Source organism: Notechis scutatus, chromosome 1, assembly GCF_049901735.1.
Source record: "Notechis scutatus isolate UNSWTSFEM ecotype Mainland chromosome 1, rNotScu1.2, whole genome shotgun sequence".
Lineage (NCBI taxonomy): Eukaryota > Metazoa > Chordata > Lepidosauria > Squamata > Elapidae > Notechis > Notechis scutatus.
Window position 1 is genome coordinate 228120292 of NC_142009.1, and position 128435 is coordinate 228248726.

At 38.0% G+C, this 128435-nt stretch overlaps 11 protein-coding genes and 2 pseudogenes across 11 annotated transcripts; 5 read left to right on the top strand and 8 right to left on the bottom strand.

The window, feature by feature from the left end:
* Positions 1 to 8694: 8694 nt before the first annotated feature.
* Positions 8695 to 9640, bottom strand: LOC113424755 (olfactory receptor 5AR1-like). The gene is given in 3 exon segments (XM_026686608.2): positions 8695 to 9275; positions 9278 to 9460; positions 9463 to 9640. Coding segments are annotated over 3 exon segments (942 nt in total).
* A 6924-nt stretch (positions 9641 to 16564) lies between these two features.
* LOC113424754 (olfactory receptor 5AR1-like) lies at positions 16565 to 18923 on the top strand. Its single transcript, XM_087953805.1, has 2 exons — positions 16565 to 17452; positions 18906 to 18923. The coding sequence occupies exons 1-2, from the start codon at positions 16565 to 16567 to the stop codon at positions 18921 to 18923; spliced, it is 906 nt and encodes a 301-aa protein (XP_087809931.1).
* A 10602-nt stretch (positions 18924 to 29525) lies between these two features.
* Positions 29526 to 41152, bottom strand: LOC113424771 (olfactory receptor 8H1-like). Its single transcript, XM_026686627.2, has 2 exons — positions 41016 to 41152; positions 29526 to 30480 (listed from the first exon to the last, which is right to left on the bottom strand). Exons 1-2 carry the CDS (start codon positions 41150 to 41152, stop codon positions 29526 to 29528), a joined length of 1092 nt encoding a protein of 363 aa, XP_026542412.2.
* Positions 41153 to 47250: 6098 nt separating this feature from the next.
* Positions 47251 to 51364, top strand: LOC148133219 (olfactory receptor 5V1-like). Its single transcript, XM_087970661.1, has 3 exons — positions 47251 to 48160; positions 48456 to 48556; positions 51317 to 51364. Exons 1-3 carry the CDS (start codon positions 47251 to 47253, stop codon positions 51362 to 51364), a joined length of 1059 nt encoding a protein of 352 aa, XP_087826787.1.
* A 1738-nt stretch (positions 51365 to 53102) lies between these two features.
* On the top strand, positions 53103 to 54038 carry LOC113430722 (olfactory receptor 5V1-like). Its single transcript, XM_026693144.2, has one exon. The coding sequence runs from the start codon at positions 53103 to 53105 to the stop codon at positions 54036 to 54038; it is 936 nt and encodes a 311-aa protein (XP_026548929.2).
* Positions 54039 to 54213: 175 nt separating this feature from the next.
* Positions 54214 to 59018, top strand: LOC113430723 (olfactory receptor 5V1-like; annotated as a pseudogene).
* A 29-nt stretch (positions 59019 to 59047) lies between these two features.
* Positions 59048 to 59974, top strand: LOC113424762 (olfactory receptor 5V1-like). The gene has a single exon (XM_026686618.2). It carries the CDS (start codon positions 59066 to 59068, stop codon positions 59972 to 59974), a length of 909 nt encoding a protein of 302 aa, XP_026542403.2. The 5' UTR covers positions 59048 to 59065.
* A 3551-nt stretch (positions 59975 to 63525) lies between these two features.
* Positions 63526 to 64467, bottom strand: LOC113424773 (olfactory receptor 5M5-like). The gene has a single exon (XM_026686628.2). The coding sequence runs from the start codon at positions 64465 to 64467 to the stop codon at positions 63526 to 63528; it is 942 nt and encodes a 313-aa protein (XP_026542413.2).
* A 7560-nt stretch (positions 64468 to 72027) lies between these two features.
* Positions 72028 to 75687, bottom strand: LOC113424774 (olfactory receptor 5T7-like; annotated as a pseudogene).
* An 18155-nt stretch (positions 75688 to 93842) lies between these two features.
* LOC113424764 (olfactory receptor 5AR1-like) lies at positions 93843 to 94790 on the bottom strand. Its single transcript, XM_026686620.1, has one exon. It carries the CDS (start codon positions 94776 to 94778, stop codon positions 93843 to 93845), a length of 936 nt encoding a protein of 311 aa, XP_026542405.1. The 5' UTR covers positions 94779 to 94790.
* An 8751-nt stretch (positions 94791 to 103541) lies between these two features.
* LOC113424759 (olfactory receptor 5AP2-like) lies at positions 103542 to 104489 on the bottom strand. The gene has a single exon (XM_026686614.2). The coding sequence runs from the start codon at positions 104475 to 104477 to the stop codon at positions 103542 to 103544; it is 936 nt and encodes a 311-aa protein (XP_026542399.2). The 5' UTR covers positions 104478 to 104489.
* Positions 104490 to 115567: 11078 nt separating this feature from the next.
* Positions 115568 to 116512, bottom strand: LOC113424775 (olfactory receptor 10K1-like). The gene has a single exon (XM_026686629.2). The coding sequence runs from the start codon at positions 116510 to 116512 to the stop codon at positions 115568 to 115570; it is 945 nt and encodes a 314-aa protein (XP_026542414.1).
* A 5352-nt stretch (positions 116513 to 121864) lies between these two features.
* Positions 121865 to 122788, bottom strand: LOC113424763 (olfactory receptor 5J3-like). Its single transcript, XM_026686619.2, has one exon. It carries the CDS (start codon positions 122786 to 122788, stop codon positions 121865 to 121867), a length of 924 nt encoding a protein of 307 aa, XP_026542404.2.
* Positions 122789 to 128435: the final 5647 nt, after the last annotated feature.

Consider the following 128435-nt stretch of genomic DNA (forward strand, 5'->3'; position numbering starts at 1 on the left):
AATACTCATGTACTGGTCATATGCTATGAAAGCCAGCAGGGTGAATTTGGTACCTCCAAGAGACAGGGAAATGAACAACTGCACAACACAACTACCAAAGGAGATGGTCTTGTCATTTGCCAAGAGGTTGTACAACATTTGAGGGATGATTATGGGATACAGCACATGTCCAGGAAACAGGTGGCTCAGGAAATAATACATTGGGGTGTGAAATGTAGAGAAATGCAGTTTTGTGTTGATGTGCATTAAGAATTATTAGCAAATGGAAAGACTGGGAATCTGGCAGAGTTCTGAATGTCACATGTTTTTTGAATGCTTCATTATATCACATGTAATGAAAAAGATCTTAGCTGGGGAAGAGTGGGCAGATTCTAATTCAGTGATAGGCAATTTATGAACAATACAGAATCTCTTTGATCACTACACTTCATTCTTCCTTCCCTTGTTCTCCCATAGTACCTGTGTTTCCTTGCTAAAATCTAATCAAATCAAATTATAAATTGCTGTATTTCACGAACTATGACCTTGTCTCTGCATTTATAAATTATGATTTATATCTTAGTGTATTGTGTAAATTCATTCTCATTAATGAAATAAACCATAATTAAGGAAGCCCTGTGTCCCTGCGTTGTGTGAATCTAGACAAATTGAGAATTAAATCCTTATTTGGATAGTATTTTGACAGGATTATTTCATGCAGTGAATATATGACTACTTAAGGACCTTCAGATGGACCATTAATTATAATCACTTAGTTTGGTTATATTTTCTGGTTTTGCAATTAAATAAGCTGTTTTTGAAATCACATAAAATATATGTGTAAAATTTTGGAGAGATTATAAAATCCTAATAATAAAATAATAAGCTTGCTAATTAGAAAAGAATTAAAGAAGCATGCAAAAGCAAGATTCATGTATACAGAGTTCTATTAATTTTGGCAAAGTAAAGAACACTCTTCAAAATATATTAATAGATAATATAGTTGTAAATTGAATATTATTTGTTTAATTCTTTGAGAATGTAACTTAATTGAAATATTTGATATGTCTTTAGGTAAGTTAAAAAAATTAATATATAATTTTAAAAAGAAATGATGTACAAATTTTGAGACGGGTGTTAAGCCTGGATTCCCCAACGGGTGTTAAGGAAAACAAACTAAACAGAACGCGCAGCGAAGTCAGATAGGAAGACAGGTAAATGTGTGAGATAAGTTTTTTAGTTAACACGCAGTAAAAATACAGATACGCTTGTGCTATCAAAAATATTGTTTATTCCATTTAAGAATTATAGCATAGTCAAATAAACGGTCCATTAGTCATTTATCCATTTCAGTCAAGTCTTGTCGGGGATACTCTATTTGCAAAGTCCGTGTTGAATAGCCAATGTCAGTACACTTACAATAAATCAGTCCAATATTTATCTTCTCTCCGTTGAGAAAATAAACACTCCTTTATCTCTCCCCTCGCTCCAGCAAGAACGCAGTCATCAATCCATTCAGTAATTAGGGATCAGTAAGCCAGAGAGAACGGGCTGGAATTGCCTCGCTTCTTATATAGTGCTTTTACAACCACACCCTTAATTACATTCTTGCAGTTAAAGTTACACACACTTTAACTAACAAACCATGATACCTTATTTATTATTTTTACCCAAACCAGTTAGGGTAAACAATGTTATCCCTAACATTCTCCCCTTTTGGGTAATAATAATAATATTACAATAATATAACCATTTACACCTTTAAATCATAATTGTTACAACTCTCTTTAAATTTTGCAACACCTTGAGCTTTTGTAAACTGGTCTGCAATATTTTCTTCCGTCATGCAGTACTCAAGTTTAATTAGACCATTTTTCACAGATTCTATAACATTTAAGTATCTTAGATCAGTATGCTTTGATCTAGTCTTTACAGCAATATTAGTGGCTAATTGTATAGCTGCCTGGTTGTCCTCGTACACAATAATAGAATCTTTAACAGTTATACCCATGTCTAATAATAACTGTTTGTACAGAATTAAGTCAGTGCATAGTAATGACAGACATGAAAATTCTGCTTCCATAGTTGACAAGCTAATATGCTGTTGTCTGATTGACCTCCACCCTATTAGTGTCTTACCAAATAATATAACCATCCCAGATGTTGATTTTCTAGTGTTTATGTCAGTTGCAAAATTTGCATCTGCATAGTCACTAAGATTCAAATCACCTTTTGGCTCTAGATACAATGCATGATGCATTGTTCCTTTAAGATATCTTAAAATTCTCTTTAATGCTTGCCAATGACATTGATGTGGATCATTATTAAATCGTGCCAGCTGATTAATACTATAAGTTATATCTGGCCTTGACCAATTGCTTATATATGATAAGCTTCCAATCAAAGATTGATATATGGTCTTATCAAATTTGGGACTTTGAGCATCAATTTTGCAAATTTCCTGACTCATTGGAGTCTTTGCAGGCTTACAAAGTTCCATTTTATACAATTTAATTAATTGGCAAATTTTATCCTCTTGAGATATCTTAAATCCTTTTGTGGTTTTATTAATTGTCAATCCTAGATACTTTTTAATTTCACCTAAATGCTTTAATTTTATCCTTTTGGCTAATAATGAAATAATCTCAGTAGCTTCATTATTGGTCTTAGTAATCAAAGCAATATCATCTGTAAATAATAACAATAATGACACCGTTCCATTATTTTCTCTTTTAAACATACATGGATCTGCTAAACCAGATTTAAACCCTATAATGTTTACTTCTTTCACAATATATTGGTTCCATTCATAGCCAGATTGTTTTAATCCATATAAACTCTTCTTGAGTTTCCAACAATCATTGCTATTTACTTTATTATCATTTATACCAACCGTTTTTTTCAAATATATTGTATGCTGCAATGGTGCATACAGATATGCAGTTTCTACGTCTAAATGGTTAACTATATAATTATTCTTAGCTGCCCATACTAAAGCTGCTCTTAAAGTTGTAGCCTTAAGATTTGGTGCAAATACCTCATCATAATCATATACATTTTGGTTAAATCCTTGTGCTACTAATCTAGCCTTATAAGTTACTTTCCCATTATTTCCAGTCTTTACTTTAAATATCCATTTGCACCCAATGGATTTTTCTCCTGGAGGTAATTTGGTTTCTTCATAAACCTTCATTTCCTTTAATGAATTTAACTCTTTTCCATTGCCTTTTGCCAATTCTCCTGTTCCTTAGCAGGATACATCTTAAGTTCATCTATGCTAGTAGGAACTTTATTTACTTGGCAAACAATACTCGCCTGATATCTTTCAGGTGGTTTAGTTATACGCGTTGTGCGTCTAGGTATAACAAGACTTACAGGTGGACTTTCCTTTATTTCCTGTTCTTGACTATCTATCTCTTCTTGATCAATTATTTCCTCTTGATCTGGTTCTATTTGCTCTTCGTGGACTTCTTCTTTAATTGGACTTTTCTTATAACTAGTCTTTTCTTTCTGCCTCTTATAGGGTTCTATAATAATATCATTATCTGAATCCTGCTCTAATCTATTCCATCCTATATGTTCTAGGAATTGTGCACTAGCACTGCAGTATACTCTAGATGTACCTGGTTCCCAGAATCTATAAGATCTATGGTTTGCTTGATATCCAACAAAAATTAATCTTTTAGCTCTACGTTGTCCTTTTTGCCTGAGTTGTGTAGGGATATGCACCCATGCTGGTGCACCAAATGTGTGAATATAACTCAAATCAGGTTTCCTACCATGCCACAGAGTGAATGGTAATTCATCTGTTGTTGAATTAACAACATTGTTTAATATGTGATTCCCACATTATAGCTTCTCCCCACAAATTGTCAGGTAATCCAGAATCAGATAACATTGTCCTTCCCATTAATTGCAGTGTTTGGCCTCGTCTCTCTATAAATGCATTATGTTGAGTCCTATATGGTGCAGACTTTTTATGTTGAATACCTGCCATTCTAAGTCTACTCTGGAATTTATTATTTGTAAATTCCGTACCATTATCTGTTATAAGAGTTACTAATTTCTTTTTAGTTTTCCTCTCTGCAAATTTTAACCAATTAAAGAAATTTGTATACGTTTCAGTTTTTCTCTTCATTAAAAAACAGAAACCATACCTAGAATAGTGGTCCATTATGCTTAATATGTATCTAGCACCACCTACACTTGGCTTTTTAGGACTATTATATCGGCAAATATTACCTCTAAAGGCTCTTTGGTAGTAAATCCATCAACTCTATTTGCCGGTAAAACTTTGCTTTTGTTTTGATTACAAGCAGAACATTGCAAATACTTATTACAAGGTTTTAAACTTATTCCTTTAGATAGTTGAACAGTTCTCTTAATCATTTTAAAATTTAAATGACCTAGCCGTCGGTGTAACAAGTGAATACATTCATTATGAGGTTTCTTATTATCATAAATTGTGTTAGCCACCTCTAAACCATTATCATTTAACACATATAAGTCACCTCTTAAAGATGCAGTAATTTTCTTACCTTCTTTTTCAATTAAACAAGTATCTCCCTTAAAGGTAACTATGTATCCTAATCTAACCAACATTCTTACTGAAAGCAAATTAAATTTAAATTGAGGTACATATAACATTTTTATGTTCTCATTTATACTAGAACAATGAGCTATACCTTCACCTTTTTCCTTCATTTTCCATCCGTTTGCCAATGAGATATGCTGTGAACTCATGGACATTTTTACAATTTTTTTGTTATCATTTGTAATACAGTGGGACGCACCACTGTCAATCACCCATAAATTATTTTTTACAACTCCATTACTATACATTGCTAACTCATAATTCTTATTTCTTCTTTGATGGCTTACAGCATTCTGGCTTGCATTCTGGCACTTTGGTTTCTTACAAAATCTTGCCAAATGTTCTCTCCCTCCACAATTAAAACACTTTTTAATTGCGTATGCAGTTGGAGATTCATTATTTTCCTTTTGAGGTTGCTCCCTCCTTAACTGATCTCTTTCAAGCCTTCTTCTGGCCTCTTCAATCAATCTGCCAGTGATATCAGTTAAAGTTAGGCTTTCTTTAGGCAATATTTCAAGAAAAGTTACGTAGTCATCAAAACTTTCGTGGAGGCTTCCGGTTTGTCGGCTTCGCGGCGGCAGGGATTCGCGAGCTGCGCGATCCCTGCTGCGCTAGCCGCTTTTGGGGCTCCGATCCGGACGGGTGCGGAGCTAGGCTGCCCTGCAGGGGCAGCTGAAGGTAGGGGATCCGGAGAGGGGTTTGGGGTGTTGCAGACCCCTCCCGGCCGGCAGAACCCCTTTTCCCAAGACGGTGCAGCGGCGGTCCGTAATGGCCGCCACAAAGAAGCTGGCAGCCGGGTAAGAATGCGCAGGAGGAAGTGGAGAAAGTTTTGAAAGGAGAAAGTTTTTCTTGGTTCCTAGGACTCTAAGACATATTTAACAAAATTCCTGAAAAGTATGACTTTCTGAATGATACCTTCTAGAAGAGAAAAAAAAGCGGCAGTTTGGTGGTGCTGAAAGGAAAGCTTACCCTCTTTTCCTACGGAATAAATAAGTGGATATTAAGAAACCTATTTTTAGGTGAAAACTGGCTTTAAGCGATGAGTGGGAAGAGAGAGACTAAAAAAAAATATTTGTATGCTAAGACTTTGTTGGAGGAGATGCCTTAAGGATTTGAAGACTAAAATATATTGCAATAAGATTTTAAGAAACAGATTTGGACTTTCTTTCTCCCTGATTGATACTACCCCAGGAGGAGAAAGTGAGAACTCTGCCTTGGTTTGGACTGATTGATAACTTTGGGACTGTTTTATTTTTTCTTTGGAATATCCTGGTTGTTGTAAGAAGAAAGAAGGGGAAAAGAAAAGAAAAGATTTATAATGGCTCTTTTTATTGAGGAACTGAGAAAAGATTATGAACAAGCAAAAAAAAATGGTAAAGCTGGTTTGAAAGAAGCCTTCCTTTTTTTTAGAAATGGCGCTTATTAACTATCAACAAACATTACAACAGATGAAGACAGCAGAAGAAGAAGAAGGAGAGGAAGCCATTTTTAATAAATTTCAGAACTCGACCAAGAAAGAAGGAAGAGGGAAAAGAAGAGAAATAAAGGACTTAAGATTTAAAAAAACACTTAAGAAAGGGAAAAATAAGGTGCAAAATCAATATAATGATAGTAAACAAAAGGGAAAAGGAACATGACAGAGAAGGGAAGCCAGTAAGGCAGAGGCTAGAAGAAGGGGGGTAGAAAGGTTTGTTGGGAGAAGAAAGAAAGGGAAAAAGTGGAGAAAAGCTACAAAGTTTTGAAATTAAATGGGAAAAAGGAATCTTTTTAGGGATAAAGGATAAAGTATAATTTCTTCAAAAAGATTTTGCAAGGTACATAAGATGATATTGTAGTATTATACTAGAAATAGAAAACTTAAATGGTTTAAGAGTTGATAAGAGATTAAAATGTTGAAATGTTTAATAATGATTGGTTTTAAAATTTAATAATATGAGGGGAGGTTTAGAATATTGAGTTTTAATTAAAGAGTTTAATAAGATTATGGTATTGATGTTATTATAAAATTTCTATTATAGTATTTGTTTTTAATATTTAGATCTATTGTTTAACTATGTATTTAATTATTCTGGATGTACTATTTAGATAGAATGTACCAAGCAAAATCGGATTGGGTATTGGGCGTTATTTTAAAGGTTAATTTGATTAATTTAGGGGAGATAGAAAGGCATCATACTCTGATTAGTGATTTCAGGAGAAACTTCTTTTTTTTTTTATAAGGAACGAGACAAAGGGACAATAAAGAATGGACAAAAGATACAAATATAATGACTCAAATTAAGATGATTAATTAAGATAGAATTAAGAAGAGTGAAATATGTGGAGAAGTTAATATAGAAGACTTAGAATGGTAAATAAAATAAGTAATGATATGTAAGATGAGCATGAATATAATTGAAGTCCATGAAGAGAGAGATACCTGGGTCCAAGTTACTTTCCAAAAAGATTTTTTTATGTTTTGTGTGTTGTGTGTATATGTTTTTTTTTTGGGAGAATTAATAAAACCTTGCAGAAATATAGAATGAGAATAATGGTAACTAAGTCAGAAAGAAATAGATGAAATAATAATAATGAAATTGAATAAGAGTAAAGAGAAGTAAAGAGAAATTGAATAAGAGGTTTTTGTATGTTTATATGGAAATGGTTTAAAATAGAATTATAATTTATCTGACTTGTTAAATTTATAATGGAAAAAGGTTTAAACGTGTAATGGATAATGATGATTTGTGTGTTTTGAAAATTAATAAAACTTGTTTTTAAAAAAAAACAAAAAAAAAACTTTCGTCTAATGAAGATAGAATTATGTAGACCTGGTGTAGTTCAGAGAAAATTAACTCCTTCTCATGAAGTTCTTGAAAAATGCTTTTCATAGTATTCAAATGACTCAGCATATCTCCATTCTTTTGGAGATACGTGCGGAAAAGCTTCCGTGTTAGATTTATGTGAGCACCAACGTTATCTCGAACATAAATCCTCCTCAGTTTTTGCCAACACCCAACAGCTGTTTGCTCTCCGCGTATATGAACAAGTTGCTGATCAGTTAATGTTAGTCCTATGATGCAAAGTGCTTGTTCATTTTTCTGTTTAAAGTCTGCTATCTTTTGACTATCTTCCTCATCTTCAGGATCCCATTCTTCTACGTTTGGTGGATTTTCAATTATGTTCCACAGACCTTCTCTTCGTAGAAGTAGACTACATTTCATAGACCATGAAACATAGTTTGTGCCATCCAGCTTGGATATAAGGGACAAACTTTGTAGACTGACTTGTGCCATGTTTCACTATATGGATATAAAACTATAATTGATAAAACACAGCTGTCTGTTTACTGTAACGTGTAACAATACAAAAATCTCACTTTTTACATAAACCTGTTTTTATCCTAGTTAAACTGACTTTGCAGTCTCTCTGGGCCCATAACCAGTGTTAAGCCTGGATTCCACAACGGGTGTTAAGGAAAACAAACTAAACAGAACGTGCAGCGAAGTCAGATAGGAAGACAGGTAAATGTGTGAGATAAGTTTTTTAGTTAACACGCAGTAAAAAATACAGATACGCTTGTGCTATCAAAAATATTGTTTATTCCATTTAAGAATTATAGCATAGTCAAATAAACGGTCCATTAGTCATTTATCAATTTCAGTCAAGTCTTGTCAGGGATACTCTATTTGCAAAGTCCGTGTTGAATAGCCAATGTCAGTACACTTACAATAAATCAGTCCAATATTTATCTTCTCTCCGTTGAGAAAATAAACACTCCTTTATCTCTCCCCGTTCCAGCAAGAACGCAGTCATCAATCCATTCAGTAATTAGGGATCAGTAAGCCAGAGAGAGCGGGCTGGAATTGCCTCGCTTCTTATATAGTGCTTTTACAACCACACCCTTAATTACATTCTTGCAGTTAAAGTTACACACACTTTAACTAACAAACCATGATACCTTATTTATCATTTTTACCCAAACCAGTTAGGGTAAACAATGTTATCCCTAACAACGGGCTCCCATTTCTTTGTTCTCTTTGGTCACCTGCCACTAGTGGTGTATCATCTGTAACATACCGTGGGATATCTAGCTCAACCTTTTGTATATCATTTTCCTCAATGGACACACTTTCCAGTTATTATAAAACAATATTTCTTCCTTTCCATATCCATATACGGCCAAGTGATTTTGACACTGCGTCTTTCATCTCCTTGTTCCTCAGGCTGTAGATCAGAGGGTTGAGCATGGGGATCACAACTGTGTAGAACAACGAGGTCCATTTGTCTTGGTCCATGGAATAGCTGGAGCTGGGCCGAAAGTACATGAAGAGTATAGTCCCATGGTATATCCCAACAGCTGTCAGGTGAGAAGCACAGGTGGAAAATGCTTTATACCTACCCTCAGCAGAGTGCATTCTCAGGACTGTACCCAAAGTATAAGCATAGGATACAAGAATCATTCCAATGCTGATTCCTTCAATGCAGCCAAAGGCAAGTATCACTATCTCACTGATGTAGGTATCAGAACAGGAGAGAATGAGCAGTGGAAGTTCATCACAGAAGAAATGATTGATAATATTAGATCTGCAGAATGACAGTCGAAATGTACAGGAAGTATTTATCATTGCATTTACTAACCCTATCAAATACACAACAGTCACCAGTTCTTGACAGGTCCTTTTGGACATAATGATTGAATAGAGAAGTGGATTGCAGATGGCCTATCATAGGCCATTAAAGTCAACAAAAGACACTCAACATTTGCAAACAAGGCAAATACAAGCAGTTGCATCATGCAACCATTGTATGAAATCTTTTTAGTTTCAGCATAGAAATCAACCAGCATTTTAGGAGCAATGGCTGAGGAGTTACAGAGATCAGCAAATGAGAGGTTACCCAGGAAAAATACATGGGGTTGTGAAGCTGGGGTTCAGCACAGATTAACAAAATCATCCCAAGATTCCCTATTACTGTAACAATATAAACCAAGAAGAAGATGATAAAAAGAGTGAACTGCATTTTAGGATTATCTGTGAATCCCATAAAAATGAATTCTGTTATGACAGACTGATTTCCTTTACACATGATCTTTCATAATCGATGCTGGATCCAGGATGAGACATGAATCCAGAATTCCCTTCTGTTTATATCCTGGGAAAGAAAGCAGCATGTTTAAAGTATTTTATCAATATAGCTTTTATTTGAAAACAATTCTGAAACTGAAATATTGTTACTATAAATACTGTACTAGCTATTCTAATGCCAATCAATAAGATTTCATCAATGAAAGTTATTCAGTAAGGTTCTGCCTGTACAGTTTACAATATTCAAACACAAAATTAAATCTTTAAAATGATTACTATATGCAGGAAAATTTATTCTCATAACAATGTTATTTAAGTTTGAACATCTAAAAAAATCAAACTGAGGATAAGATAAGTTTTCTTTTCACTGAGATGGAAAGCAAGAGTTCTTGACATTAAAGTTGTGTATGTTGTTAGGTCAATTACATTTGCTGTGAAAGTTGTATCATGCAATTATACAGTATGTAAGTGTGGAATTAAGACCCAATAAATATTTAAATATTTAAGTATTATGAATGAATCTGACTTTGGCAAGCCTCAGTTGCAAATTGGCGTATAGTCAAAGCATTCAAAGTTATCTTTTAGTGTCAAATTCTTATACAAATTCAATACAAAAAGTCCTACATGATGGTAAAACATGTAAAATCCATGTTTTAACTTTAGTTTGTATTGTTATTAATAGATAACTTACCAGGAATATTGCAAGTGTTTCTTTCCTTACTTTCAGATTCTACAAGTAGAAGAAGAAAATTTAAATGCTATTTGATGCCATCTGGGATATTATCCCCTGATATTATCAGCTACCAACTTCTTGGGGATTGTTGTAACTGCTAATAAATGTGTGTGTGTGTGTGTGTGTGTGTGTGTGATTTGAAGAAATGAAATAAGAAGTAGAAAAGAAAATCTAGTTTACACCAATATCATCCATTGCACGTCTGCATACCTTTCTTTCCCTGAAAATCATTCTTATTTCCACCATATGATTCCTCCATTTCATTTATTATATTTTGTTTTTTACATTTATCTTCTCCCTGTTTTGAGGATTGTATCAACTCCATCTAATGATGATTATCTTAGTCTTCCTCTCATTCCTAGCCATTTCATTCTTTCTTTTATATTTGTTTTGCAATCTGACACTTATTCATTTTTTTCTAGAGGACCAGACCACCCCATTTATGTCTTTTATACTGGTCACTGACTTATGTGTTCAGGTCATATTATTCAGTACTCATTTATTTTTGACAGTTGCTTCTTGTTTTACCACCTCCTTTAGTATCCCATTCTCATTGCATTCAACTTCCTTCTATGTCTCTCCCGAGGCACCCAACTCTCACTTCCAAATTAAAAAAAAAATGGGCAAAAGCACATCATGCACTCATCCACTAACATATCTTTCAATGAATATTCATTCCTTGTAACAGACCATATGTCACCTACTATCTTTCTACTATCATTTTCATATCCATCCACTTTCTCTTGTTTGGTAAAGGGGCTTCCAATTTATTTCCCATAAATTCATCTGTTTGCTTGAGGTTTTCACCATGTATACATAATGCGCCATCAATCACTCCTTTTACCCAAATATGCACAAATGTTTTTTTAATATTGCTCATTGTATCGTGCAGTTTGCTGCAATAATTAATTCCCTCAGTCAGCAGTATGGCATCATCTGCATGCACACACATTTATGACCCTATGTCAAATATATCATAGAAGCATTGCTTATACATTTATGTACAAATACATTAAACAAGTAAGAGAACACCACATATTTTTCTCCTAGTTTCTATTCTTCCTAGTATTTTCTTGCAAGTGCATGGTTGTTTATTATTATTATTAGGATCAACCAAGTGTTGATTCATTGATTGTGACAGGAATTGATTGACCAGCTTCTCACCCAAGCCTGACTTTGTGGGCTATAAAAAAAGGTGATCGGCCCAAGGTCATCCACTCAGCTTTCCTGCCTAGGTCTATTAAATCATCTATTAAGATATTTATTTATCTTATTCTAACTTATCTTTTTCTAACTTATTCGAAAGATTGCTGACTTCCTATTCCCATATTCAGGAAAACTGCCATAAATCAAGCTTCATCATAAACTTTCTCTAAATTGATACATTTCTCAATGTTCTGCTGAAGAGCAAAAATCTGGTTTGCTCATCCCCTGCCTGGTATGAAATATTCTACTTCTCAAATGTTGCTCATTGTCACCTTGAGTATTCTTTCAGTCAAAATTTTGGCAAACAGTTACAGCATCACCTGGGTAAAGGTACGCCTTACAGCACAAATATCTTCTGTGTCGAGCCTGCCTAATGCATATCTCTGAAAATGTCAAGGATATGTGCCCCTTCCCAGGATGAAGGATCATTTCATGTCCCCGTCAGAGTCTGAATCTGCAGGGGAAGATGAGCTGGAACTTTCCTCTGTTATTCTCTGGTTCCTTACAGATATATCATCCTCTTTTTCATATGGCAACTGAGAACATTTGAAGTTAAGGAGTTCCCAATCAAGAAGAAAAAAAATACAAATGCAGACTGTCTCACTATACCATGTTTCTCACATAATAAGGCCGGGCCTTATTTTTTTTGACCCCCGAAAAACAGCTAGGCCGTCTTTTCAGGGGTAACTTAATTCCCCCCCCCCTTGCATCCTCGGGTGGGCGGGCGGTGCCAGCTTGGATGTTCGGGAGACCTTCCGCCACCGTTGCTTTCCCTTCTCCCTTGCTGCCGCGGCGTTAGAGCAATGCCGCAGCGTTTGGCGCAGCCAAGTGCAGCCAGTCAGGGCTCCTCCCTGCAACCGGAGCCCTGAGGAGACACTTGGCTTCAGGCGCTCCTGTCGTCACCTTCCCTTTGCCTTCGAAGGTAAAGCGAATTATTTTAAAAACCTCCGCTCATCCCACCAGGGCCGCGCTGGAACCGTGCGGGCTGGGCAGAGCCGGGAAAGCGAGCCGTGGGTGTTTCCTGGCTCTGCCCAGCCTGCACGGCTCTGGCGCGGCCCTGGCGGGATGAGCGGAGGGCCCAGCGGGGTGCCACTCGCTGCCTTGGTGAGAGCTCTGCCACCGGGAAGGAGGGCCCGCCTGTCAGCTGCGCTGGTAGAACTCATGGCCAACCTGTATTAAATACATGGAGACTACAGGTGATATCATCCTGTGCAATTTCACTTCACTGCTGTTTTCATTCAGTTATTTGTAATTTAGTTATAATGCAACAGCAGGTTTCCAGTTGTTTGGAAAAAGATGAACTAGCTTTTCCAACATCAGTGTTGAAAGACAGGAACATCAACAACTTGTATTAAGTTGATGAGATTGCTCTGATAGCTGAAGTTGCAAATTTTAGTCTGCAAGTTAACTTATTAACTGCAAGTTAATAAAAGTTAAGAAGCACTGTGAAAAAAAATGGAACTAAGATTAAAGATAAAGAACAAACTAATGATATTGGATACAGTAAAACTTAGGCTTGACAATAAAGATATTGAATTGATTGATAGCTTCTGTCTTTTAGGATTTACCATCAATAATAAAAGAACCAGCAATTGAGAAATATGTCACAAACTAGCACTATGTAGGTAGCAAGGAAGGCCTTAGAAAAGTTCTTCGGTATGTTTATACCTACAAAGATCAGAATCATGCATTTAATATTTTTGTGACACTTTATGGAGATGAAGATTGGACTTTGAACAAGTAGCATACAAGGAATGTTTCTTCTTTTGAATTTTGGTTTTGGAGAAGATTCCTAAGAATACTATAGATAAATAAGAAAACGAACAAATGGATAGTGAAACAAATCAATCCAGAGGTTTGGGAAACATGTAAGGAAAGGAAAGAAAGAAATGAGCCAAGTAGGTTGATTTGATTACACTGGTGATAGATATACTACTGGAAAACCTAAACCTAAAAACTAAGTCTGGACAGATCATCCTGGAGAAGGTCTACCTATGGTAAGAGCTGACACTGACACATAATCAAACAATCAATCAATGAGCAGCAAATGCAAATGAAGTCTTTAAAGCATTTATGGATGTTATCTCTGTAGATCTATTACTGTAAACTTAATAGACAACACCCCCACATGCATACACACACACACAGAGGATCACAAGCAACCACAATTACTGTTTCTTTGAAAATTAATTTAGCAACAGTAGCATATTACCCTTGATAATAAACTTAAGAAAATAGTTGAGGGTTACCACCAGGGAATCAATTGTTTGGATTATAAGGATCTTCTACATGAAGAATATCTCAATGACACACTAAACTAATCTAACTATGCAAGATCTTTGTTACATATCAGAATATTTCTACATTATTTGGTTTGGACAAGAATAGCTGTCTCCAGATAATTTCAGCAAACAGTTTAATCATATGTTCAGGTATCTGAAAATGCTTTTAATCTTTTCAATTCCTTGCTTGTAAATCAGAATATCATGGGATGTTTTGCCATTTTTTTGTTGAAATCATGCTATATCTACTACACAATTTGCCAAAAAAGTTACTAGTTCAAAATGGATACATTAGAATAGACTTGTTCTTGATCAATCCATGTTGACTTGTATTTATTACCGCATTATTTTTAAGACACTTGCATATCTTTGAATGGTCTAATCTCAATCTGCCTAGATTCACTTGTGCTTTGATCATAGGATCTTCATTTCTAAATGGATCCACTTTCAAAGGTTTGCTATACATAGGTCTGTTTCATCGTTGTGTCTCTAGGAAGCCACACTACAAGTAGAAGCAAAATGGATTGTACAATATATTGATGAAGTGTAAAAACTCTCCTATCTAAAAGATCTTGCCCAAAATTCTATAGAAAAGAATGCATGCATAGGACTGCTAAAGAAGAGCTGGACATCAGTTGCTATAAACTCAGTACCAATAGTGTACTTCTGATTATCAATTGCTATTGTCCTCATAACCTGAGTATCTCACGGGTATCTGCTTGACTACTGTAAAAACAGAATGATATGTTAAATAGGTTTTAAACACTCCTTCAGCAAAGAGGTTTTTTTTTTTGACGTTCATTGCTGCCTTAATACAGAAATGAAAATTTAGAAAAATTGTATAGATATGTACATGAGTTAAGACTGAGATGCTGCTAAATGACTTCCTATGTCAAAATTATTCTGTCATTAAATATTACCATGCTGTCCAGTTAAAATGCTGTCTGCTAGACTTTGAACCCTCACTGCTCCCAATTTTGCCTCTGTACATACTGTTTTGGGTTGCCACTAAAAAATGGTGTCTTCAATTTTATGCAACAATAGTTAAAGAAATGGACTGCTGGATTCCCCTGGCTTTATTTCCTATCCTTCCTGCCAAGCACCATGAATCATAATCTTTACAAAGGCTAAGGCTGTACTGGGGAGTAATTGAGGTTTGATAGATAGCTTGAATGGCAGGTTTAACCATCTGTCAAAATTCACTTTGGCATGCAAGTGTTTTGAGTTGGTGCATTGGAAATGAGTTTGGCTAACTGCTGAGCAATTATCTCCCATTGCTGCTGTCAGTTAGCTATTATTTATTTTGTTTATTTTGAAGCTAAGGTAGGTTATGTGCCACAGAGCATTAAATGTGTGCTCAAAATAAACCTGTTTCACAGCAGATCATGGCTGTGGATGACTAAGCAGAAACAAAGCTGGTTTCACTTCTCAGGCTTCTCCCTATGATGAACCCTCTTTCAAAGCCAAGACTTCTGGTTCAGTTTGGGGAGAGTGCAGTTTGAAAAAATCACACAATTCTTCTTCCACAATCAAAAAGTCCTTGGAGAATAGTATCCAGGGACTGGCAGGAGAATAGTATGAGCGTATCAACCTAGAATGATCAAAAGATGCTTAGGAACTTCACCTGCCAAGTGTAGATCCATCTTCTAGGAGTTACTTGGCCTCACTACCCTTTGAATGACCAATGAAGTGTCTTAGCTTGTATCTGCAGTAAAATTATCATGTTTCCTGCTGCAGAGGAAAATAATATTTTAAGAGCAGAAAAGCTAAGTCTGAGTTAATGCTTCCTGTGGTGATGGGTTGGAGATAAGATAAAAACAGCATCATGGGAGAGGGCGGAGTAAAGACTTGAAATACCTGATTGTAAATGTATTAACAGCGGCTAGGATTGCATTTGCTAAAAACTGGAAAAATGAGAACACACCATCACAGGAGGAAATCATTAAGAAAATATTGGAATGTGCTGAAATGAGTAGATTGACATTTGAAATTAGAGAACAAGAGGATAAACTATTTTATAAAATTTGGGATCTTTTCTATCAATGGTTAGACAATAAAATACAGTAATGAAATGTGTAGACTTTTAGAAAATAATAAATATATAAAGATGTACTTCTTTCTTATTATATCTACAAAATGATTTTAGGATAGATTTGGGATGATAATATGAACTGTTATAAAATAAACTAAGTAAATTATGATTATCTTGTAAAACATGAATGAATAAAAGTTTAGTCAAATGGTTGATTAATAATGATACTAAGGTATTTAATTTTTGATTGAAAATATGAGATTATATGCAATGTAATTGTAATTGAAGACTATGAAATGGAAGCACAAAACAATTTGTAAACCAACCGGTACACTGTATGTACACATATGGAAGATAGCTTGATGTTTTTATGTTTTGTTTGTTTATATTTGTTTTTAAAAACCTATAAAAACAAAACAAAACAGCATCATGGGGATATATCAGAAAAAGGATTGTTGAGGAATATTTCTTCGTGATTAAATTTAAAGGTCTTTGTTTTGATTTATTGCACATCCTGATGTTTTGCATTATCAGTGGCAGCTAAGCTTCATCTGCAAAGCCTTGGAGAAGATACAGATCCTTATAAAACATCCTTTTTTATATATTACAGATCTGATGCCATTGAAGAGACTAGACATTTGTCTTTCAACAGTTTTTAATTACTGAAGAGAAATGATTGAAGAAAACCACACAAAGATGACTGAATTTATTTTGGTAGGTTTAGTGGATAGTCCAAAGATGGAGCTGCTGTTTTTTATTGTGATACTAATTATCTATTTAATTACACTGACTGGCAATCTGGGGATGATCATATTAATCAGAATAAGCTCTCAGCTTCAGAGCCCTATGTATTTCTTCCTCAGTCATTTGTCTTTCTTAGATTTTGGGTATTCTTCAGCCATTGCCCCAAAAATGTTAGCAAACATACTGGCAGACGAGAAAAGCATTTCATATGCTAATTGTGCTGCACAGATGTATTTTTTCATTTTCTGTGCAAGTACTGAGTGTATCCTCCTGGCAGTGATGGCGTATGATCGTTACGTGGCTATCTGTAATCCTCTCCTCTATGTGGTTACCATGTCCCCCAAAGTGTGTACTGTGATGGTGGCTGGATCTTACCTCATTGGCTTGGTGAATGCAGTGACACAAACAGCTTCTACCTTTCAGCTCTCTTTTTGTGACTCCCATGTCATCAACCATTTTTTCTGTGATGTTCCCCCTTTGCTGTCTCTTTCTTGTACTGACACAAGCATCAACGAAATGGTGCTCTTTGTTTTTGCAACAATCCTGGGAATATTTACTTCAACAGAAATTATGGTGTCGTATGCATTCATCTTGACAGCAATCCTACGGATTAATTCATCTGAGGGGAAACAAAAGGCTTTTTCAACATGCGCCTCCCACCTGGCAGCTGTAATCATCTTCTATGGAACAACGGTCTTTATGTACCTGCGCCCAAGTTCCAACTATGTTCTGGATCAGGATAAATGGGCCTCCGTCTTCTATACCATAATGATTCCAATGCTGAATCCTTTGATCTATAGCCTGAGGAACAAGGAAGTCAAAAATGCCTTGAGAAGGAGGCAGGCAGTGGAGATGGCTTTCTTAAAGGGCATGAGATGTTTATGAAAGCAGACAAACTGAAGCGTTTTATCTAAATGTATGATCTAATGTGCCACTCTGTTTAAAATTGGAAGGAAGAGAATTTATCTATATGGAAGGTATTCCTCAAAGCAGGAAACGAACCTGAGCAGCCTTTTTATTTTAATCAAAAAATAAAAATAAAAATTGAGGAAGTAAGGGGAAAAGATGTAGCCTTTTCTAGCTCTACATTCTACCAGTATAACCATATAACCAAGAATGTATGCATCTAGACAGAGGGGCAAAGGCAGGAAAAAAAGACTCAGAGATTATCAACCTCATAAACAAAAAGCAGAGAGAATAAAAGTCAAGTTCAGAACAAATCCCTAACTAACTATACCCCATCTCCTGCCTTTCATAGTTTCCTATGCTGATTCACAACTCCCATAATCTCTTGAAGAACACACTGTCAATCTGTAGGCAAAAGCTTCTTCTATGTAGCTTTTCTTCTATGGGTAGTATCTGTTTAACAAATCCCTTTTCTTAAAGCATCTATCACATAGTCATACTTAATGTAGGTGCATTTAACTTAGGTTTAGTATTCTCATTCAGGAGATTTGATTAGTCATTGATGGATCTCAAACAAGAGTGTTGGGTTTGGCTCTTCTTTCCCATACTTATTGAGAGGCAATCTCTGCTTTTTGCTCGTCCAGTTCATTGCTCTACTTCGAGGTAGGCACAGCTGTCTACAAGTAGAATGACATCTTTTGCTCAGTCTATCTCAGGGGTCAGCAACCCGCGGCTCTGGAGCCACATGTGGCTCTTTCATCCCTTTGCTGGAGCTCCCTGTCTCTCAAAATATGCATCACAACTGTCAATGTGTGACACCCACTGGCATGCTAATTATTGAGCTTTTCGACCCCCAGTAGCTTAACCATGGATAAAACCAAGAAAAGAAAAGTTTCAGAAGAAAACAAAATCTTTAATTCAACTATATATGCTAGTTTTACAGATAACAGATAATCAGAATTGGAAGGGACGTTGTAGGTCATCTAGTCCAACCCCCTGCCCAAGTAGGAGACCCACACCATTTCTGACAGATGGGAGTCCAATCTCTTCTTGAAAGTCTCAAGTGATGACATTCCCACAACTTCTGAGGACAAGCTGTTCCGAGGGCAAGCTGTTGGTTGATTGTTCTCACTGTCAGAAAGTTTCTCCTTATTGCCAGGTTGAATCTGTCCTTGTTCAGTTTCCATCCATTATTCCTTGTCTGGCCTTCAGATGCTTTGGAAAATAGCTTGACCCCTCCCTCTCTGTGGCAGCCCCTCAAATATTGAAACACTGCTATCATGTCTTTTGTGGCTGCTCAGGAAATAGTCAGGCATGGGAAAGGTTTTGTGGCTCCCGGTGCTTTCTTTTCTGTGGGAAACAGGTCCAAATGGCGTTTTGAGTGTTTAAGGTCTCCAACCCCTGGTCTATCCCCATGTAGTCAAGAAATGAATACTTATATTTCTGAAAAGAAAAGCAGAACGATGTAGCTCTGAAGTTAGCAAGCAGAATGAAAGGAAAGAGGAAACCCTCAACTTTCTATCTATGTCTCACTACTCCCTATAGGCAGCTTCTCAATTCCATTGAAATCACATTTACAAGACTTAATTAATTGTAAATTGAAATGAAATGATATTAAATGAATTTGCTTGAATTTGAAGCTGCACCAAAACCATATGACTGAATAAATTAGGCTGTTTTTTATTATATATTAGAGAGTGGAAAAAGTTATGATTTTGTTTTGAAACCACCTCTTTCCAAAATCTGTCCTTATGCAGAATGGGGAAAAAGATAGTTATTTTGCATATTCTGTTTAATGGATTGAATTTAGTTTCTTGAATGGAGACTTCATTGGCAAATAAGATTATAATACGTATTAACTTCCTTCACTGCCCAGATTCATTTTTGGTGAGATGGGCAGCTATACACATTTGATAAACAAACAAATAAATAAATCTTTGTGCTAGAATTAAAAAAATAATTGGCTAGTAATCATATTCACTTACTAATGGAGAACTATATCTCAACTTCATGGTTTTAATAATGGGACAATAGAACATATTGGGTGGAATATTATCTATTACTCTGGATTTGATGAACTCTGAACAGGAACCTATTTAAGGAACAGCGATGTTCTTTTTCTTGTTCTCAGTGAAGTCTAAAGTGTTTCTCAAAAACGGGGTTTTCAGAGGTCAGGATGGTGGAATTTGATTCATGTTGGGGGTATTTCAGAGAAATTATCAACTCCTTTAGCTCAATTATAAACCTATTTCCATTAATTAAGGGCACTGTTTGATTCAAGCTTACATCTTTTGTTACAAAGAACAATATGGTAATGTTCATCCATTGCAGCAGAAGACATATGCAAAGATGTATGTTTCATAGGAAAAATGACAAGTTACCATTGTAAAATGCAGTTGTTAGAATTAGAATTAATTAGAATTAAAATGCAGCTGTTAGAATTAGCTGTTAAAGATATATTCAGCTTTTTAAAAAAAGCTTCCCTTCTAAGACATATTAAATTTTAAGTGGCTAAGAATTAAGTTATAAATAATTCTGTGATGCCAAAATTGCCTTTCCTTCTTCTTTTACTGAAACCCAAGTCTACTACAGAACAAAGCAAGCAATTTTATAATCAATTTTATTATTATTTAAAGAAGCTGGCATAAAATATACACGAATCGTTAATCACACAAGCTCAAGATAATGGTAAAAATGATTGTTTACCCATCTATCAAAGCAAACAGGTGAGAGAATTAAGGACCAAGTCTGAAATGGAGTTCAAGATGTTGAGGGGTGGGGTGGCTGGTGGTTATGATTGTTTATATTCATCCAGTAATTTACATTTCTTGTTTGGTGGTCAATGTAGCAAAATATTAAAATATTCACAATTTTAATTCTTGATAATATTTCCAGAATATCAAAAGTCCAGTGTTACAGCTGATTTTTCTGAGAATCTTACTCTTTTGACAAATATGTCACTTCATCCATACGATTGGTTCTATTTACTATTTCCCAAAACAAATTATGTTTCTTTGTGGAATTCTTGCTTGTCATTCTTTCTTGGAATGTTGTTATGATTTTAGTTATGAATGTGTCTCAACCTTGTCCATTTTAAGATGCATAAATTTCAACTCCCAAAACTTTGCAGCTGAAACATTGGGTCACTACAGGGGCAAAAATATCCTCATCTCCTAAAGAGATTAGAAGAGAGGAATTCCTATTCTGTACCAATCAGAGAGAATATTTGTAGCTCAGGCTTGAATTGTAGAATCCTTGGTGCCCTCTGGTTGTTTTCTTGTAGATGTTTCATTACCCATTTAGGTAATATAAAAATTCCATAATCCTATTCTGTGTTTAAAAGAATGGGAGAACATTTATTTCTTAGTCATTTCATTTGAGCTACTGGAAAGGAACAAAAAGCCATCAAGCTATCATAGAAAGCAGAAGACCAAAAGATCTGCCCAATAAGGAAATGGAGAAGAAAGAAAGAAAGAATGAAAGAAAGAAAGAAAGAAAGAAAGAAAGAAAGAAAGAAAGAAAGAAAGAAAGAAAGAAAAACTTTGCAGCAATTTCAATAATAAGCCTACACTTATGTATGCATATAAGTATGGATGATAAGACACAGACCCTTTTAATTCCTGGGAGGGGACATAGGCCCACAGGCCAAGACCCCATTCTAGACTGATGTCATCACACTCTTACAAGCGCCAACATGTCAGAGCATATTTAATATTGTTGAGATACCTAAGTTTCATTCAGAATGTGCCCCAATTCTCCATACCATACTAAACATGACTAAAACTTCATTTCTATGGGTTTTGGATACTATTTGAGTTAATTACTTTTAGTTTGGAGTTACATGCTATGCAGTGGTGGGATTCAACTGTTTTTATCACCGGTTCTGTGGGCGTGGCTTGGTGGGCGTGTGCAGAAGGTTTGATACTGACCTCCTGCTATCCTGCACTTTCCCTGTCTCTTCAACAGCTGACACATGGCAATCTGCTGTGCCATGCGAAGCAGCTGAGCTTCAAAAGCAGGAAATAAAGGTCAGTATACAGCAAGGGTGGGTAGGAGGCCCCAGCAGTTGATCATCAGAGCGAACCAGTTTGATCACAGATGATCCTTGGAGCTACCAGTTTGCTGAACCCAGCCAAACCAATAGGATACTGATGCTATGTTTTCTTGTTGGTTAGTGTGACTTAGAGTTGAAAATGGTTTGATGTTTCATTTTTGAGCTACCTAAAATTTATTGTGAGTCACTTGCACATATTCATTTACAGACTCACTTGTACACCCTGCCAATAAACATACTGACCATTCTCTATCCATCTGCTGAATCATACCAGAACACCTGCATTCCTTTCCCACATGTCAGCAGAAGCAGATTAAAAAAAATCAGGATGAGATGGGTTAAATGGTAGCTCCACTGGAAAGAGAAGGCTACAGGTGAGGGGAATAAAGGATAAATTTGTAGTGAAACAGCCTCTCCAACTATTTCAACTCCTTCCCTCAAAACGACGCTATAGAGCACTGCACACCAGAACAACTAGACACAAGAACAGTTTTTCCCCGAAAGCCATCACTCTGCTAAACAAATAATTCCCTCAACACTGTTCAACTATTTACAAAGTGTGCACTACTATTACTGTTAATCTTCTCACCACTCTTTATCACCCATCCCCTCCCACTTGACTGTTTCCTAGTATGATTTGATTGTTGATTGTACCCTATGACTATCATTAAGTGTTGTACATTATGATTCTTGATTCTTAATGAATGTACCTTTTATTTATGTATACTGAGAGTATTTACACCAAGACAAATTCCTTGTGTGTCCAATCACACTTGGCCAATAAAGTATTCTATTCTATTCTATTCTATTCTATTCTATTCTATTCTATTCTATTCTATTCTATTCTATTCTATTCTATTCTATTCTATTCTATTCTATTCTACTCTACTCTACTCTACTCTACTCTACTCTACTCTACTCTACTCTCTCTACTCTATTCTCTCCCAAACAACAGATTAATCTTCAGGCTGACTTTCAAAGAAACCCAGCCCTTTGCCCCTCCTGCCTATGCAGTAAGTAATTCCTATGTTTTCTTTTTTTTAAAAAAAAAACAAACAAGTTTTATTAATTTCAAAAACAAACAAATCATCATCAACCATTACATATTTGAACCTTTTTCCATTATAAATTTTACAAGTCAGAATAAACCCTTAGTCGTATACAATACAAGTTCTAGTTTTAGACCATTTCAGTCTTGGCTAAATGAACAGTAGAGGAGAACATCTCTTGTCCTCTATTTCTTTTGCTAATCGATTGATTATCGGTTCCGACTATACTGTTTTCGAGTATTTCTAAAATGTTTTCACCAAAAGTTACTGTAAATATAAACAGACACAAACATTAGGTAACAACTAATCTTTTTAGCTAAGTAGTTGCGTGGGCCTAGCACTTATATCTTTAAGGTGAGTATTCAAGGTCCTTTACAGATTGAGTCATCAACAAGATCTTACTATTCAGCTTGTATTTTATTTTCTGATTTTTTTGCCAATATGTACCGCTTGCCATTTGTTTGACCACTCTTACACATTTCATCTTTTCATATTTCTATCTTATACATCATCCATCTTAATTGCCTTGTAATCATTCTATTTTATCATCTTTTCCCATTACTCTCTCATTATTAGAGAAAAAAACCTTATCCTTTATTATCACTCTATCTCATTCCTTATAATGAAAAAAAAAAGAATTTCTCCTGAAATCTCTAATCAGAGTATGATGCCTTTCTATCCTCTCCCTAAATATTAGATTAACATTTAAAATGACACCTAATATCCAATCTGATTCTGCTTGGTACATTCTATCTATTAATTTTTACTTTTAATAACAATAAAAACAGAGTAATAAATCAGAAATGTTTAAATACATAGTATCCTCCTAAATACGTAGTTAAATAATAAATCTAAATAATAAATCTTATAACACTCATTGCCTTTCCCTTCAATATTTTATTACATTTTAAAAATCAATCATTATTAAACATTTCAACGTTTTAATTTCTTATTAACTCTTAAGCCATTCTAATTTTCTATTTCTAATACAAATATTACAATACCGTCTTATGTACCTTGCAAAATCTTTTTAAGAAAATTTATACTTTACCCTTTATCCCTGAAAAAGATTCCTCTTTTCCCATCCAATTTTAAAACTTTGTGGCTTTTCTCCGCCTTTCCCTTTCTTTCTTCCCCCACCGATCTTCCTACCCCCTTCTTCTAACCTCTGTCTTGCTGGCATCCCTTCTCTGTTGTATTCCCTTTTTCTCTTGTTTGCTATCATTATATTTATTTTGCATCATATTTTCTCTTTCTTAAATGTTTTTTAGATCTTAAGTCCTTCATTTTCCTCGCTTTCTTCCTTCCTTCTTCCTTAGGTAAATTTTGGGATTCATTAAAGATGGTGTCTTCGTCTTCATCTTGTTGTTGTTCCATCTGTCGCATTGTCTGTTCATAGTTAACCAACGCCATTTCTAAAAATAGAAAAGCTTTTTCCATACCATCTTTACAGGCTGCTTTTGTTTGCTCATATTCATCCCTCAGTTCCTCAAGGAGAAAGCCATTATAAATCTTTTCTTTTCTTTTTCCCTCTTTCTTCTTACTCCAACCAAAATATTCCAAAAGAAAAGTAAGACAATCCCAAAGTCCACAATCCTCAATCAATCCAAGCCAAGCCAAAATTCCCACTTTCTCTTCCAGGGGTAGTATCAGACAAAGGAAAAAAGAAAATCCAAATCTGTGTTTTGAAGCCTTATTAAAATTTTATTTCTGTCTCCAAATCCTTAAGGCATCTCCTCCAACAAAATCCAGCCAGATAAATATATTTTTGTCCTCTCCTTCCGACTTATCCCATAAAGCTAGTTTTACCTGAAAAAAAACAGGTTTCTCAATATCCATTTGTTAATTCCGTCGGGAGGAGAGTAAACTTTCCTTTCAGCACCTCAGAATTGCCGCTTACTTTCTCTTGTGGAAAGAATCATCGAAAAAGCCATCACTTCCAGGAATTAAATTAAATATATCTCAGAGTCCTGGATCGACCAAGAAAACTTTCACTTTTAAAAACTTTCTTCTCTTCCTCCTGCGCATACTTGCCCAGCTGCCGGCTTCTTTGTGGCGGCCATTACGGACCGCCGCTACGCCGTCTTGGTAAAGGAGATTCTGCCGGCCAGGGAGGGGGTCTGCAACACCCCAAACCCTTTTCCGGATCCCCCTACCTTCAGCTGCCCCTGCAGTGGCCTTGCTCCGCACCCTTTCGGATCGGAGCCCCAAAAGCGGCTAGCACGGCAGGGATCGCGCAGCTTGCGAATCCCTACCGCTCGCAAAGCCGACAAACCGGAAATCCCCAGTAATTCCTATGTTTTCAACAGCTTGTGTTCTTATCAGCTAATAGAAGATTCCATTAACAAGTAATTATTAGGAGAAAATTAAACCTCTTATGGAAAATAGGTAAGAGATGAAATATTTCCATGTTACTTTAGATCCATTTAGATTTGAAAAGACTTGAAAAGCAGGAGAGGTCTGCTGCAGATTTTTTTTCTGCTAAGGAATTTCATTTTGTGGGATCCAGAAGTTGTGCTTTTTCTTCTGTGGCTCTACCTATTCTACCACATCATTCTCTCCAAGGTGAGATTGGCTGCATCCTTGTTAGCCTTCCAAAAATGCTTCACACAAGAAGCTTGCAAGGTGGTTGAACGCTATTAAGTGACTGTTATTCTCCTGGGATTTTGGCTTTTTTATGTTTTTGTTTTGATCATTTTATTTTGGTGTTTTAAATTGGTTACGTTGTTGTAATTGTTGCTGCGTCTGGATGCTATGAAGACTCCATATAAATTTAAATAAACAAATAAAATTGTTAACTCGAAATGGAAGGGGGAACATCCTCCTCTCCCCCTTTCTTATATTTACACACTGCCAAACCTAAGCAGACATTGGTAATTTATAGACTAATAATTAAATCACCCACAAATTAATAAAATATATTCAGGAAGATAAGTATAAAAAAAGCATTCACAGTAAAACACACCCATGAAAATAAGAATTATCAATTATCAATTAATATCCCCACTGACACTCTGATACAACCACTATGACATTACCATAGTGATATTACCTAAATTGCTCTTTGTTAATATTACTTCCAGCACATTGTGGTTACATTATTCATAAAGCAAGGGGGAATGTGTGACTATTTTTTAAAAAGTAGTAAAAATGCAACATTCTGAATGAATGTTTTTTTCCCCTTCAGGCAGGCACGCACAATTCACCTGTTTATGGATTACAACTGGCATCCATGGTCACCATTACTCCAAAGCAAAGTACCCCCAATTTAAAGAGAAAGGCAATTTATTCCTGGGGAAACTTAGGCCCTCTCATGAAGTTCATAGAGAATTTTTGGCTCAGATTTCTTCTCATAGCCTTCCTTGTAGAGTTGTTATCGCAAGGATGAAATGGGGGTGAGCATGAAACATGATCGGAATAGGACTGAGGTATTTATGAACTGCTTGTGGACTCCCTAGAGATCTGTAATAGTGTGGGAGCTAAGAGTGGTAGACTTGTAAGTTGATCTTTAGGTACTCTTGTCTTCTTAACGCAGTAAGCTTCTTCATAGTTGTGTGAGCATCTTGTTCAAAAGATGTGGCATAAATACACTAAACAAAAAAAAGCAAAAGACAGCCATTGATATGGTGTTTTATGAATAAAAAACTTATGATCCCATCTGATTGATTAATGTAGATATTAAAATCTTATCTGCTGTTTTAACTAATAGGGTCTACAAAGTGTCTTCTTCCATGGTTAAGAATAAAGAAATTGACTATTTTATAACTAGGCATGGATCAGATAATATTTGACTTGTGGAAGTATTGATTTATTTAAGACAAAAGCAAAAAATGAAATCCTGCTGGCTGAAAAACTGTCATTTGATATGGAAAATTGATTGTGATGAAATTTCTTTCTTCCCCCAAATTTTACAAATTTCCTTTGTTAAATGTCACATATTTATAAATTAATTCAATATAAAAACTCAAAAGACAAAATGGAAAAAGGAATTGTCCATTTTGTCTAAACAATGGGAGGTTGTATTATCTTCCATATGAAAAAGGCTTTTTTACACCCTAGATTGCAGCTTATTGCAAAATGTATCATTTTTGATTTATTGTACCACATTATGGTTGGAAAAGAATGAATACATTACTGTTTTGTAGAAAATGAAATAAAAATAATGCTTCATTCAGACATATTTTTGTGATGTCCTTATATTATTGAAAGATGTTCTTTCATATACTGACTTTGAAACAGTTTTCAATATTATGTCCATATTCTCCTGAATCGCATATCTATGCATAATAAATGACAGCTGCACAATGGATTTTGTATGCTATTTTTATTGACAAGAGTCTGTTCAATACCACAGACAATACTGCTGTTCAATACCACAGACAATACTGCTACCCTTCAAAAAGATCTTGACTATGTATCAGAATGGTCAAACAAATGGCAACTTCAAATCTCAACAAATAAATGCTCTATCTCAGTGATCCCCAACCTTTTTTATGCGCGGCCCGGTACCGGCATCAGCTGGGCGCTGCGGCCCGGTTCCGGCATCAGCTGGGTGCCGCCATCTTTTTTGATGAAAAAGTGCTTCCGGTGAGCTTTCTACCCAGAAAAGCTCACGGAGCGCTAGCGCCGCCATCTTTTTGATGAAAAAGTTCTTCCGGTGAGCTTTCTACCCGGAAAAGCTCACGGAAGCACTTTCATCAAAAGATGGCGGTGCTAGCAACCAGCGGCCCGGTAGGACTTGTTCCAGCGGACGGTGCCGGTCCGCGGACCGGTGGTTGGGACCCCTGCTCTATCTTACATATTGGCAAAAAAAAATCAGAAAACAAAATACAAGCTGAATAGTCAAGACCTTGTTGATGATCCAAGCTCTGTCAAGGACCTTGGAATACTCATCTCTAATGATCTAAGTGCTAGAACCCACTGTAACTACATAGCCAAAAAGGCATTAAGGCATTGTTAACCTAATCCTATGTAGCTTTTTCTCTGGTAATATCACACTATTAACTAGAGCATACAAAATATTTGCTAGACCAATATTCGAATACAGCTCATCAGTGTGGAACCCACATTAACTATCTGATATTAGCACAGTTGAGAAAGTCCAGAAATATTTCACAAGAAGAGTTCTCCACTCCTCTACTTGTTGCAGAATACCTTATGCCACCTGACTTGAAATTCTAGACCTAGAAAACGTTGAATTACGCCGTCTTCGGTCTGATCTAAGTATGGTATATAAAATCATACATTGCAATGACTTACCTGTCAATGAATACTTCAACTTCAACCATAACAACACAAGAGCACACAATAGATACAAACTCAAGGTTAACTGCACCAAACTTGATTGAAGGAAATATGACTTCAGCAACAGAGTGGTCAATGTCTGAAATACTCTACCTGACTCTGTGGTTTTTTCCCAAACCCCCAAAACTGTAACCTTAGACTGTCTACTATTGACCTCACCCCTTTCCTAAGAGGTTGTAGGGCGTGCATAAGCGCAACAACGTGCCTGCCATCCCTGTCCTATTGTTTCTTTTATTTTTCTTATATGTACCCATTTCATGTATTCATAACTATGTATATACTTATACCTATTATCTTGTAAGTGATTGACAAGTCAAAATAAATAAAAAAATAAAGAGTCATGTTCTTTAGTATTGGAAAGAGCAATTTATGGTCTCAATTGCTCAATGAACTTAACACTTGATATTACTTACCATTTATGAATAAGATTAGATATTAATCATTATAATGAAATACAAATTAAGGAGAAACAGTGAGGACAATTAACCAGTGGAACAGGTTGCCTTCAGAAGTTGTAGATGCTTCATCCCTGGAAGTTTTTAAGAAAAGACTGGACATTCACCTATCTGAAATGGTATAGGGGGAACTTGGACTAGAAGACTTCCAAAGTCCCTTCCAGCTCTATTCTGACTGATTGAACTATTTCTTTAAATCTAAACTTTGTGTAAATTATATATACACAATATCAATATGCATGATATGTATTTTCCCTTTTTTTGGTTATATCAAATAAAGGACATTTTTAAAACATGCAAGAAAACTATTTGAGATCTGTAGGATAATTTAGAAGTTAAAGAAATAAAAACACACTTGATTATTTGGTAGGATTACTGATTTTAGAGATTTCTAGGCCATACTCTCATGAGATAATCTACCATCAGTGGTATTCAGCAGGTTCTGACCAGTTCTGGAGAACTGGTAGCAGAAATTTTGAGTAGTTTGGAGAACCGGCAAATACCATCTTTGACTGGAGATTTTACAGTATCCTTCCCTTGTCACGCCCACAAAGCCATGCCCACAGAACTGGTAGTAAAAATTTTTGAATCCCACCACTGTCTGGCATGTATTAAACAAAACATGGATGCACAATTTTAGTCTGTTATTTTTAATCTGGTCGTCATAAAGGCCACAGCAGTGATTAGGGTAGGAATTTCTGGTCCATTTTAAATTTGGAGACAGTTAAGTAAGACATATGCATGTACTAACTCTCAAATTAAAAAAACACACAGGAGAACATTATCCTCCTGAAAATTCTACTATGAAAAATAATCCTGCTGCTGACAAACTTTGAAGTACTTTGGGAACTGGAGGCTTCCATGGTTTATGGCTTACTCAGCTCTTCAAATTATAGTTAACAAGAAAAATTTACAACATTAAAGATGGTTCAATGGTTTTGCAATGCCAGGTTAATGGTTATCTTTTAAACAAATGAGATACCTGTGTGAGAATTGGAAACAATGCTCACCAGATAACAACATAAGGAAAATAATATTTTAAATTCTCTTGTCATTTCATTTTTGTATTGCAATTATTTGAATTTTTGTAATTTGCCATTATCATTGAAGTAGTACTACATTCATCCTGAACCCCATTTTATTCCAACTGATTTCTTGAAAGCCTCTTTCACCTCCTTGTTCCTGAGAGAGTAGATCATAGGGTTCAGCATAGGCACCACCACAGTGTAGAAGACAGAGGCCACCTGATCTTGGCCCAATGAGTAGCTGGTATTTGGGCGAAGGTAGGTAAATATCAGAGTCCCATAGAAGACTGAGACAGCTGTCAGGTGAGATGTGCAAGTAGAAAAGGCCTTACGCCTGCCTTGAGCAGAACGGATCTTTAGGATGGTGGCCAGAATTAAGATATAAGATAAGAGAATGATGAGCAAGGATGCAAGGGTGGTATACCCAGCCAGAAGTGATATGGTCATTTCAGTGACATAGTGATCGGAGGCGAGTGCTATTAAGGGAGGAGTGTCACAGAAGAAATGCCTGATAATGTTAGAATCACAAAAATGTAAACTACTTAAAAAGCATACTGTTAGCATGGCATTTGTCAAGCCAAGAAAACCCGAACCAGCAACCAATGTGACACAGATATTTTGGGACATAATTGTAGGATAGAGCAAGGGATTACAGATGGCTACATAACGATCATAGGCCATTGTGGCCAGCAGGAAACATTCAGTGCACACCAAGGCAACAAAAAAGTAGAGCTGAGCAAAGCATGCATCAAAGGAAATTGATTTGTAACCGGTTAGAAAACTCGTTAGCATACGAGGGGTGATAACTGATGAATAACAGATGTCAGCCATAGACAAATTGCATAGGAAAAAGTACATGGGGGTATGAAGCTGAGCACTGATCCTGATTAATATAATCATTCCCAGATTCCCTATCAGGGTGATGGTGTATATTGTGAGGAAGATAGCAAACAATGGAGGGTCCTGCTCTGGAGATTCTGAGAAACCCAAGAGAATGAATTCTTCCACCAGAGTACAGTTTCCATCTTCATCTCTTTCCAAAGTCTGCAATCTGTTAATTAATTTAAAATGAAATTCCTTCAATTTTCACACAAGATTACAAGTGAGGCATGCTGAAAAATGAACTTCTCTTTATATGGATTACATCTGTTGCAGTGGTGGTTTCAAATTTTTTTACTATTGGTTCTGTGGGCATGGCTAAGTGGGCGTGGCTAGGTGGGCACGGCCATGTGGTCATGTGACTGGGTAGGCATGGCTATGTAGTCATGACTTGGGGGGGTGTCAAAAGTCTCCCTGCCCAGTTTTGGCCCTCAGGGAAGCCTCCTGGGAACAAAAACAGGGTGCAGGGAGGCCACGCAGCACCATCTCATGCCCCATTTTTGGCCTAGTGGGCCTCAGGGAAGCCTGGGCATTGAAAAAAGAAGCATTTTGAGGCCTTCCAAGGTAAGTACAGCAGTAAGAGTGGGGGATCAGCTGTGCTGTGTGATTTAGATTAGCTAGAAAGCAAGAAACTCAACAATTTCCTGCTTTCTAGCTAATTTAAATCACACGGCACAGCTGATCGTCACCCAACTGATTGTCGGAAATACTGGTTCGCCCTAACCGGTAGCATTTTTACTACCAGTTCTGGAGAACCGGGCCAAACCGTCAGCTTTCACCTCTGATCTGTTGCCTCTGCCTTGATGCTGCTCTCAATCCAATCTACCTACATATTCTAATTCCAAGGTTTCCCTGTTATAAACTCCCCAGTGTCACTTAGATGCAATGGGTGGAGTAGAAATGTAATAAATAAATTTCCCTGACATGTAAGAAAAGACACATGTTTTCCAAAGAAATAGATACTACTTGCAGCTTACATAAATATGGTGCTTTTATAAGATTACAGAATCATAACGGGAAAAGCTTGCTATCCAATAGTAGAGCAATTTGCATGTAAGAGGCATCCAGTTGAACCCACGGTAGTTTAAAGGAAGAAATTCTATTTGAAGTCTCAGCTGTCGATATGGAGCAAGAATATGCAATGTGCCTCCAGGAGTTTGAAATCAACTCCCACTGACCTCATGTGGGACAGACAATAGGAACACCAAATTGCCATACTTCTAATGTGGGCAGCAGTGAGCTGACTGGCCACTGCCTGATGTCATTTAGTACAACATACTTTCCTGTGCTGGAGGAAAATAAAAATAAGTCAAAAATCATTTTCTGCTTTCAGGACATCCACAGTCAGCAGCTCATGAGGACTGTGTGTTTGTGGATTTCTGGTGAGGATATGGTAACCTAGACATCCCTGAAGGAATGGGGAAAATTTTCATCTGAGATTGCCAGCCATAGGCTACAGGATAGATCCTGGCTGGTAAAATCTCTCTGGAGAAATGAGAGATTATGGAATTGCCCACATGTACTCCAGGCAGGTAATCATTGTGAGTAGATTGTAAAAACTGAAGTTTCTGTGGTCGGTGCATGGAGTGGCTGGGATTCAAGGGATTTCATCGATGTCTACAACCATAATATATCTTACTATATATGAAGATAAAATTTGACTAAGCCTCATAGTCAATTTTGAATTAACTTTTTACTGCTTTTTAAATATTAATAATTTTTAGAAGAGCAAGTTTGATGGTATTCACTGAATGAGTTCAATCCTTCATGAAAGAAATTTAAACTGTGATTTTAAGGACTTTGCAATTTTGGGGAATAAACATCAAAGGATTATTATTAATGTTGTTTTTGTAGTTATAAATAGACTAAGAGTCTAGATTGACTCGAAACAGAATTTTCAAATTAATAGAATTGATCTTTCCCTACAGGAAAGTGACGTATTTTGAATTCCCCCAAAAAAGTCTCCCAACAATCCCCGGTAATATGATAGGATGAGACTTTGAAAGTTTTTCACCAGTGGGAGCTAAAAGGAAATAAACATTACAATTAAACGGGGAAAACACCTATTTGATTCGTTAACAAGAATGGAGCAAAATACTTTAAAATCACTGTGAATGATGGTATGGATGAGGAACAAGTTATAGTGGATGAGACTGAAATAGATTTGAACGTGGATTTAATAATGATAAACCATAAGAATGATCTGGAAAAAGATGAAATAGTGGATAAACAAATGAAACTGTGTGATGTTTTAAAAATTAAAGGGACACACAATCAACCAAGCAGGAGAGTGACTGGCATATTTTTGCTATATTGAATTTACAAGAGACCTGTTAAGCTTTTCTAAGATGGTGAGAAGGGACAAAGAAAAAAAAAACAGCCAAGTTTTATAATATTATTTGAAGGGATTAAAGATTAAAAATAAAAGGAAGATATATAAAGTTGCTTTATTTCTATCATCTCATGAACATTAGTACATAGATGTGACATTTTTTGTAGCGTTGAGTTTCCATAAGCCAACTTCCCCCCACCACACACTTTCCAAAATTCAAAGCACTTTCCCAGTATTAAATAGCTATAATCCATCTGAATAGCTATAAAGGCAAATTAGTGTGATATATGGGACGGGGGATTGAAATAGAGAGAAAAAGAGAGATTGCTTAAGACAATTTAAAGAGTTCCTGGCACTGGTGATATTTGAACTGAATTTCATTCTTTCTAACTCAGCCTCTTTGCAACCATGTTACACCAGCTCACATAACATGCTTTTGCAATGAAAAGATGGGACTCACCTTGCTTTTTGAGAAAAAGGCGTGTTTGCTAAAAAATGAGGCATTTCTCTTGTGGAAAAACAGCCTCTGGAGACCTACTCTGGTTTCAGATGTTGGTTAGACTGTAGCGTTTTCAATGAATTAGCAGATGACACAACTGCCCCAATATTGTTAGTCAGGAGATTCTAATATAGTCTTGTTTCTGGTATTTATTCTCAATGTTGTCCTTCTAAAATGCGTGTGCTGATTCTGAAAGCTTAGACCTGCAATTTATAGGAGAGAAACCACAGCTCTGGGGAAACAATCAATTATTGACTTTGTGAACCATCCTATCTATTGTTACAATATTGTTACTATCTATTGTCCATTACTGTAGTTATTGGGAAATGACTTTAAAAAAAAATCTTTGAAGGAATACACATACACACACACGTTTGCACACATACACACATACACTGCTCACATAGTACTTACTTGAATTCAGAAGTTACTTATCTAGTTAAGAAAATTTACAGAGTGATGATGTGTCCTCATTTGGCTCCTTCTTCCAAACAAAATAGAACTTAGAGTAACATTAGGCATAGCCATCTAGTTTCAAAACAGCCTCTATTTGTATTTGATCACTTTTAAAACAGCATAATTACCTATCACAATGTAGTATGCATTCCATTATATAGTGTCAGGACTGAAAAAGGAGTCAGTAGTGAGGTTTTGGAATGAAAGAAGATTTTGATCAAAATAAAGGAGCTTCTATGTTTGTAAAAATGCTTAATTTCCATTAACAATACAGTATAATGAAGAAACAGCAGGCCATATCCTCCACAAGCTTACCACTGAGAAAAAGGAAGAGAAAAAACAGAGGAAGAGATTAAAACTAGCCACAAATGCTCTGTGTCATTTGCCATCTTTTCTGGCATGCATAGTCTTTACTTAGAGTAATTTCACAGACACTCTTTCCTTCCCAGAGAGAAATAACAACTTGCATTGTGCAAAACTCTACATTAGAAATGAGAATAAATAAGATTTGCTGGCACAATATTTAACTAGAGCTTGGATTTTCTGCTCATGTGCAATTGAACAAAAGGAAATTCCCTGAAGGGCCAAATGTATATTCCCTGTCTGGTCATGTATGACAATGAGGAGCACAAGACATAGTTTATTCTCAGATCATTATGGGATGAATGCTTGAATGCCAAGAGAGTTTTACTAACCAAAAAACCCTGCAAACATTAATGCAGCCAGTGGTAATCTGGACAAGGTGAGGCCACAGCATTACACTGGATCCCAAAGCGTATCCAAAAGTTTTCCACTAGCATCCTTAAAAAAATATTTTTGCATTGACATCACGATTTTTTTGCTTCAATATTATAGATTCTTGGAGGGATACCCATAGATGTATTTCTGACACCTATATTTTTGGTGACGCATATCCTTAAGCTCACTTCAAGCTTTAATTGTTCTCAGAAAGTTGGCCAGCTTTAACCAAGTTAAAAAGCATTGTTTCTTGTTTTTACATTCTTTTATGAGGAATTTTTTTTACCTGGAAATCAGTGCCACTGGGTTTAGTTTCCAAACATGGACTGCATTGTAAGCAGTAGTTAATAAATTAAAACTATGTGCTACAAATAATAAGATATACTGTAGGATCATACTTCTAACATATAACTAGTTTTACATGCTTAAATATTCTGTAAAATAAAAAAATAGCCAGTTTTGATTGGTCTCTTTCTCTTTTGTCACCTTAATGTATGCATGTGTATATAAGATATAAATAATACATATGATATGGGTATACAGCAGTGGTGGGATTCACATTTTTTACTGCTGATTCTGTGGGTGTGGCTTGGTGGGCATGGCTTGGTGGGCATGGCAGGGGAAGGATAGTATAAAATCTGCATTTCCACCCCACTTCAGGGGAAGGATACTGCAAAATCCCATTCCCTCCCCACCCCACTAGCCTGCTTTCCAGCACTGCTCTCCTGTGCAGGGCAACAAAAGAAGACCCAGCCAATCAGCTGGGATTCAGGAGGCAGAGAATAGATGGGGGCGGGGCTAGTCAGAGTTGGTATTTGTTGGTTCTCCAAACTACTCAAAATTTCTGCTACCAGTTCTCCAGAACTGGTCAGAACCTGCTGAATACCACCTCTGGTATACAGTATGTCATTTTCAGTAGAACAATATAGTGTTTCTCAGCTTCAGCAGCCTTAAGATGTATGGACTTCATTTCTCAGAATTCAAGCAGTTCCCAGCATGCTCTGGGGCTATCCACCCATCTTAAAATTGCTGAGGTGTAGGCAATGCTTGGACTAATGGGAAGGTTTGGTCTGAGGGGTCCTTAGTGCTCCCTGAGCTTGATTATTTCCTTGCAGACCTTTCATTACCTAAACATCATCAAGCAAACTGTATGGATGTTTAGGTCAAGGCTAACCCTAATACAGAATCTTCTCAGAACCCTTTTTGGTGAGGAGAACTACTGAGAAGTCTTCACTTCTCATGGAAGTGCTTCAGCTTGATGATTTTCTCTAAGGCAACATCTTTTAGCCCTTGGACACCTATTTGATCATGGGGTCAAATGGCAAAAGATCACTGAAGGGAAAAGTCTTCATGCCTTGGCCCTTGTCTGTTTCTTACCTAGCCTTCATTACAGTGTTACATTGGCCCTGTGCTTAAGAGAAAAAGTGAAGTCCCTCCCTGTCTACATTTGTGCTTCTCTCTCTCAAGATGTTGGTAGCACATCCAGCTAGAATCCATTAATAACAGGGAAAAGTTGATATTTGCATCCCAGATTACCAAGTTATAAACATTTTTAATGGGACATTCTTCTATATAATTATTCAGTATTCTTTCAGCATGTTGCTTGTGTTCAGGAGTATATTTTACAAGGGGCTGAGTTCAAATCTCCGACACTATATCAGAAAAGGTGAAGTGTCTGTTACACAATCTTTTTAATAGGTTGGAAAGGAAAGCATGTGAAGACCGTACACTGGGTAGTCTATAATGTCTTGGAAATGGCCCTGCAGAATATGAGTATGCATCACCAATTTAGTTTCAATTTCCAGGCTTTTGCAGATGGAGATTCATTCTCAAAATGTACACAGCTAGTCCAAACTCAAACTTCTCTCTCTCTTGTTTTAAAGAGAACGACCCAACTGACAACCTTTCCAACTTGTCACTGATGTGAGCAAATATTCAGGTTAGAACCGGGGAGACCCAGGTTCAAGCCCACCTACAATCCTCAAAATGTATTCATTATTTCTCAGACCAACTTTACAGGATGGTTGTTGAGATAAGCTGGAGGATGGAGTGCTATATACAATATTTTGCTTTAAGCTCTTAGTAGAAAAACACACAGCACAACACAATAATTCATAAATATTGAAGGTGGCTCTGTTGCTATTAATCCGGGACTGGTTTGGTAATTGGAATATTTTATGAAAAATCTAAAAACAAATGGAAATTTGACTCACCTCTGAATATAGCTGAAAATTTTATGAGTTTTGTTAATGCTGATTTGTGAAAATATATAGAAGATAACAATTCAATATATTTTCAGTGCTCAGTATGGCAATTGTAAGAGAAAGTATGGATAGTATAAATCTTTGATTAAGAAAGGTATCCAAACCAAAAAGTATGGGGTGTTATGAACCCAATTTCCTTCCCTAATACATCAAGCTTTCAAATCTAAACATGGTTCAAAGATTACCACTTTCTTTTGATTAAAAAGACCAAATACTGTCTCTGAACAACCACTAGATGCCACCCAAGATCCATCTATAGGAGTGCAATGTTTCTGGTGATTTAAGAGAAGCTGAGATAGAATTTATGAGCTAGTAATAATTATTCCTTAGAAGTAAATCTAAAAAAAAAAAAGCTTTCACTTGTGATGTCTTTGATTTAACCCCCGAGTCTTCACCTCTCTTAGAAACTAAGCCTAAATAACATAATTGTATTTCCCCATGCAAATCACTTTTCACACTTTCACTCCATTCAATTATTGTTCTCTCTTGTTGCTCTTATTTCTGTAGGTAGATTGCACGTTTTCCAGGGCAGGTTTTTTTTTTTTTTTTTTAAAGATAGCCCATTCTCATAATTATTTCAGCTCAGAACTCTTTACAAAAATTCAGAATAGTTGCTAGTGAAATAACACTTTTTAAAAAAGCAATCCATTAGTTTAAACATTCACCTGAAAAGTCATTAATCTGTGGAAGACTTGTCTAAACCCTATTCACCTTACCGTTTACCACTAGCAGGAATCTGTGTTAAACTTATCTTTACTGGCTTAGGCAAGAAACTGCGAGGATAGATTTCCAAAGATGCAAAAACGGCAATATGTAGATTTTTAATTTTCCCTTTTTATTATTTCCATATGTAGCTCAAAGCAGTGAACATATTTTATTGAGATATTGAGAGCCGTATTGAAAATCAGTGTGGTGTAAAGCTAAGAGACTTCTAGACTGTGAATTTAGTCCCAGCCTGGTGACCTTGGGCCAGTCACTTTCTCTCAGTCCCACTCATAATAAAGGTGGGATTTAAGTAAATAAATAAACAAACAAACAAATAATGAATGAATAAATGAACAAATCTGTGTAATACTCCTTCCTCCTTCTAATTTCTCCACGACAACTACCCTGTGAGATGAATTGGGCTGAGAGAGAATGAGTGGTCCCAAAACACAGACCATTGTACTGCATATCAAATGCAAGCCTTATTTACAGGGAAATATAAGATCCATAATCTTCAAAATCCTTTTTTTTTTCTTTTCTGCCTGGTACAACTGTCTAGAAGCTGCTGGCTTTTGGCTGGGAGAAATATTTTCCATCTGTTTCTTGGTTTGGTGATGAACTGGTCTGGTATTGGGCTGTTAGTTTTAGCTGCGTGAGAATTGGACCTTATTGTTTAAGAGGCTGAACTGTACATACCTGCTGTATGTGTCTACTGAGAATAATCTTAGGTTGGAATTCCAATTCATTGTTAATAGGCCTCAGAGCTGAATAAGAGGATTTAGGGTTGAAGCTCTTAGATTTCATAATCTATTACCTTTATGTCTTCATTGATTAAAAAGAGTTTTCTGGATCCAAAAATAAAAATATTGCCTGGACACCAGAAGGTAGATATGAAATATAATGGGAGAAGAGGGAGAAGAGACAATAAGCAGCCTTATTGTCTGTCCAGTATAGTCCTCCATGTTTGCATCCATGGACAGGGAAGAGAGTTGATCTCAGATTAATTTTTTTAGCTAGGTTTTGTTAAATCATTGTCGTGCTAGACTTCAGGGGAGAGACTAACCAGCAATTTCTTAACGTAGGTTAATGATAAAATACTGCTGGTTGGTCTTTTGTGAGAAATCAGGCCTCTGGTTCCAATGACCTGAGTCCGGCCTACCATATTATATAAATGCAGCCATTTGGGCTCATAGGTTTACATTAAACCACTGTGTAGTTTGATTGCTTTTATATTAGCAATTTGTTCAAATTCAGCCAATTGGAAAAATGATGGTAGTCATGACACAATGCAACATGCAAAACTAGCCAGCAAAACTTCCTAAAACTCAAGCTAACTGTGGTCAGAAAGTGGTATTTTCTCTGCAGGGTGGAGATTTTTTTTTTTTTTTTATAGTTACTATCATACTGGGAGGCTCTGTTCTCAACCTGATGAGGATATAATTGATGCTTCAATTTTAAGTATGGTAAATTAATGTCTTTTTTCTTGGAACATCTGCCACTTAAGCACCATATTTTAATCTGCATACAGATATGCATACAGATATGACGCTCCCAATTAAAGTGATCTATTTTTTGACATCACACTTTGGATTAGGGGTGGGCTGGAGGGAATAGAAAAAAATCATAAGTGCAGACTAGGACGATGGAAATGTTTGGCTACAATGAATGGTATTCAAGTTCGACTTTTATTCCTTCAACTTTATTTGATAGAACAATATTAAAGGTTTTTATAGTAAAAGGTTGTGTAATTAAGATTCTGCTTACAAATTTCTCTTAGGGATTTTTCTGTAGATGCTCAGATGTTCTTGAACTCCCTCCTTAGCTGCTAGGAATGATCCCCTAGAGACTTTACTCGGCTTTACCTAATGGTCCCAATTCTGGGAGCAAAAGTGAAATCACCTTCTCAGGGATTTGCTCTTCTGGGTGTTTATACCTCTGGATTTGAGATGATCAGCTGAATGTAGTTGACCTGTCTCTTCGGTGACAGTGTCAGCTCCCAGCTATCCTAATAAGGCCTTCTGGGCACGATTACAAAGTTCGTGCTTGCCACCTTGCCATTATGAAACTTATGCAAGAAGTTTGAAAGTTCTAGCAAATTGGCTCCTTGGTGTATCATTAAAAATCAACTTAGCTTCAGAGACATTACTTTAAATGAGAAAAAGGCAGCTGCTACTTCTCTGGAGTTAATACTCATCTGAAAATGATGTTCTGGGAAAAGGGAAAGATGCCTACCTTGTGCATTATGGCTACTTTGGTTTAATGATTCTGCTCTTCATTTGTATTGCCCAAGTCCCTCCTACACCTGCAGCAACACACTTGAGTCCTAATGTACATAAGAAATTAAGAACAACCAAACTATGAATCCAAGGTCCTTCTTCATCCAACATTTTATTTCTTATGGTGGCCAACCAGATGCATCTAGAATGCTGATGTGTGGAGTTGGAGATCGACCACCCTCTTACAGTTGGTTTCTTGCAAATAATATTCGGAGGCAGCTCCATCCTACCAGAGGTTTCATTGAGTCTTCATGACCAATAATCTTTGATAGATGTTCTCTCCATGAATTTATGAATTTCACTTTCTAAAAGCTATTAAAATTAGCAGTCATCATCAATGTTTCCAATAATGAATACAATCAGTTTCTTATACACTGTGTGAAGAACTGTTTCCTTTCAGCTGTTTTAAATATCTTCTCAGTCTTATTATGCACCTTTTGAGACAGGAAATAAAATGGTCCCTGACAACTTTATTTAGGTCATGCATGAGTATACAAAACCAGGTCAGTCATCTTTTTACTAGACCTTGTAGCCTTTTCTTGGTGCAAAGTGTTCAGTTCCCATGCATTTTAATTATTTTCTACATGACCTTTTTCTGGGTTTGTAGGTAAAACACAGCTCTGTTTACGTTGCTTGTTTGCATCTATACATGGTAAAACTAAGACATTTGTAAAGTAGGATTTACTGATGTAGAATCCATAATGAGGGTTTTTTCTTCTTCCATGAACCTAGTATTTTTTGTTTGATCAACATACTACCAAATGTACAACAGACATTAAGCTGACTGACTATAAATTCCCAGATCTCCCCTGCCTTGTTATTTTTAAAAAACATTGAGACCTTCTGGTCATCTTATGCTGGGTTTAATCTGAATGACAAATTGTAGATATGGCAATGTAAGATTGGGGTTGTGAAGTTATCATGAAGATTGTGGTCAAGATTGATAATTTAACAAAATATATGTATTAATATCAAATTTTAAAAGTTTGTCAACTATATTAAACAAGAGAAATATTGTCATATTTGTATCAAAATGTAAGACACTATGGAACCACACTGTTCACACAATATTTTTGTTGTAACAAAAAATAAAAAAATATTGCAAAAACAAAACAAAACCCAAAGATTGTGGTCCAGGTTGTTTACTCACTGGGGGTGAATGGGATAGAAGAACCAGTGACTCCTAACAGTGCATCCAGGTAAAGAGACTCAGGGTTTTTTTTGTGTGTGTGTTCAATGAAAGATGTCATCAGTGATAGAGAGCATTATGCACCAAGAAAGCAGGCCACAAAGTTGAAATAGCTGGAGACAATTGAAAGGATGATGGAGTTGGCAAAATTGGCTGGGAAGTTGGTTGGAAATTGGAGCTGACCTGGAACTGGAGTCTGTGTGAACTTGGAAGAAATCCAAGGCAGAGCCCAACATAGTAAGATTTACCTTTGTCTCTGTCCCATGGAAGCATCAAGGTTAAATGATGGCCAAAGAAATAAATGGGGATGAGTTGGTGGAAAATGGATCTGGGTCTCTATATTGGATTCTGCGTGAGGCCCTGGGGTTGGCCCTGCTTTGGACATGTTGGCTGTCAGTGATAGTGGGGAGACTTTGGAATTTCCCCATCACTGGCATAATAGACTGGGCAGCTGACCTGGTAGAGCAGTGCTGATATGAGTGACCCAAAGTCTGTAGATTGGATGTGAGGTTAGTGTTACTAGTGATAGTCCCACTAAGACTGGCAAGGAAATTACCAAGGAAACTTTGGACCCAGGAGTACAGGAGGATGGACTCATGCTAGCAGGAGAGAAGCCACATTAAACAATTTTGTGTATTGTCAGCCTGGACCCTGATGAAGTATGTAGCTGACAGCTGAGGTCTGGGCTGTACATATAAGGCCTGTGATGCTGGACTTTTTTTTTCCTATCTTTCTTACATTTGTTAATGCCTCAATTTCAACTGTTGTTCAGTAGAAGCTGCTAGCCAATCATTTGGTTGGAATTTGATACTCTTTCTATTTGAATCAAACCTGGAGGTTTCATGATTGAGAAAGGATTGCAGCTGGTAAATGAGTGCATTGGGAAAGCTATCAGTATTAGTGGTTTTATAGATCCTTTTATTGTAGTCTTACTTCCATGATGCTGAGTGTCTTTGGTGTAAACATTTTTTTTGGGGGGGTATATAGTAGAGGAAAATATGGATGGTGGTTGAGTGATCCCAGCTGCCACAGAGACGACAAGTGGAGGGCAGGTTGAGGAAGGCCGAGTCAGGGGTGGGATGAGGGCAGGTGAGGATATTATAACAATGAATGAATAGAGGGATATGTGAATGGAGATCTTAGGACTGGCACTCATGGATCAAATTTAACCAATATGTTAGTTCTGTCCCATCAATCAACCTTCAGTGATCATCCCTAATAATAGGCCTAATACAAAGCCCTGGGCTCCAGCTGATACCTTTAAAAAACATATTGGTGTGGAATAAAATCATCCACATGGCCAGCCATATAGCAGAAATGCAGATTGGTTTTCTCACAGGACCAATGATGTGATATGTTCTCACCTCCATTGCTGTTCCTCATCAGATTTCCCCACAGGGTACATTCAGATCCCAAAGATATACTAGATGTTGAGTGATGAGATGCCCCACTTATTTATTTAAGATATGTACTGTGGCAGGAACTTAACCTTCCTTCCAGTTATCCCTGGCCAGTTTTTCCTGGGCTGCTAAGTTGCTTATCTTCTTCTGAAGTGAACATTATCTTTTATTTATTTCTCTGGCAAACTGGCAAAACACTGGACTTTTCTCATATTTTCTCCTTTTTTACAACTTTACTTGTGGAAAGTGAGAAGCAGGGGCTCACTGATGGAATAAAATGAGCTTAAAAAACAACAGGTGAAATTGACAAAAGCTCTATCATTCTTTCTAGATTTTTTTAAAAAACCAAGGTAAAACTGATACTTTTTTTCTGGTCCACCAATGTACCAGGCAAAAAGGAATGAAGAAGGGAGTCAATGAAGGAGGTCTATCAAAGAAATTCACATGCCATTAGTACTTATTTTCTTGGCACATGTGGAAAGGGTAAAGAAAAAAAATGGGATCCATCAATCAGGTACCATAGTAAATGTAGTCCAGACAGAACCCTCAAGACATCACTGTGGTCAAAACAAAGGAAGAGGCAAAAATCCAGAAACAGGTTTCTGAAGGTGGTTTCATTTCCATGAAATACAAGCTGCTTAAGTATGGACAAGTCTTGTGATGTGCACCAGATCAACCCATTCGTTCGTGATTAAATAACTTAAATTACCCACAAGTGATATTCCCTTAAATTTTATATTAAAACAATCATCTTCCCTATTACTTTGAATTGGTAAGACTCTAACCTAAAAAGATTTGAGGAGACTAACCAGTTACCTGCTATATCCTTTCCTTGTAATACCAGGTTACAGTTTTTCAATAGAGTGGTCAATGTCTGGAATACTCTACCCGACTCTATAGTCTCTTCCCCAAACCCCAAAAACTTTAACCTTAGACTGTCTACTATTGACCTCACCCCTTTCCTAAGAGGTCTGTAGGGGGCGTGCATAAGCGCACCATCGTGCCTACCGTCCCTGTCCTATTGTTTCTCTTATTCTTTTATTTTTCTTATATGTACCCATTTCATGTATTCACAACTATGTATACACTTATACTTATTATCTTGTAAACAATTGGCAAATCAAATAAATAAATAAATAACTCTCCACTGCTGGTTAGTACTTGAATATTCTTTCTGGTCCACTTCCTTCTCTCATTTCCTAGAAACTTCCCTTAACACCTGAATTTAATAAAACCTGAAAGCCAAATGCATGATTAAAAACTTCATCATCTCTTTGTAATGATATATATGTACAAAGCAAACTGGGGCATTTTCTGCTGTAAATCCTCCCATGTTCCATTTTAATCCCAGTTCTAATTTAGAAACTTCATTTTTTAAAATTTTCCAGTACTCAAGTGCTTATTCTGATTTAATCAAGCATTTATACTTGCTCAAATAAGTCATCAAAGTCTTCACGGAATACCCTGAAACCATAAAACTAGGATATATACTCATGTTATAAGTCCATCTGCAGATAAGCTGACCTTCCAATTTTTAACTAAAATTCTATGAAAAATGAGGGCAGCTTATCTGCATATGGCATATTTATCATAATATTTTAGTTAAAATACTGAGGATAAGCTTATGCATTGATGGAACTCTTTGGGAGTATATACATTAGCTTTAACAAATTTTATAGGGTTAGGGTTTCATGGTACATTATGGTACTTAGTGAAGGAGTACAACAAAATTACAACTCACTCAACAGCTGTCTAACAACTTTGACATCAACACACAGTGGAAAGCCAAATGGGCTGCTGAACGTTCAGATACAGGCAATTACATAGATGACCCTACACAAAAGGTGCCAGGTTTGGACCTTCCTCACCAGCATTGGTCAACTCTGAACAGGATCTGTACCCAACATGGTGTCTGCCAGGACTCGTTGTTTAAGTGGGGTCTTGTCTCTACCCCTCAGTGTGACTGTGGTGCTCTTTGACAAAATATCCATCACATTGTGTCCGAATGTCCATCAAAAATTTTAACACTTCAACTACTATAAGTCCATGTATTTGTCATATGCTAAATAAATACACATAGAAAGAAAGAAGAAAACTTTTCCAGAAATTAATGCATTGATAGTTTGATTGTTGTTATTCCTAAACTGTACTTCACTGAAGATTTTGAGATTCTCTTGATACCAAAGAATACTTCAATTTGCCAGATGGCTTATCAAGTTTTAAAGCAGTAGTTTGCTTTTTAATGTTCTCAAAGGCCCAGGTCCCCAGATGTTATCTTCAGTACGGATTATATATACAATACTTGAATACAATCTAGATTAGTATTCAGGTTCTCCCTAGTTATATTCCTTTGAGGGTTTTTTTCTTTTATAGCACATAAGATGCAAAATATAAAGCAGGATTTCATTACTGCATCATTTTTAAAACAATGTTATCTTAGTGTTCTCTTGTTTAAAGCTGGAAGATCTCTTCGTCAAGTAGGCTTTTCTGTACCTTTAATAAATTGAAATAAGCTGGAAATCTGAAAACTGCTATCATATTACACTTCAGGTACACGGGCAGTGGGCAAGTTATCCTTTAGCATCATCAGATATTTGAAATTTGCATTGTGTATAATTATTTATTTGAAATATGCATTATATTTTCTGGAATAATAATCACATTCTCGATAAAGCTCAGTGTAAAAATGTTGTAGGAACATTAAGAGCCAGTGTGTGTGTTGGATGATTAAGGTCCTGGCACCCAGGAGGCGCAGGTTCAAGTCCACCTTGGTCACGGAAGCTTAGTGGCTCTTCTGGAGACACTCTTTCAGTCTTCCTCACAGGACAGAAGTGGAAAAATAGGAGGAGTCTGTGGTGCTTCTGCAGCCCAGTTCCTGAATGAAAGACTGGATATAAGTTTAGCAAATAAATAAAATAAATGACTATTGATGGGAAGTGTGAAAAATAATTACAGCTTCAATTGATTCAATACATAATTTTCTATTTATTCAGATTAATATAACAATCATCATATACACATTGTTTTTGTTGGAATCTTTCAGTCCTGTTTAGTTTAGGCCTATTATAAATGGTGACTTTAATTTATTCAGCAATTCAGTTTATGGGCTTAAGAATTTTAGCTAAGTGCTCTTCCTGTGCTGAGCAAGATAAGAAAATGTATCAGTTTGCCTCAGCAAAAATAAGAGGCAACTCTTAATAGGATATAATTAATAGATCCCAGTTGCACTGAACTCTGGATTAGTTCCCAATTCTCATCCTATTTTCTTTGTTACTCTTTTTCAATCTTGTTTTGGACTCATCCTGAATTTCACTAGAATTAATCCAAGACTATGAATATTAAATGTATGCTAAATTGTTTGGTCTTTTTAGTTCATTTGTACCACATGCAGTTACCAGAACACATTTATACATTCATAAAAATGAGGTAAAACACTCTTGATGTGATCTTAGTTGACTGTATGAAAAATTCTATAATTGATTTTGGATTAAATCAAAATTCTCTTATTGGTTTTATATTACAATAAAATTATGCTGCTTTAATATTAAAATATGCTATGTAATGTCAAAATGAGTGCTACAAAGTCTGTAAATTGTGTTTAGAAATGTTAGAAAATATCTGCTATTCAAGCTCAGATGGTTTTGTAAGTCTTTTGTCTGCTCTGAACCTGAAAAAACTAAGAAAGTTGGCTAAAAGATCAAGAAAAAAGTGGGTGCAAATAGTACAATTTTGTTTTAATACAATGCTATTATTTATTAATACTGAATCTATTAAAGCATGAATGTGTTGATTTTGTAGCATAGGAATCAACATGGAAGTGCCTTAGCTCTTTTCTAATGCCAGAAGGGACTTTTCAAAAATAATAATAGTTATGGTTCCCTGTATTTGAACTGATTTCTTTATTTGCAATTACAACTTTCCCCAGTGTACCTATATTGGCTTTGTGGCAAATCAGTATTCCTGATAGATGGGATTAACTAATGACAATTGGTGTTAACAATTCAAAGTTCATACTTCATGCATACAACATTCCATGTTTGCAGATCAAAAGAGAACATCAAAATGAAAATCACAGGCTCCAATTTATTCCAGAAAAATCAAGTATTGCAAAAATCAGATTATGAGATATATGCAGAGTCCTTCACGAGTGTATATGTGTGTGTGTTTGTGTGTGTGTGTGTGTGAGGTGTCTGATGAAAGATGTGGTTGCTTCCATTCTGTGTTCTGGAATATATTCCTTGCTTTACAATTCATTGTGATGGGAATATGGCAAATTGAGGCTGCTTTTCTGTTTTGATTTAATAGAGCAAAGGGAATGATAGTCTGAGTCTTCAGTACACTTCATTTCCCTCAACCATTTTTTTTGCAGTTCACAGAACTGCTTCAGACTAGAGTTATCAAAAATCAATGGAATGCTTTCTTGACATTTTGAGACGGGAAATACATCTAAACCAGGCTGCGTATAATTTATAAGGAAAAAAACCCAATACATTCTTCCCAAAATTCATGAAAGAGAAAACCAGAAACCCTAATTTAACTTATTTCACAGCACCATCCTTGTCACTGACCCAAATAGAGGCTCTTGGCCACCCACAACCCCTACACCTCAAAAGGTTGCCAGTCCTTGTGATAGACACTGAATGCAACTGAGCACTATGTAATTTGAACTGAGTGGTCAGAGTGTTTTAGTATAAACTATCTCTTGCCTTGCATATAACCTTACATCAAAGGACATTGTAAGTCTCACTGAAGCACATTCTGGCCTCATAGCTGCTGCTGCGTGAAGGTTAAGGTTCTTCCCTCCACAACTACTCTGTTGGAATGCTCTTTTCATTCATCCTATGATCTCTTCGCTCTCTCTCAAACTTTGGTGTGAATTGTGTGAATCTCTTAGAATTTCAGTGGAAAACTGCTGTCCACATAGAGCATGATTTAAAAAAACAACAACTCAATGAGAAACATTGAGTTAAGATTCTTCGCCAACTATAGCAAAAAGAAAAAGAAAAGGCTGAGTACACAAGGTATGCTTTAATTACATTTTTCCCCCATTCTTTTTAGATATCTCGGCTTCAGGATCCTTGGCATGACAATGGCTAATGACACAGGAGTAAAGGATTTCTACTTCACTGAACTGTCTGATCTCCCTGCAGTGCACACTTCTTTATTCGTGGTGATTCTGCTGGTCTATCTGACCACTCTGGCAGGGAATGGGGCTATTCTTATAGCAACAGCAACAGATGCTCAGCTCCAGACTCCTATGTATTTCTTTCTATGTAATTTATCTTTGCTGGATGTCCTTTGTCCAACGGTCACTGTGCCAAAAATGCTCCAGACCTTCTTGTCCGAGGATAAGAGTATATCATTTTTGGGCTGCATGCTGCAACTCTTCTTCCTGATTTATGTTGTAGGCACTGAAATTTTTTTGCTTGCACTGATGGCTTATGATCGCTATGTGGCAATATGTAGCCCTCTACACTACCCAAATATTATGAGCAAGCGACTATGTGCTCAACTGGCAACTGGGACCTGGCTAACAGGCTTCACAAATTCTATGATTCACACCTCAATGACCTTTACACTATCTTTCTGTGGGCCCAATAAAGTTAATCAATATTACTGTGACATCCCTCCAATTATGGCACTTTCTTGCTCTGCCACATATCTCCCTGAGCTTGTCCTCCTCCTTGTGGCTGGCATTTTAGGAGGAGGTGCTTTTCTTGTTACCCTGATCTCTTATATCTATATAATTTCAGCTATCTTACACATGCGGTCTGCTGAGGGGAGGCGAAAAGCATTTTCCACTTGTGGTTCTCACTTGGCTGTCGTATGTCTTTTCTATGGGACAACCATTGCAACCTACGTCCGGCCCACTTCCACTTACTCACCCAAGAAAGACAGAGTTGTTTCAATGCTGTATGGGATTCTTACTCCCATGATAAACCCAATGATCTACAGCCTGAGGAATAATGAAGTTAAAAAGGCTTTGATCAAAGCATTTAATATGCAAAGGGCTTTTTTGAGGGGTTGAGTTTGGGTTCCCCTCCACTTGAATGTTATCAGAATATGATGTACTTTCTTGAAACATTTTGGTAAATTGTTTTCTGGCCCTTTCTGGTGGAAAATTTGTTATTAAAACTGCCCAGTTTTAATAACAATCACTTTCTTAGATAGCAAGATGTAAGCACTACCTTTCCTCTTCTTGGATGAAAAAAGTCAAAAGCTTCTGTAGGATTAGTTGAAAGAAAATTGGGGAAAGGGGAAGTTTTATTTTGCCTCAAAGGGCAGACTACTTGGGCCTGTCGTGGCTGCTTCTCTCCATCCCCATTCACTGCTATGTTTATTTTGCAACGGCAATCATGAGAGCAAATGAAAATGATATTGGAAAGAAGGTCATTTCAATCTTGAGACCACAACTATATAATAGAGCGAGAAGATCATTCAGCAACTTTACTATTTTTCTTTTCTCTGTTGATTTGGAAAACATACTGGGGAGATTTGTTGTGTGTTCATTTTAATACTAAGATAGTTCAAATTTTAAACTTTGAAATGTTATAATCTAATGTATTCTCTCTTGAGGGCTATTGTAGAATAAATATATAGGAACATGAATGTATACCTAGTGCATTTATTATGCACACATTAAAATATGTGAGTTTTACATATCCCAAATGGTGAAAATGTATGCCATATTTTTCCACTATCAGTTTTATATGTGTATGCCACTATAGATGACATTGGATTGTCCAATATTAGACAGACCTTGGCTGACCGCAATAGCACTTAGACTTACATACCACTTCACAGTGCCATACAGCACTCTCTAAGAGGTTTACAGAATCAGCATATTGTCCCCAACAATCTGGGCTCTTATTTTACTGACCTTGGAAGCAGAGGTGGTATTCAGCAGGTTCTGATCAGTTCTGGAGAACCGGTAGCCAAAATTTTGAGTAGTTTGGAGAACTGGCCAATCTCACATCTGACTGGAGATTTTACAGTCTCTTTCCCCAGCCATGCCCACCAAGCCGCAGCCATAGAACCGGTAGTAAAAAAATTTGAATCCCACCACTGCTTGGAAGGATGGAAGGCTGAGTGAATCTTGAACTAGTCAGGATCAAACTCCTGGCAACTGGCAGAGATAGCCTGCAATACTGCATACTAACCACTGCACCACCATGGCTAGGAGAGGTAAATGTGCATGGGATTAATACTTGGAGGGGAGACCATCAGAAAATCTCAGAGCAAGGGGCTAGACTAAATGGTAAAGAAAAAAATTCAAATGAAATCAAAACATGAAAGAAGACTATGATAAACTACTTCCTGGTGTTTCCAGGAAAACAACATGGACATGTTTATGAGGTCACCAGGAACATGATTTGTAAGAAAACTTGTTTATTGCAGACTGGAATAAGAGGAATCTGTTTACAAATTTTGAGTCAATAGATTGCTCAACTCCCATGGGGGGAAAATGAGTGAACCTGCTCTGAAGTCCAGCAGAAGTTGTCAAAAGAAGTGACATGTTCAGTTTTGGCAACTCTGGACTGATTTCCAGTGGTTTGAAGCTATGCCAGAAATATAAAGAATGTTCAGAGGGCAAGGTATTGATAAATAGTTTTCTGTGTTACATTTGCAAAGATGAAAGATACAGTATATGAAGGACCACACTGGCAGCAATTTCAATTCATTCAATTCATTCACAAACAGATCAAAACATCTCTCATTCAACACTAGAAGCAATTTTGTGCTGAAAAGTTCCCCTTTAAGAATCAATTGCATGTATGTATGTATGCGCTTATTTTTTAGATTTATTTCCCACATTTCTTTTAGAAGCTCATAGCAGTGTTAATAGTCCTCCCTCATCCCATTTTGCTAGACAAAGCTACCTTGTGAGGTGGTTGGGGCTGTTTGTCCCACAAATACCAAAATCCTTTATAAGAAATCAATGGATAAATACAAAATAACATATGTTGGGGTTCCGGCAGTTACTCCAATTAAATCATGAGCCTCAAGCCTCACTCCCAAAACTAAAGAGGATTTATTTGAAGCTACCATTCTATGTCCAGCACTAACCTGGGCGTAGCCAACTCTGAGATATGTAATTTACTGTCACCCTTGATCCTGCTTTTCCCCTCACCCCTCTGGGTGTATCATCCAACGAAAAACATTCATAGCCAAGAGTCATCAATCATGTTCTCCAATTAGATTTTTTTGTGGCAGAAGCTTCAGCCATCTAATCAGTCTTTGAAGAAAATATGAATGGAATGTACTTTCAATTCCACACTGTTGCTTGCTCTTTGAAACTCCCCCCACTCTTTCTGTTGTCAACTATAAAACATGTATACAAAATGTTTTATGAGTTGGCAACATATTTATTAAAATCAAGACAGGCAGATATAGATTATTTGGAATATTGGAATGGTGGGTGGTAGGAGGTGGCAACTTTTATCCATGTAGAAGGCATGGCAGAAATTGCAGTTATGCAATCCACAAGACTCTGGATTATAGATGAAAAAATGACATTTTCCTTTGGAGACAAGAGATAGGAATATGAAACTAATAGGTAAGATCTTATTTTATCATGTTTGTGCCCTGTTCACAACTGGAGATTTAAAACCTATATACAGAAATTGTCACCTATAGACACAGAATGCTTGTTATAGATTAGAGCTGCAAAATAGAAATAACCTTTTGAAGAAATCCTGTTCCAAGGAAACAAACAGTGGGTTTGCTTGAATAAATGTAATTCGTTGAGTTAAATGGAGATGTATATCATTAATATTTAAACACTATTTGTACTTTCCTGCAGAAAGTCCCTTTGAATTCAAAGAAGATTGTTTTTTATGATTAATAGCATTGTAAAGTAACTATTTTTAATTTGATGCTGTTGCATTTCAAAAAGATTTTGTCTAAGTGCACTTCTGTTCTAATGAAACTCAAATCCAACTGGTACCAAATTCCTTGGAGACCTTGGAGTCCCTAAATAGACTCTTTATTTTAATGCTGTCATTTGCATTTGTTAAAAAGGAAGAGTAGCAAAGACTTTACTTTGATGATTGGAACAATGATTGTAAATGTGATGCCTGAGTAGCCATGTGGGTATTTTGTTTGACTCCACATAAATTCTTCATGCTGTGGTTCCTGTGTTGATACAGATAGGAGGAACAAGAGAGGCAAGTGACTTCACTTTATTGGAAGAATAATTTTATATTGTTAGACATCTTTCATGTTCTGGTGCCCTCTTGATGTGCAGGATTTTCCTTATGACATATGGGGAAATATAGGGACTGCAGTCCAATCCATCTGGAGGCCAACAAATGAAAATGAGTGAAAACATTTTGTCTGCAGTTCTATTCTTTAATGAATTCCTTGTCCTGAGTCAATGTCAGAAGAGAGTAGATTTTATCTATAGCGCTGACAAAATTTCAACAGATTACCTTAGGACATTTTGATTTCCTAATATTTAACCTCCAACTACAGAATGGGAAGGTTTAATTGAAGGCATTTTGGGGAAGGTTTAGTAATAGCCTTGAAAATATTATACTTTTTGTATTGTTATCATTGGTGAATTAGAATTAGAATTCTTTTATTGGACAAGTGTGATTGGACACACAAGGAATTTGTCTTGGTGCAAATGCTTCCAATGTACATAAACGAAAAGATACATTCATCAAGAGTCAAGAATCATAAGGTACAACACTTAATGATAGTCATAGGGTACAATAAGCAATCAAATCATACTAAGAAACAGTCAATATAGAAACCCATTTAGCTTTATGTTTTTGAAAAATGAAACACCCTTAACTTATTCATGCCTGCTAGTAATAGAGATTTTGAAGGGTAAAATGTTATTTGAAGATGGTAGGCTAGTAGGAGTTTCACAAACCTACACTACTATTACTGTTAATCTTCTCATCACTCCTTATCACCCATCCCCTCCCACTTGTGACTGTATGACTGTAACTTAGTCGCTTGTATCCTTATGATTTATATTGACTGTTTCCTAGTATGATTTGATTGCTTATTGTACTCTATGACTATCGTTAAGTGTTGTACTTTATGATTCTTGACTCTTGATGAATGTATCTTTTCGTTTATGTACATTGAGAGCATTTGCACCAGGACAAATTCTTTGTGTGTCCAGTCACACTTGGCCAATAAAGAATTCTATTCTATTCTATTCTATTCTATTCTATTCTATTCTATTCTATTCTATTCTATTCTATTCTATTCTATTCTATTCTAAATTGCCCCTTCTGATAGGTACCCTACTGAATAACAAGAGCAAGTCTAAGATAATCTGTTGCAGCAATTTGGCTCTGTTATGTATTCCTGAACTAAATCCAAATTAAGAATTTGCATTCAATGGCTTTCAGGATTGAATATTTGCAGTCAAATATTAGATTTATAGTTTTCACCCTACAACTATTTTTATCAATGCTGTTTGGTGATTTAGATATTGACTAAAGACTATTTTAAACATAATGATGTAATTTAGTAATGATTTGCTCTTTATCTCTTCATCTTACATTAATGTTTATATAGTACTGTAACTTTTATACTATTTTTTATAATCTAAGTAATCACAGAAAAAGAGAAAAATATTAGAAAGGGAGTGGACTACTAAAGCCTCATGACTCTTAGTAATAGGAAATAAACTTTAAAACTGATCTTTAGCTCTCATTACTAAGAGAAAGAGACACGATCTAACTACTAATATAGTTTCCTTTTCCATTGTGGACTTCTTCCCAACATCCCATTACCAACATCCCATTCCCAACTACCCTCTGTAGTTTGCAGATATATATGGAAGAAATGTAGGTGTTAGACTGCATCTCCACTATACTCTAAAATCCAAATATACAGTATATTCTTTTACCATATCTCTTTTGTATTGTCTTATTTTAGGAATTCCTGTGGCTCAGTCTGATTACCAGAAAGATGGAGAAAAGCAACACGACTGTGTTGATGGACTTCTACTTGACTGAACTGTCTGATCTCCCTGAAGTACAGACTGCCCTCTTTATGGTGATTCTGTTGATCTACTTGACCACCCTGGCAGGGAACGGATCTATTCTCATGGCCATAGGAACAGATGCTCACCTCCAAACTCCAATGTACTTCTTTCTGAGTAATTTGTCACTGCTGGATATCCTTTGTCCAACAGTCATTGTACCAAAGATGCTCCAAATATTCGTGTCAAAGGACAAGAAAATATCATTTGTTGGCTGCGTTCTGCAACTCTTCTTACTTATTGATATGGTGGGCACTGAAATCTTCTTGCTTGCAGTGATGGCTTATGACCGCTATGTGGCAATATGTAGTCCTTTACATTATGCTACTATAATGAATAAACAATGGTGTATTCAACTGATGGCTGTGATATGGCTATTGGGCTTAATTAATTCTATGATTCACACCTCATTGACTTTTAGAATGTCTTTCTGTGGTTTTAAGAAACTCAACCAATATTTCTGTGATCTTCATCCTGTGAGGGCTCTCTCTTGTTCTTCCACTTATCTTGCAGAAATTGTTCTTCTACTTGTTGCCGGTATTATAGGTAGTGGGGCTTTTCTGGTCACCCTGATCTCTTACATCTACATAATTTCTACCATCTTGCGCATGGCTTCCACTGAGGGGAGGCACAAAGCCTTTTCCACTTGTGGTTCTCATTTAACTGTCGTATGTCTTTTCTATGGGGCCACCATTGCTACCTATGCTCGTCCCACCTCTTCTTATTCAGGCAAACAGGGCAGAATAATTTCCATGCTGTATGGGATTATCACTCCCATGCTGAACCCTATGGTATACAGTCTGAGAAATAAGGAAGTTAAAAAAGCATTGTATAAAAACTTCAATCTGAAAAGATTTTCATAGATATCTTTCCTTATTTAATTATCAAAATATGTTAAGTGTTTAAAGTATTGGTTTTTCTCTGATCCAGTCATACTGTCATTGAAAAAAGAATTAGGTGAGCACTAAGGTTGCCTGCTTTTGTTCAATACTTGTGGAAAAGATCTTGGGAAACTGGGCAAAGAGAGCTGCCAAGGGTATGGCCAGGTAAGAGACAACATAGCCTGCAGTGCAAGAAGCATAGACAAAACACTCCTTTGTTTTTTGGGCAATAAAGGAAATGGTGTGTGTGTGTGGGGGGGGGGGGGAGAAATGGACTTTCAGACTTTCAGATTTTGTCAATGTAATTAGAATTAACTGTCTAAAGGAAAGAAATAATTTGGTGTAGCAATAAGGCATCAGGCTAGAAACTGAAAGACTGAATTCTAGTCCTGGCTTAGTACAAAGTCAGATAGGTGGTCTTGGGCTAGTTATTTCTTTCAGCTCTAAGAAGAAGGGAATGCCAATTCAGTTCTGAAAAACCTTGCCAAGAAAATTGCTGGGACTTGTCCAGGTAATCTCTAAGAATCAGACATGTTTGAAAGGAAGAAAAAAAATTCTATAAAGGGGAGGCTAAAGGTTTTTTGCTTTTGTTTTGGAACCATCCATGCTTTAGATATTAGAACACATATAAATTGTGATGTAACTGTACTTATAATGCAATGTTGCAACAGCCCAATTCTGTTATCCTATATTTAATATTTAATAATAAATGTGATTTTCCCCCTACCCAAAAAAATACTTGTTGTAATGTTTATGGACCCATGGTATTCTTTTACCAATGTTTGGAATTTAAAAAACAACAACTTTTAACTCAATGTCTATGGAGATTCTCAGTCATCCAGGTCATGTTTGTTGCAAAGGTGCTTTTTTTCATGAGGCAACTGGACTTTCTTGTTTTTCTTTGAAGGCAATTCACTTCTTGGATGAAGGAAAGTCCAGTTGCCTCTTGAAAAAAGCACCTTTGGGACTTTTAACATGCACTTTCTTCTCCTGTTCTTAATTTTCTAAGAATTTTGTGAACTACATGAAAGTGAGATGAGAATAAATTCTCATTAAGTTAATACTCTTCTTTAGCCACTCAAAAATTCTGATTTTGAATGGATATATTAACATCTATTCTATCTTAACCTAACATCGTTGGTAAAAGTTATTGATTACCTGAGATTAATGTGCCTCTCATCTTTGAGAACCTGGATTATAGAACTCAGCTATTGTACTGAAATGTCCTGACTCTGGTTTCTTTCCTTCCTTATTTCCTCACTGACCACCTGTGATTGTCCTCTGCAGAGACAATCTCCCTGCAATGCAACTCTCTCTATTTGTGGTGATTCTGCTGGCCTACTTCACCACTCTGGCAGGGAATGGGGCTATTCTTCTAGCAACAGCGACAGATGCTCACCTCCAGACTACTAAGATGTTTATTTCTGTGTAATTTATCTTTTCCGGATGTCCCTTGTCCTACTGTCACTGTGCCAAAAATACTCCAGACCTTCTTGTCAGAGGACAAGAGAATATCGTTTATTGGTTGCATGCTGCAACACTTCTTCCTGATTTTTGTGGTGGGCACTGATTTTTTTGCTTGCACTGATGGCTTATGACCCCTATGTGGTGATATGCAGCCCCCTACACTACACAAATCTTATAAGCAACTGACTATGTACTCAACTGGCAGCTGGGACCTGGCTAAAAGGCTAAACAAATACTATGATTTTTACCCCACTGACCTTTGTGTTAGCTTCCTGTTGGCTCAAAAAGGTTAATCAATATTACTTATGACATCCCTCCAATTATGGCTTTTTTTTTTTTTTTTTTTTTTTGCTCTTTCACGTATCTCCCTGAGTTTGTCCTCCTCCTTGTGGCTGGCATTTTAGGGGTGGTGGTGGTTTTCTTGTTACCCTGATCTCTTATATCAATATAATTTCAGCTATCTTATGGATACACTTTGCTGAGGGTAGCAAAAAGCATTTTCCATTTGTGGTTCCCATTTTACTGTTGTTTGCCTCTTCTGTGGGACCACACTAGCACATGGGTGGGATTCTAAAGGTTCACACCTATTCGTTGTTAATATTCTAAGCAGTTCGGAGAACCAGTTGTTAGAAGAAATTACTGGCCTAATCCTGTAAGGAAGACAGGAAGGAAACATTCTGGTGTTGCTTACAGAAACTGCCTCTCCGTTAATCCTTTTTACATTCTTGGCAGGACTAGACTTCCTATCTCTGGAATTTCTCTGGTGTTTTTTCCCCCCTCCTTTGCTGGTACTTTGCTTGTGTGGAGTGACCATTCAAAGTTACAATGGTACTGAAAAAAGTGACTTATAACCATTTTTCACACTTATGACTATTGCAGCATCCCCACAGTCATGAGAGGCCAGGCGAAGAGATGCGTGCTTCGATGTGAGTGATGTTGAGTTGGCCACACCCAGCCAGTCACATTAGCATCAAGCCATGCCCACCAACTAAGCCACACCCACAGAACTGGTTGTTAAAAAAATTGAATCCCACCCCTGCACTAGCAGCAATTTCAACTCATTCAAAAACAAACAAACAAACAAACAAACAACCACTTATTTGTTAGATTTGCTTTCCACATTTCCTGTAGGAGCCGAAAGCAGTGTCAATAGTCCTCCCCCATCTCATTTTGCCAAACAAATCTTGTGAGGTGATTTGGGCTGTTTGCAAAGGTGGTATTCAGCAGGTTCTGATTTGCTCTGGAGAGAACCAGTAGCAGAAATTTTGAGTAGTTCAGAGACCCGGAAAATACCACCTCTGACTGGAGATTTTACAGTATCCTTCCCCTGCCATGCCCACCAAGCCATGCCCACAGAACCAGTAGTAAAAAATTTTGAATCCCATCACTGGCTGTTTGGTCCATAAATACCAATATCCCTTATTAAAAAAAATCAATGGATAAATGCAAAATAATCCAGATATTTTTTTTAAATCAAGAAGGGCAGAAATATTGGGAGGTGATGGGGATTGGCTTCTTTTATCCATTTAGGAGGCATAGCAGAAATTGCAATTGTGCAAGCCACAGGATAATAGTTCAGAACATAATTGACTTTCTTTTATAATGGTTAACAATGTCCATACTCTGATACCATGAAAAAGGTATCATTTCCTTTGAAGACAATAATAGGTAAGATCTTATTTTATCATATTTGTGCCCTTTTCACAACTGGAGATTTAAAACCTATATACAGAAACCTATATACAGGATGCTTGATATGGATTAGAGCAGCACAATGGAAATAACCTTTTGAACAGACCTACTTCCAAACAAAATAAAAAAGTATAAAGTCTAGTTCTGCAAATGGGAGATGGATATCACGAATAATCCAACACTATTTGTACTTTCCTGGCAGGAAGTCCTTTTTTAATTTACTTTTTACAGATTAATAGTAGCGCAAAGTCACTCTTTCTAGTTTGATGCTGTTGTATTTTTAAAAAAATTCACCAGATTGAACTTCTGTTCCAATGAGACTCAAATCCAACTGGTACCAAATTCCTTGGAGACCTTGGAGTCCCTAAATAGATTCTTGGTCTTAATGCTGTCATTTGCATTTGTTAAAAAGGAAGAGGTAGCAAAGACTTTACTTTGATGATTGGAACAATGCTTACTAATTTGATTCCTGAGTAGCCATGTGTGCATTTGCTTGACTCCACATAAATTCTTTGTGCTGTAGTTCTTGTGTTGATACAGAGAGGAGAAACGAGAGGCAAGTGACTTCACTTTATTGGAAGAATAATTTTATATTGTTAGACATCTTCCATGTTCTGGTGCCCTCTTGATGTGCAGGATTTTCCTTATGACATATGGGGAAATATAGAGACTGCAGTCCAGTCCATCTGGAGGCCAACAGATGAAAATGACTGAGTCCATTTTGTCTGCAGTTCTATTCTTTAATGAATTACTTGTCCTGAGTCAATGTCAGAACAGAGTAAATTTTATCCATAGCACTGATTAAATAGCAACTGATGACTTTAGCACATTTTATTTTTTTCATTTTTAACCTCCAACTGCAAAATGGGAAAATTTAATTGAAGGCATTTTGGGGAAGGCTTAGTAACAGTTTGAAAATATAGTTTTTGCAATAATATTGCAAAAACAATAATATTGTTATTATTGACAAATTGAAACCTATTTAGCTTTATGTTTTTGAAAAAAGAAACACCCCTAAGTGATTTATATCTGCTAGTAATAGAGGTTTGGAAGGATAAAATGTTATTTGCAAATCCTAGGCTAGTAGGAGTTTCTTAAAAACTAATCTGCCCCTTCTGAAAAGTACCTTGCAGAATAACAAGAACAGCAATTTGACTCTTTTATTCATTTCTGAATTAAGAATTTGCATTAAATGGATTTCAAGGTTGAATATTTGCATTAAGATATTAGATTCATGGTATATACAAGTCTTTTTTTTATCAATGCTGTTTGGTAAATTTAGATAGTGACTAAAAGCTCTTCTAGACACAATGTTATAATTTAAAAATGATTTACTCTTCATCTCTTCCTCCTATGTTAATATTTTTATAGCACTATTTATACTGATTTTTATAATCTAAGTAATCATAGAAAAGGAAAAAGAAATAACATAAAGGGAATGAAGAACTTGAGATGATTCCAAACTCCTTCATGCTTGATATTGACTGTGAAAGGATGACGGGATCTGGACTACTAAAGCCTCCAAAGGCATCACCACTCATAATAATAGTTAATAAAATTTAAACCTTTGCCCCAATTATGAGGAGAAAGAGACACGATCTGACTACTAATATACTCCATTGTGGACTTCTCCCCAACATCCAATTCCCAACATCCCATTCCCAACTACCCTCTGTAGTCTGCAGATATATATGGAAGAAATGTAGGTGTTAGCCTGCATCTCCACTATACTCTAAAATCCAGAAATATATATTCTTTTATCAAACCTTTTTTACATTGTCTTGTTTTAGGTACCCTTGTTGATCAATATGATAGAAAGAAAACCAGAGAAAAGCAACACAACTGTGTTGATGGACTTCTACTTGACTGAACTGTCTGATCTCCCTGAAGTACAGACTGCCCTCTTTATGGTGATTCTGCTGATCTACTTGACCACCCTGGCAGGGAACGGATCTATTCTCATGGCCATAGGAACAGATGCTCACCTCCAAACTCCAATGTACTTCTTTCTGAGTAATTTGTCACTGCTGGACATCCTTTGTCCAACAGTCATTGTACCAAAGATGCTCCAAATATTCTTGTCAAAGGACAAGAAAATATCCTTTGTTGGCTGCGTACTGCAACTATTTTTCTTGCTTGATGTATTGGGCACTGAAATCTTCTTGCTTGCAGTGATGGCTTATGACCGCTATGTGGCAATATGTAGTCCTTTACATTATGCTACTATAATGAATAAACAATGGTGTATTCAATTGATGGCTGGAATTTGGCTATTGGGCTTAATTAATTCTGTGATTCATACCATACTGATCTTTAGATTGTCTTTTTGTGGATCTAAGAAACTCAACCAATATTTCTGTGATCTTCAACCTGTGATAGCTCTCTCTTGCTCTTCTACTTACCTTGTTGAAGTTGTTCATCTACTTGTTGCCGGTATTATAGGTAGTGGGGCTTTTCTGGTCACCCTGATCTCTTACATCTACATAATTTCTACCATCTTGCGCATGGCTTCCACTGAGGGGAGGCACAAAGCCTTTTCCACTTGTGGTTCTCATTTAATTGTCGTATGTCTTTTCTATGGGGCCACCATTGCTACCTATGCTCGTCCCACCTCTTCTTATTCAGGCAAACAGGGCAGAATAATTTCCATGCTGTATGGGATCATTACTCCCATGCTGAACCCTATGATCTACAGTCTGAGAAATAAGGAAGTTAAAAAAGCATTGTACAAAGCCTTCAATCTGAAAAGATTTTCATAAACATCTCTTTTCTTTCCTTCTTTAATGATCAAGATATGTTAAGTTTTTAAGGCATTGTTTTTGTTTTCCTGATCTAGCCATATTGTCACTGTAATGAGCCTAGGTGAGCACTAAGATTGCCTGCTTTTGTTCAATATTTGTAATGGTATATGGAAAAGAACTTGGGAAATTAGGCAAAGAGAGATGCCAAGAGAATGGTCAGCTAAGAAACAACATAGTCCGCAATTGGATAGTGGGAAGGGCAGAAAGCATAGATGAGACACTCCTTTGCTTGTAAAGAAAATGGGGGAATACGTACTTTCAGTGTTGCAAGATTTTGTCAATGTACTTAGAAATAATCTCATCTAGTTGTAATGGTTTGCCCCACAAGGCTGACAATATTTCTCTTTTGGTCTCCATAAGGAGAGAACCAGTTTGGTGTGGTGATTAAAGCATCAGGCCAGAAAGTGGGAGACTATGATTTCTAGTTCTTCCTTAGGCATAAAGCTAGCTAGGTGGCCTTGGGCCAGTTATTTTCTTTCAGCTCTAAGAAGGAGGCAATTGTAAACCATTTCTGAAATCCTTGCCAAGAAAATTGCTGGGACTTGGCAAAGGGGAGGCTGAAGGTTTTTGCTTTTGTTTTAGAACCATCCATGCCTTATTAGATATTAGAACACATATACATTGTGATGTAACTGTACTTATAATGCAATGTTGCAACAGTCCAATTCTGTAATCCTAATTGACATTCTCACTTTTAGGTGAGCTTCCTTCTGCTCTCTATTGAAAAGAAGGCAATGTGTGATAAATGTGATTTCCTTCCCTCAGAATAAATGACTGTTGTAATGTTTATGGATCCATGGTATTCTTCTACCAACGTTTGCTGTTTAAATAACAATAGCTTGATATCTTAATGGATGTTCCTCTTTTGTCTTAATTTTTCTAAGAACACATGAAATTTATGTGAACTACACAAAAGTGAGATAAGCTTACGTTCTCATTATATGTCAATACTCCTCCCCAGCCCCTCCATAATTCTGATTTTGAGTGGGAATATTAACATCTATTCCATCCCAACATAACACTGTTGGTGAGAAAGTTATTGATTAACTGAGATTAATGTGCTTCTCATGTTAGATTGCACAAATCTGCTACTGTGCTGAAAATTTCAGACTCCAGTTTTTTTCATTCCTTATTTCCTCACTGACCATCTGTGATTGTCTTTTCTAGAGCTTGAGATAGAGACGATATCATAACCAAATGTGAGAATGTACACAATGTTATTGAGTGAGTGTCTCTTCCGGAGTCACCGCTGGTTTTGGAAGTGAAAAAATCTGGAGGGGGGGGGGGCGAAAGAGGAAGTTGGGGATGAGACAGAAGAGAATTTTAAAAAGCTATATTCTAATTTATTCAAACTCTGTTTTACATATACTGTATATATACATATTCGTTTACATAAATAAAAGATAAACATATAAAGAGAAATTAGAAAAGGTATTTTAAAAGTGTAAAAAAGCAGTTAAAAAAGAAATGTAAAAATGTTACTTTCAATTTTTGAAGCAGTTATAATAAACTAATTATCCTTCCTCCCTCTTTCTTATTACATTACAAAGGTTCCTTCTATCCTGTATTCAATCAGTTTTACATTCAGTAAATCAAGGAATCACCATTCCACTCCCACCCTATATTCAGTAATATGTTTCAAAATAGATTTCCAGTTGGTACCTGAAGTTGCCTTCCTGATCCAGAAATATTTGATCATATTCACCCCCCATCTCCAACCTATACTTTCTTGGGAAAGTGATGACAACTCAATTTCAACTTTGAGAAAATTAATTATCTTGAGATCTAATTGCGGAATAGAAATGGTGTCAGTCACTCTAGTGGATGAAGCTTGTCAGGATAGGGATGAAGAAAGAGATCCTTCTGGTTCTTCTGGTTGTCCCAGGATTGAACATTCTCCTCCATGCTTTTTCTTGCCATGTTGTATGAAACCATCGGGGGAGGGGGCATCTGTTGTGTAGGATGAGATTTTTTTATTTATTTTATTTGCATGCTGCCCAATGGCTCTGATGATATTCAGGTATGCATTACCAAACTGGAAATGGCTTGACCAACGTCTATCAGATAGAAAATTAAATGCCCAATTAAATGCCTCCAAATCCAAATCATTCATCAGTAAAGATCCAGAAACATTGTTTTCCCCCCCCAAAGGACTTGGGGCATGAGTTAGGGGTCATCATAGAAACTATGGTTATGGTTCGTGTGACCCACTATGGTCAGGATTGATCATTCATGCTTTGAGCATCACTTGGATGTAATGCAATCTAAGTAGGGCAGGCTTTGGAGAGCACCTGGAAACCGCAGGTGGTTTAAAATGCAGCTGCAAGATTCATGGTAAGCCAATGGCAGGATCACATCTTTCCTGAAACTACTGCATTGGATCCCACTAGTCTTCAAGACCCAACTCCAAGTACTGGTAATGACCTATATCCATGTTGGCGAACATATGCCACGTGTGCTGGAAGTGGCATGCAGAGCCATTTCCGCCGGCACGCGAGAGGTTGCCTGGAAGAGCCCCACTGCACATGAGCATGCGCACTGCCGCCCAACAGCTGATTTTCAGGTATCTGGCATGCATGCACAGGGGGTGGAGGAGGGTGCACGGGAGATGCATGCACATGCGTAGATGTGCAGTGCATGAGGGGGAATCATGCGAACATGAGCAGAGATGCACAGAGTGCAAGCGGGAAATCACGCACGCATGCTCAGAAGTCCTGCACACGAGGTGGGGGGTCACACGCACATAAACAGGGGGATGGGGGGCAGCATGCATTGCCTTCTGGGTGCTGGCAATTACCAGCACGGGAGCTGAAAAAGGTTAGCCACCACTGACCTATATGGTCCTATGAGACAGCACTATCTTACATTCAGTTCTACTTGCAGCGATTGGATCCTCCTCTTCAGAGGAAAAAAAAATCCTAACAAAACCTGTTAAGAATCTCTCTCTCTCTCACACACACACAAACGAATTAAGGAGGTGGCATGAACGAGATGCTAGGCTTTCTCTGCCCACACCTTGGAATTCTTAACCCACAAAGATCTGTAAAGCCCCATCTTTAATAACCTTAAGAAAACAAATGAGTAAGTTTGGGAGCTGTAGCATGGGTGCACATGTCCCATGGTTTGTGTCTGTGTTTTTATTGAGCCTCAATATGCTTTTAATTGATTTCTGTTTTAATGTAGTTATTATTATTATTTTTTGTCACCCCAAGTTTCTTGGCTAGATGGCTGGCCATATAAATTGGATGGATAAATGAATGAATGAGTGAGCGAATGAATGCACGCATGCTACCATTTAAAGACATTTTTATTACCTTGCCTTCAACTTTAGCTTGATTTTACAGATATCTGTCTTAAGAGAGGGTTGATTTATTATTGCTATTTTTTTAAAAAAATGGGCTCATTTCTATTGTTAATTTTGTAATTTTAATCCGTTGCACTTTACCTAGTGCATGGTTGGTTGAGTGAGCAAGATATAAAAAGCTGCAAAATAGGCACATATATACATGTCATATTATAAAAACCAACTTCTTAATCTTCAATCTTCCCCAGGCTCCCTTAACTTCTTTGTTTCTTAAAACATAGATAAGGGGGTTCAGCATGGGGATCCCCACAGCATAAAACACAGAAATTACTTTGTCATAATTCAGAGAATGAGAAGAGCTTGGTTGCACATACATGAAGAAGAGGGTGCCATAGAAAATCACAATAGCAGTCAGGTGGGAGGCACAGGTAGAGAAGGCTTTGTGCCTTCCGCTAGTAGAATGTTTTCTAAAGATGGCATTCAGAATATAGATATAGGAGATGATGACTGTGAAGAGGGATCCAGTTAAATTGATAGTACTCAAGGCAAAAAGCTGGATTTCTTTTGGCTGAGTGTTAGAGCAGGATAAAGCTAGAAGTGGTGGGTCATTGCAGTAAAAGTGGTTAATTAAATTTGGACCACAGAAGGATAATTGGAATGTTAATGCTGTCTGGATTATGGAGTTCACAAATCCATAGCTATAGACGCCAACTACCAAGGAAACACAGCACTTTTTGGACATAATTCTGGAATAAAGCAATGGATGGCAAATGGCCACGTATCGATCATATGCCATGACTGATAGCAAAAACAATTCAGTGGTCACCAATGCAACAAACATAAAAAATTGTATAAGACATCCAGCCCATGAAATGGTTTTCTTGTCAGCTAAAAAATCTGCCATTGCCTTGGGCGTAACGGTTGAAGAATAGCTGGCATCCAAGAATGCCAAATGGCCGAGGAAGAAGTACATTGGAGTATGCAGCTGGGGATCCATCTTGATCAACAGGATCATTCCAAGATTTGCACTCAGTGTGATGATATAAATCATCAAGAATATATTAAAGAGAACAACTTGTAATTCTGGATGCTCTGTGAATCCTGAAAAGATGAATTCAGTCACCTGGGTCTGATTTTGTCCAATCATGTAGTCCCGTCCTTGTTTTATTTTTTCCTTCCAAGGGTTTGAAGAAAGAAAGAAGAAATTAAGATTACTATATTGATGTTTGATGTTTACTGAATTATTTTAAAATAAATATTTAATGTTTGTTGATCTAAAAAGTGGTACCCTGCACCTGTGGTAATAACACTATGATGATTTAAATATGCTTCACTGAAGTTTATAATTCAAGCTCACTCACTTTATTATTGAACTTGAGAGTCAGCTTGGCCTAGCGTTTAAGGCACCAATCTAGAAACCAGGAAACTGTGAGTTCTAGTTTCACCTAAGCCATGAAAGCCAGCTGGGTGACTTTGGGCCAGTCACTCTCTCTTTCTCTCAGCCCAACTCCCCTCACAGTGTTGTTGTGGGAAAAAGATGAAGACGAAGGTGTGTTGGAAATGTTTGCTGCTTTGAGTTATTTGTAAAAATATTAAAGGCGCTATACAAAAACAAACAAACAAATAATACAATTTCTCTAAATCAAATCATTTTTTCCACATTTTCATACTCTTTTCAGTTTAAAACTGAAAGCAAAACTTTTGGCTGGAACAATCTTGTCCCAATGTAGTTATACTACCTTTCACAAATCCTGTTCATTATCTTTTCTTCACCCTTTCAATCAGACTTCTGTTAACACTTTCCTAGGCATATTTAATAAACTTGTCTATAGTACTTGCATCTATTCTTTTTATCTTTCCTTTGTATAAGGAACCACAATTCTTTCAATTTCCAGGCAGAAACACAGCCTCTATACACATTAATTAAGTCTCATAGTCATTTTGGAAACAATTGACACTCATATTTTAACACTTTTTGAATTATACCATTTACATTTGCTGTTGGTAGAACAAATATTAGCTCTGTAAAGGACCTTGGAATACTCACCTCTAATGATCTAAGTGCTAGAGCACACTGCAACTACATAGCCAAAAAGGCATTAAGAGTTGTTAACCTAATCCTACGTAGCTTTTTCTCTGGTAATATCACACTACTAACCAGAGCATACAAAACATTTGCTAGACCAATACTCGAATACAGTTCATCAGTCTGGAACCCACACTATGTATCTGATATTAGCACAATTGAGAAAGTCCAGAAATATTTCACAAGAAGAGTTCTCCACTCCTCTACTCGCTGTAGAATACCTTATGCCACCAGACTTGAAATTCTAGAACTAGAAAACCTTGAATTACGCCGTCTTCGGTCTGACTTAAGCATGGTATACAAAATCATACATTGCAATGTCCTACCTGTCAATGAATACTTCAGCTTCAACCATAACAACACAAGAGCACACAATAGATACAAACTCAAAGGAAACCGCACCAAACTTGATTGCAGGAAATACGACTTCAGCAATAGAGTGGTCAATGTCTGGAATACTCTACCCGACTCTGTAGTTTCTTCCCCAAACCCCAAAAACTTTAACCTTAGACTGTCTACTATTGACCTCACCCCTTTCCTAAGAGGTCTGTAGGGGCGTGCATAGCGCACCAACGTGCCTACCGTCCCTGTCCTATTGTTTCTCTTATTCTTTTATTTTTCTTATATGTAACCATTTCATGTATTCACAACTATGTATACATTTATACTTATTATCTTGTAAACAATTGGCAAATCAAATAAATAAATAAATAAAAATAAATAAATTGGCAGTGAAAATTTTGGGGAATATCTTCTGCCTTTTAGGATCAACCGTCAACAGGAAATTAACAGTCTATAATTAAAATGCAGAGTAGTATTGGTGGGGCATCCTGAAGACTTTGGAAAAGAATATGCCTACAATATAATACCTACATATATTCCTACAAAATACTACATATTATTCTGTGTGAGATTATATGGAATGAAAGTTGGACCTTGAAGAAACAGGATAAGAAGAATATTTGATTCTTACATTTTGGTATTGGAAACCTGAGAATGCCATGGATAGCCAAAACAAAAAACAAAACAACAACCCCCTAAAGAAATGGATGAACAAATAAATCAAGAATTCGCATGTAAGGCACAAAGTCTCAAATGATTGTACTCTGAATACAATCTTATGCAAAGACCTAGTTGTGTTGAGAAGGCTCTAATGCTGGGAAAGACTGAAGGAAAGGTAGAAGGCCTTATTTACCTTGACATTGATTGCTGCCCTCCAGGATCAAAATATTTTTACAAACTCACCAGTGGAACAATGAGTAGGCAGGTTTTGTTTTTCCTCCAAATGTTCTGATGGAAGGAAGGGTAGACGGATGGACTGACCACTGTTTAAAAAAATTAAATGGTGAAATTGACAAGGCTATGCTATTTTCTCCTTCCAGGACTACATGTAACCAAAATGTACAAAAGAGCCACCACTAAATGTTAATTTTAGCTTTTGCAAAAATGAATTATTAAAGTATTATTAAAAAACAATGAATTATTGCAGCCTTTTTTTAACTTTCTGATGATTTAAACACTACCAATATATATGCTTCTGAAGCTAGAGTAAGTTGATTTCATACATACGTACGTACATACATACATACATACATACATCTATGTATATATAGCAAGAGGCAGCAGCGCAGCCAACCAGCCCAGCACACCAGCCCCCACCACCAGTATTTATAGAGAGACGGCAACTCCGATCACACACTGCTTGCACTGGCACGAAGCTGAAAGCACCAGCCTGAGGATGGCGAGTGGGACCTCGCTGAAACATCATCAAGATACTCTTAATCTTACATGGGAAAAGACCCAAACACACCTAGACCTACATACCTGTATCCGTGAAAATCTACGAAAACATAGATAGATAGATAGATAGATAGATAGATAGATAGATAGATAGATAGAGACAGATATAGAGATAAATAGATATATAGATATAGATGAAATGCTCTGAGGTTAAGAGCCTACCTGAGTAGTCCAATGTACCCTTGAAGCACAGTTGTTATCAAGCATTTATATAGGAAACCGCATAATTATATACAGTGTTGCAATTGGCTTAATAATCTTCTCCCTTGATAGTGGTTAAATATATTTACTAACAAGCAGTGACTGGAGGAAAAATGGAAACAGGAAACAGCCAGACACCATTTTCCTAAGCCAAGTCTCTGATGAGGTTCTCCTGATGAGGTCTGACTTATTTTTTTGAAAGATCTCTGCCTAGCTCAGCAAAACAGCAGCTGCCTCCATTTTGGCTGCACATTTGTGCATAGAATGCAAACACTGCCAGAGATAACTGGTCTCATTAAATACTACTTTGTACAAAAAAAATCCTGAACACAGATAACTGAATATAACAGGAGATACTTTTTAAGCTTGTTTTGATCCTATTGCGCTAGAGCCATACTTACAAGGCTATACTTTCTGAGATGCCAAGGTGTTCAGAAGCTAACATTGTTCTTTGTTCTCTTTTCACATACAATATGCTGATGTTGACAACTGTCTTTACTAGGATCTAGTAATAGTTCAAGGAATGAATCTTTCTAAACACGAAAGTTTTACCTTTGATTCTCTTAGGCGCCATAGAAGGGCAGCTTCCTAATTAATGAAGAAGGGCAGATAAACTGCAGTAAGATGGACAACAAGCTGGAACTTAAATATTTTTGAGAAAACCAAATCCTATACAGCAGGCATGTCCAATCCATGACCTGCAGGCCTGGATAGTTAGTAATGTGACCCCACAACTTTTAACCTTACTTTTTTGTGATTTGTTTTAAAAAGTGATACTATTTAATACATTTTATATGTGGTCCAAGACCTTCACTCCTCTCCTAATGAGGTCCAGGCAAGTCAAAAGGTTGGAGACTCATGCTATATAGCATCCTTAATTTCTCTGGCTAAGAGCTAGAACTATCGAGTGGTGTGGAGATAGTCTTGAAAAAGGAATGCAAAAGTCTGTTCCAAAGCACCGTGACTTGAAAGCCCATGCTTACTCTATTCCATGTGATTAGAACATAGTTTTATACTAAAAATATACATATAGACTGGGTGAAATCAGGCTCAATAGCAGTAACTGTGAGAGGGATCTTGGAGTCTTAGTGTACAACCAGCTAAATATGAGCCAGCAGTGTGCAGCAGCAGCCAAAAAAGCCAACGCAATCCTAAGTTGCATTAATAGAGAGATACAATCAAGATCAAGTGAGGTACCACTCTGTAAATCCTTAGTAAGACCACACCTAGAGTACTGCATCCAGTTTTGGTCACCAAAAGATGTTGAGACTCTAGAAAAAGTACAGAGAAGAGCAACCAGGATGATTAGGGGACTGGAGACTAAAACATAGAAGAACAGTTACAGCAACTGGGCTTGGCTAGTCTAGTAAAGGGGAGACATGATAGCGGTCTTCCAATATTTGAGGGGCTGCCACAGGGAGGAAAGGGGTCAAGCTATTTTCTAAAGCACCTGTAAGCCAGACAAGGAATAATGGATGGAAACTGAACAAGGAGAGATTTAACCTGGAAATAAGGAGAAACTTTCTGACAGTGAGAACAATCAAACCAAGCTTGCTCTCGGAAATTGTGGGAGCGCCATCAGTTGAGACTTTCAAGAAGAGATTGGACTGCCATTTGTCAGAAATGGTGTAGGGTCTCCTGCTTGGGCAGGGAGTTGGACTAGATGACCTACAAGGTCTCTTCCAACTCTAGTTATCTGTAAGTCTATTATATGTCTCCTTTTTTCCTTACTTTTTTGCCTTTTGCCATCCTGGCATGTTAGAAAACTGGGGGTTGCAATCATTTCTGCAGTCAGCATGTCTGATTACAGAAACGGAAAGCACCACAAAGCTTCCAGGGTTTGCTTGGATCCTTCCAGTGAGATTGGATTTCATCTCCTCTGGTTATATAATCCCATTTGCTTCCCATTTGGAGTATAGACAAATCCAATGCACATCCCTACAGTGGAATCATTGCATTAAGCCTGGCTCTCTTCCTTTCTGATTTCTGTGTCTTTTTATGGTCACTGAAATCTGAAGACAGGCAGAATATTTCTGAATCTGGAATTAACACAACAATGTAGTTGATTTACAAAAAGTATGCTTATTCTTTAGGGCAGAAAAGCATAAATGAATTTGTGGAACTGCTCTCTTCTTTTTCTTTTATTTCTGATAATTCAGCAGTAATTGCAGTTGTCACTGTGCTAAAATGAAGATTTTTTTGGACAGAAGTAGTATAATGCATTCCAATTCATATTTTTTTGGGGGGTGGGGGAAGATGGGGGAAAAGAGAAATAAAACTATTCTTTATACTTTTTTTGCTGCCACCTCGTAAGGATTTAATTGGAATCCATATATTAAGCTTGGATCTTATTCTCATTTAGGATTCTTGTGCTTTTGGGCATCTTGTCTGTTCTTTTCTTGGAACTCCGATACTTTAGATATGCATTTGTATATGGATGAGTGGGGTGTGTGTGTGGAGTGTTTATATCCCCCCCTCCTCCCCACCCCCCCCCCCCACCCCCCCCCCCACCCCCCCCCCCCCCCCCCCCCCCCCCCCCCCCCCCCCCCCCCCACCCCCCCCCCCCCCCCCCCCCCCCCCCCCCCCCCCCCCCCCCCCCCCCCCCCCCCCGAACATTATATACTGCCTCTTTTTTAATTTTAAAGCCAAGTCAATCATGAACAAACAGAATTTTATTTAACAATAATATTGTATGAGAAGATAGCGTAGGATATGATAAATTGTTTCTTTTGAAAGTGATGCATACACAGTACTATTCCTCTGTGTTTAATTAAATTGGCATTTTAGTCTTTTTTCCTGTTTCTTTATTATATACCAGCCATCTCCTTCTCCTCTACTATTTTTCTCTCTCTGTCCTTCTCTCAACTACACCCTCCCTTCTCTCTCTGTTTGTGTATGTGTACGTGCAACTTTGAGTCAGTGTTGACTCCTGGCAACTGCCTGGCCAACTCCAGTTTTCTTAATAGAATTTCCAAAATGGTTTGCCATTGCTTCCTTCCTTGGGCAAAGGGAGGGAGGGAGGGAGGGAGGGAGAGGGAGAGGGAGAGGGAGAGAGAGAGAGAGAGAGAGAGAGAGAGAGAGAGAGAGAGAGACTGGCCCAGAGTCACCCAGCTGCCTTTGTGCCTAAAGTAGAACTAAAACTCACAGTCTCTCAGTTTCTAGTCTAGTGTCTTAACCACTACACCAAACCTGTTTCTTGTAAGGGAGTGGCCAGTTAAACCTTTTTATTCTCAAAAACATCATGTATTCCTCCTATGTATCACCCAGTCGGGAATAAATTTATTAAGAAATAGCAAAGGATTCAAATAACTTGTTTAGAAAGGCTCACATTCTAAATGTACATAACAGAAACAATTCTACTGAACAGAAAGAAAGAACAAAAGAATGACAAATTGTATATGGAATATAAATTATAGGAAGTCCTTGACTTATCACCACAATTGAGTCCAAAATTTATGTTGCTAAGCAAGACATTTGCTAAGTGAGTTTTGTCCCATGTTACGACCTTGTCCCATTTTACGACCAGATTAATTGTAAGCTTGCAATTCCATTTCACTTGCTTTACAGTTTGCCTTCCCATAATTTCAGAGATTAGAATATTAATAGTTGGTAAGAAATAGAGGTGGTATTCAGCAGGTTCTGACCAGTTCTGGAGAACTGGTAGCAGAAATTTTGAGTAGTTCGGAGAACCGGCAAATACCACCTCTGACTGGCCCCGCCCCCATCTGTTCTCTGCCTCCCAAGTCCCAGATGATTGGCTGGGTCTTCTTTTGTTGCCCTGCACAGGAGAAGGGGGCTGGAAAGCAGGTTAGTGGGGTGGGGAGGGAATGGGGATTTTACAGTATCCTTCCCCTGCCACGCCTACCAAACCACGGCCACAGAACCGGTAGTAAAAAAATTTGACTCTCACCACTGGTAAGAAGAGGCAACAGTTAGAAAACATTAATGCCACATCGCAGTGGCTGAAGGGGAAGGTTCCATGCAGTATCCGAAATGGCACAGAGCTATTGAAATGCAAAGCTGTTAATTTACAAGTAGCTATGTGAACAAGCAGAAGCCATTGAAATTAACACATTACAAAGGCCTGTTACATCTTGTCAGCATTCAGGTACCTGAATGAACTTTGCTTTCTGTAAATTCCAGCTCTATCATGAAACATTTGAATGACGATCATGGGGTCTTCTTTCTTGGTTGTGACTCAGCAGCTGCAGCAAGCACAGGTTCTTAGTTATGGCTATTCCACCACTTCATGCTTCTCAAACCAATAACCAGTCCAAGGCCTCCCCATCCATCTCACAAGGACTAGAGATGGTTTCTTTTATGGGTTTTCTGATGCAGGGCAGTCTTTTAATTCTCTCAGTGCCTCTTATGTTAGACTTTTTATTTTACGGTGCAACAGGGGTTTCCGAGCTGTGGCAAATTTGCATAGAACGTGGGTCGTTATGGCATTTTTTCACGGCTAATCACAGAATGAAACAATTGAGGCCATATTGCCTTTGTTATGAAGAATGAGTAAATTGCATTTGAAATTGACAGTTTTTCACACTAGAAAATTCTAAAGTTTTATTGCAGTTTATTTTTCTCATGAATGTTTGGCCCATGTGCCCACTATTGGACATGTCAAGACCAAGCATTGTTTGCAAGGCGTCTCACTATAAAAAAAAAACATTTCCTCCCCAACACCTTTTTCAAGGCTTCCTTCACTTCTTTATTTCTCAAGCTATAGATAAGGGGTTCAGCATGGGGATAACAACAGCATAAAAAACTGACACCACCTTGTCATAACTGAGGGCGTGAGTGGAGCTTGGTTTCAGGTACATGAAGAAGTGGGTGTCATAGAATAGGGGTCTCCAACCTTGGCAACTTTAAGCTTGGGAGGACTTCAACTCCCAGAATTCCCCAGCCAGCTTGGCTGGTTGGGGAATTCTGGGAGTTGATGTCCTCCAGGCTTAAAGTTGCCAAGGTTGGAGACCCATGCCATAGAATATGATGACAGCAGTCAGGTGGGAGGCACAGGTGGAGAAAGCTCTGTGTCTTCTCCCAGAAGAGTGTTTCCAAAGATGGTGCACAGAATGTAGACATAAGAGACAATGATTGTCAAGAGAGAACTACTTAAATTGATACCAGACAAGACTAAAAGCTGGATTTTTTTAGGACGTGTGTTAGAGCAGGACAAGGCAAACAGTGGAGGGTCATTGCAGTAGAAATGATCAGTCACATTTGAGGAACAGAAAGAGAGTGTAAAAGTTAATGCTGTTTGAACCACTGAGCTCACAAAGCCATAGAGATATACACAATTTATACCAATGAGAAAGAAAAGGAACCAGGAACAATGCTCATGTGGTAAACACATCTCAATCCAACCCTTGCTCCAGAGTTTGCAAATGTAAAATAACACAAGGTTCCATCAGTTTTATGATGGTAAGGTAACTGTTAGATTACCCTGGCTCTATCCTTTTCTATTACAAAAGTTGGCTTTATATTAAAATCATTAAACAGATGTTCTTTCTTCAGCTATTGTAATTCTGTCAAATAAAATTCCTTATTTGGGAAAAGGAAGAAAGTAAACAGTGCAGATGTGTTGCTTCTTACAAGTTAGAATAGTAATGATTTCATTTTCCACCAATCGCTGGCTGATACAAATATCTTAGCAAAACTTACCTGTTTTAAGCAGTGCAAGCTCCAACTGAAATGAGGTAGTGGAATAATGCACAGCACAATAATATACTGCAATTATATCTCATGGGTGTGACCTTTTGAATCCTCAAGACTGATGAAACTCAGCAATTAAACTACACTGGGCATCAGGCTATTTTTCTCTACTCCCTTGGAATATCCTATTTGACCTTGTTGATATCAAATGAATCTCAGAACTTGATAAATGCTTCCTTGGTGGAAAAATAACTATTGGAGGTGACTATTGTAAGTGATACTATGTGTACTTAATCTTTTTCACGCTCTCTGTTGTTCCATTGGGAGTCCCTCACCAAACCAGCATTCCAACTTTAGGGATGCCAAAAACATTGAACATCCTTTTATTCAGAAATGAAATTATTACAGTTTTTCTAAGTGAGACTTTAAACACAGTCATTATGTCTATCTTTTCAGTAAAGCCAAGGGGTATTTCCATATGGTACTATTTGCAGTCCTTCTAAAAAGTTGAAAGTATTGTTTCTATCTGTCTCGGTAGATAGAGAGGAGGCACATCTTCTGATCCCTCCATTTAAAGAATGTCTTATGGATTGGGTCCTTGAAAGAGTGGCTTTTCTGTTGCAGAGCCTGTCCTCTGGAATACCACACTTCATCTGATCTCAACATTGGCCCTGATCCTGTGGCTCTTTCTTGAAGACATGGATATGCCCCAGAGCCTAGGAGTCACAAGCTTTGCAGACTTTAACAGTTGCAAATGAATGAATCAATGAGTAAATATATCTGCAATTAAGAGAGCCAGTTTGGCACAGTGGTTAGGTCTTGAAACCAGGAGACCATAAGTTCTAGTCCGATGTCAGATACAAAGCCAGCTTGATGACCTCTCTCTCTCTCAGCCCTAGGGAGAAAGCATGGCAAGCCACTTCTGGAAAACCTTGCCAAGAAAACTGCAGGGATTATCTAGGTAATTGCCAGAAGTCAAACCCTCCCATCATCAATGAAAACATTTTGGTTTTCAGAAATCAAAGCATCAAGAATGAAATGCTCAGAGGTTTGTTCCAAAGAGGAATAAATTCTTAAATGAAAAAGAGCAAAATGGATGACTAGAACTGATTTTCTTTCAAAAATAATTGCATCTGTTGTATATTTCCCCTATCCTAAAGTGAATGATATGGGTGATCAAGATATTTTGGAGCATGAGGGCTAACCATTAAGTAATGTATGTGAGACCTTATTTTATGATGCACCAGTTTTTCCAAGATTCATGAAATTCTGTTCTGTGCCATGTCCTCATCCCGCCAAGTATTGAGTGGCTGAAGGCATTGCATCATTGTAGTCAACCTATCTATCTCAAGGGTACAAACTGGGGAAGACTGATCAACTATGTTAATATGGGGAGAGGAAGGGTTCTTTTATTCAAAGCATAGAGAAAATTTTGTCTAATTTTTAAATGTGTAATACTTTCTACAGTTAGCTCTTTCTTTTAAAAATTGCCAAAATATATTACTGTTCTGTAACTATTGTTAAAAAGAAAGATACAAGACAAGGTCTGGAATGAGCAGCACGATATAATTGAAAAAGAAACTCATTGAAGACTTCCCTAAGAAACCCCCCCTCCCAGGTCTTCATTCCATTGTAGAAAGTGGTTAAAACAGATTCAGTTTTCTCAGGATAACAAGAGTCATTGGTGAAAAGATAAAACAGTTAGCTGGTTGTGACTTTCCTAATGGCTTCTTTCACCTCCTTATTTCTCAAGCTATAGATTAGGGGATTCAACATAGGTATGATTAATGTGTAAATTAGGGAAATTACCATATCAAAACCCTGCCCAGATTTCAGGTTGGGGTGGATATGTGTAAAAGTCCCAGTTCCATAAAGTAAAGCCACTGAGGTTAGGTGGGAAACACAGGTGGAGAAAGCTTTACGTTTCCCCTTCATTGAGTTGATCTTCAGGATGGCAGATAAAATACAGAGATATGAAATAATAATGACTGAAATAGAGGTCATTGCAACCATTCCTGATGCAAAGACAGACAGAGTTTCTGAAAGGTGGGATTCAGAGCAGGAAAGTTGAAGAAGTTTAGGGATGTCACAGAAGAAATGTTTGAGGATGTTACATCTACAGTAGGATAATCTGAATATACACACTGTCTGTAGCACTGCATTTGCAACACCAGCTGCATATGATCCTGCAACCAGACAGTTGCATAGTTCTTGGGACATAAAAACAGGATACATGAGAGGGTTGCAAATAGCCATATATCGGTCAATTGCCATCACAGCCAAAATAAAGCACTCAGTAGTCACAAAGGCAGTGAACAAAAAGAGCTGAACGACACAGCCTGCATAAGAGATGCTTTTATGATCTACCAAGAAGTTCACTAGCATCTTGGGGGCAATCACTGAGACATAGCAGAGGTCTGTGAAGGATAAATGGAGGAGGAAAAAGTACATAGGAGTGTGCAAGTGGGAGTCCATCCTGATCAGCACAATTAGGCCGAGGCTTCCAGTCACAGTGAAAAGATAGATGGCAAGAAACAAAAAAAATAGAACTATCTGCAGGTTGGGTTCATCAGTGAATCCTAGTAGGATGAATTCTGTTACCATTGTGTAGTTATTCTGCAGATCCATCCTTATTGAATCAGGTCTCTGGAGACAAAAATAGAATGAAACAAAAATAGAATGAAACAAAATTATAATTAAATAGTTGTTGTGTGATGATGACATTTTTTTTTCATGCATAGGTTTACTTTGGTTGTGCTTTAGTAAATTATATAGGCCAAGAAACCCATGACCTGTTCCTGCACATAAAGGCTCCTTTGCTTTGTTTTATCTGTCCCGTTAATGCTAACAATCCATATCATAGAAGAGTAGTATTTTATTCAGCAGTATCACATGCAGGCCACGCTGAAGGGACAAAGAAAGTAAGACTGATAGCTAATTTCCAGAAAGTGGGAAAATACTGGAGAAAACCTTTATAAATTTCAAATAATATGAATCTTTAGTTTGACATGGCATCCAGTTCCAAATACTGAGTTTTCTAGCTTTTTTGCTGGCTATGTCAGCATTCCAACTAACAACCTCCAAATTAAAAGACTCCGAGACTGTCATCTTCTCAAAGATCCAGATGTCATATTAGCACATCTGAGAAAAACCCAAATCTGAGATTTCCGGGTTTTCCCTAGCCCAAAGAAAATCCAAAATCCAATCCCTGCACCCAGTAGTTCATCACATGGTCCAATCATTACTTTGTTCCAGCTGGAGACTATCCCCAGGAACTCCCCTCCAGGTGCAGAGTAACATGTCCTTGACTTTCTGAGAAAGGAATGTTGTTGTGGCTAATCTTCCACTGCTCTTTGAAATCCCCCACCCAAATTCCCAAGCACCGAAAGTGGCAGCCCAAAAACCTTGAAGAAAAATGGCTTCCAAGCTAACAGGCTGCATGTTACATAAACGTTTGCAGTGAGCTCTTCCAGAATATATCACATGGACTTGGCTCCCAGTGTTTACCCACTACTGAGAAAGGTGGGCAAGACCTCTTCTACCTTGATGGCTTGATAGGGACCCCACTTCAGGGATACAGCTGCACATCATTTTCCCATTACTATCATGGATCAGACTCAGATCAACCATTGTCCCTGATAAGAAGAGCATTGTCAACATTTGCAAGTGATAACAAAATGGGGGGTGGATGAGGAGAAGAGTTGGGCAACCAGTGGCAAAAAAAGAAAAAAGGCAGGGAAACAAGGAAAGTGAGAATCAGTAAGCATGCATGTATGCATGCATAATATGTGACGCTTAAACAAATGTAAGGAATAAAACATTTGTACAGTAATAGAGTGCCTCCGTGTTCTATGTGTTGCCTTGAGCGCTTCATTATTGCGTAAGTTTTTTTAAATTTATATTTGCTTATTTATTCATTTCTTTATTTAATTTTTCAAATTTTTGGGTGTGCAGTTTCAAATAAAACAATATACTCATATAAAAGCCATAATTAAAAACAAATCTAAAAAAAATATTAAAAGAGTTAAAAAGGACAATTGCAAAGTTAAAAGGGAGATGGAGCCTCTTCAACCCAACAACTACCTTCAGGATTGTATGACCTCTAAACAAGTTGGTAGAGTCAAGTCTTGATGGTCTTCTGAAAGGCTAGGAGAGTGGGGGCCTACCTTGCCTCTGGGGACAAGATGTTTCGTGTTCTACCACCAAGATCCCGAACTCTTCTATCTCCATTGAAAATATGTGCATGTATCCACTCATAAATCCCACCTCCCCACTCAATACTTCATTGACCAAGATGCACAGTGAGTAGCTTGAAAGAAGAAAGAGGAAAGATTGGATAAATGGAGGGATAGAGGATATTTCTTAATCATGACTTAAATCTGACTGGGTTTATATTTACATCCAAAACAAATGCATTCCATTATGGTTTAATCTGACATGAGGCACAATCATTCTCTGTTTTAGAATGTAGGACCAGAAGGGGAAATACATTCTTAATCATATTAAATAAAGAAGAAGGTATGATGAAATATTGTTTCTGGAAGCACAACTAAAGCAGTTTGTCTTGTTCTGTGTCCTAACAAAAGGATGAAAGAAATGTATTTCTTAATTACCATCATTTTTAGCTTCTGGTGACTATCTTCTCACCAATATAAAATCCGATACCAATTAAAATTTAGTCAGCACTGATCGTTTTTACAGGCTTTATACTAATTAAAAGCTGTTTTCTGATTATATTAGGTACAAAAATATTATCCATTTTGGCAGTAGTTATTTTGCAATGTTATATCAATGTTTTCTAACTTCAGTCCAGTAACAGTTTTGACATACTTAAAAAAGTTGAATCTTGGAGGATGACAACTTACTGCATTATTTCTGCTGCGAAGTCATTCATGGCACAAAATAGTAAGTTCAAGTCTCTCCAATCATACTTAGCCAGTAAAGAATTCTATTCTATTCTATTCTATTCTATTCTATTCTATTCTATTCTATTCTATTCTATTCTATTCTATTCTATTCTATTTCTATGTTGTCATCATAGATGAATTGACTATTAATGGTTTTCGCTGAATAAAAGAAAGTTGTAGAAAGTTGTTCTAAAGGTTTCAGCCGATGGATTTTTCCATTCAATTAAAGCCGATAAACAAATGAGATGCTTTAAGAGAAGTATATTGTGGCAAGTGGCCATCCATCTCTTTGCAAATAAGATTATAACCCTAGTCTTTTTGTCAGAGTTTAACTACACATGATAGACTTAAGATACATTTAAGACCACCACTATAAGTGAAGCTTGTAGCCTTATAGGTAGCCATGAACATGCTGTACTACAGAAAGTTGATCATGGCATAACCTCATACATACAAACACACCCACACACCCACACTAAGAGAGAGAAAGAGAGAGGAAGAGGAAGGGAGAGAGAGAGAATGCTTACTGCATTCAGCAGGATGTACATTTTGATGAGCAGATGCAGTTTTATCTGAGAAAAATGCCATTTCTATGAACAAAATTGCTTAACAAATATAATTTTAAACAATTATATATCTTGCTTGTACAAGCCCTATGTTAATCTCTAAGTTTCAACTGTCTTCTCTTTCCCTTTGTGATGAAATGTTTATTTGTTAGAAATATTATTCAACTTACCAAAGTATTGCACAGAAATGGCAGGCACAGGAAACACAAGGGGCCTGTCTACAGTCTTCCATGTCCAACAAATAGATTGATACAGCCTCATTGCATGCAACATTTCAAAAGGTAAGGATCCATATATTTTATTCTCAGAAAATTAGCATATTTTGCTTGTAGAAAATCTAAGATACCCTGGGGGGTACAGGCAGAGTGTTTCATGGATTATAATAAGTCCCATTGGCAGTGCACATACTAGACAACAAAATTGTCTATCTCTTGAAAAGTTAGTGTGAATTGTCTAGACATAGTTTACAGACAAGATGCAGATGGAAAAAGAATTTATAGGATATTACTTTTTGACTCAACAAGTGGGAGGTGGTTTCATATATCCCACTAAAACATGGTTTGTTTTATCCATGGATTCTTGATGAAGCAAAAGTGACTGGTTCACATGTAATGTCATGACAATAGTCATGATTTCCAAGCCACATTATTTGGGTTATTTGCAAAACCACTTATCTCTAACCATTTCTGCCTGTCCCACCAAAGCTTGCAAGGCAAGTATACTTTCTTCCATCCCTGCCTCAGATTCATGCCGTTTTAGTCACATGAACAGGCCTCTTCACCAGGGGTGGGATTCTATTAGTTCGGACCGTTTCTATCAAACTGGTTGTTATGATTCTGTGCAGTTCCGAGAACTGGCAAATTGTGCTCCCGGGTGGCCCCGCCCCTCTCTGCCCGCCCGTCCCCTCCCTGCAGTCAGTCCTTATCGTGCATGTGCAACATCGTGCGCATGCCCAACATTGCTGACTGCATTCTCCCCTGCCCAGTCACTCCTTAAGGTATTTCTTTCCCCCCTCCCAACGATCAGCTGTTCTGATGATCAGCTGTGCTGGGATCCCACTTGCCGTCTTACTGCTTCACCCAGGAGGCTTCCCTGAGGCCCAGGAGGCAAACGGGGGGCTCACGGGGGGAGGGAGTTGCGCCCCCATGCTCCAATTTTTGCCTTCCTGGGCCCCAGGGAAGCTTCCTGACAGCAAAAATGCCACCCCAGGAGGCTCCCCTGAGGCCCAGGATGATCAAAAATGGAGCACAGGGGGAGCTGCGCACCCCTCAGCTCCATTCTTTGCCTTCCTGAGCCACAGGGAAGCCTTCTGGGAGCAAAAATGCACCCCCCGGAGGCTCCCCTGATGCCCAGGAGGCAAAAAAGGGGAGATGCTGCAAAAAAAGAAGTCACGCCCACCCAGTCACATGGCCATGCCCACCTAGCCATGCCTACCTAGCCATGCCCACAGAACCGGTTGTTAAAAAATTTGAATCCCACCCCAGCTCTTTACTCATCCCTCAAGATGTGGATAGACCCTGTTAGCTTTTTGCAAAGCCTTGAAATTGGCTCTTTTCCTGGCACCAAGCAGAACGTTGGATGAACTTTTGTGTAATGTAATGGTTGAGATTATTTTGTGGTGTAGCCTTGGTTTCATGGCATTTTTTTGTTGTTTTATTTGGTTGGTTACTGTCTGTTTTCCATTTTTAATTCAAGGCAGGGCAGGTCTATTGTATAAGTGAGATATTTACTTTGTGTACACATCTACTCAGAAATAAATCTCGTAGAGAATACTCCGAGTAAAGCAGGTTTGCAGATTTACTGATCATTCTCTGCAGACCAGATATTTTGTGATTGCTGATTTCATGCAGCGATATACATTATACATACAATGTGTAGTTTTGTTTTTTGTTTGTTTTGTTTGCTTGTTTTTTGTTGTTAAATTAATTAAATTAAATAGCTGATCAGTTCATAGTTCTGAACCTGACAGATGTACATTTACCTGGAAGATGAGATGTGTTGTAGAGCGGCGGAAGATACGAGGCTAACACAGAGCGAACGGTAAAAGGCTTTATTCTGTGAATAAAGGGTTGCCGCGGCTGCCGAGGCTAACAGGTAGATCAGCTGGCAGCAACAGCTGATGCCGTTTGACAGCTCCTTTTATAGCCGGCTGTCAAACGGCATCAGCCAATGGGAGGGATCGGCGCTCCCGCCAGAACGGCGGACCGGAGTGGGGACTTCCGTCAGTTCTGTGAATACAACAAGATGAAATCCAATCTCTCTGAAAGGATCCAAGCTTTGTGAGGCTTTCCCATTCTGCAAACAGACATGCTGACTGTAGAAATGATTGCAACTCCCAGCTTTCTAACATGTCAGGATGGCAAAAGGCAAAAAAAGCAAGGAAAAAAGGAGACACATAATAGATAAAATTGTGTCCTCATCACCCGGATTAAAGTAATCATGGACTTTCAAGTCACAATGCTTTAGAGCAGACTTTTGCTTACAAAAGTTGTATATTAAATGAGATATTAGCTAGTCATTGCAATGCATAGGTTCTTCCAGATGATGCATGGGAACTGCTAAAGCTGATATCAAAATCAAAATATCAGCCATATTGGAACATTGCTATTGTGTATATTTAAGCACATGAAAAAACTTGGTTTAAATAACAGATTTTCCCACAAATGTCACTTGATTCTTCATAAGAAAATACAAACATTCCACTTATTTATCACAGTGACATTTCAGAACAGACTACTGTTTCTATCCATCTCTCCAGTAATTCTCTTCACAGTGTGCTGTTTATAGCAGAGTAATCTAGAAATTTTTAGCATGCTCATAAGCAAGAATATCCTGACAACAGATAACAAAACATATTTTTTTTATTAATTTGTAAATCCCATCCTTCCACAAAACTGCCCCAACCTCTAGGTCAGGAGTTTGCTAAGATGCATCTTTACTGTAGGAACAGCTCCATCTGCAAATATCACACAATTTTAACCTAAAGGAGCAACATTGTGGGCAGTTTTCAAATAAATTTTAAAACCCTGGATTTAAACACCCACGGCCTCTACGCCTACATCAGTTCTTCTGAAACAATGCGGTCTCCGTTGCTTAGGATTGTTAATGCTTCTTGAAAATGTCATCATTTCCTGACAAACAAAAATGTTAGTTATTTATGTTTTTCCCAGGCTGATTAGTCTCATCTTAGATTGGGCCCTGTTTCAAAGTGTTTAGTCCTGGGTACAATCTGAATTTAAAAAAAAGTTTTTTTTTCTTTCTGAAAGCCCAGTTGTGTATATCACAAACTCTCCTTTTATTTTACTAATAATAAGCAGGCACAGCAACTAAGCAAAGATGTTCTTGGCACATCTATGCTGATTTATAGCATGTCCCTGGGCTCTTGTCAGCCCTTCAAAATAGGCCAGGTCAGGAAACAGCAAGGATTTCAGGAATGCTACTGTGCTGTGGGGGGTGGGTGGGTGGGATGCAGTGGCTCAGTGGCAAAGACACTAAGCTCGTCGACCAGAAAGGTTGGCAGTTCAGCGGCTTGAATCCCTAGTGCCACGTAATGGAGTGAGTTCCCATTACTTGTCCCAACTTCTGCCAACCTAGCAGTTCAAAAGCATGTAAAAATCCAAGTGGAAAAATAGGGACCCCTTTAGTGGGAAGGTAACAGCGTTCCATGCGCCTTCGGCATTTAGTCATGCCGGCCACATGACCACAGACGGAGACATCTTCTAACAGCGCTGCCTCTTCGGCTTTGTAATGGAGATAAGCACTGCCCGCTAGAGCCAGAAACAACTAGCACGTATATGCAAGGGGAACCTTTACTGTGTTGTGCTATGTGTTAAGTTTGGAGAATAAGGAGACCAGACATCTGACCAGTGACTTCAACTCTTTAATAATAACAGGAATCAGAATGGAACAGAGCAATACTATGGGCAGCAGTAACCCTTTTATAGGGTTAGCTGCTGCCTTATTAACCAATGAAAATGTGCAACAGGTTCCAACTACTGACCAATAAGGACAGTCCCAAAAGTGGCCAATCAGGGACTGGTTCTGGCCCAATCCCAAGTTGTTGTATAAGGACCAATCAAGTGTGCAGGTTTTCAACCCCTAATTTGCATTTAGGTTATTCACTTTTATTGATTCACAACACCCCTCCCCCTTGGGTTCCGCTTGAGGGGAGCTGTGATAAAATCTCAAGATAGGCAGGCCGCTTGGTCTGCCTGGATGATTTCCGAGGCTCCACCGGGTTTTGTCCAATGTCCGGTTCCGTGGAGCGTTTGGATGACCATTGTTAAGTTCTATTTAGCTGCACAGCGATTCAGTGCTGCTGTGTGTTTCTTCGGGGTTTTGCAGTTCGTTTTCCCCCGTATTAAAGTTCCCTGAAAACATCAACTCCCTCCCCGCTTCACATTCCGGTGCTTCGCTGGGCTGTAGGGCTCCCGTGACCTGCTATTAGTTGTATCAAAGTCAATTCCCTCGATACTCCCTCCCCTTGAGTTGTTGAACCGGGAAGTCATGGCCGCTGGGTGGTAATCTCGATCGGAGTTGGTCTATGTGGCGTTTCCACACCCTCCCATCGCCTGTTAGCAGGCGGTAAGATCTAGGCCCGGTGAGGTGGGTAACGGTTATGGGTATCCATAACGGGTCGCCGGAAAAGTTTTTGGCAAAGATTAAATCGCCTACCTTAAATTCCCGGCATTTGCTGCTGGAGCCGAAAGGTTTTTCTGGTGCGAAAGCGGGTGGAGCCGGTCAAGGTGCGATCGTATTTTCCGCCCCATAAGAAGTTCAGTGGGTGTTTTGTTGGTCACGCTGGGGCGTGATGTGCTGCAATAAGAGGATTCGATTGATTTTCTCGCCGATGTTGCCAAATTCCATTTTATGCAGGGTCTTTTTCACAAATTGTACCATGCGTTCTGCACGTCCATTCGCCGCAGGGTGCGCGGGCGAGGTCAGCACATGGCGGATGCCCCGATCAGCCAGATATTGTTCAAAGGGCAATGCAGTGAACTGCGGGCCGTTGTCCGAGACCAACACGTCCGGAAACCCGTGCGTGACAAATAGTCTGTTTAATTTATTAATAACTGAGTCGGTTGTAGTTGTGTGCATTCGATGAATCTCGAGCCAGTTAGAATAGGCGTCGACAGTAATCAGGAAAGTGTGACCTTTGATAGGCCCCACAAAGTCAATATGAATACGGGACCACGGTCCCCTCGGTGTTTCCCATTCGGTTGGGCTTGCTTTCGGTGGGACGTTGCTGACGTCCTGGCAACGCTGGCACGTAGCGACCCAGGCCTCGATTCTTTTGTCGATTCCCGGCCACCAAGCGTAGCTGCGTGCGAGTGATTTCATCCGCACAATGCCCGGATGTCCCTCATGCAATACCGCCAGCACAGTCTGTTGCAATTTGGCAGGGATTACAACTCGATCGCCCCACAAGATACAGCCTTTTTGGGAAAACAGCTCGGTTTGGCGGGCTTTGAAGGGCGCCCATTCAGGTGCAATTTGGTCCGTCGGCCACCCCCGTTCAACCCAGCGTAGTATGTGTTGCAGAACTGGGTCACGTTTCGTTTCAAAAGCAATGTCTCTAGCCGTCAAGGGTGGTGCCTGTAGAGTTTCAATCTGTAGTGTTGAGAGGGTTGGGGCTGGATCCACAACAGCGTCTGGGAGCGGTGTTCTGCTCAATGCATCGGCGTGGAGAATCGATTTCCCCGGGCGGTGCTGCAAAGTGTAGTTGTAGGCCGCCAGGAATTCAGACCAACGAGTCATTCTGGGGGACAATATATACGGGGTTGGTTTATTACCCGCAATGATCCCCAGTAGCGGTTTATGATCAGTGATTATTGTAAATGCACGGCCATAAACTTATTCGTGAAATCTTTTAACTGCAGCAACAATAGCTAAAGCTTCTTTGGCCAGCTGACTATAATTTCGTTCAGCTTTAGCTAAGGTTCGCGAAAAAAACGCGATGGGGGCTTCTGCTCCGTTTGGTAACACGTGGGCCAGAATTGCCCCAACCCCAAAGGGTGATGCGTCACACGTGATAGTGAGCGGCAGAGTCTCGTTGTACTGCATAAGTACTGAATCAGAAGTTAGCAATTTCTTTACTTGTTGGAAAGCATGTTGTTCCCGTTGTCCCCAAACCCACGTTGCTTTTTTGTCTAATAGTCTATGCAATGGTTCAGCTACCGTTGCTTTGTAAGGTAAAAACACATTATAGAAATTGATAAGTCCAAGGAACGCCTGTAGGTCTGCCTTGTTCCTAGAAGTGGGTGCCTTTTTAATTGCTCGTAATTTGTCTTCGGTGGGATGAATTCCTTGGCTGTCCAGGAGGTATCCCAAAAATTCTACTTTTTTGGTACATAAGTGGCATTTATCTTTTTTACTCTGAGGCCTGCATTTTGGAATCTTCGTAAACCTCTCTGAGTCGCTTTTCTAAAATGTCTTTGTTAGGTGTGCGATGAGTACATCGTCGAAATATGGGACAACACCTTTTATCCCTTGTAACAACCTTTCCGTTAAGCTCTGGAAGATTCCAGGGCGACGCTTACTCCGAATGGAGCCAGTTGCATTTAAATGCGCCCTATGTGTTATGATCGTTTGCGCCTCGGCTGTGGTTGGGTCTACAGGCAATTGTTGATACGCCTGGGCTAAATCTAGTTTGGCGAAAACTTTCCCGCCGCCCAGAGAATGGAGTAAGTGTTGCACTACCGGTACTGGATAAGCACTTTGCTGCAGTGCGTGGTTTAATGTGGCCCGGTAGTCTCCGCAAATTCTTAGGGACCCATCAGGCTTGATAGGCGTTACTATTGGGGTTTCCCAACAGGCGTGGTCGGTGGGTTCCAGTACGCCCTGCGCTATCAGCTTATCGAGTTGTTCGTCGATTTTAGGTTTTAAGGCGAACGGCACCCGACGCGGCTTAAGGCGGATGGGTGCTATTTCAGGGTTCAAGTTAAACGAGATTGGGGTCCCCTTATACTTGCCTAGTCCGTTCGCGAAAACGTCTTGGAATTCTTGCACGAGTGCTTCCTCCCAATCGACGCTTTCTGCCTTGTGGACTCCGGCTACAGTGATTCCGAGCAGCCTGAACCATTGTAGGCCTAGAAGACTAGGCCTGTCTCGATCCACGACAGTCAGTGGTAGTGCGACGGTGCGGTCCTTGAATGTGACCTGGAATCTGCGGGACCCGACGACGGGAATTTGGTTGCCCTGGTAGTCTTTAAGTATAACCCTCTGAGGGTTAAGGTCTTGGCGGCGAATCGTTGGAAGGAGCTGTTGGAGCGTTTTCCACGACACCATAGAGAGGGAAGATCCCGAGTCTACCTCCATCACGCAAGGTTTGTTTTCAATGGCGACCTTTACTCGGATTTTCCCAGCATCAAGGGATGTAGCGTGGCCTATGGTGATTGTTTGGTGGGTCTCTTCCCGCCTGGTTTCCTCACGCCTGGTGGAAGTGGTGGACGGCTTGTTTCTGTAGGAGTGGTTCACTTTTTCTCGGTGTGTGCCAAGAACTGGAAGACTGGAATTCGCCTGTCGGGGTTTGGAGTTCTGTTTGCTTCTGCAAACCTTTGTGATGTGACCGCGCTCCCGCAATGGCGGCAAAGTGCGTCAAGGAATTTGCAGCCGGATCGTGGGTGATTCGCCCACAGCCGGCACACGGTCGAAATGAGTGTTGTGAGGACTGCTCTCTCTCCGTTCAAAGTCGGTTGACCTCTTCCTCATCGCTGTCGGACGGGGACTCTAGGTCTTCGTGGTGAGTTGATACCGGGTGTCTCTCTGAGCGAGGTGAGGTATCAGTGGCGAGTTTACGTAGCGGTGCGTTGGTGCGGCGATTTGGCTGCTGACTTCTTTGTCGCCTCTGCTGCTGAGGCTTCTTTAAGGGCATCGGTGAGGCTGATGTCCCCTTAGCCATAATTTTGCTCTGGATAGTGCCGTCTTCTAGGCCCAGAACCAAACGGTCCCGGAGGGCTTCTTCCAGGTCGGCGAACCCGCAGAGGCCTCCTAGGTTCCGGAGGTCCGCGATGTAATTGGCAAGGCTTTCGCCCTTCCGTTGATCCCTCTGGTAATATTCGTGTCTTCTTACTAGGGTTGGTACGGAGGGTGCGTAGTGAGCCCGTAGTAACGGCTCGAGGACGTCCCAGTCCATTTCTTTTACCTCTGCTGGCTTGGCAAGCGACTTTGCCATTTTAAACACGGTTGGCCCACAATGCGTTAGAAAGATAGCTCTTTTTTTGCCGGTTGTTGCATCTTTCAAATTGTTAGTTTCCAGAAACATCTGGAACCGATCCATGTAGGCCTCCCAGTCTTCGGTCTCTGGATTGAATGTAGCGGGTGGTATGGCACCGCTGGCCATGTTGCCGTTGATGGTGCGTGTTTGACCACGTGCTCTGTAGGTTGCTCTGTAGGTTTAGTCAGCTCTTCGGTCTCCGCATCCCATCCTCGTCGCCAGTGTTAAGTTTGGAGAATAAGGAGACCAGACATCTGACCAGTGACTTCAACTCTTTAATAATAACAGGAATCAGAATGGAACAGAGCAATACTATGGGCAGCAGTAACCCTTTTATAGGGTTAGCTGCTGCCTTATTAACCAATGAAAATGTGCAACAGGTTCCAACTACTGACCAATAAGGACAGTCCCAAAAGTGGCCAATCAGGGACTGGTTCTGGCCCAATCCCAAGTTGTTGTATAAGGACCAATCAAGTGTGCAGGTTTTCAACCCCTAATTTGCATTTAGGTTATTCACTTTTATTGATTCACAACACTATGGTAGAATAAAAGAATCTTGAAACCTGATAAATGATCCTTCTGCCCCTTTTATACCAAACATTGTCAAGGTGGGGTTGTTTTTTTATTTCTCAGATTGTTTATTTTTCTTTTCCCAGGACTGAGCTACCTTTGGCTTAATGATCCTTGCATTTCTTTTTCAAGATTATCTGCATGCCACTCAATAGTTCCAGCTCATAGAACAAGAGAAATTAAGGATGCTGTATAGCAGGGGTGCCCAACCTTCTTGGGCCATATATAAAATATATAACATAATATCACTTTTAAAAATCACTAAAAAGCATATAATAATGTTAAAAGTTGTGGGGCCACATTATTGGCTATCTAGGCCTGTAGGCCATGGATTGGACAAGCCTGCTGTATAGGATTTGGTCTTCTCCAAAAGATTTGACTTTCAGCTGTTGCTGCTTTTTACCATTGATTTGCTCAATTAGTAGCTGGTTAACTTACTCAGCTTCAGAAACATATGTTGCAAAATATTTCTTGAATAATTTTCTAAATAATACTTTAATATTTCCTGGGGTTAAATTTTGATTACATATATGTAGTCCTGGAAGGAGAAATATCCTCCTTATCCTGTTTCTTCAAAGTCCAACTTTCATTCCATATAATCTCACACAGAATAATAGGGCTTGTAGTATTTTGTAGGTATATACGTAGGTATTATATTGTAGGCATATTCTTTTCCAAAGCCTTCAGGACACCGTACCAAGTGCTAGTCTGCATTTTAATTCTAGAATGTTAGTTTACTGCTGATGGTTGATCCCAAAAGGCGAGCTATTCACCAATATTTTCCTTGCTTGTGTCTTGAATAATTTTCTCTATCTTCCTGGGGTTAAATCAGGGATATATCAGAGTTAAATTGGGTTTATATCAGGTTATATCAAGTTATGCCAGAGATGTAGCCACTCTTTGTAGCTTGATAAGAGAGATGCTGGTTGTTTGAGTGGTCCAGAATGTTAGGTATTCAGAATGTTGTTCCTTGATGCTCACTGAATGTTGTTTGCTTGCTGATGTTTGCTTACCCAACTACTATAAGTAACATCATCAGTGCTATCCTAGCACTGATGATGCTACTTTGTTGGGTAATGAAATGTCTGCAAGCAAAAAACCAAACTCAGAGAGCACAATTCTGATTTTTTTCTATTGTGTTTATTATTTGCTAATATTACTCATTAATGCATTCTGTCTGCAATTTCACATTTGCATCCTGTTTTAAGCTGCAGCCATCATCACCACAACCTTGACCTAGCTTTTGACAAACTTCCGGGTTTGTTAGTTGTCCTGTTTTTAGTAGCATACATTTTGATAAAGAGTTCTGGAAATGTCAAAAGCTTGCATATTGTATTGATAACTATGATGTACTAGTTTAACGATATTGATCCATTTAGATGAACCTAGCTACCCTACTATAATTCTTTAGGATAGTACCTGAAAATGTTAACTTGTGATTCTGGAGTTTTGGAGCAAAATCTGGAAAAAGGCAGATATAATATAGTGATCATGTTTGTTGTGTATATGCTTGGCAGGTACAAAAGCAGTGGGGCTTGTTTTTTCCATTAAGTCCATAGTCCTGCTGATATCAATCATAGTCCTGCTGATAACAATTGATATTCTGGTCCAAATGTCAGGTAATATAGCAAATGTATTTATAACAGATTGTATAAATCTATGTTTTATGATGTATGCTGCCTAGAATGACTTGATGAGCGAATATAGAAATCAAATCAAATCATATCATATCAATCAATCAATAAAATCACTGCTGAAATGGTACATGGTAAAAGCCAAACTATTTTGTGAAAAAGGGGGAAGGGAGGAAAGGTGGGATTAGCTCTTACTTAATCTGCCAGCTCCAGTTTGTATGAACCAGGTCATAAGGCTCTTATGGAAAATCAGAAGAATAGGTGCCAATCTCACTTCAGGAGGTAAAATATTCCAAAGAGCAGGGATCATGGCAGAGGTGACTTTTCTCCTAGACTCTGCCTGCTGAAATTCCTGACTGACAGGATCTGCAGTATGCCCCCCTCTGCCACAGTATGCCACCTTTGGGGCAAGTGGGACAGGCCAGTCCCTCTGGGGTGAGATGGTTCCTCGAGTAATCTAGACCTATGCCATGTAGGTAAAGGTAATAACTAACACATTGAATCGCACCCAGGAGCAAACCAGCAACCAGTGCAGCTTGTGAACATGGCCCACTTTAGGGTCCTTAAGAGTTGCCTGCATTGCTGCATTCTGTTCCAGCTGTAGCTTCTGAATGCCCTTCAAGGGTAGCCCCATGTAGAGTACATTGCAGTGGTCCAAATGTGAGATGACTTGGGCTTGCATGACTGAGTGCATCCAGGAAAGGCTAAAACTGGTGCATAAGACAAAGTTGTGCAAAGGCTCTCCTAGCTGTGACTGCCACCTGCTCTTCAAGCAGGAATTGTGAGTCCAAGTTGCAGACAAAGTCTTTCTTTTTTAAAAAAACAAGTTTTATTCAGTTTTCCGCCTTTTAACATCTCTTTTTAGTGAACAGCATGATTGCAGGTTTCATATATATATACAAATATGACCATAATTACATATTCAATTTTTGTATCCAGTTTCTTATCTTAATAATGCTTTTATACATTTTCTATTTTATTGTGTTATTCCAAATACTTATCTCATTATTTAATTCACTTATAGTAACTTCATAATCATTATACTTTAGTACTTTTAATTGTCACATTTGTATATTTCATCTTAAATTCTAGTTAAAAAACACTTCTTCTATAAATTCTTCTGAAATATCAGTATAAGTGAGCCACCTCTAAGTTACACATTCATTAATTTTCACACCTTTTAAATCCCATTAAACATTTAGCATTATTACCTAAAACATTAAACTTAATAATCCCTTTAAAACTACATAACATATATAAATCAGATTCTGCATGGTGTTTCCCCTTTTTAATTTCATTAAATTTTTCAAAAGAGAAGGACATATTAATCTACTCATTCAAACAGTGAAACAATCCTAAACCCTAAGGTTAATTCCATTTCAGCTCTCCTCCTATATCATTTCATTTATTTCAGTATATTTAATACACATTTATTTATTTTATTTATTCCATTCATATTTAAACAAAAAGAAAACCAACATTCCAATCCTAAAAAATATTTCAATATATTTAATAAGATTATTCCATTATATGTTACAATTATCTCTATGCATAAGAAGAGCATTAGATTCCATTATCAAAAAATAACAATTCTGTTTCCATCTCATCAATCTATTTGTCCCTATTTCATAACTATAAATTTATTTATATTACCCCCAATACCTTGCAGAATGCCCTTTCTGAATATTATCTCTGTGTCTAATTAAGCAATTTCCCCCCATTTTTTAAATAATTCCCATATTTCTTTGTTCCCAAATCCTGTTTCTTGTCCCTCCTTTCCCCTTGTCTTTTCTCCTTTATTCTTTCACTCCAGCTTTTAACACCCTCTCTATTGATAGCTTCCTTCCACCCTTCGAATTTCTGCTGACTTTTTATCCCTTTTTTATTTTTTCGGATATTCCCCTTTTTATTGAATTTCTTAAATCTCCTATATTTATTTCTGACTCTTTTCCTCTTTCTTTCCAGAGTTCTTTGTTCTGGATGATCACTAAAAATGGCCTCTTCTATAATTTGCTCCGCCTCCTCTTGTACCTTTTGTCTTTGTTGTTTGTATTATGCAATTGAATTTTCAAAATTTTTTAAAGCAAAACCCAGCGATTCACCTCATTCTTGTAGTATTTCTTTCATTTTTCTAAGTTCCATTTTTAATGCCAGAGGAGATATCACCATTTTGCAACTTTCTAATTAGCAATTTAATCCAAATAGTGTCTTGAAAGTTTATTTCCAACAGTCTATTTTTATTTTCTTTCTCTCAAGTTTTAAGCCTCCGCTAATCCAATGCCAAGTTCATATCAGAATCAACAATTAATCCAGGGGCAGAATCTTCCTGTTTCTTTCTTTGTTACAACGTTCAATTTTTCAAAGTTCTTGCTTTATTGTATCAACTTTCCATACAGTTTTAAGAGACAGAGTCTTTTAAAAGAAAAACAAGTTAAGTTTGACTTAGATGGCACTCCTTATCATGCTAATTCTTCACCCTCTCTTTTCTTTTTCCTTCTCTATTATTCAGAGCTTTTTAAACCACAGTTTTCAAAAAAGAAAAGATCAAATCCAATCAATATTAGGTTTCTTCTTTAACAATCTATAGTTCAGCTTTATAGTGCCTATATAGAATGAAAATATACTTATCCAAATTGATTGTATGATTCCTTCTCAGCTTCCACCTTTTATGGTTCAAAGTCCCGCCGCTGTCAAAAGCAATTCACACCTTTTTTTCTCTCTTTCTCTTCATCGCTTTAAATCCTTTCTTAGAAATTCTTTGAAATGTTAATCTTCCATTTAATTATATCATCCTGTTCCTCATGCTGCTTGCTTCTTTCTCTCTCTCCTGCACAATCTTATTCCAGTCTAATCTTCCCCTTCAGGGTGGCCACTTTAGAACACCACTTCAGGCGTCTTCGGGAGGGAGTAATTGCCAAGCTGGGGAGGGAATTTATGACTCCCCTCTACCCAGATGACAGTGTGCCCTTCCTCCACTGCCCCATGAGGTGGCTTCTGCCCCAAATCCAAAGATCGGGGCTCTCTGACGCTGAAGCACGGACCAAAGCCATGCACGATCGCGGTCAGCAGTCCGTCTTCAGGGAAGTTCAAAACCAGAAGCCGGCAAAGTCTTTCTTGAGTAGTGCTACCCCATCCAGAACTAAAAATGTTAAAGTCCAAGATCAGGAAAAACATACAGATGTAATTTTCTTTGTTTTGATTTAATGTAGATTAAATGCAAATTGTTCGATCAATTTAAAAATACAGTACATTGTGCTTTCATTTTTCTTTAATTTTTACTTAGACTTTGGATAACTTATATGAAATTTCAGCTCTTTTCTCAACTGCTCAAAATGCTAACAATATTCAATATAATTTTTCACAGAGAAATGTTGTATGGCTTTAAAATGAAGGAAGTTACATTTATATCATTTTAATTTAGCAATATTATCTTGTTTAGCATTCTGCTAACAGCATCCTTTACCTCCCTGTTCTGCAGACTGTAGATGAGTGGATTAAATGAGGAGATGACAAGAGTATAAAAGACGGATACAATTTTGTCTTTATTCAATGAGAAATTGGAACAAGGCCATGTATACGTGAAGATGATGGTTCCAAAGAAAGTAGTTATAGTGGTGAGGTAGGAAGCACAGGTGGAGAAGGCTCTATATCTTCCCTGGGCTTTGGGTATAAGGGGCTTCAGGATCTGGGACTTTAACATCTTTAATTCTGGATGAGGTTGCACTATACTTGCTCCTCCCAATATGCATCTTACTCCTTCCCTTCCCTTCATGGCAATGTTAAACCAATTTTTGTATAAATATTTATTGTTTTAATGTTTGGATATTATTTTGTTTTTAAGATTGTCAGTTGCTTAGAATCACATTTAGAATCACTATGGAGGATTGCTTCTAAGTAAACATGAAAACATGTGATCCTCTATTATTAGTTGAAAATTGCATTTTATGTAAAGATATTCTTGGAACCAGAGAAACACATGGAATAACTATGAAACCTAAATAGATCTAAATAGATTAAATAGATTATTTTCACCTGTATTATTCTTCCTTGCAGCTCACATTTTCCCTTCTTGAAGATTAAAAAAAAAGTTTCAGAAGGATAATTTTGAGGTAAAGCAAATGGAGTGAGGATGGAGAACAGAGAGAAAGAAGAATCATTCTCTTTCTGCCTGCCTTTAGGAGGGCCTTAATTTGAAAAAAAGCTTCCAAGTCGATTTTTAAGATTACCACATATTGCTAGTGGCCATCTATTGTGTTTTTAATTGGCAACAGTTTTTGCTTTTTTCATCAAATTTTTAATTCAAAGAACCTTTAAAAATAACATTCTTCCTTGTAATTAATGTTATTTTGTGTACTATTTTCCTTTTTTCATTACAAGGTATTTTGAAGGAATGTTGCTAAAATTGATTGAAGTACTTAAAATGTGGGTGATTAAACAAAACTGAACATACACATTGCACTTTACCATTAACTGACATAGACTTTTTATCAGTTCCATCCACTTCAGTGCCAATAAAATAATAAGAAATTTTACATCTGAATTACCTGGAAATATACATTGCATCTAAACTTTGATTTATAATCAAATCACTGACATTGACATACTCTTCTTTAGCTTCATGTTTCTGTCAATACTGTACACCTTTTTCCACAAGAAAAGCATTCAAACATAATTGTATTTGTTTTGATTAATAAAAAGAAATTATCCTTCTTTTAAGTCAGCATGAAAATGCATTGTCCTTTCCTTTTAGCCTTGGTATGACTTGGTCATGGTATGAAACTTCTTTTCTCACCTCCTTAAATTGTTACCAAGCATTCAATAGGATGTTTCTAAGAGAAATGCAACTATGACTTTCTTTTTTGAAATGAAGGAAGTCACATTTATACCATTTTTATTTCAACAGTGTTATCTTGTCTAGCATTCTGCTAACAGCATCCTTTACTTCCCTGTTCCTCAGACTGTAGATGAGTGGATTAAATGAAGGGATGACAATAGTATAAAAGACAGATATGATTTTGTCTTTATCCAATGAGAAATTGGAGCCAGGTCGTATATACATGAAGATTATGGTTCCAAAGAAAATGGTCACAGTGGTGAGATGGGAGGCACAGGTGGAGAAGGCTTTGTATCTTCCTTGGGCAGAGCTGATCTTCAGGACGGCAATAACAATGGCAATGTAGGAGATCAAAACGGTCAGAAAAGTTGTCAGTGCAATTGCAGTGGATATAACAAAATGCAGAAAGTGAGCAATGTGTGTATCTGAACAGGACAATTGGAGCATTGTCGGAACATCACAGAAGAAATGATTAATTGTATTTGAGCTGCAGAAATTCAAAGTAAAAATAATTATAGTCTGGACTATTGAACTTGCAGAGCCACAAGTATAGGCAGCTATGACTAAGAGGGTACAAAGCTTCTTTGACATGATAACAAAATACAACAATGGGTTGCAGATTGCTGTGAAGCGATCAAATGCCATCACGGCCAGAAGGCAACCTTCAGCGGTTACAAAGACAGCAAAAAAGAAGAATTGTGTGGTGCATTCTGTGAAGGAAATGGTCGAATGTTTTATCAAAAATGTTGTCAACAATTTTGGGGCAATGGTAGTAGAAAGGCTAATATCTATAACGGAGAGATTTCTAAGAAAAAAGTACATGGGGGTGTGAAGCCTAGGATCAATTCTGGTTAGAATGATTATCCCAATGTTTCCCACCAGAGTGATGAGATAGATGAGCAGAAAGAAGATGAAGAGGGGAATCTGAAGCTCTGGGTGGTCCATGAATCCAACAAGGATGAACTCAGTTACAATGGTTTGATTTGTCTGCATTGTTTATTCCTCTCTGATAGAATAAAAAGAGAGGGAAAACCTTATAGCAGTATGAGTACTGTTGGTTTGTTTGAGAATGCCCAAGGGAGGAGACTCTGAAAAACCCAACCTGAAAAGGAGCTGTTTGCATGGAAAGCAGAATTACTCATTTTTGTATATATGGGCTTCTTAGATTTTGGGCTCTTGATAAATATGCTCTTTTCAAAGTACATTGTTGCATTGGAGACTGTGCACACTATTACATAGGTGTGAAATGTCAGTTAACAAACAATAGTTTCATACCTATTATTATCTTCCTCATATTGTAGGAAGCATTTCTCTGTGGGGATGAATATGGACTTCTTACTAAAATGTATTTTCTATTGCATTCCAGTACTCTCGAAGAAAGTCAGAGTGATCAGTCACTGTGTGGATTTATAATTCTCTCCCAGAGCACTTCTGCAGGAAAAGTTCTGTGTAAAAATCATTGTCATCTATTGGCTCCTATGCACCAACATCCATTCTACCTGCATCTGAAATTACTTTCAATTTGTAAACTATAAACCTTACATTTATAATTCATTATAGAACATTTCCAAGTGGCTGATTAATGTACATTATAGCCTTGTCCTGCAGCACAGTTCCATCTAGTATTTCTTTTTAGAAATACTTTTTAGAAAAATGCCATGGATTAATTGGATTTTAACATGGATATATTTATTATGGTATATTATAAGTAACATACATCGATTAAGGAAATACTGTAAGCAACTCTTTGCTTCAATGCACAACCTATAGGATGAACCACTAAAGCCCCCACTGATAAGCTAGAAGAAAGAAGGAACCATCACAAAGTTCATTATTCACGTACTACAAGAGATTTAATTCACAAAAAGTATCTTGAAGAAGCTTTTGGAGTTTGGGTGACAAGAGAATTATAAGTAAAACACAGAACAATATTTTTATATCAAACCAGTTGAGTATTCCTACATCTGTCTGAAAAAAATATGATGAAGAGGAGAAGGAAGAGGAGGATAGAAGCATTTAACAGTTTATTCAACTAACTAGAAGTGCTCAATTAAAGAACTTACCAGATTTGAAATAAAGATTCCATTTCAAAAGATGAAAGATGGACTGTTTGGATAGAATTTCTCATTTTATACCTTGTTTACTATTAGTTAAGAACCAATTTATTAAAATCTCAATGCAATCTTTTGGCAAAATACACTTGAGGACCTACTGGGAATTCATATTTCCACTGTATAGCTTCTATGCATAATTAGTTCAAACTTTTATTGGAATTCACTAAGAAAACTCATTATGCAGTATGAACACTTTTATTTGAAGTATTAAGGTGCCATTTGAGGGACCTTAAGATGAAAGTACAGGGCATTATAGAAACATGTTTTTAAAGAAGCATTATACTTAGTAGTGCATCTCTAATGCAATGTAATAATAAAACAATGTTGTTTTTGACAATCCTTTTCTATGCAAACATAACAGAATCCAATAACTTCAAAATACTATTTTTTGTTGTATAAGTGATCATTTGAAGTTGATTGACATCTTTGCTATAGAAGTTAATACCATCTTCCATCTAGGCAATACAAGAATCTCTAATTCTTTATTCCCCTAGTTTCTTAACATCTGCATCAGTGATGGGATTCAAATTTGTTTTACTAATGGTTCTGTGGGCATGGCTTGGTGGGCGTGGCAAGGGAAGGATACTGTAAAATCTCCAGTCAGAGGTGGTATTTGCCGGTTCTCCGAACTACTCAAAATTTCCGCTATCAGTTCTCCAGAACTGGTCAGAACCTGCTGAATACCACCTCTGATCTGCATATCAAATTGATTTATTGGGAACTCATATTTGTAGACTTAATAGTATATGTTTTAGTTTTGAAGGAATTAACCAGTTGTTTTAATATCTCAGGTGTGTCAGAAGCTGAAAAAGCTGCTTGGCAATGTTGTTAACAGAAGAAGAAGAAGAAGGAGAAGGAGAAGGAGAAGGAGAAGGAGAAGGAGAAGGAGAAGGAGAAGGAGGAGAAGGAGAAGGAGAAGTAGAAGTTTATTGTCATTGTACAAGTACAACGAAACTGTGGATGCACCCCAGCATCTGTTCGCAATGCAATAAAACCAAAGCACTTAAAAATGAAGATAGGAAAAATAGAGTACCCATGCCTCCATTTGCAATTAGAGAGTACAGTATCTATGAATATACACAAAATATACATCCAACACTGACTGTAATGCTTTGCCAAGTATAATACACAAGAGATGGATTGTACTGTAATATGTTATTATACATCTGAATGGGGTATTGAGATTTCACATCTTTTCACATCTTAATAAGGTAGTGACTTAATAAGGTAGGTCGTGTTTATTTGCAGTTCGGATGGCCCAGGGAAAGAAACTACTTGTTAGTCTAGTGGTGTGGGATTTTATTGACCTAAAGCGCTGTCCAGACGGCAGCAGGTCAAAAAGATAATTGCCAGGGTGTGAGGGGTCTTCTATGATGGCCTTGATTCTGCTTTGGCAGCAGGACCTGGCTAAGTCTTCCAGGGAGGGCAGAGGGCAACCAATGATCTTTTGAGCTGTGTTTATCACCCTCTGTACAGTTTTCCTGTCCTCAGCTGTGGAGCCTGCATACCACACACCCAGACAATATGTCAGAGTGCTCTCCACAGAGGCTTTCTAGAAAGCAAGCAACAGCTTCTTATCCAGATTGTTCTTCCTGAGAACCTGCAGGAAGTGCAGCCGCTGCTGAGCCTTCTTCACTATGGCCTTGGTATTAGGGGACCAGGAGATATCAGCTGAAATATGGATGCCAAGGAATCTGATCATAGGGACAGTTTCTACTTGTTCTCCATTGATAATGAGTGGGGTGTGGTCCTGTCCATGTTTCCTGAAGTCCATAATCAGTTCTTTGGTTTTATGGACATTCAGCGACAGATTGTTCTGTGAACACCAGATAGACAGGTTCTCTACTTCTGCCCTATATGCTGTCTCATCCTCTCCAGAGATGAGACCAATCATGGTCGTGTCGTCTGCAAACTTTATGATGGTGTTTGTTGCGTGGCTTGGTGAGCAGTCAAAGGTGTACAAGGCATATAGCAGGGGGCTCAAGACACAACCCTGAGGGGAACCAGTACTGAGTGTAATAGTGGAAGAAAGGTGGGGGCCAAGTCTACCAGACTGTGGTCTGTTTGTCAAAAAGTTCTTAATCCAGGAGCACGTGGGGGTGGGGACCTGCAGATTATACAGTTTAGTTACTAGTATATCTGGGATGATAGTGTTAAATGTAGTCCACAAAGAGCATCCTCACATAGCTCTGTTTGTTCTCCAGATGACTCAGCGCTCTATGAAGTGTGATAGCCGCAGCATCCTCTGTAGATCGGTTTGCTCTATAAGCAAACTGATGTTGATCAAAGGAGGGCGGGAGGCAGTCTCTGATTTGCTGTGATACTAGTCGCTCAAAAACCTTCATAATGGAGCTTGTTAATTCTATGGGCCTATAGTCATTGAGAGTGTTTATATTTGTTTTTTGGGGAACGGGGATAATGGTTGTAGCCTTCAGGCATTGTGGGATGATGGCATGTGTTAAAGATAGATTGAACAGCTCTGTAAGTATTTCTGCCAACTGGTCAGCACACGCTTTAACTACTGCACCAGGAATGCCATCAGGCCCTGCAGCTTTTGTGGGATTTACTGCTCTCAGTGTTTTTCCTCACCTCATGCACCTGAAGAGAAAGAGGTGCAGCATCGTGGTCCTCATGAGGCAGTATGTCCAGGTTCTTGGTGGTCTCAAAGCATGTGAAAAAGCTGTTTAGCTCCTCTGCCAGAGTGCTACTGCTCTCGCTGTTTGTTGGGCCCTGGTCAGGGCCTGTATCCCCCTCCACATCTGCCGTGGGTCACTGTCAGTAAAATGGCCCTCGACCTTTCTCCTATACATCTCCTTAGCATGTTTGATCCCTTCTCAGCTCAGCTCTGGCAGTGCTGTGCTGTGAGGTGTCACCTGCTCTGAAAGCCAGGTCACGGGCCCTGATCAGAGTCTGGACTTTGCTGGTCATCCAGGGTTTCCTGTTTGGAAAGGTCTGTATGCGTTTGTCCACAGTGATATTTTCTACACAGGTCTTCATGTAGAAAAGCACAGTATAACTTGAAGTCCTGTTGTTTGAAGATGCTCCAATCTGTGCGGGCAAAACAATCCTAAAGCTGGGAGAGGACATTTTCAGGCAAGCATCTAATAGTTTGACTGCTAGGTTTTGTTCTCTTCCTAAGGGGAGTGTAGGCTGGTAGTAAAAGCAGGGTGAAATGGTCTGATTGGCCTAAGAGGTTTTGCTCTATAAGCATGCTTGATATTTGAATACACATGATCAAGTGTGTTTTTCCCCCTGGTTGGGCACTTAACATGTTGGTAAAGTTTGAGGAGCATGTTTTTAGGTATGCTCTGTTGAAATCCCCAGCAATGATGTGAACACCCTCAGGATGAGCTCTCTGTTGCGTGGTAATTATGTCTTGAAGGTGACTGAGCGCCATGCTAACATTAGCATCTGGAGGTAAATATACAGCATTGATGGTAACTACTGTTAGCTCCCGTGGCAGATAAAACAGTCTACACTGAACAGTCATGGCCTCTAAATCTGGTGAGCAATGGCTATTTGTTATTTTGCTGTTTGTGCACCAGTCTTTACTTACAAAGTTGTAATTGTAAATATTGCCATCTGATAGATATCTCTGATAATCTCTTAATACCGAGTATATTAGAAATTCATCATCTATCAGTTGGTCTAAATGATAGATGATGAGAGAGTATTTACACCAAGACAAATTCCTTGTGCGTCCAATCACACTTGGCCAATAAAGTATTCCATTCCATTCTATTCTATTGATAACTTCCCCACTTCCATCCATTTTTTCATACAACCATCTTTCTGTTTAAAGTTGGTTTTCCCATAAAATAAATTTGGCATGAGGATCCCCAGAAAATAGCACTCTGAGCAGTGAGGCATTTTTTTCTCCCTGCCAGTGAACAACTGACTTTGTTAGCAAAGCTGGTCCTTTGACAGCATACTCCCCAGATTTGAATGGGAGTATCTAGGAACGTCCCGTGACTATCCTTGGATGACCATGGACAGAAAATATAGAGGATTACAATGGCTGGAGTGGTTGCGTCTCCATCTTTTCCAGTCACCGTTTGTATTTTTAGGTATGGCTCTGTTTTTAACTTCACTTTTTGATGTTTGATTGTTAATAGTCTGGCTGAATGCCGATTTGCTTTATACTCTTTTGCTTGATTACAAATGTAAACTTTCATCAATTTAATCCAGAGTTTTAAAATACTTTTTCTTTTGGTGCACGGAAGTTAGTGGCATGACAGTTTTTTTTCCTTTGCAGTAAAAGTGACTTGATCTGATTTAAATGGGATTTTAACTCCAGCAATTTTGTATTTTACCAGTTTTTCTAAAAATACTCCATTGCTTCATTTTATTTTTGTATGCAGTATTTTGCAAAATGCTGGTTGTGCAGAAAATCCTGTAAATTAATGTTTTCGGAAATAAAATGTTAATAGTTTATTTTTATCAGTTATAACAAAATAGAAATGAACAGAAGAGAAATCCAAATCCAATCAATATTTGGTGTGATGACCCTTTGCCTTCAAAACAGCATTAATTCTTACACTTGCACAAAGTCAGGGATTTTATAGGATTACAGTCAGATGTATGATTAACCAATTATATCAAGCAGGTGCCAATGATCACCAATTTCAAATATAAATTGTAACACAGTCATTGGCTGAAACAGAAACAGTTGTATATGAGGCTTAAAACTGGGTGGAAATGGATAAACTTGGGTGAGATTCCACCAGTTTGGACTGGTTTGGGTGAAATAGATGTTAAACTTACATCTGGTTTGCCAAACTGGTACTTGAACCGACTGGCTGGCCCTGCCCACCCTGCCCCTCTTCTCCCAGGAGTCTCCATGTGGCCCATTTTGGATGCAGGTAAGTGCAGGGTCTGGGCAGAGGTTCTGGGAGGGCGAAAAATGGCCCTCCTGGAACTTCTTCCTTTTAGAGACTGAGTCTCACCAAGCCACGTCCACCAAGCCATGCCCACAGAGCCGGTAGGAAAAACTTTTGAATTTCACCCCTGATCTCAACCATACTCTGAAAGCACAAGCTGTGAAGCCAGACCAACAATGGCAAAGTAGTGAAGATACCTATTTTAAATCTGGCAAAACTGACAGTGCAATTTTGCATGTTAGACATAGTCTATAGCAACATGGTGGGGGATTTTGCATGTTAGACATAGACATAGCAACATGGTGGGGGATTGTCTTCCTTCCAAATGTAGCACTATTCCTGAAAGGGCCACTAGAGTCTAGATCCCTGTATCCCTTTCTTCAGACAGTTAGCTTCTTCTGTGACTGGCTTCTCAATATCTCTCATTCTGTCCTTTCCTCTGGCCATTAGCCCACTCTGGTTGCTTGTCCATGTGCCTCTGCTCACCTCCTCTGTCCCTTGGTATGTCTAGCACAGCCTCTGGTCCCTTGCTTGGTCACTCACCTACATTAAGTCAACTCAGCTGTCCTCTGCTGCATCCGATGCTCCCTCTGGTCACTGGATGGCTCACTTGCCTGGCTCATTTGCCTCTGCCTTCTGTCCTTTGGCAAATCTGTAATAGCCTCAAGCTTCGTAGGGTCAGTTGATATCCATTGTTTGGAGACAACATGCCCAAGATAGCTGACAGAGACTTGATAAAGTTCAAAGCATTCTCAAAGATCCATCTCATCCTGGGAACCCTTTTTTTGAACTATTACCATCTGGCAAACGGTACATAATAATAAAAGCAAGGACAAATAGGCTGAAAAACAGCTTCTATCCCAGGGCAGTAGCTCTTTTGAATTCTGCTGTATAGTGCAGTGTTGGTGCCGTGTTGGGGATTTCAGTTCTATGTGTGGAGTGTGAAGGATGTGTGTTTGTGTTTATTTTCATGGTCATGATGTGCAGTGAAGATGGTGTTTGATTTTGTTGTATGAGGTGCAATGACAATAAACTAAACTAAACTAAAACTGACACTTCTCCTGGGACAGCTTCAACCCCTCCTTCTGGATTTATATCAGGACTTTCTCCAGTCACTCTTCATGTTGTTCAAAAATCTCCCTGAAGACAATGATGTCATCTAAATATGCTAACACCTCAGTCAAGTCCATGTCTCTGACTGTCTGCTCCATAAATTGCTGGAACATTGCTTGGGTCCCTGATAAACCCTGGAGCATCTGATTGTACTTGTAGAACCCCAGTGGGCAAATGAATGCCATCTTCTCTCAATTGTCTGGGTACATGGGAAACTGATGGTTACCTACTCTTCAGATCCAGCACACTGAACCACTTAGTCCTCAGTAGGCAATGTAATGTGTCCTTGATCTGTGGAGTAGTATACTGGTTTGGGATGTTGCTCTGGTTGAGCATGTTGTAATCTATGCACTTCCTTCCCCATTTGTTTTCTAGACACCACTATGGGAGAGCCATAAGAGCTCTGAGACTCTCAGATAATCCCCAAATTTTCCATTCTTCTGGATGTTCTCTGAAGTTCTCCAAGTCACCTAAAGGGATTTGTCAAGACCTCTCTCTGAACAACCTATCCTCTTATAATCAAATTCAATGTTGGGCACTCCTAACACATCCCACATCAAACTCATGTTTTAAGAATAAATTCCGCCACCTCAAAAGTTAATCTCTGGCCCTCTTCTTCTATTCTGGGGTGAGTGGAGTATCCTTTGGATAGAGCTGTTCCACTGGGATCTTGCCCTCAGCACCCTCCCCTGAACCTGCCATTACAATGAGGGTGACCACACTTAGTTGTCCTAACAATATCCAGTCCTTTAACGTCAGCGGGACATCTGTAACATTTCTGAGCCCTATCAAGATTCTCCCTTGGCTTTGCCACAATGTCCTTATGGGGAGCACTTCAAGGATCACTTCCACCCCAATGTCTCTTCTCTTGGAGTCAGCTTTGAGGCAACATAGTGGCCAGGCTGTTTCCAGTTTAGCAACAACAACAAAGGAAACAGCAAAAAATATAATATATCATTTTAGCAGTAACTAGTTACAATTCTATATGTAGTTATGTAATGCAATTATTATTCTATACATTTATATTTCTAATACATTTATATAACTATCATATTTTGTTTACTTTTTTGAACCTGATGTATTTTGTATAAATGATCCAATATTGCAATAACTTTGTCCATACAAAGTCTAGATCAGGGCTGTCAAACTTGTGGCCCATGGATGCATCTAAGGCATATAGTTCAAAAGAATATTATTTCAAAATGTTAACAATTGTAATTGTTGGTGGCCTTTACAGTTTGTATGGAATTTCCAATTTTTGTAAAATGACATGTGGCCCCTAGTCATATAACCATATTTTGGACGCTTGTCGATCAGTTTAAATTTACCTCTCTTGCCAAGTGACTGCTGTTTGCAATCTTACTTGCCAGCTTTCCAAGAAAGTCAATGGGGAAGCCGGCAGTGAATATTGCAAGTAGAGGGGGACATGGATTTGAGTTCAACTCCATCAGTGCACTGAGGGATTTGCTGTCCCTTCCATTTACGTAAGGGAAATACTCCTATATATTGAAGGAATGGATCTTAATCTGGTCAAATGCAACCAAATGCCAACTCAAAATGTTATCAAACTTTCAATAGAATTTTTCCTCAGAGAAAATGCAATTATGTGTTATTTCTTTAATATGAAGGAAGTTATATTTAAAACATTTTTACTTCAGTAATATTATCTTGTCTAACATTCTCCTAACTGCATTATTCACCTCCTTGTTCCGTAGACTATAGATAAGTGGATTAAGTGAGGAGATGACAAGAGTATAAAAGACAGATATGATTTTGTCTTTATCCAATGAGAAATTGGAGCCAGGTCGTATATACATGAAGATTATGGTTCCAAAGAAAATGGTCACAGTGGTGAGATGGGAGGCACAGGTGGAGAAGGCTTTGTATCTTGCCTGGGCAGAGCTGATCTTCAGGACGGCAATAACAATGGCAATGTAGGAAATCAAAACTGTCAGAAAAGTTGTCAGTGCAATTACAGTGGATAAAATGAAATGCACAAAATGAGCAAGCTGAGTATCTGAACAGGACAATTTAAACATTGGAGGAGCATCACAAAAAAAATGATTAATTGTATTTGAGCTGCAGAAATTCAAATTAAAAATAAGTATGGTTTCCACTGTTGAACTTACAAACCCACAGGTATATGAAGCTATAACCAAAAGGATGCAAACATTCATTGACATAGTAACAAAATACTGCAATGGGTTGCATATTGCTGTGAAGCGATCAAATGCCATCACAGCCAGAAGGCAACTTTCAGTAGTTACAAAGATGTCGACAAAGAAGAATTGTATGGTGCATCCTGTGATGGAAATGGTTGAATGTTCTATCATAAATGTTGTCAACAATTTGGGGGCAATAGCAGTAGAATAACCAATGTCTACAATGGAGAGATTTCTAAGAAAAAAGTACATGGGTGTGTGAAGCCTAGCATCAATTTTTGTTACAATGATTATCCCAATGTTTCCCACCAGAGTGATGAGATAGATGAGCAGAAAGAAGATGAAGAGAGGGATCTGAAGTTTTGGGTTGTCCATGAATCCAACAAGGATGAACTCAGTCACCGTGCTTTGATTTGTCTGCATTTTTTATTTCACTCTGATTGAATAAAAATGGAGGGAAAACCTTATAGCAATATGAGTACTGTTGGCTTATCTTAGAATACCCAAGGTTATGTAAGATAAATCAATCAGAATAGAACTGGCTTGCATCCGAAGTCCAAAAACTTCTTCATGGTGCTTTATGAGAATTAAATCTCCTGTAGTATATGAAATGCAAAAATGCAGAATAACAAGGTAACAGAATTGGAAGGGACCTTAGAAGTCTTCTAGTCCAACCCCCTGTTCAAACAGGAGGCCCTATACCATTTTAGTCAAGTAGCTGTCCAGTCTTTTCTTAGAAACCTCCAGTGATGAAGCATCCACAACTTTGGCAGGCAAGCTCTTCCACTGGTTAATTGTACTCACTGTGCCGAAGTTTATCCTGAATTCCAGGTTTGTTCTCTCCTTCATTAGTTTCCATCCATTATTTCTTGTCTTGCATTCTGGTGCTTTGGAAAATAAGTTTACCCCCTCCTTGTATTTTCCAGGGAGCATTTTTCTGTGTGAAATAATATAGACTTCCTGCTCCAAGAAGCTAGAAGTCTATTACATTCTACTACTCTCCAAAGAAGCCCAAATTGATCAATTATTTGAACTGTGTGAAATGAAGTGTAATCTACTTTGGTAGGAAATGTTCTGTGAAACAATCTTTGATGACTATTGGCAACTATGCATTAATATTTTTCTAAATTACATCTGAAATTAATTCCAATTTGTGATCCATAATCTTTACATTTACAACTACTTTTAGATCATTTCAAACTGGCCGATTAGCATGCACTATAGCTCTGCCTGCAGCAGAGTTCTATCTAATATTTCTTCTTCCAAGTAGAAATACTCTTAAATGGAATACCAAACTTATATCTAACTATGCAGTTTAGATTAAGTGGATTTTAAAACTGGCAGGACATTAGCTATGTCATGCAATATATTATTCCACTGGCAGCACCATATCTTCATAGCCACATTGTAATGATTGTGGTCATTACAGTTGTGCAGGTATATGTATTTGTTTTCCATTTGAACATTAATATGTTTACTACATCATAAGTAATAGAAATTGATTGAGGAGATACTGTATAAAACAGTTTTTCTCAATCGACAAATAATAAGATTAACCATTGAAGCCTATAGTGGTAAGCTGGAAGAAAGAAGAACCATCTGTTGACTCATGAATTTAATTTGTTGCCACCCAGGAGCAAAAATTAAAGATGTGATTGTATCTTAGTCAAATAATCAAGCCCACATGTTAGTATTTTTTTCTTCTCTTTCATATGGGGATGATATGACAATGAACCTGAAAACAATATCAAGAGATTATGAGCAGCTTAGCAAGAAAGTCAAAGAGATAAGAGCACAGATAGTGTTTTCAACTGTACTTCCAGCAAAAGGTCACCATCCAATGAGAGAACAAAAGATTTTAGAATTACACTATTGGTGCTGTCAAGAGAACTTCAGGTTCTTAGACCACTGTCTATGTTACCTACCTAAAGGGCTTCTGACATAGGATGGGCTGCATCTGACAAGAACTGAAAATAATGTGTTTGGAAAATGATTGGCTTAGCTTATATGAAGGGCTTTAAACTTTAAAATTTAAACTTTAACATTGAGGGGAAAGGGTGACCAATCTTTAGGATCTTTAGGATCTAATCCCAAGCATAAACCCCAAGACAACAAATCAAACAAGGAAAACTCAGACATAGAAAAGAAGTTTTAGGAAACCTGGGGTTGGCCATAAAGGGCTCGGATGCCTAATGCTCAAAGTTTGAGGAAGAAACAGGGTGAACTTGAAATACTACTACATGAGGGCAGGTATTATATAGTTGCCATTACTGAAATTTGATGGAATTAAACTCATGGCTGGAATGTCATAATGGTGGGACTTTAATTACCCTGATATCAAGTAGGAGTTCAAACAAGTTCTTGATGAGCCTGGCTCACAACTTTGACTTCCAAAAGGTAGAGGAGGGGGGAAAGAAGATCAGCTACCCTGGACTTAATTCTTACTAACAGAGATGAAATGATAGAGGGGGTTGAAGTAGCAGGATCTTTGGGAGACGGCAACCATATCATATTGGAATTCAATATAATGCAGACATAAGCAATAGAACAAAATCAAACTAGTGTCTTAGGTTTTAAAAGAAATGACTTCAACAACTCAGAGAGAGCTTAGATAGTGTTCCATGAATAAAAATCTCAAGAATCTTTGGAAACTCTAAAAAAAGTGTAATTATAAAAGTCCAGCACAATATCACTGAAAGCGAAAATAAGAGATCCAAGAAGTAACCAACATGGTTGCATAAAGAACTATCTAATGAACTGAAAGACAAAAATGCCATGTATAAAAAATGGAAAGAGGGACACATAACTAAGACAGAATGCCAGTATACATACAAACCAATTTTGCAAAGATGAAGTCAGATAAAATAAGGCTCAGAATGAGTTAAGACTTGCAACGAATATCAAAAATATTTTTTTAAAAAATTAAAAGCATGTCAAAAACAAGAACGAAAAAATCGGTCCACTAATGGGAGAAGATGGCAAAGAAATGACAGGTAGGAGGGAGAAAACAGACTGGTTAATTCATTCTTTGTATCTGTCTTCACACATACACACAAAACAGCACAACCTTCCAAAAACAGAACCGTAAAAGACAGACTAGGAATACAAATTAAAATAGGCAAGAAAATAGTAAGAGAACAGCTGTCTACTACAGAAGAATTCAAATCACCAGAACCAGATGGAATATATCCCAGAACTTTGAAGGCGCTAGCAGACATGATCTTGGAATCACTGAAACATACCTTGCAAGATCCTGGAGCACCGTGGATTTACCAGAGGACTGGCATGGTTCCCATCTTCAAAAAAGGAGAAAAAAATGAATTCAGATAAATATAGAGCAATCAACCTGACATCAATAACTGAGAAGAACCTTGAAAAGATAACAAACAACAAATCTGTGAACATCTAGAAACAAGCAAAGTTATAATCAGAAACCAGCATAGTTTTGTCAAAGACAAACAAATCTTATTGCATTCTTTGACAAAATGACTAAAATGGTGGAACGAAATGCTGTGGACATAGTATAACTGGACTTTAGTAAGGCATTTGACAACCTACTTCTTGCTAAGATAGAAAATAGGATTGTACCTGGTTGACAAACCACTCTCAATGTGTAATCTTCAGTTGAACTGCATCTGCATGTAGGGAAGTAAACAGTGGGGTACCCCGAGGCTCTGTCTTAGGCCCAATACTCTTTAACATCTTCATAAATGATTTAGATGAGAGGAAAAAAGCTGGCAGGAATAGCCAACACCCCAGAAGGTAAGCTCAAGATCCAGAAAGAACTTGACAGACTAGAACACTGGGCCTTATCTAACAAGATGAAATTCAATAGTGAAAAAAGGAATTTTACACAGGCAAGAAAATGAAATGTACAGGTACAGAATATGTGATACCTGGCTCAATTGCAGTAACTGTGAGTGGGTTTAAGGACTCCTAGTGGACAACCAATTAAATATGAGCCAGCATATTTGTGCTGCAGCTGCAAAAAAAACCCAACCCAATGCAGTCCTAGGCTGCATTAACAAAGGGATTTAATCAAATTCATGTGAAATATTAATACCGGTTTATAATGCCTTGATAAGACCACACTTAGAATATTGCATCCAGTTTTGCTCACCATGATATAAAAAGGTTGTTTAGACTTTAGAAAGATTGCAGAGAAGAGCAAGAAAGATGATTAGGGACTGAGGGCTAAAACATATGAAGAACGGCTGCAGGAATTGAGTTTGTATAGTCTAGTGAAAACAAGAACTAGAGGTGACATGGTAACACTGTTCTAATATTTCAGGGGCTGTCACAAGGAAAAGGGGAATCAACCTATTCTCCAAAATATCTGAAGGCAGGAAAAGAAGCAATAGATGCAAACTAATCAAGGAGGAACCAATCTAGAACTAAAGAGAAATTTCTTAACAGTGGATGACTTCCCTCTAGAAATTGTGGAGTGCTCCATCACTGGAAAAGAGATTGGACAGCAGTTTGTCTGAAATTGCATAGGGTCTCCTGCTTGAGCAAGGGGTTGGACTAGAAGATCTCCAGGGTCCCTTCCAACTCTTAATATTCTTTTTGCATCTCATGTACTACAGGATATTTAATTCTCATAAAGCATCACGGAGAAGATTTTGGAGTTTGGGTGACAAGAGAATTCTAAGTAAAACACAGATCAATATTTTTACCTCAAAACAGCTGAGTATACCTGCGTTTGCAAAAGTATTGATGGTGATGATGAACATGAGGAGGAGGATAAAGATAGGCATTTACTGAAGATATAAGCATTTAAAAATATATTAGTCTAAGTAGAAAAGCTTAATTAAACTTACCAGATCAGAAATCAAAATTCCATTTCCAAAGATGAAAAATGAAATGTTTTGGGTAGAATTGCTCATTTTATATTTTGTTTACCATTAATTAAAAGCCAAGTCCATGAAACTCTCAGCTGAGAGTTCAACATATCATTAACATGTTCAGTGTGACCTCTAGGCAAAATAAACTTGAGGATGTACTGGGAATTCATATTACACATTCATAATTAATTCAAACCTCCATTGCAGTTCACTAAGAAATCTTATTATATAGCTTGATCTCTTTTATTTTGAAATATTAACTTGCAGATTGAGGAATTATAGATTAAAGAACCCTAATCAGACTATGATAGGGTTTCTTCAATCTATACATCCCTCAATATCTCTTATCTTGAAATATTAACTTGCAGATTGAAGGCAGAAACAACAAAGCTAAAACAAGAATGGCAGAGTAGTAAAAATAGCCATTTTTAAATCATGCAGAATTCACAAGCTAATGTTGCATGTTAGACATACAGGTAGTCCTTGTTTTACAACCATTCATTTAGTGATTTTTCAAAGTTACAGTGGCACTGAAAAAAGTGATTTATGATTGTTTTTCATATTTACAATTTACCCCATGATCACATGATCAGAATTTGGATGCTTGGCAACTGGCTCATATTTATGACAGCTGCAGTGTCCGAGGGTCATGTGATCACCTTGTGCAACCTTGTGACAAGCAAATCCAATGGGGAAACCAGATTCACTTTACAACCATGTTACTATCTTAACAACTGCAGTGATTCAATTGTCAACTGTGACCAAAAAAAAAGGGTTGTAAAATGGGGCAAAACTCACTTAACAACTGTCTCACTTAGGAATGAAAATTTTGGGCTCCATTGAGGTCATAAATTGAGAACTACCTATAGTCTATCCAAACATGAAGTGGCAACATGGGAATTTTCTTTTCCTTTAAATGTTTCTAGTAACTATTTTTCTATCTTAGCATATGTCCTTTGGCTTCCATTTTGTTTACTGGCAAAAACTATGGATTGATGGTTGTGAACGAACATTGTTGTACTGCCATAGTTGGATAGAAGGTGAGGGGGGGCTTTGGAGTCCATATCTTCCCTCTTTTAAAGCCTTTTTTCTTGCATTAATGTTCATTTCCAGACTATAAGCATTAGAGTAGCAGTCAGGACAACTCATAAACATTAGAGATGTAAATACAAATTTTGACAGGTACTAGTCAATAAGATGCTGAATTGCTGTGAAATCCTATAGCCTAGGTATTCCCTCACTGAAATTCTTCATCTCATTTGCATTTTTATTAGAGAATCTGCTGGATATAAATGAGATATCTTTATGTGTAGGCTTTGGGTCCTTCAGCTGCTTATGATGTGGATCCTCACTCTTTTCAGAGGTCCTGAAATTAATCTTGAAATGTCTCTGGCATCGATAGTCTGAAATGGACGCACACTTTCTGAAATACTTTCTATTTTTAAAATAATGTCCTACATTATATTCACTGAATCATAGTGGGGATGGATAAATGAGATCATATAGTCATCTCTTTTGAGCCAGGTAGGCCATCCCTTTGCCCAAGGTGGTTGTTTTCAATAGCCCAGCAGCATAAAGTGGAGGAAGAGGAATCAGACAAATTTTAATCTTGTAAACAAACAGTAGCAGTTTTAATTTATTTGTTAATAAGATTTATAAATGGCCACTCATCTCAGAAGAACTGACTCTGGGTCGTATGCAATAACCAACAATTCAAAAATATAAAAAAAACAATCCTATGTAACTGGGCAAGAATCAATCCCAGGCATCTCCTCTGAACCTGCAACGAGGCCCAGCTAAGAATGATTTGAGTGCTTTTGTTTAATTGATGCTGAGAAATTCTTCCACATGTCTCTGCAAAAGTTTTCCCAGGTCCCTGTTACTCATGAGGGCTTGTATCACCAAAAACAGGGCTGAGGGGTAGCAACTTGTAGATGCAATAAGGGTGAAGAAGTACTGCTGTTTCACTGCCCTACTATCACAAGGTAGGCCTTGATAGAGACTCTGACCCATTTTCTATTGAGTTTGTCCTTCGTTGAGTGCCAGCGATGCTCTAGGCACCTCTGCTCTCATTTGGCAGGGTCCCCAAGAGGGACAAGGATCCCCCAGAAAGGTGAGGAGGCATGGGTGCAATGATTCCAATGCTTCAGCCACACCCCCTTATTCCAAGCAGCAACTAAGGCTTCAGATGAATCCTGCAACAGACTAACAGCAACAATCCACAGCACCTACTGGAACCCATCCATGTTCTTCAATTGTTAGAGGCAGACCAATGTAATGGTTCCAGCTTCCCTATAGTGGAGCATTTAGTGGATACTAGGGAATCCCATGGAAGTCAGGGCATGATGTGGACAAGACAAAGGGAGATGCGAAGAATTCCCCCAGTTTCAGATCACATAATTTAGGCTTTGACAGGAACCAATTCTGCATTGTGACCATTACCCTGGCTGTATCTGATTCTGGATGACCTGGAATAAGCCCATGGTTCTTAAGCCATGAACTCCTGAAACACCTCATATCCCATTCCTAGAGAAGGTAGATTGAAGTCCCAAGAACCATTAATTCTGGGAAAGTCCACTGTAAATCCAGAAGTTGAATCAAGGAGCTCAGACAGGGAAGTGGTTATGCTACCTGGAGGCTAGTATGCAGTGTTGGTCTGACCATATGCACTTTTTAATGAAGACTACATAAAATTAAATTAGGGTCTCAGCCCACAAAAGGCTACTAACATTTTCTCCAGCCTTCCAGGCAGAGGCAAGCAGATCATCCTGTCATTACCTCCTTTTCTGCTCTTAAACTGTGAATTAGGAGCAAAGCAAAAAGGGAAATATGATTTTGATTCCCTCTGTTAAAAAAAACAACATAAGAGTATAAGCCATGTTATATACTCCAGGGAACACATCAGCAAATGAGAATTTAAATTGTTTATGACCACAAACAAAAAGCATTTATAGCATATACATCACAATAGGTAGTTAGATGTCTGGCCCCAATAACAAAGAAATATAAGTACACGCTACTTCCAAGCAGATTCCTTTATTGTTCCTTGTCCATAGTCAGAAATCTTGTCAAGCTAAAGCAACTACAGGCTTCATTAGGGATACACTCTGAGAATCTCTAGGGAGGAGCTGGTTTAACTCTTATTTATTTATTTATTTATTTATTTATTTGATTTGCCAATTGTTTACAAGATAATAAGTACAAGTGTATACATAGTTGTGAATATATGAAATGGGTACATATAAGAAAAATAATAGAATAAGAGAAACAATAGGACAGGGACGGTAGGCACGTTGGTGCGCTTATGCACGCCCCCTACAGACCTCTTAGGAAAGGGGTGAGGTCAATAGTAGACAGTCTAAGGTTAAAGTTTTTGGGGTTTGGGGAAGAGACTACAGAGTCGGGTAGAGTATTCCAGACATTGACCACTCTATTGCTGAAGTCGTATTTCCTGCAATCTCACTCTCCTGCATTTCCTGCAAATTCACTCTCTTTGTCCCAACCAAAGTATCTAAACTTCATTGTCTTTTGATTCTCTGGAATGTAGCCCCTCCTTCCTGGAAATTCAGACTACGTTCCATCATATTAGGGCTGTTTTTTAAAAAAAGAGACTTTGAATCAGAGACATAGTGCAAAGATGAATAAATAAAGGAGAAAAAATAGTGTAATGTGATGAACAATAGGTACATAGTCAAATATTTTAAACATTGTCTCTCGTGTTCACTGATTGGAATTAAAATTGGATCCAGAAATGTCAGTGTCATGTGTCCCTAACCATGGAAAAAACATGTGTTGGTAACTCTCTTTATATGACATGTCACATGATGATTAATTCAGCACTTTCTGAAGTTTTAATGACTGCTTAAAGGTAAACATTCCCCTTGCACATACGTGCTAGTCATTTCCGGCTCTAGGGGGCAGTGCTCATCTCCATTACAAAGCCGAAGAGCCAGCGTTATCTGAAGACGTCTCCGGGGTCATGTGGCTGGCATGACTAAATGCTGAAGGTGCACGGAACGCTGTTACCTTCCCACCAAAGGGGTCCCTATTTTTGTACTTGGAGTTTTACGTGCTTTCGAACTGCTAGGTTGGCAGAAACTGGGACAAGTAATGGGACATCACTCCATTATGCAACGCTAGGGATTTGAACCGCCGAAATGCCAAACTATCTGATCGACAAGCTCAGCGTCTTAGCCACCGAGCCACCGCATCCCCAATAATGACTGCTTAGAACTGTCATTTTAGGTGCTGTAGTTTAAAAGTAAAGTTTCTGCTTCTTCCACAGACTTTTTGCTAGATTTTTTAAAAACATGGGCTTAGTAGTCCTCCTTTATATTTACAGAAGAGGATTCTTTCTCTAAATAGTGCATTAAACCTTTCATGCTGCTTCTGATGACAAAGATTTTCACCTCAGTGTGCTCTTTGCTATTTTTATGATCCTGGTGGGCACCAAGTTTGCCTACTCCATAGATTACCCCTGGGTGCTGGAGGTGACAGCTCCTTGCTGATAGTCCAGCCATTCCATTGCAGCATTGCATTGATTTTTAAACTAATATATACATGAAGAGAGTCTTTTAGCATAAATCATCATATGATGGTGGACAGAAATCGTGTTTATTGTTGAAATGCAAAACTATGAAAAGTTCAGCTGGCAAGCAAAAGTATTTTATTATTCAAAATTACATCTAATCAACATCTAATGAAAATAAAGGCCAATAGAAGATTTTAATTAGGATGTTGAATAACAGAATAACAGAGTTGGAAGGGATCTTGGAGGTTTTCTAGTTCAATCCCCTTCTCAAGCAGGACACCCAATTTCATTGCAGACAAATGTTTGTCCAGTCTCTTCTTTAAAATCACTAGTGTTGAAGCACCTACAAATTCTGGAGGCAAGTCACTCCACTGATTAATTGTTCTGTCAAGAAATTTCTCCTTAGTTCTAGGCTGGTTCTCTCCTTAATTACTTTCCATCCATTGCTTCTTGTCTTGCCTTCAGGTGCATTGAAAAATAGTTTGAGCCCCACTTCTTTGTGGCAGCCGCTGAGATATTGAAACACTGCTATTATATAACCTCTTTTCATTAAACTAGACATACCTGCAACCATGTAACTGTTCTTCATGTTTTAGCCTTCTGTCCCCTAATCATCTGTGTTGCTCTTCTTTGCAGAAGGTGTTTTTTCTCTCCTGCAGTATGCAATTTTATAAGATTAATTTCCAGGCTAAGTAGCAGTTCCAGTGCATATGTACCAGTGGTGGTATTCGACTGGTTCTGCCCGGTTCTGGAGAGCCGGTAGCGGTGATGAGCAGTGGAGACCGAACCGGTTCTCTTCGCTGCTCTGTGTTTGGCCCAACCGCCTGCCTGGGCTCCCATGCTCACTTTTATGGCCAGAATTCAAAGCGCAGCTGATTTGCGCGGCGCAGAATAGTGCTGCGTGGCAGCTGCTGCAGTGACCAGCATCATGCAGGCTTGCAGGAGGCAAGTTAGAATGCCTCTGCACCTGCACAAAATGCATGTTTGGTGCACACGTACGTGCAAAATGTGCATGCGTGCAAAGCGCAGCCACCAAGCCATGCCCACCAAACCAGTGGCAACTTTACTTGAATACCACCACTGATGTATACGTCCGTGTATGGTTGTGAAGTTGTTTGAGAGAGAAAGAATGAGATTATTTGTTTTTTTTAAAATAAACTTTATTAATTTTACAATGAAAACAGACAAACATACATAAATGTAAAAGAGAAAAAAGAAATAAAGAAGAAAAAGTGAAAAAGAAAATTCAGGAGACAATTAAAAACTGTTTCGTCCTCGACAGTTTGTGGGACTTTCTTTTCAACCGTATTGTGTACAATTACTCCTTGTGCGAATATATATATATATATATTCACTACTATGATTATAACCTATTTTCTTTTGCCCTTTGTTGTTTACTCGATCTTTGTTCCATCTATTCGTACCAGCAGTTCCAGCTGTCACAATGCATTGATGTATCTTTTCCTTTTAATGCCAAAGTTAATCTGTCCATCTCTGCACAGTTTGCTATTTTTTGAATAATCATTTCCTCTGATGGAATATGAGGTTGCTTCCAACATTGTGCAAAGGCCAGTCTGGCCGCTGTCAAAATATGTATTCTTGTATACTTCACTTTTTTTGAGAGTTGTTTATTAAAAATCCCTAATAAAAAGAATTCTGGTTTCAATTCAGTCTGTTCTATTGTCATTTCCTCCAACCATTTTCTAATTTTCTGCCAATATTTTTGAGCCTCTATGCAAGACCACCACATATGGAAGAAAGTTCCCTCCTTTTTTTTACATTTCTAGCAATTCAGACTCATGTTGGGGCGCATTTTCGCTAATCTCGAGGGGGGAAAGTGTCATCTGTAAAACATCTTGTAGGCATTTTGCTTGATTTTGTAATTTTGTTGTTTCTACTCCAGACCTTTTCCCAGAATGGGATTATTTGTTAGGGTCTTAACAGAGAAAGTGTTAAACCTAAATCATATGCTCAATACTGACTTTTGCTCTAAAGACTGCATTTAAGCATTGATAATACCTGTCTCTCTTCTCACTGTTGTCTATTAAACCTTTTCCAACATATGCCATTGCCTTGCCTCCTCAGACATTAAGATGCCTTCCCTCCCCATTAAATGAAAACAAAATCACTTCTTCTGTTTAGAGTCTCTGATGACAAAACAAACTCCTTAGCATTTTTTGAATGGATAATTTAACGTCTTTATTTCTCAAGGTATAAATCAAAGGGTTCATCAAAGGGGTTATAAAGACAAAAACAGTTGAGATCCACGTGTCTTGACCTAGCGAGGAAGCGGCCTTAGGTCTCAGATACACAAAACAAGCACAACTGAAGTGGGTGATCACCACAGTGAGATGGGAAGCACAGGTGGAGAACATTTTTTTTCTTCCCAAACTGGAGGAGATCCTTAGGATAGCAGAAATAATATAGGCATATGAAACAGAGATCAATAGGACTGTGCCCAGCAAAACAACAGCAGATAAAAGGACCACCACCAGATATGTCAGGTAAGTGTCAGTACAAGTCAGGTTCAGCACAGGTGAAATGTCACAGAAAAAATGTTGGATTTCTTTTGGCCCACAAAAAGGCAACCTGAAAATAAGGATGCAAATAACTAGAGATACATAGCATCCTGCTAGACACGATGCAGCTACTAGTTTGATGCAAACCTTTTTCTCCATCAGAACCTGGTATTGAAGTGGGTAGCAAATTGCTGCATACCGATCATAAGACATAGCGACTAACAGGAAACAGTTGTTGGCTGACAAACTAAAAAAGCAAAACATCTGCATGGCACAGCCAATGAAGGAAATGGACTGTCTGTCGGTTAACAGAATGAAAAGAAGTTTGGGGATGGTGACAAAGGTAGTACAGGTTTCTGAGACAGATAATGCAAAAAGTAAAAAGTACATCGGACAATGTAGAGCCCGGTCAAGCAATATGACTGACATGATAGTCACGTTGAAGGTCAGGATGGTGCCATAGGTGAGGGAGAAAATCACAAAAAGTAAAGTTGGTTTCTTTCCAAGGATGGAAAAGCCCAGCAGCAGAAAATCATTCACAGAGCTGTCATTATTATTTTTCATACCAGATGTAACATTGTCCAGATTGTCAAGAAAAAAGTGGGGAAGATATTTATAAGTCATAAGATGATTCTCCAGTCATCTCAAATGAAATTAAATTTGATCTTTGTTTTAGTTTAGGGTTTTCATAGAAAAGGTAAGCATGCATGAAACAGGCAATCCACTATATGTCAGCAAAGACATCAGGTAAAATAGCTTTCCTTTCCCCTAATATGGACAAATAGTAACGTAAAGTAAAATAATATGAGAAGCTGAGCAGCATTCAGATGATAGCTAAAGCCATCTCACCCACATTCTTAATATTTCCTCTTCATGTAGCTACTGGTCCTAAGTATCCATGTATAACATTCCTGCTTCAGTTACCTATGCAAAAAAAGAAAAAAAGAAATACTACTGCCATAGACACAATCTTTCCCCCATTTGTTTTCTGAAGTTTAGTGGCATTCTAAAAAAAACTTGATGAGACTGAGCCCAACTTACACTAATTCCTTTCTTTTCAGGCTTTTAAAATATACATCTGGTGACAGAATGATGCTTCGTACTGATTGCCAACAGTGCCACACACCTCCATCCTGAAAAGATCCGTGGTTCTCCATTGTTGTTCATCAGGTTTTATGAAACAACTCTTCTCAATTTGCTAATGATATTTTTGACTTGATCACAGAAACAGGGATAAAGGTGCCGGATCCAGCCACTAGCCCATATTAGAGGCTGATGCAGATACATTCATGCTATCTTCAAAGCTTCATTTACAACAAACCTGCATTCAGTTTTATTAAGATTCACAAAGATACTGATTTACTCTTTGGGAATATGTTCCCCTGATAACGTAAGTGAGTTCACATTAGGAGAACGTAATTTATCTTTAGAAGCATGAAGATTTTTTCTTTGGTTTCTCCTTGTTAAATGACTAAAAGAGTTGAGCCTCCTCCCACTATAGCAAATTAAGCCTTTTCAAGAAACAAAATTATAGCTGCTATAAACTAAAGTTAACCAGAACTAATTATTTGTTTATTGAAAAGTTAGATTTAATCTCAAGGCTTTGTCAACAAATGTATGACAAGCAAATAACAAACCAAATAAAATATCAGTGATACAATGAAATATTACAATTATCCATCTATATCAAGCCAAGACAGCTCTTTCTCAAAAATAGGCTCCAGTTTAGCTTCATGGTGAGTGGAAAAAGAGTGCGTTGGAGCATTGCAGAATATGAATGCATCACTTTCCTGCAACCCCCAAAGCCTTTGCATCTTTTTCCCAAGACTACATAGCAGGTGCAGAGCGCAGCCATGCAACCTAGAAAAACCCTGTAGCAACAACTTCTAAGAGATTGCAGAAAAGTGCTGCATTTTATGCCTGTGTGTGCCCTAAGCCATTTTTGCAGAATGTCTCCGAAGCACTGCATAGCCACCCTGGATGTGAGGATTAAAGGAAGCACTGAAGATTCTGAACAGCTAGGCCTTTGGCAAGGGAGCGTGAGACTCCTTGCTTCACTGAACTTGCCATCTTTTAACTTTAATGTTTTATTCTTATTTCTTTTTTGTGAGATACCTGGAATCTGTTTGAGAGTCTGATGGCGCACAAATTTAATAAATAATAATAATTCTGCAATGATACCATTAACACCATCAAACTGCAGCATCTGCCTATCCCAGGTGGTTGGGAAAGACTTGATAGGTAGATAAAATGCCAAATCTAGGCTAAACATCTGGTTGAATGTGTCATTGAAAAAAAAATCAACTGGAGGTCCTTGTAGATCACATGAAGTACATGCAGCATATATGTATCAAGTGTACAGCAGTGTAATTATTTTTTATTTGGCATTTGGATGACGACGACGACGACGACGACGATGATGATGATGATGATGATGATGATGATGATGATGATGATGCAAGGCATACTTTTTGGCATAGTGGTGAAGGTGCTGGACTAGAAATGAGGAGACAGAGTTCTAATTCAGCCTTAGGCATGAACAGCTGGATGACTTTGAGCCAGCCACTCATGCTCAGCCCAACTCACCTCAAAAGGGGGGGGGGGAATAAGAGGAAGAAGTTGCCTTGAGTTATTTGTAAAAATAATAAATAGATACAAAAATGAATCAGTGAATAAATAAATAAATAAATAATAACCTCAAAACTGTAGAAATCATGGTAGACTTTAGAAGAAACCCTCCCATACTACCACCTCTTACAGTACTAGACAATACAGTATCAACAGTAAAGACCTTCAAATTATCATATCACAAGACCTAAAATGAACACCTAACATCAAAAGCGTCATCAAAAAAGCACAACAAAGAATGTTCTTTCTGTGCCAACTCAGAAAGCTCAAACTTCCCAAAGAGCTGCTGATTCAGTTCTACAGAGGAATTATTGAGTCTGTCACCTGCACCTCTATAACTGTCTGGTTTGGTTCTGCAACCCAACAGGACAGATACAGACTTCAGAGGATAATTAGGATTGCAGAAAAAAACAATTCGTACCAACCTGCCTTCAATCGAGGACCTGTATACTGCACAAGTCAAAAAGGGAGCTGTGAAAATATTTACAGACCCCTCACATCCCGGATATAAACTATTTCAACTCCTACCCTCAAAACGACGCTATAGAGCACTGCATACCAGAACAACTAGACACAAGGACAGTTTTCCCCCAAAATGTTCTGCTTATTATTCTCTGGATGGTATAAAGCAGACAGAATAACTCCACAAAACATCCATAACAAAATCTTTTTAGTGGTACATCAGGTATCCTCATAACTCACATTTGTGATGAAGTTCTTCTTAATGTCCAATCCTTTGCATATCTATCTTGTAGTATAGAAAGATAAAAAGGTCTCAACCCCATGATGATTGGAAGCATGGTATGGTATGGTGGTTACAGGCAAGAGTGAGGGAGCCTCCCCCAACCCAAAAAGGGTCAATATAGTGACCAATCAGGATTACAGATGTGGTCACATGACATGGACTACATTTCCCAGGATACCTTTAACTACATTTACCATGATGCATTCCCTTAAGGGGACAGCTCACAATTCCTAAGTAACTATCCCAAATCCCATTAACTCTAAACTGTCTGGACAGCACATGAATGCCATCACTCTGCTAAACAAATAATTCCCTCAATACTGTCCAACTATTTACAAAGTCTGCATTACTATTACTATTAATCTTCTCATCATTCCTTATCACTCATCCCCTCCCACTTGTGACTGTATGACTGTAACTTTGTCACTTGTATCCTTACGATTTGTATTGACTGTTTCCTAGTATGATTTGATTGCTTATTGTACCCTATGACTATTATTAAGTGTACTTTATGATTCTTGACTCTTGATGAATGTATCTTTTCTTTTATGTATATTGAGAGCATTTGCACCAAGACAAATTGCTTGTGTGTCCAATCACACTTGGCCAATAAAGAATTCTACATTCTATTCTATATTCTATTCCTCTTCCCCCTTTCAAGAATAAATATAGCACATTTCTATTTAAGTTCTTCTAGTCTCTCTCTCCCCTGTGTGTACACTTGGTCAATAAAGAATTCTAATCTAATCTATTCTAAAATTCTCTCTGTGTGCCATATGTATCGACTATTATATGGAGAACATGACTAACTTTTTCTAGGTCAGGCAATAGCCATCTAAAGGCAGTAATACAATTTTTTACTTATAAAAGGCACATCCGATTTTTTAAAAATTCTTGCTAAGTGTCATAAGGCTTGTACAAACTGTTCATTGGGGCTTACTTTAAATAACCTCAAATAGAATATGGCTGCTATCAGAGATGGTATTCAGCAGGTTCTGACCAGTTCTGGAGAACCGGTAGAGGAAATGTTGAGTAGTTCAGAGAACTGGCAAATACCACCTCCGATTGGAGATTTTACAGTATCCTTCCCCTGCCACGCCCACCAAGCCATGCCCATAGAACCGGTAGTAAAAAAATTTGAATCCCACCACTGGCTGCTATGCTCATTTAAATACCTGTATTTAAAGTAGCAACCAAAAATGTTTTTAAAAGACAGCTTAATAATTTTCCATTTTTTACTTACTTCAAAACTGCTCAAATAAACTTTTACTTGCTATGTTCATTTTATTTAAAATTCTCAAAAAAACAACTAAACAAAACAAGCCCCAGAAAGTCAGGCTATGAATGATCTAGGGTTATCTATAATCAATAGTGACAAAATTGGGGTCAGGGTTACTCCATTAGGTTTGTTAATCATCAAAAGTGGAGTTCGTAAATAGGTTTCTGGAATCATCATAACATCATTTTGGGAGAGGGTTCATGACCAGCTAAGATCTGCTCTGGGTGGAGCAATAAATCAAAACTATTGAGTCTCAAGTCATATAGAATCCCTGCTGTCCAGACCTTCAGGGAAATGCTGGTATATCACCCTGCATGATTTTTCCTGTTCTCAAAAGGCTACAATATTATATACATTTATGTGGACATAAGCTGCAATGAAATTAAAATGGTTTTAAGACTGTGCTGTAAGCAATGGCTTGCGAGACCTGAGAAGCAACAGGTTGCTTGATGTTAATTTCCTCTGAATCTCCATTTATTCGAAACTTGTATTTCTGCCTAGGAAATTCTGTAATGGTCAATTTCCCCAAGTATTTTAAATCACTAATATAGACATACTTGATCCATTAGGCAGTGGTTCTAGATTCATTTAGAAGGACTGGCTGCTTCCTACTACAAGCATGACTGGAGTTGGGTTGATCTTTGGCTGCTATGACTTCTTTTCTTTTCTTATTGTAAGTTTTTTGTTTTGTTTTATCCCCATGCATGACATCACAATTGTGAGATGGGTGAGCTGTATAAATTGATTAAACAAATAACTATAAACAGATTTGTGTGTTTACTTTGCTTGTGTGAAGAACAAGATTCAAATGTTTCATTTTGACTGCTTTTTTAGCTCCATCATTTCAGAGGATGAGTGGGGAATGAAATAGTCAGTTGCTGGAGAGAACTCACAGGAACGAATGTGTAGTTTTAATTATTTAAAAAAAATAATTTATTTTTCCCTATTTTGGCAGATAGGAGACATCATTATAAATTATAAGTGGTAGATGTTTAAAAAAGGGTGTGTGTGGAAATCACAGGAGGAGACAACCTTCCTTCCTTCTTTGTTATATGTAAACATTCTGTATGCCTAGGTAGAATCTGCTAGCATAAGCAAAATATTTGTAATTGGAATTTTCCGCACTGATTGAGTTTCAATTTATTTTTTTAATTAGAATCATATCTGTAGATTGAATAAACTAACAGTTTCCTTCCAATTTTGCAACGAGAGTCCCTCATAGGATTACAAAATGATTCTAAACCATCACAGGGCAGCAAAAACTTTATTCTTTTTGACAATTAATCATTTTCTTCAAGGCATCTTTTACCTCTTTGTTCCTCAAACTGTAGATCACTGGATTCAGCATTGGGACTATCAGAGTGTAGAATACAGCTGAGATCTTCTCTTGTTGCTGAATGTACACAGAACTGAGTTGCAAATGGCTTAAACTAACTGGCCCGTAGAACATGGTGACTGCTGTTAGGTGGGAAGCACAGGTGGAAAAAGCTTTGTATCTATTCCCAGAAGAATGCATCTTTATGATACTAGTCAAGATACATAGGTAGGAGATTATAATTATCAGGAGAGTAGAAACAGCAATTATTCCAGAGAAGGTGACCAATATAACTTCATTAGTATGGGTATCACTGCATGAAACTTTCAACATAGCTGGCGTGTCACAGAAGAAGTGGTTAATTACACCTGGGGCACAGAACGACACCATAAGCAAGCCAGAAGTGTGGGTGAGGGAATTCACTATTCCCCCTAGGTATGAACCTGCTACAAGCAGGACATAGACCCTTTTGGTCATCATAGTGGTATAGAACAATGGCTTACAAATGGCTACATAGCGGTCATATGCCATTACTGCAAGCAGAAAGCCCTCGGTACTCACAAAGACTACAAAAAAGCAATGTTGGGTGATGCATCCAGCATATGAAACAGTTTTAAATCGTGCTAGATTCATCAAGAGCCTTGGTGCAAAGATGGAAGAGTAGCAGACGTCAACTATAGACAGATTGCCGAGGAAGAAGTACATTGGGGTATGAAGCCGGGGACTGATTCTGATCAATACCACCATTCCCATGTTCCCAGCCAGAGTCAGTAAATAGATCAGGAAAAATATCATGAAGAGGAGCACTTCAAATGCCAGCTTGTCTGTTAGCCCAAGAAGAATGAATTCAGTTACCATGGTGTTATTGTTCATGATCGGTTAGAGGTGACCACCTGGAACGGCACCTGCAAAGAGAAAGGCTGTAGAACAACTCCATTGGTCATATGCCATTACTGCAAGCAGAAAGCCCTCGGTACTCACCCAGACTACAAAAAAATCAATGTTGAGCGATCATGGTGGCATCAGTTAACTCAACTTTAGGCAGCCAGCTTGGAATTGGCATCCTAGCGGAAAATTGGATTTTTAAATGAGATACAGAATTTTTGGAAGATCCTGTTTGTGTGAGAGGTATTTTTCAAACAAAAATACCTTCCATACAAACAGGTTGAATCTGAGTGAAAAATGCTTGGTGGATGGAGAAATCTGCTTATGCAAAAGATCATGTTTTCCCCTTTCTCCTCTTGGAACTCCTATTCCTCAAAAAGCCTTTCTAGATGTCCAGATGAACCAGATAACAGATCATCAGAGTTGGAACGGACCTTGTAGGTCACCTAGGGAGACTCTACACCCTTTCTGACAAATGGCAGTCCAATCTCTTCTTGAAAGTCCCAAGTGATGGTGCTCTCCCAACTTTGGAGGGCAAGTTGTTCACATATTGTTGATGGTGTCTTACACGATTGTAGTAAGAAACAGAAATTAACCAACAACTATGTAAAACAATTTTGCATTATTTCTTATACTGGCTGTATGTTTCTCCCCATTGCTCTCTTGAAAAACCACACAACTCACAACGTTGAAATGGTCCTTCTGAATCATTTGAAGAGGTTTTTCAAGAAATATAGACAGCTGCAATAAGGGAAGGACACAAAGCAAGGCATGTTGCCCTTTGTTCAAATAGCATAGGATATAATTTAGGCGATTTCCCTAATGATTGGCATTTTTTTCTAAAGGATTGTTCCCACATCTGCATGGTTTTTGTGGGGGAAAAATGAAAGTCACCAGAAGATTTTTAACTGCAGTTGCTTTTAGCACTATAGCTACAGCAAGTTAAGACAGTAGAAATGATTAATGATTACCTGGATCCTTTGAGTATTGGGCAGCTTCAGCTTCCTCAGCTTCTTTTGAAGATTTGTCCTTCATTGTAGATTTATCGCATGCATTGTTTGAAGTGTTTTTTTCTGATTAACATTAACATATTGTTATACATTAAGAAGATTAATTAAATGATACAAATCATTCCAGTTGTTCCAGGTGAATTACATCTCCCCCCAATCCCAAATAAATTATGCCTAGAAATCCTAGATCACTACTCTGTTACTGTGAGAGTCAGAGGATTCTGGGATTCAAATGAAAATATACGAGCTAAGGAAGCAAGTAAAAATGCTCAGAGCATTTGCTCCTCATTAAGTTTTCCTGAGGTTCCTGCCCAGAAATAGAATTGTATAAACTATACATAAAGCAGATGGACTCCTTTATGGGGGACCTAACACCTCTTAGATAGGCTGTCAAATACTTGAATGTTAACTAAAGTAAAATAAACTATTTTTTTTAAGTACTTCCAGAAGGATCACACTGAGCAGAATAACTTTTAGAAAAGGCTCATTACTGAAGGTGATTAAACAAACAACCATAGAGTGAGGGTGCAAATTTGGAGAACAGAGATTGCAGAAGAAGATGGATCTAGTGGATGCCTTATGGCTATCGCAATCTTCTGCCTCCATTTGTTAAATGTAATTATAACCCATTGGACAAGGTGATCTAGACTGTGCAATATTTGTATTCCAAAGTGGTGGGGTCAAGAACAATATTCTCTTTCCTTTTTAAATAAACACTGTCCAACTATTTACTAAATCTGTGTTACTATTAATTTTCTCATCGTTCCTGTCACCCATCTCCTCCCACTTGTGACAGTATGACTGTAACTTTGTTGCTTGTATCCTTACGATTTATATTGACTGTTTCCTAGTATGATTTGATTGCTTATCGTACCCTATAACTATCATTAAGTGTTGCACCTTATGATTCTTGACTCTTGACGAATGTATCTTTTCTTTTATGTACACTGACAGCATTTGCACCAAGACAAATTCCTTGTGTGTCCAATCACACTTGGCCAATGAAGAATTCTATATTCTATTCTATATTCTATTCCTCTTCCCCCTTTCCAGAATAAATATAGCACATTTCTATTTAAGTTCTTCTAGTCTCTCTCTCCCTCTCCCTCCCGCTCTCTCTTTGCAAATTGGGCTGAAAATTTAATTCACCACTGAAAGAAGAATGCTTAAAGAACATTTGAAGGATATACCAGATCAGGGGTGGGATTCAAATTTTTTAACAACCAGTTCTGTGGGCATGGCTTAGTTGGTGGTCATGTGACTGGCTGGGCGTAACGAACTCATCATCACTCACATTGAGGCATGCATCTCCTTGCCTGGCTTCTCATGACTGTGGGGATGCTGCAACAGTCATAAGTGTGAAAAACAGTCATAAGTCACTTTTTTCAGTGCCATTGTAACTTTGAATGGTCACTCCACACAAGCAAAGCACCAGCAAAGGAGGGAAAAAAAACTCCAGAGACATTCCTGAGACAGGAAGTCTAGTCCTGCCAAGAATGAAATAAGGGTTAACGGAGAGGCAGTTTCTGTAAGCAACACCAGAATGTTTCCTTCCTGCCTTCCTTACAGGATTAGGCTAGTAATTTCTTCTAACAGCCGGTTCTCTGAACTGCTTAGAATGTTAACCACCTGTTCTAGTGAATAGGTGCGAACTAGTAGAATCCCACCCCTTACCAGATGCAGAGTAGCTAAGAATCCTTTCTAATTTGGTTCTGAAAATTATTCCTTATGCATAAAAAATACCTTAACTCTTAAAAATAAAAAAATAAATACCAACCTTTGCAAAGGTAGCCTTGGGCATTTGCAACAGCCAAAATGATGTTCATTTCAGCTTTTAGATGCTATTTGCTGCCACACAAACAATATTTTAAATTGAAGAATCCCAGTAGCTTTGCTGGATTTTTTTTTCAGTTTTTGCTCTTAGGCATCATAGGCATCTGATCTTCATAGACTATTATCCTGAAAATATTCAATTACTTTTTCTCTATGTTCTTGTATTTCACAGCACTATAAGCAATGTAAAGGCAATCCAGAAATAATTTTTTATCACTAACACTATCCTAAATGAATGTAAGAAGCCAATTGACCTAGTCCTTGGAAGGATTGCATCACTTTTCAGTATAGGTTTACACAGAAGAGGCGAGCTGGTCACAGACTTAATGATTTTGGATAAATAAGCTGAATCAATAGCATCCTTGAAGTAACTTCATCTTCAGAGTCTTAAGGGAAATGATTCCAGGCTATCCTCCTGGGAGCTTTAACGTTGTATTACTTTTAAATTATTCATAATTGATGCTTATTTTTTGTTAAATAGAAAAACAAACCAACACAATTTCCTAATATCTAATTACTTTGCCCCATTCTGAGGATTCTCTGTGCCAGATCAATGAAGAAAAGTAACACCACTGTTCCAAACCTGATACTGTACAGCAGTATGGTTTCTATAATATAGATTGCTAGTGTCTTTGTGTTTGAAAGACAATGGGTAATGTAAAGGAATACATTTGTGTGAAATTTGTGAATGAAATAAGACTGTAGTTCACTTGGATTTTGTGCGATCTAGATAAAAGTTGGATTTATGCAGATCCTCAGAGATCCCCATGTGGGTTCCATCTCCAAATTGAAGGTCACACCCATCTGATATTGCAATGACAAAACTAATATTGTTTGGCATCACCAAATGTGCAAAAACACAAATCCAAGCTATGGATTCTCACATGTCCTCACTATTTTTACATGAAATTTAGCTAATGCTACAATCAAAACATATACAGCCAGGGGTGGGATTCTATTGGTTCGGACTGGTTCAGGCAAACCCCTTGTTCCGATGATCAGCTGGCTCCAAACTGGTTCGCTGTGATGAGCATATGGGCCCACCCGCCTGCCCCTGCTCTTTCCTGTCCTTTATTTCCTTTGTTTAGAGCTCAGCTGATTGACACATCAGAGTGGTTTGCCATCCCTCAGCTGTTTTATTCACAGAGGCTTCAGTTGAAGGTAAGTATGGGCTTTTTACAATGTGGAGTGAGCAATCACTGAACCAGTTGTTATACCAGTGGAATCCCACCCATACAGCATCCATCTTCATGGAGTGATCTACAATCATCACACCCACCAAAGAACCAAAATGGATTCAGAGTCGGGAAGGTGATCTAGAACCCTTGGATCACATACCACCAGTTAAATAAAATTCATTGTTTTACTCTACAAGCTCAGGGAAATTTGGATTACTAAATCCCTAATATCCAATCATGTTTTAAGGAATCCTCTAAAACCCTTGTAAGAATGCATTAAGCTTGCTTTGGATCTATCTTTTAAATTCTTCTGATGTTATCTTCTTTTGATTGGGATTGGGCTGCAGGTCATAATATGATAAATGTCTAGTTGTCATTAGAGTTCAAATGAGCAAATAAATATTGATGACATGCTGCCAAAGTGTCCCTCCCCTAAAAAACTGAGTTACATATTGGCAGTTTTCTTGTACTCTTTACATGCAAAACAATAATTCTGTTTAGAATGGGAAACTGAATGATATGGAGCAGGGGTCGCCAACTTTTTTGGCTTGGTGGACTGGCAGAAGTGGCGGCGGCAGCAGGGGGTGGAGATAAAGGATGATTTCATATGTGTTCACACATCATTTGCACAGCCTGGTCTGAACAGGTTGCGGTCTGGCACTGGACCACAGACCAGAGGTTGGGGACCCCTGATGTGGAGAACAGTGGGTGCCAATCCAATATAAATGGTAATATTTCTTTTTGCTTCTAAGTCACTCCAATTTTTTACTTCTCTGGAACAGATTTACAGATGTTTAAAAGAAAAAAAAAACAAGAACTCAGGTTCTATTGAAATGTGGAACCTCTCCTTAAGTTTATGCTTTTTGGCATAAACGAGAAAACTTTTCAGAGCTTGGTATCAGAGAGTTAACATGAGAAATACAAAGTAACTCAATGAAGACAATAAGGTAAATAGGCCACCATGCTTCTCTAAACTCAGAACTGCAAATATAATAACAATCCTCCAATCCAACTTAGTAGAGAGTCTAGATGATGTGAAGACTGCAGCATATGAGAGACCATGATAAGTACAATGGTGAGGGGAAGAAGATGGTCAACAATATTGAGGAATATTTTTTAGTAATTTCTCAGTTTATTTACAGGTGAAACTCAAAAAATTAGAATATCATGCAAAAGTTCATTTATTTCAGTAATGCAACTTAAAAGGTGAACCTAATATATGAGATAGACTCATTACATGCAAAGCAAGATAGTTCAAGCCATGATTTGTCATATATGAGATGATTATGGCTTACAGCTCATGAAATCCGCAAATCCACAATCTCAGAAAATTAGAATATTGTGAAAAGGTTCAATATTCTAGGCTCAAAGTGTCCCACTCTAATCAGCTAATTAAGCCATAACATCTGCAAAGGGTTCCTGAGCCTTTAAATGGTCTCTCAGTCTGGTTCAGTAGGAATCACAATCATGGGAAAGACTGCTGACCTGACAGTTGTGCAGAAAACCATCATTGACACCCTCCATAAGGAGGGAAAGCCTCAAAAGGTAATTGCAAAAGAAGTTGGATGTTCCCAAAATGCTGTATCAAAGCACATTAATAGAAAGTTATGTGGA

Bases quoted from the DNA above. Each gene is read 5' to 3' on its own strand.
- LOC113424754 (XM_087953805.1), top strand. From the start codon at position 16,565: ATGATTGAAGAAAACCACACAAAGATGACTGAATTTATTTTGGTAGGT.
- LOC113424771 (XM_026686627.2), bottom strand. From the start codon at position 41,152: ATGTCCAAAGCAGGGCCAACCCCAGGGCCTCACGCAGAATCCAATATA. The intron at 30,481-41,015 runs GTAAATCTTACT...ATTAATTAACAG, and splicing joins TCCATGGGACAGAGACAAAG to ATTGCAGACTTTGGAAAGAG.
- LOC148133219 (XM_087970661.1), top strand. From the start codon at position 47,251: ATGACAATGGCTAATGACACAGGAGTAAAGGATTTCTACTTCACTGAA. The intron at 48,161-48,455 runs CATTTAATATGC...AAAGGGCAGACT, and splicing joins TAAAAAGGCTTTGATCAAAG to ACTTGGGCCTGTCGTGGCTG. The intron at 48,557-51,316 runs GTCATTTCAATC...GTGTTGATACAG, and splicing joins AAAATGATATTGGAAAGAAG to ATAGGAGGAACAAGAGAGGC.
- LOC113430722 (XM_026693144.2), top strand. From the start codon at position 53,103: ATGGAGAAAAGCAACACGACTGTGTTGATGGACTTCTACTTGACTGAA.
- LOC113424762 (XM_026686618.2), top strand. From the start codon at position 59,066: ATGGACTTCTACTTGACTGAACTGTCTGATCTCCCTGAAGTACAGACT.
- LOC113424773 (XM_026686628.2), bottom strand. From the start codon at position 64,467: ATGATTGGACAAAATCAGACCCAGGTGACTGAATTCATCTTTTCAGGA.
- LOC113424764 (XM_026686620.1), bottom strand. From the start codon at position 94,778: ATGCAGACAAATCAAACCATTGTAACTGAGTTCATCCTTGTTGGATTC.
- LOC113424759 (XM_026686614.2), bottom strand. From the start codon at position 104,477: ATGCAGACAAATCAAAGCACGGTGACTGAGTTCATCCTTGTTGGATTC.
- LOC113424775 (XM_026686629.2), bottom strand. From the start codon at position 116,512: ATGAAAAATAATAATGACAGCTCTGTGAATGATTTTCTGCTGCTGGGC.
- LOC113424763 (XM_026686619.2), bottom strand. From the start codon at position 122,788: ATGAACAATAACACCATGGTAACTGAATTCATTCTTCTTGGGCTAACA.